The 121896-nt window shown below is 49.5% G+C and overlaps 4 protein-coding genes across 4 annotated transcripts in view; all 4 read right to left on the reverse strand.

The window, feature by feature from the left end:
* The window catches only part of MPO (myeloperoxidase), a 10000-nt gene extending 6733 nt beyond the window's left edge, over positions 1-3267 (reverse strand). The window contains exons 1-7 of the mRNA XM_081110228.1: positions 3174-3267; positions 2925-3018; positions 2455-2630; positions 2121-2244; positions 1896-2025; positions 1612-1818; positions 515-833 (exon numbers count right to left, since the gene is read on the reverse strand). Of these exons, the coding sequence (XP_080966354.1) occupies positions 515-833; positions 1612-1818; positions 1896-2025; positions 2121-2244; positions 2455-2630; positions 2925-3018; positions 3174-3249 (1126 nt within the window). The 5' untranslated portion in view covers positions 3250-3267. The remainder of the gene's footprint in view (positions 1-514; positions 834-1611; positions 1819-1895; positions 2026-2120; positions 2245-2454; positions 2631-2924; positions 3019-3173) is intronic.
* Positions 3268-10302: 7035 nt separating this feature from the next.
* On the reverse strand, positions 10303-35472 carry TSPOAP1 (TSPO associated protein 1). The gene is made up of 31 exons (XM_081109246.1): positions 35057-35472; positions 34182-34289; positions 33785-33913; positions 33028-33207; positions 32311-32496; positions 31007-31084; positions 30837-30920; positions 30493-30582; positions 30184-30306; positions 29830-29934; positions 28439-28489; positions 28021-28041; positions 26784-26988; positions 26024-26196; positions 24699-24814; positions 24255-24364; positions 22050-22880; positions 21732-21883; positions 21045-21419; positions 20723-20962; positions 20218-20400; positions 18747-19619; positions 18017-18116; positions 17764-17918; positions 16788-16956; positions 16123-16167; positions 15678-15710; positions 15391-15494; positions 15229-15300; positions 14963-15073; positions 10303-11514 (listed from the first exon to the last, which is right to left on the reverse strand). Exons 1-31 carry the CDS (start codon positions 35384-35386, stop codon positions 11335-11337), a joined length of 5712 nt encoding a protein of 1903 aa, XP_080965372.1. The 5' UTR covers positions 35387-35472; the 3' UTR covers positions 10303-11334.
* Positions 35473-53280: 17808 nt separating this feature from the next.
* SUPT4H1 (SPT4 homolog, DSIF elongation factor subunit) lies at positions 53281-58838 on the reverse strand. The gene is made up of 5 exons (XM_081110693.1): positions 58679-58838; positions 58065-58171; positions 54958-55013; positions 54326-54379; positions 53281-53676 (listed from the first exon to the last, which is right to left on the reverse strand). Exons 1-5 carry the CDS (start codon positions 58745-58747, stop codon positions 53609-53611), a joined length of 354 nt encoding a protein of 117 aa, XP_080966819.1. The 5' UTR covers positions 58748-58838; the 3' UTR covers positions 53281-53608.
* Positions 58839-60923: 2085 nt separating this feature from the next.
* Positions 60924-121508, reverse strand: RNF43 (ring finger protein 43). Its single transcript, XM_081110068.1, is given in 11 exon segments — positions 60924-62370; positions 64510-65859; positions 66708-66810; positions 67330-67491; positions 69483-69587; positions 70219-70350; positions 70460-70534; positions 71293-71365; positions 71367-71389; positions 77311-77433; positions 119634-121508. Coding segments are annotated over 11 exon segments (2442 nt in total). The 5' UTR covers positions 119886-121508; the 3' UTR covers positions 60924-62326.
* Between the last annotated feature and the right edge of the window lie 388 nt (positions 121509-121896).

A 121896-nucleotide genomic window follows, 5' to 3' on the forward strand; every position in this document is an offset into this window, starting at 1 on the left:
CTTTCTGAATGGATGGCCATGTTCTACAGCTGTGCTGCCCATGGGAGCCACTAGCCATGAGGCTGTGAAGCACGTGAAATGTGGCTAGTGCAGTGGAAAAACTGAATATTTACTATACATTAATATAAATTAACTTACATTTAAATGCAATTAGCCACATGTGGCTAGTGGCTACCTAACTGACCATGTGGTTCAAGAGGGTGAGGACCTCACATTGCTCTCTGTCCCTTAGTTCCCTGTCCCTGGGGACTCAACTGTGCTCTCTGCCAGAGTCCAGAGGGAAAGAGAGAGAGACAGAGAAGTGGATGGACAGAGGCTCCTCCGACCATCCCTGAATCTCCTTCTTAGGTCAGAGTTTTTGTTTTTTTTCCTTTCTGGCTCCATCAACTTGTCACCAAGGCAACTGGATTAATATCATGAAGTTGGTGAGGGTACAAGCTGCTTATAAATAGGCCCTCTGTGGCTCCGGCAGGGGGCACCCCTGTGCCATCCCAGGTCCCTGACCAGGTCTGACCTGCCAGGAAGCAGCGGATGCGCGCTGAGCGGTTGGTGAGGAGACAGGGGTCATCGTGCAGGTTGTCGAAGGGCAGCAGGGCCCGGCCGTTGTCTGTGAAGCGGTCATTGACCTTCATCAGCCCCAGCTGGTTCGTCGTGTTGCGAAGTCTCCTGGCCAACTCATCCTCGCTGCCGTACACCATGCTGGCGTCCAGGAAGGAGGTGAGGGCGTTGATCTGGTTGCGGATGGTGATGTTGTTGCTCGTGCAGGCAGGGCAGGAGCGGAAGAAGGGGATGCAGTCCCTTTGGTTCTTGATTCGAGGGTCATTGGGTGGGATCTATATGCACAGAGGGAGATCCAGCCAGTTTACCAAGGCTGGGGCCGTGGGCAGGAGTGGTGCTCCCCCTGTCCACCCTCCTGAAGGCCTTGATCCCACCTCAGAAGCAGCCTGCAGCCAAGGGCCAGAGGAGGACCCAAACAGGGTCCCTCAGGACTTCTGGCTTCCTCAGACTACAGGGGGCTTATCGAGGCCCACAAGGGATCGCTGTCTGAGGTTCCCCGTGCAGAGTGCCTCTGAGCTCCAGGGCTGATGACTAGAATGCTGGACTGGGAACGTGGGGCTCCTTGGAGGTGAACCCACCAGTCCTCCGACCTTCCCCCTTCACGTCCTATCTCTCAGTACTTCTCTGCTCTGGGTCTGCTCCTCCCTCCCGCTCCTCTTCTTTTCCCTTTCTGGTCTCTCTCCCTTCCCTGGTCTCTCTCCTCCCGGTCCCTTTCCTGCCTCTCAGGTTCTCCTTCCTTCTCTCCTACTCTCCCTACACAGACCAGCCTGGCCCCATACCCCAGGCTCTGTGTAACGTGGCAGCGGCTGCAGGAAGATGCCCCTTTGTGGGGAGGAAAGAGGACTGAGCATCGGGAACCCTGCACAGAGGTTTGAAGGGACCATGGGGGCGGGGGGCGGGGGGCGGTGGGGGGACGGGGGGGGCGTCGAGAAGGGAGGGGTGGGGCCTGCCTTACTAGGGAGCTAGGGAAGGAAACCTGAGCACAGAGGGAGGTGGCCACTTCTAGGAATGAAGTCTATTTCCCGCACCCGGCAGGCGGGAAGAAGGGAGCACCTTGAGCGGAAAGCAGGGTGGCTGCTGCACGCAGCTGATCTCGCAGTTGAGGCCACTGACGAAGGCGACCCGCGCGGCCGGCTCAGGGGTGAAGTCGAGGTCGTGATCAATCAGCTGGCCCCACTGCATGAACAGGAGCGAACGATCTTGGTCCGGGGTCAGCTGCTCCGTGGGGAAGCGCACGATGGCGTTGGAGACGGCGCGAGCCTGCGGGACACGGACGTCAGGGGCTGCCCCAGGGCCGCCTGGGCCCGGCCGCGCCCTCCCTGCCGGCCAGTGCTCACCAGGGGCACCCGGGAGCCGCCGCGCTTGACCCCGGGCGTCCAGCCGAAGGGCAGCGAGACGCCGTCCTCGTACTCCGCCGGCAGCCAGCGCGCAAAGGCGCGGTTGGAGGCGCCCAGCGTGGGGCGGCGCCTGCAGGGCGGGGACAGGGCGCGGACGCTAGGTGGCGCTGGGCGGGCCGGGGGCCGACGCTGCCCAGAACCGCCTCGCGGGTCCACCAGGCACACCTGTTGTTGCACTGGCCCGTGATGGTGCGGTACTTGTCCCCATCGGGGCACCTCACCCCCACGTCCTGGTAGGCGCAGCCGCTGGACTTGGACAGCAGATTCAGCTGGGCGGGCGTCAGCACGTCTGCGGGCAGGGGAACCAGGGGTGTGGGAGCGGAGCCCCTCACTTCCTACCCTAAGCTCAGAAGCCTTGGTTGGGGGAGAGGGGCAGTCTTAAGACATGGAGGGGAGACTCGATATCCCTGAGAGGAGTTGGGGGGATCTCTGGGAGGTGGTAGAGTCGCTTGGAGGGGTCACTAGTGGAGCAGCGGTTGGGGTGTCGGGACAACAGTACCAGTGACATTGAAGGGCCTTGACCACAAGGGCCGCAGCTTCCCCTCCAGCAGGCTGAGGGCCACGTGCAGATAGTCAGCAGCCCTCACAGCTGTCCTGGTGGCCGCCACGGGCTGCTTGAAGTAGGACAGGAGTTCCATGGGGCTGGCCAAACCACTGCGAAGCCGCTGCTTGATGCTGCTTGGAGAAGGAGGCGTTAGGGCCAGAGAAAGTGGGCGGAGACACTCAGCAGAGCCGCAGCCCGGCAGATGGACACACAGGACAGTGTGACAGACCCGGACAGGAAGGTTTCCCTTAATAAACAGGGTGTGGACCTGGGGGTCCAGGCAGAGGCAAGGCCATGGGAGGGGTGGCTTCGAAGATGTTCTCCCACTCCAGGACTGACAGAGGGCCCACCCCACCTCCCGTGCCTGCGGCTTTTCCGAAAGGCCTGGCAGCCTTGCCCAGGGCTGGGCAGTGCCCAGCACCCACCTTTCCCGTCGCTCCTTGTAGGCCTTGTCCACTAGCCGCTTCGCCTCCTCCATGCAGGTCACAACCACGGAGGTCTCCACCTCCCCCAGGACAGCTGCCCAGGAGAGGGGTTGCAAGGTCAGGAATGGGCCCAAAGCACCCCCCTTCCCGTGAGACCCCAGAGCCAGCGTGGCCTTCACTGGAGAAGAAATCCCTGGAACTCAGACCCACCCCCAGCACCCCACCTTTCCCTTCCTTCTGAACTGTTACCTGGAGCAGCACCCTCAGAGGGCCCGGACAGGACCAGAATGGCCAGGAGCCCCGCGAGGGCGAAGAGCAGCTTCATCTCTACAACAAGACCCCAAGCCCAGTAAGTGTCCAAAGCTCACGGTGCATTTGGGAGAAGAGAGCCCCACCATCCCGCTCCTCCCAGCCCCTCACTTGCACCTTCATACCCCAGTCCCACCTCCATAGGCCCTGCCTATAGTCAGAGAGCTCAGGCCTCCTTGAGGGAGGGGTGCACAGTGCCCCCTCTTTGCTAGCTTCAGTCACTCAACCCCCCAGGACCTGACTTCTGAAGTTACCTAGCATTGGCAGCACCTCTCAGCTGGATCTAGGCTTTTATGTCCTCCAAGCTAGGGGAGGGTTGGGGCAGGCGAGGCCCGCCCCTAGAGCCTGAACTCTCTCTCCTCCCCCAGTGGGAAGAGGCCCCTGATATGGGAGAGAAGGGCAGGAAAGGGGGGTCCAGAACTGTCCCCTTGTCTAGGCACAAGGAGGTACAGATAACTAACTCCCCTCCCCAATTTCTGATTAAGCCTAGTCTCCAGGGTTCCTTTGAAAAGGACAAAAGTCAGGAACCAACAGCCTAAACAATGATGGGAACTAGAGAGACACCAGAGGAGGAGCAAAGGTAAAGGGGAGACCTGGAGTGATGATAATCCCATCAGCCTCAGGGTACTGTCCCCACCCCCAACTGTAACCTGGCCCCTGAGGCCAACCCTGGTGGGCAGCCGCAAATTCCTGGAAAAGGCTAAAGGGACAGGAAATCTGGCTGAGACCGTTGGGTTTCACAGGAAAGAGGACCCCGGGGGCTACGGGCTCAGGACCAAGGTAACTTCCTCTATCTCTCTCTTCCTCCCCTTTCTTCTTGGCTTTTGGTAGGGGGCTGCCTCCAACACCCCCACCATCTGCTCCCAGATATCAGGAACCAGGTTGTGGTTAGTGGTCAGTTGGGTGATGCAGCCCAAGGCCTCTCTGAGACAAGACGAATGCAGTTAGGAGGACTGGGGTTAAACTTTGGGCTTGTGCTGAAACAGAAGAGGGGGAAGTGTCTCCCCTGAAGAAGGCTGGCCAAGGGGCCACCGTTCTCAGGCAGGAAAGTGCCCTGTGACTAGTGACTGCGTTTGTCCACCTTCCTGGGACCCCATCAGCCTGGGCACATGCCAACCGTGGCTCTCATGTCCTGTTTGGTCGAGCCACACCCACTCCAGCCACCTGCCGCCCTCACTCTTGTCTTCTATGCCGGACCACATCTTCTTGGTCAAGGAATAAGGGACAACAACGCACCCAGAGCACCTTTCCAGAGATCCTGAAACTCACCGGGAAACGGAGCCCAGGGGCCCATGAGAGAGAAGTCATTGTCCCAGGCTTGCTTTGCTAGGTGTGAACTTGGACAAGCAACTCTTTTTTTTTTTTTAATTTTATTGTTGAAAGTACTGCATATGTCCCCCTTTTCCCCCCATTGATCCCTTCTAGCCCACTGGACAAGCAACTCTTTGTGAATCAGGCTCTACAGTTTTATAGACTTTTGAAAATACTTTTTTAATCCTATAAGAGATACATTTCCATTCACAAAAAATTATAGAACACAAGCACAAAGTTTAAAAAAATCAAAATTACTTATAATCAAGTGAGAGCGTGCGTATCTTTTTTCTTTCCAGGTTTGTTATTGTTTTTTACATAAATAAAAAGCAGGAGATTCATCATTCACTGATAACCTCATGTCATAATTTGGTATCCTATGTGTAGATATAATATGTATTTTAAGTAATGGTAAGAACAGACTTTGACGATTGCTTTATGAACCTACTTTCAGTATTTAACAATGTAGCCTGGACTTTCATGTTAACCAATACAGATTTACTCCATTTTTATGTCTGTATAATATTTTCGTATGAAATACGATGATTCATTCAGTAATCCTCTCTTGTTAGGGACTTGGGTTGTGTCCCATTTTCACTGTTATAAGCAGTACTAGGAGCAACATCCATGGAGTTAAACCTCTAGTCACATCTTCAATCACTTCCTTAGGCAAGAAGTTCTGGAAGTAAAATTGCTATAATATTTGGGTATCCACATTTTTAAGGATTTTTGCAAAAAAATTTGTCACATGGCCTCGTGAAGGTTGCACCTCACCCTCCCATTAGCATGGGAGCGCTCACGCCCAACACCCTCATCAATTCTGACAGTGTCCTTTTGCTCTTTCAAGGAAATTGTCAAGGCTCAAGAGGGAAGAGACATTTAATAAAAGCTCCTCTTGGCACAGATGAGAAAGATGGAGCCCAGTGAAAGAAATGACTGCCAGGGGCAGCACAGTGGCACCGTGCAGAATCATCTAGCCAGGTCTCTTGATGTCCACATCAGCACTCTTTGCCCAATGGCCTCTACACACTGTTTCTGACCTTTAGCTCGGGCATTTATTCAACAGGTAGTTACTGAGCCCTTGCACGTGCCAGGCAGGTACTGTGCTGGCCACTAGGCGTACCCCACTGAGCAAAGAGCAAGTCTTGTCCTGGAGGATTCACAGGGGGACGCAGGAAGGCACCCCAATGGCACCCCAAGAGCTGTGTGCAGGGTTCTTTAGGAGCATCGGGGAACAGTGCTTGGACCAACTGGGGGGACCTAGGAAAGCTTTCTCGAGGAGTTGGTGCTTGAGATTATCTTGAAGAATGTTTGAAAGTTGGCTAAGTGGACACAGGAAGAGCATTCTGACACAGCAAAGGACTGGACGCAGGTGGGCTCCATGCAGATCATTACACCATGAGACATGGGGGGGCGGGGGTGGTAGGATGAGGCAGAGGCCCAGGACCCAGCGCTCTCTGACCTACTGAGAAGTCCTGGTCCTGAGGACTCCAGGGAGCCATAAAGGCTATACGGTGCATGGGCAGTCTTATTTTAGAAACCTCACTTGGGCAGCAGAGCGGAGGGCGCACTGGGGTGGGGGTGGGGCAGGCCCAGAGGCCAAGAGCTGGGCAGGAGGCATCTTAGCGATTCATGGGCCTCAAAAGACCACCCCGTTTTCTCGTTTTCTCGGGAGGCAGTGAATGTTTGAAAAACGACAGCCTTTGCAAAGAATGATGCGAAAATCCCCTTCACTCTCTACCCACGTGGTGGTGGGAGAATTCTCAAGATGTATAAGCGGCCAAACCATCTGCCTTTGGCTCAGGGCCGGGGCCATGGGCCTGCTTTTGTGTGCAGAGGCTTGAGATGCTCTGTGACTTGACAATGTTTCCAATCAATGAATGGCCCAACCAGGATCACTGCATGGCAGCCCAGTGCACCCCTACAGATCCCTCATCTAGGACCTCCTTGTCGCCCTGGTGAACTTGAGGTTCTAAGGGCTTCCCAACATGCAGAGTAACCCGAAGGAGAATACATTGCCCCAGGAGCTATTCCAAACAAGCCTTGTCCCATAAGTTCTCCCCCCCGCCCCCCCCCCGCCCCCCCCCCGCCCCCTGCCCCACACCAACTCCCCATCCTGGGGGTGGCCTCTGGAGGGCACTGCGGGGACCTTGCCTCTCAAGCCTATAGTCCTTTGAGGATGGCCCCTGACCCACCCCTAAGGTGAAGTCCAACTGCCTGTGGGATAACGGGCCTTCTCTGCTACTGTTTGCAAAACAGTTTGTTCTTTCTTAATGCTGTTTGGGGAACGATTCAGTTGGGATTACAGCCAGATTTCCTGTGCGAGTGTGTGGTTGGAGAGCAGGAGGCTATGGAAGCTGGGGAGGGGCGGAGGGTAATGACATCAATTGCACCCAGCCCAAAGACCTTGTTTCCTCTCTCTTTAAAACTTTAAAAATTAATTTCGAATTATACAGGTCATCCTTGGAGCTACTTTGAGTAAAATTAAAATATAACAAGTCAGGTTAAAGCTCTCTTTAGACCAGGGTATTGCACCATCCCCAATTCCAGTCCCCTTCCTCTACTCCTGAGACATACACACTGGTCATTTTTGTATTTGTCCTTCCAAACCTTTTACTTTACATTCGTTTCTATGTGTAGATCTGTGGGAAATATTCCTCTGCCTTTATTTTTCCATAAATGCTATCACATTATATACACTCTTGGGCAATGTGTTTCTCTCACTCAACAATACACCTTGACAGCAATCTCACTTTTTAACTGCTGTGTAGTATACTTTAACAGAATTATACCTCCATTATGCCAGCATTCCTCCATTAATGGAAATTTTCATTTTTCCATTTTTCTTTTCAGTAACAAAAACAATGAAATAAAGGCCTCTTTGTACACACACTCAAGTGTTCTCCAGGATGAAGATTGAGAAGTGGGCCACAGATTTTGTGCATTTTAAAATTTTAATAGCTAGATGTTGCCAAACTGTCCTCCAAACTTTGTAAAATTCTCCTGGGCAAAGATTGGAATCACATTATTAGATCAATGTTTATTTCTTTGATGAATAGTGAGACTGAGCACCTTTTTATTGATATTACCTCTTCTGCAAATTTCCTGTATTTGGCTTTATCTATTTTCCTATTGGATTGTCACTTTTTATTGATTTGTAAAAGATATTATATGTTCTGGATAAACACTAATCTGTCAGCTATGTGTGTTACTAATGTTTGTTTTTCCAGCCTGTCACTTTTCATTTCTGTTTGGTTTTTTTTTTATAGGGTTTTAATTTTGATGTGGTCAAATTTTACCCATCTTTTCCTTTATGGATTTTTTCCCCCAAACTTGGTTAAGAGGATCTCCCTTTCTACAAGATCATAAACATATTTTCTGATATATTCTTAGTACTATGATTTTTCACATAGAGATTGCTAAACCATCTGGAATTTTTGTATATGCACAATGTAAGGTAGGGAGCTACTTTCAATATTTTCCAAATAAATAACCAATTGGCCCAATGCCTTTCATTGAATAATCTATCATTTCTCCACTGAATTGAGATACGTTTTTTATCCCACCATAAATGTATATTTTATTCTACCAATCTACAAGTCTATTTATCCATTCCCATGTTAATACTTCATTGTTGCAACTACCCTAACTTCCTCATATGCTTTGATTTCTGGTAAGATAAATTCTCCTTTTTCAAAAGAATCTTCAACATTCTAACACATGTAGTCCGTCTCATGAATTTTTGAATGTCTAATTCCATGAAAACTCCTATTGAGATTTTTATTGATATTGTATTCAATTTATACATAAACTTGGTGACATTGACATCTTGATGATATTAAGTTTTCCCATCCATGTACATTCATTCACCCAACATATATTTACTGAGCACCCATGTGCTGCACTGTTTGGAGTCCTGGGGATATAGCAATCAACAAATTATTTGCTCTTGTAGAGTTTACTTTTTTGAGTAATGCATTGAGTCTACATTCTTGAGTGTATAATTTTATTTAAGTCTACTTTTATATTCTTTATTGAAATGTTATTGTTTCACCTTCTTGTTAGGTCTGTTCCTAAATATTTTTGAAAAATGTATATAAATTTGACCTTTAAATTTCTCCACAGAACTTGTAAACTCTGTATTTTTTCCCATAAAAGCATCCAAGGTAACTATTTTAAAGATAAAAAACTTAGTATGCTGCTTTTCCTTTTCTTTTGGAGGTAGATTCCCAAATATGAAAAGCACTGGGCATTTTACACCCACCATTCCGGAAAGGTTTCATTCTCTATTTAATAAAACAAATAAAAAATTTTCAAAGAGTAAATATTCAAGCTTTTGTTAGTTTTAAATACTGCTTCAAAAATTTGTTTAGGGAAGTATTATAAAGACAAGTTAAATTACATGATTACACAAATGTTTGATAGTTATTCTGTTAACTCCCTTTATACTTGTGTTTATTGGTGGGGGGTAGAGGGATAAACTTTCATGAGACAAAATTCTACAAAAAAAACCCAACAATACACACACACAGCACTAAACTCAAGGAAAAATAATTCAAGATTCAGATTAGTTAAAATTCAAAGAGACTGATAAAGCTAATGCCAGTCAGCAGGTGAAAAAATAAGTGCAGCAATTGCCCCCATGCCACGGGATGGCAATTTGGCAATGCTAGTCAAAGTCCAAAACGTATATTGGCTCTGACTCAGCAGTATTAAATCCAGGAAGGAACGTATCCTTCAGAGGCAGGCTTAGGAAAGCATAAAGACATCTGCACCAGGGTGCTCACTTCAGCCTCATTTCCAACTACCGAAAGACGAGAACCAAGCCAAAGAGCCCTCACAAAAATGTGCCACATCCACATGATGGGCTTTTGTTGTTGTTGTTTGGCTTTTTGCTGCCTTTAAAACTGATGAGGGAGGTCAATATGTAACAATACAGAAAGATATCTCCCCCAACAAATCTACTTAAAAATAATATAAAAATAGCCCTGACCGGTTTGGCTTAGTGGATAGAGCGTCAGCCTGCGGACTCAAGGGTCCCAGGTTCGATTCCGGTCAAGGGCATGTACCTTGGCTGCGGGCACGTCCCCAGTAGGGGGCGTGCAGGAGGCAGCTGACCGATGTTTCTAACTCTCTATCCCTCCCCCTTCCTCTCTGTAAAAAATCAATTAAAAAAATAATATAAAAATAAAGGCAGACATTCTCACTTTTGCCTCAAGGCCCCAGGGGAGAAGGAGAATGCAAAGCAGTCACACATGGAACCCCCGGCTGTCGTAGCCCTGGGGTGTCTTCTGCTCTGGGCCACCTCTAGGCCGGGAGCAGCGTGCAGGACTCCCCCACAGGCAGCCTGCTTGGAGGGTTCTGAGCAGGAGCTCCCATCTGTTTGTCTTTTCTGGAATCCTGCCGTTTCTAGTCTTGCTATGCATGGTGAGTGTTTGCTTCTTTGGTTAGTTTTTCTTGCATCTTTTGTTTCCCTGAGTTTGGTACAGGGGACTCAAGATTGCAGAATGCGCCTTCTCTCCGTGCTCCCTTCGTCCCCTTCTCTTTTTCCCTCCAGGGCCCTGCCCCAACTCTAACACCTGGCCCTGCAACCAGGGACTCAGGAAGCTGACAAATTTTCTTCTCCAGACAAGAAACTCAACAGCTGCTTGCTGTTCATTCATTTTGCCCCAGGCACCCTGGGATGTAACGTCTAGGTTCTCAAGTCCAGCATGACGCGCCCCCTGAGGAGTCCTTCGTCCGAGGTAGAATCCAGCATGGGTTTTGTGAAAATAGACTTTATTATAATAAAATGTCTTTTTAAACAAATACCCCCACCACTCCTCACCCCTGGAGACCAAGGTGGGGGTGGGGTTCAGTCAAACTCTCCCACCACAGCGAAGGAAACATGCAGACACTCACCCCGAAGGCGAAGGCGGTGGGATGGATGGGGAGGGGAGGGTGGAGAGCCCCGCCCCGCCCCGCTCTGAACTGGGAATGTATGAAAATAGCTGCATAAATCTGTCCTTCCCCCGCCCGCGCTCCGGCAGGGGCCAGAGGAAAACGAAGCAAAAGAGAAATTCAATCTGATGAGCAAAATAAGGCAAACCCAAACCCTGCTTTCTGCCTCTGGCCCCCTGGGTCTCTGGGGTTGGGGGCACACAGGGGCCAGAGGCCGGGCTGCAGGGAGGGGTGGAGCACTCTGGGGGTTAGGCCCGCTTTGGCATGGCCTTTCTCCTTCCCGGGCCTGTGCAATGAATGCGAGATGGAGGAAGCTAGACTGAGGCACTGAGTATGTACATATATACACGGCCTGTGGGGAGGGGCTCGGGACAATCCAGTGCAAACTTCCCTTCAGGGGAGGGAAGACATGATCAGGAGAGCCAGTGCCATCCAAGGGAACAGGCCCCTTTCTCCCCCAGGGCCCCCTGTCCTAGGAGGGGGAAGGCCAGAGAAGGGACTAGCATCCCGTGGTGAGAAACTAGGCAGAGGTGGGTGTACTAAGAGCCAAGAGTCCCGGGTCCAGTCCTGGCTCTGTGACCATGGTGAGTTCCTTCCTCTCTGGGCCTGTTTCCCCTCCTATAAGAGGAAGGTGCCCATTCAGAGGATTCATCCTCAAGGACTCATTTAGCTCTGACCTTCCCCAGTCTCTGATTCCATTCCAATTGCCACAGTGTTAATTCAGAAGAATAGAAGCCCAGGGCCTTCCTCCCACCCCACCCCCAGGACAGGAACGGGGGGGGGGGGGGGGGGGATGGGGAGGGGAAGGCGCCTCCGGGGACCACTTCCTTCTGCAGGATGCGCCAGAGCATCACGCCTTCTTCCCAGAGCCCAGTTTCTTGAGGAGCTGCTTCCCCTTGGAGAAGAGGTCCCGCACCTTCTCGCTTGTGCCCTGTGGCGCCCCCAGTTCAATCCTGGGAAGGCTGCCAGGGCCAGGGGCACAGGGCCCACCTGGAGGCCCCGGGGGCACTTGTGTTGAGCCAGCCCAGTCCTGGAATGTGAGAGAAAAGGGACAAGGTCAGGGCCCAACTCCCTGCCCTAATTTGACTCCTTTACCCTACAGCTTCAGGTGCCCAGAACTCCATGTTGCAGAGGCATGGTCAAGAGCTAGAGCCCACCTGGCCGGTGCGCTCAGTCGTTAGAGCATCGGCCCGTGCACTGGAGGGTTGCGGGTTCGATTCCCAGGAAAGGTCACGTACCTGGGTTGTAGGTTCGACCCCGGCCCCAATGGGGGGCACTTGTGGGAGGCAACCAATCTATGTGTCTCTCTCACATCAATGTTTTTTTCTCTCTCTCTCCCCTCTCCTCCCTCCCTTTCACTCTCTAAAACAAACAACAAACACAGAGCCCTGCCACCCTGCCTGTCCCACACACAGAGCACAGCGGTGAGTGAGCACAGTGATGCTACGGGAGCAATGAGCCAGGAGTCTGAAGGGACAGAGGCAAAGGCAGTTCTGCTCCTGTTCACCTGCGCCCTGGGCAAGCCCCTCCCTTTCTCTGGGTCTCTCTATGGGGTGCTGAGCTGACAGAACTCAAGAGTCCTTGGACCTGACCCTCAGGAGGAGTTTCCCAATGTCCCCCTTGTCATCCCCTCGCAAGGAAGGGAGAGCAAGGACCAGGACCACTAGAGGCAGCTGTCCCCTCCAGGGGGCAAAGGGGCATGCCCTCCAGCCCAGCAGATGTGCTCCCCCAGGGCCTTCGTGGAGGGGAGCCAGTGCCACTCCATGGGGAGGAGATCGGAACTCTTCCTTGAATGGCCCTGAGAGAGCAGCTGGGAGCCTGAAACCAGAGATATTCGGGCGTCGCTCAGCCCCCAGCACAAAGGAGGCTGCCCTGGCCCCTCCTTTAGCATCTCTCCCTTGCTGAGCCTCCTCGCTCTGCGGTCGGCAAACCGCGGCTCGCGAGCCACGTGCGGCTCTTTGGCCCCTTGAGTGTGGCTCTTCCTAAGCCTTAGGAGTACCCTAATTAAGTTAATAACAATGCACCTACTTATATAGTTTAAGTTTAAACAATTTAGCTCTCAAATGAAATTTCAGTCGTTGTCCTGGTGATACTTGGCTCTGTTGACTAATGAGCTTGCCGACCACTGAGCTAGACGAGTCTCAACTGGGCTGACTGGGCACTTCAAGTCTCTGCCACGTGTCTGTTCCATGCCAGTAGCTGCCTCAGGAATGTCCTCATGGAGATGACAGAAACACAAGAAAGAGCAAGGCCTCTCGAGTTGTAGACTTAGAAGCACCATACTTGCACTTCTGCTTCATTCTATTACCCAAAGCCAGGCACATGGTCAAGTCCAGAGACAGAGGCAGAGGACACTTCGAAGTTAAATGCCCAAGGGGGTGGATGCAGAGCGGGTAAAAGATCGTTCAACCCATCAGCAAGACCTATCAATTCCACCTTAGAAATACTGTCCACACCTGCCCAATACTCCTTCTATCTTATAGCTCCCACCACTTCAGTTCACCATGATCTCTCTTACCTATCACCACCTGACTGCTCTGTCCAAACCTTTCTTGTCCATTTCTTCTCAGACCATTCTCAATGCAGCAACGAGAATAAACTTAAAAAGAAAACCTGCTCTGACCACTCATTTAATTAAGTCTGCCAAGTGGTTTCCTATTGTTCTCAGGATAAAGGTGAAAATCCTGACTAAGGCCTGAATTGTTTTCAATTTTCAATTGAGGGGTTCTTTTAAAGCAAATAGGTGAACCTGGTGAAAGGGAGAAAGGGAGTGAAGAGGGAGTGTGGGAAAGAGAGGCCTTGTAATGACTTCCATGTGAGGACAGCCTGGGACCCCTTTCTCCAACCTCATCTCCTTCCAGACTTTCTTTCACTTTATGGTTGGAACACATCATAATTCTCCAAGTTGTACACTATTTCAAGCCTCTGGGGTCTTACTTGGACTGCTCTGTGTCCAAGTGGAGTTCTTTATCCCTCCTTTTGGTACGGATTCCAAACCCTCTGCCTTTCTCCTTTCCTTCTTCTAGGGAAAAAGAAGAGAGGAGAGGAGCGCAGATTGGTTTGGCTGAGTGGATAGAGCGTTGGCCTGCGGATTGAAGGGCCTGAGGTTCAATTCCAGTCAAGGAAGAGAGAGAAAGAGAGAGAGAGAGAGACAGAGAGAGACAGAGAGAGACAGAGAGAGACAGAGACAGGCTGAGGGGGAGGAGAGGCCGAGGTGATGTAGCAGGGCCTGCCCACAAAGAGGTCTGCTAGCACCTAGAGGTTACAGCATCTACTGCCAACCAGTCAGGGCTGATGGCTGGCCAGGAGGGAATGGTTGCTGGGGAAATAGAGGGGGGTCTCTAAGTGCCCCCCCAGAAGAGGGGTGTGGTTCATCTATGGACTCCACTGTTTAAGCCCCCACCCTTTTGTATTCCCCTCAGCAGTGGAAATTGAGAGTTGGAAGTAAGATCATGCATCTGATCCCCTAACGGGTCATGACGACGAGGATAAGGGTGGGAGACTATTATTACTGGTGGCTTTATAGTGTCATCCTTCTGTCACCAATAATAATCATAATATTATAATACCATTGCATATAGTATCATAATACACCGATGAGTCATAATGTGGACGTCATGTAATATTCTATAAGCCGTATGTTATAGAATATCTGAGGAGTCCGCCGATATGGGACATCATATACTAAGATGACGTGTTTCTATGACAGCTGGCACTGGCCAAAGGCAAGGGGAGGGAATGAGCCTATGACCTCCTAGCAAGATCTCCCTCTCCTATTCCCTGGAGGAAAGTGGAAAAGCCAGGTCAGCTCGGGCATGCGAGACAAAGGAGTGCTGTCTGGTTATGGTGATGAGTGGGGGTCACACGGACACAGGGGCCAGCCCCCCACTTACATGTCGCTTTCTCTACATATATCTATCTCCATCTAGCACTGGACTCTTCTCTTCCTCGTTCTCTGAAGAACAGGGAGCAAAGAGAGGAGATGGGTTACAGACAGACCCACGGGTTCGCTCAGTCACCAGGTCGCCAGGTCACAGGGGCCGGCCCTGCTTTGCACTGCCTCTGACCGCCTGGGGTTTCCTGGGCCTCCTTACCCTCTCCCTGCCCTGTGAGGCTGGAGCTTAACTGTACTCCGCCCACCCCAGGAAGAGGCACGCTCTAAGCGTGGGAACCCAGGAAGCTGCCCGGCTGGGCAACTGGCTTTGAACGGCTCTGGGGAGACAGGGAGACCCAGCAGGTAGGAGATTCCTGGAACCAGGCTAGAGGTATGGAGGCACAGGGGTTCTTTTCCACAGGGCCCCTCACCTGCGTCAGCCCTGGGTGTGGGCAGCTGGGCTGGGGATCACCCCTCTGCTGAAGGGGCTCCTCTGGCAGAACTCAGCAGCTCCAGCCTGGGCACAGTGCTCATTGGTCGTCACCCTCTGCACCCCTCCCTCCACACTGCCCTGGCCCCACCCCCACACCAGGTCCTCACTGACCTGACTCTCGGCTGGGGGTGTCCCAGGCTCCCTGTGGGAGCTGCCCGCCTCAGGCCCAGGGCCCTCCAAGAAATTGGACGGAACCAGGCCCCTCTGTCCATTTAGTTCCCCCTGGGGAGGAGATACTGGTGAGATTGAGATTAGGAAACAGGCCTCAGCTCCACCCCCTTGACCCGGAAGCCGCCTGAACAGCCTGGGGTCCACATCTCTGTCATGGGAGGTGGCTTGTCCATTCCCCCAGGCATCCCTCTCCCCAGTGCTCTCACATAGTAGAAGCCATCATCGTCCATGCCCCCGAACACAGTAATGATGTCCCCTGCTCGGAAGGGCAGCTCTGCCTGTGGAGAGACCCAGAGACAGGGGTCAGGCCCAGGGAGGCCCTGCCACCCGCCACCCACGTTGGCTGGCCTCTATCTGAGGGTCCTCACCTCCACGTCCATGTTGGGGGAGCTCTCCCGAGGGTTGTAGTCAAACGCAGCCACCATGGAGCGGGGGGCTCTCAGGCTGGCAGAGGAGACCAGCTGGGGGGGGCCTGCCAGGGGAGAGGAGAAGACTCGGGACTCTCTCTAGACTCCCCACCCCACCCCCTCTGCACTGGAGGTCTGCTGACCCCCTCTGCACCAACTCCCCCCCTCACTGTAGCCTCTGAGCCCAGACCAGAGGGACCGCCCGCCCCAGCCCTTTCCCCGTCGCCCCTACGCAGGCTGGCCCTCACCTGCACCGTGCTGCGCAGCACCTTCTGACTCAGCTGCAGAGAGAACGTGTGTGTGAGCCCCGCCCCGCACATCCCTGCTCATCCCAAGCAGGGGATGGGGCAGGGCGGGCGGGATGCTCAGCCTCACCGCAGGGATGCGGGAGAAGGATGCTCAGAGAGCACATGAGCCCAGCCCTTTGGTGTGGGGCATGAGCTAAGGCCCAGGAAGGGTGAGTGATTTCCTCCAGGTTGCACAGAGTTTACAGTCAGAGGCTTGTTGGGACAGAGGGCCCGGCAAGCCACTCCGGTCCCCTTTAGAATGAAGTAACCTCCTCGAGAAGGGTGGATGGTGTGAAGGTCTGCCCTGATTCCCTTTACCTCCTCAAAACCCCACATGTGTGTCCCCAGAGAGCCAAGCAGGGACCCCCATCCCCACGGGCACCAAAGGAGAGGGGATCTCACCCACCTTTCTTGGAGCGGCGGGGCTTGGGGGGTGGCCCAGTTGTTCGGGCTGTGGAGGACAGATAGAGATCCAGGAAGGCAAGTGAATGTAAGAGAGAAACTGAGGCAGGGGATAGGACAGTGATTCTGGAGTCTCCTCTTGGGGCCACACCAGGGTCCCTGTGCACACGTCTCTAAAGAGCATTCCTGCCCTAGCTGGCTTCGTGGATAGAGCGTCAGCCTGTGGACTGAAGAGTCCCAGGTTCGATTCCAGTCCAGAGCACATGCCCGGGTTGCGGGCTTGATCCCCAGTGGGAGGCATGCAGGAGGCAGCCGATCAATGATTCTCTCCCATCATTGATGTTTCTATCTCTCTTTCCCCTCTGAAACCAATAAAAAAAAAATGTTTTTCTAAAAAAGAGCATTCCTCTCCCATCCCTAACCTCCAGGATCCAAAATACAAAGCCCATCCCCTCTGCAGCAGACCCTGCTCCATGTGGCAGCTCCCTGCTGTGGCCACACTGGCCTCCGTCTGTGAGGCCCCCGTGGCTGTGCGAGACTCTTGGAAAATGAGGCTGCCCACCTCTCCAGACACACAAATGCTCCATACTCCAGACATACAAAGCTTGGGGGGCGGGGGGATTGGAACTGGGGTGGGGGCCTTGGCTGAGGCACAGCGGCAGGTCATACCTGAGCCCTCAACAAGACCATGCGGGGACAAATAACCCTGCTGAAACAGCTGCTGTCTCCCTGCAGGAGTGTCCACAGCCACCTCAGCCACCATGTTGCAGGGGATGTAGCCCATCCGGCCTCCACCTTCGCCCCGGTAGAAGCCATCAGCATCCTTGTCCCCAAACACCTGGAGGCAAAGACCAGCTGTTTCAGGAGGCCAGTTGAGCTTGCTCCCTGTGCCCAAGGCCCCAGCCCCACAGCGCTACACTTGGAATTGCAGAACGCTCTGCCTTTTGTGGCTGTGGAACACGAAATAGGGGGAAAGGGCCAAGAATCAGGATCAGAGAGATGAAAGAAAAGAGCCTTTTCTGTATTATCGTCACCCACTACCTGCACGTCCATTCATTCCCCTGGCCCTACCTCAAACTAGATCTCCGCAACCTCAGAGCAAGAGCAAAAGCCTTCAATAAATACTTGGAAGCACAATAAAAGTTGTGATGCTGCCCAGCTGATGTGGCTCAGTGGTGGAGCGCCAACCTATGAACCAGGAGGTCACGGTTCAATTCTCAGTCAGGGCACAGGCCCGGGTTTCGGGCTCTATCCCCAGTGTGGGGGGCATGGGGGTGCAGGAGGCAACCGACCAATGATTCTCATCATTAACATTTCTATCTCTCATCTCCCTTCCTCTCTGAAATCAATATATATGTTGTGATGTTAACAGCAGTAGTTATATCGGGCTATGTGCCAGGCAGTTTAAGTACTCTATGTGAATTGAATCATTTAAACCTCAAAGAGCCCTGTGAGGTAGACAGTAACATTATCCCCATTTTACCAATGAGGAAACAGGCCCAGAAGAGTTCATCTATTCAAGGTCACACAGCCAGAAGTGACAACCCCATTGCACGTGGCTCTAAAAGCTGTGTGCTGGCCCATGCATGGGTTCTATCTCCACACAGGAGAGGAGGGAGGAGGGAGGACCCAGACAGTGAGTCACCTTCAGGATCTGGCCTTCCCGGAAGGGGAGCTCCTCTTCCCCAGCATCGGGGTTGGGTGACATTGACACAGGGTCGTAGTCAAACAGAGCCACAAAGACCCTGACAGGTAGGTCCTGGTGAGCCAGCACTTCTTCTAGGCGGCTCCTCGGAGGGGCTGTGGCAATTTGGGGAGAGAGAGCAATGATAATGAGCTCTAGCCAAGAGGCTAGGAAAGGCCCCCTCCACCCAGCCCCGCCCCCATCAGGTGCTCACCCAGCTCAGTGGCGTCTGGCCTGGGGGCTCGGGTCCCTCTCCGAAGGGGGCCCCTCTGCCCAGACCTGTCCTGCCCTCTGGGCTCTCCAATCTCCGTTGCCTGCAAAGAGGGGGCAACAGAGGGCAGAAATGTCACACCATCCCTCTGGCGGGCACCTCAACAGGGGCAGGACCCCGCACGTGCTCCCCAGCTCTGCCCCGTCAGCAAAAGCAGCACAGCAGAGCAGGGACACAACATTCTTCTCCTGCAGTCTCGGTCCAACCTCACTGGAGACTTCAGACACCCCCATGGGGGAGGAAGGGCCGGTGGAGAGCCCCAGCTCCAGCCACCCCGGTAGCTGTGTGCAGTGGAGGGGACTAAGGTGAGAGCTCAGAGTTGACCCAGGAGAAATTGAGAGGAGGGCCTCTCCTCATCGTCAGGGTGGGTGACGCTGGACATCACAGTCAGTGTCCTAAGGGGAGGAAAGGGCCACCCCGCCCAAAGGCCGGGGGCCGGGGGCCGGCAATTGGTGACTAAATAACAACAGAATGTGGTGCCTCCCAGTTCCGATCAGCAGAAGCAGCAAAGCAGTGGAATGCGGGTGGGAAGACAGATGAGGGAGCCCAGAGGCCCAGCCCCACCTCTGCTGATGAAGGCGGCAGCGTGGAATGGGAGTGGCTGGTGGGCAGCAAGCAGAGCCGCCGGGCGGCAGCAGGCAGGGGGCTGCCGGGGTGGGGAGTGGGCACGGACCCGGGAGGCTGGCTCCTTGGCTCTGCCAGTCGCACTGCAACCTCTCCGCTCTGGCTCCCCTCTCTCCCAGGCCGGGAGGCGTGGGTAGGGGCCGGGGCCTGAATTGGCCTTCCGAGCTCCCCTGGACCTTCCTATGGGCGCTGTGCCCCAGGCCTCCCCGTCTCTGAGGTGGCAGGAGCTGGTGGTGATGCTGACACCGCCGCCGCCTGCCTCCTGCTCATCCTCAGAATCGTATTCGATGCTGATTTCCAAGCACTTGGGGGAGAGGCAGCTGGTCAGGATAGATTCTGGCGTCCGGCCATGAGGGTACCTCTGGGAAGGGGCTGGCCGCCCTCTCCCACCAGCCTCTGGTCCACCCCTGGTGCCCTCGCCCACAGGTGGGCCACCCCTCTCCCGTGTGGGGCCGGGTCGTCCAGCAGCCTGGGTCCCGCCGTTGCTGAGAAGGCGGCTGCAGTGTTCGCGGGGATCTGGGGACCGCTTGCGGTTTGGGGGCTTCTCGGTCGAGCCACTTCCTCTCCCCCAGCTGCTTCCACCAACTAGCCCTGCCATGTCCTCCAGGTGCTCCCCGGCACTGCAGGGCTCAGGAGACAAGGGGCATGGTCCAGGTCTTTGAGGACGACTGCTGTCACTGCCCAGCTCCAGCAATGCAGGCTCCCGTGGGCTGCGGTCCTGGGAAGAAGAGCCTGCCCCAGGCTGCTGCTGCTGCTCCTCCTCCTCCTCCTCCTCCTCCTCCTCCTCCTCCTCCTCCGGGATGCTAAAAAGCTTCTTGCTGCAGAACTGCTGGAGGGGCAGCTCCAGGATCTGCTCCAAGATCTCCTCGTCACTGTCAGTCTCAGAGAAGGGCTCAGGCTGGGGCTGGGGCTGGGGCTGGGGCTGGGGGTTGGGGAGGGTGAAATGGGGGAGGAGGGCAGCAGGGAAGAGAGGTCCATGGGAAAAAAGAAAGAGCTGTGACCTTTGCCCTCAGATGAGAGCAGGGGTTACAGGTAACCTCAAGGCCTCCCTTAGCTTCCTCCAAGAGGAAGGACCAGAGGAGGGGAGGGGGGTGGCCCAAAGTCACATGGTGTGTCCAGACAGAGCCAGAGACAGAATGAGGGAACACACCCAGGATATGGCTGCCCAGATGCTCAGGGCCCTGAGTGACAGGAGCAGGCCGTGCCTGTAATAGCAGAGAGGACTCCCTACTCCTTCCCCAGTAGCTCCCAACACAGGGATCTCAGATGGCCAGGGAGCTGCATCTGGTGGGCTGAAGCCAGAGAAGGTGCCACAAAGAGCTCCTCATCCTCCCCTTTCTTCCCAGGAGGGCAGAGGTCAATCCTGAGCCACTTCCTGTCTGGGGCTCAGGACAGGGCCCAGGCCACACACCTAGAATGTTGCTGGCACTCACTGGTGGCTGGAGCAGCTGCTGACACATGGGGTAGAGACCCCTGGAACCCCAGGTCTAGGGCCCATCAGCCCCTCCTCACCCCATTACCTTGGGCCCATTCTCCCTGACACTGATGCCAGCAGCCTGCTTCTGGAAAGAGCAAGCCCTGGAACCCAGCGCCTCTTCCTCCTCTTCTTCCTCCTCCTCTTGGATGTCTGACAGATCTGAGTTTCGGCCATGGTCCCCAAGGGAGTTCACCAGACGCACCCCGAGCTCTGCCATGTCCTCCTTCTGCAAGAGGTGAGACAAAGGAGGTGGGGGGGGGGGCAGAGAAGGACTCGGGGTGGGGCACCCTGGCAGGGTCAGCCCCAGCCAGAATGAAGCCAGAATGAAAGGAACCCCTTGGCAGAGGGAGAGGGTCGTGTCCCAAATGGGGGTACACACAGCGAGGGGGTGGAGGAGAAATCTGGGAAGATACAATGGCAAAGAAATAGACAGGTACACAGCACAGACCAGAGCACAGAACCAGCAGAGGGGGCCAAGCTTTGGCTGACAGGAGGCAAGGAACAGGCCCGATTCTTTGAGGTGGCACAGTATGTCCCTAACCCCGTACCTCAGCCCTGGGCCTCAGCCCAGCCCCCGTGTCTCCTCCAAGGCTGGCCTCAGCACAGGGCACCTTCGGGGCCGGTGCCCCCTCCGTGGAGCAGGGTGCCAGGCAGGCCTCTCCCGCGGTCCCCTCAGCCTCGTCCTGGGCCAGTGAGGACGCTGCAGGGCCGGGAGCTCCCTCCCCCACGGCTGGCTCTCTGGCCCTCCTGTCATCTGAGGTGCCCAGCACAGCTGCCCCGGCCTCCTCCTGGAATGGAGGCACTGAGGAAGAGCCCAAGCCCCGGCCCCTCTCCCAGCCTCCACCTGCGCCCCCCTGCCCAGTAGGGTACCTGGGAGCAAGGTGCTGTGGGCTCCTCTTGGGATCCTCTTGTCTCTCTGGGAGGGCTTGCTGCAGGAACTCCATGGGGCTCTCTAGTTCCATGGGGCTCGGGGCATCGGAGGGGAGAGCTGGGGTCTCCGGGAGCTGGAGAGGCTGGAGCAAGGGGCGGCCTGGCCTCTGAGCCTGGCAGTGGTGAGGGGCAGGAGACCCTGGCCGGCAGGCAGGCCGCAGCCAGGGCCGGGCCCACGGGAGCTGGGAGGGAGTCGGCCGACTCGCCGTGGGGCGACATGGTGCGCACGGCCACCTCACTGCACACCTGCAGCAGCTGCAGCTGGGACAACTCCACCAGCACGCTGCCCGCTGTGGGCGAGGCCACCTCCATGATCTGCAGGGTGGAGGGAGCACAGGATGGGAAAGGGAAGCTGGGATGACCCAGTGTGAGGACACAACGACCGCAGTGGCTCGCACTGGCCAGGCGCCGTGCTGAGCCCTTGCCCTGCCTGTCTCATTTGATCCGCCTGCCACAGGGCTTCAGTGCTAGGACGGTGTTTTGAATCCCAGTTACCGAAGCCCATGCTCTTAACTAATCTGCTACCTAGCGCCCAAATGCCAGGGGCTGGGCATCGCTGTGCCAGGCTGGGGAGACTAGGCTCAGAGCATGGCAAGGGTACAGATGGACAGAGTCGCCAGACCGTACCTTCTGCCCATCGGCATAAATGGCATAGCCTGTGACGCGGACGCCATTGGAGGTCCCAGCAGCATCTATGGTTACGGGGAGCCAGCTGATGATCAAGATTCCAGGAGAGGGCCCCGGCTCAATCTGCACATCCAGGGGGGCATCGGGTGGGCCTGGGGGGAAGGGACACAGACCCAGTAATGCAGGACACTCACCCCTGAAGATACCGCCCACTTTGCCACTTCCCTGGAAATGCTAATAACAGCAGTCTCTCCTTCCTCTACCCCCCAGGGCCTGGCCTGCTGGGTGTTACAGACATCAATGCCCAAGCCTGCAGACCTGCTGGGAGTGTCGTGAACTGCAGGGTGGCAGTCCGCTGCTCCGGCCTCTCCCAGCCTGGTTCCCAGGATCCGCCAGGTAGGAGCTGAGCCTCCACGCGGGCCTGATAGAGTGTGCCAGGCCGCAGGTTGCAGAAGGTGGCCCAGTAGGTGCTGGGGCGGGCAGGGGGGCATTCTTCCCCGTTGAGGTAGATGGCATGAGCCAAGTTGCTATTGCCGGGCACCCAGGTGATCTCAGCAGAAGTGGCTGTCAGTCGATGGACGCGTAGCTGGGTAGGTACCACCCCGGCCCCGGCACCCATGGCCAAGCAACAGCGCAGAGGGTCAGAGCTGCCCCGGCTGGTCAGGGCCTGCACAGAAACATGGAGCGGCCCGGCCCGCAGGTCCAGGTTTTCAAGCACAGCCTTGGGGGGCGCCCCAGGTCCCAGGGCCTGACGCAGCTCCCCATTCACGCAGATCTGGTAGCCACGCAGCTCCACTCGCTCAGGAGGCGGCTCCCAGGCCAGCACCACGCTGTGGGCCAGCTGCTTGAGGACGGCCAGATGGCGGGGGTAAGGCACAGCATGGGGCTCGCCCAGGCCTTCGGGTGAGGGGCTCAGACTGAGCTCATCCCCTGCAGTCTCCTCCTCTGACCTGGGCTGGCTGCGTCCCCCGACACTCTGGCCCCCGCTACTGCTGCCGCCTCCACCACCGCTCAGGAAACTAAGTTCAGGGCCTGAACTGTGGGACAAATCGGCCAGCTCCGAAGCGAGGGAGGTCAGGAGGTCGTCGTCGGACACGCGCTCTACAAAATTGGAAGGAACCAGGCCCCTTCGGCCATCCATGAGCTCTCCTGGCGACGGGAGGGCAGGGAAGGGAAAGGCAGAGAGGAGGTAGGGAAAAACCAGTCCAATGAGTGCATTTTAGCAATGGCCAGTGGGTGATCTTAGCATCTGATTCAAATCAAGGTTTGCCTGTCAGTACTTTTAAAAGACAAGAGCAGTCAAGACCTAGATTAGGGAGTTACTGTTCGTTTTCGTAAGTGTGATCACAGTATTGCGGCTATACGGCACAGGGCTCCTTATTTGTAATGTGCGCGTGAATCACCTGGAGGTTTGTTGAAATGCAGATTCTAATTCTGTTAGGTCTGGGTGAAGCTGAGATGGTGCGTTTCTATCTAGTCCGGAGGTGACACTGATGCTACAAGGATGTAGGCGGATGTCCGTGCTCTGAGGAGGTGCGTGCTGAAGTATGTTCCGGATGGGATTAGAAGCAGGCCTGGGGCCGGGAGCATGACTGGCGATCAGTCTAGACCAGGGGTGGGCAAACTTTTTGACTCAAGGGCCACAATGGGTTCTTAAACTGGACCGGAGGGCCAGACCAAAGCATGGATGGAGTGTTTGTGTGAACTAATATAAATTCAAAGTAAACATCATTACATAAAAGGGTACGGTCTTTTTTTTCAATAGTTTTATTCATTTCAAACGGGCCAGATCCGGCCCGCGGGCTGTAGTTTGCCCACGGCTGGTCTAGGCAGCCACCAAAGGTCAGTTCTGTCACCTGTGCCAGCTCCCCTGAACACTTGACCACCAAGTATTGTAACATGTGCTGTTGTTTATTTGAGGGACGTCAAGGAAGGAAGAAATTGGGCACACAGCATGTCATGTCAAGCTAATCTGAGAGAAGGAGAAATCCCCAGGCCCTGTTCCCCAGTCTCAGTAATGGGACATCTGCCTCAGTTGCCTGGTCTGCCCCCTGGAGAACTGCTCTGAAGCCCACCCCCCTGCCTGGGCCCTGACACCTGCTAACTACCTGCTAACACCCTTTCCTGGGCTCTGGACCCTGATTCCTCCTCCCTACACCCAGCTGAGTCCAGCATCAGATCTGTGCTGCCTGTCTGACCTCGATGTCACTGGTGTTGAACACTGCCATGCGCTGTCTGCCAGCACAAAAGTGAATTCAGTCAAAATCCCGTGTCACTGTCTGTCATCTGCACTGTGTGAGGCCTTGTCCTGGCCTGCAGTCACACCAGCTGCCCCCTTTCCCAATACCCTTCCTTCCCCTTTCCCCACAGGCTGCCAGGTCTCTGCTGCCTTGTAGGTGAGTCTGAAAAGTGACGGTGGGCCGAACCGAGCATGCTGGGGAGAGGGTACGGATGGGTGGAGGTCTTTGGGAAGAAGAGCTTAAAAGCAGAGGAATGGACAGAAGGACCCCACCACCTTCCTACCTTCAAAAAAGCCATCCTCATCCATGTTGCCATAGATGTAGATATACTCGCCAGCAGTAAGCGGAAGTTCTGCCTCTGGATTCTCATTGGGGCCCTCGAAGGGGTTGTAGCTGTTGGAAGAGGCACGGAGGAGGAAGAGGAGGAGGAGGAGGAGGAGGAGGAGGAGGAGGAGGAGGAGGAGGAGGAGGACTGTGACCTACATCCTACCTCCATGTCTCATTTCCTCTCCCCACTGCCCCAGGCCCTTATGGAGACTTGGTTGTCCACCTTTAGCCAAAGAGATTGCTCACTGCACCCACCTTGGCCCAACTAGGTTAAGAGCACATGTTCAACTGGGATCCCTGTACCGACCCCATCTTCCCCAGATGCCTCTGTCTTCTCCAGGCCCCTTCCTCCCACCCACCCCACATGCTGGGGGCATAGGGAGCAGGGTGAGAGGCCCACCTATAGCGTGCTAGGAAGACCTGGATCCTGGCTCCTCCCCGGCTGCCCTCTGGCGCTGCTGGGAGCAGGGAGACGGTGTCTGCCTCCAGCTCCTCCACCTCACTAGCTGTGTCCACCTGGGGGGAAACAGAAAGGGCCAGTCCTCGCCATGACCCAGGGCCAATGGCCAAGCAAGCAGGTTTCCAGGCTGAGCCAGAGGAGGACCTCTGAGAAGGGAAAAGGAGTACAAGGCCCATAGCAATGAGCCCCGCTGTTTTCTAAATCCACTCCTGAGCCAGCAGATCCTAGCAAAGCCCAGCTGCTGCAGAGAGAGGGAGTGGGGACGACCTGGGTCCCTCCTGGAGCCCTGACTTCTACTGCACCAGCCCAGGAAACGACCACCTTCCCCATCGGAGAGGGGGCCGGCCACACTGGCATGGGTGGGTGTCCAATGGCAGTTGTCTCCTTAAGGTAAAAACACAGCAAAGCACTCGAACTCTGAACAGGTGAAGGCAAGGAGGCAGAAGGACAAAGAAGTCCCTTTGTCCCTGTGTGAGAAGTGCACTGAGCACCGGGCATCCAAATCCAGCACCACCACTCTGTCCCACAAGGGGGCAGTAGAGGGCCGGGGCTGGGTTCTACCACTTCCCACAACCTGGGGCAGCAGGGCGGCTCCAGCCCGCCCCTCCACTTTCTGGAGTTTGGGAGGTAGGAGGTGATTGGAAGAGTTGGGAGTGATGCCCAAGAGCTCGGTGATAATAATACTGTAGCTGACACATTGAAGTATTTAGTGTGTGCTCTGCACTGAGGGAGGCACTCTCCTTATATATTTTTTTTTTTTCATTTAATCCTCACAACAAACTTACAAGGCAGGTTTTATTAGCTCCAAAATCCAAACAAGGAAACCAAATCCCAGAAAGGGTCTTGCTAAGACAACTGGGATCGGAATCGCGGAACCTGTGATCTTTCTCACACGCCCATCTCTTCTGCTGCAGCCACTCTCGTGAGCAGTCTCATTATGTGGATCCTGGCGCCAGGGTACCTCCCTCCAGCCAACCCAGGACTTCTCTAGGGCTTCCCTGAGCCCCAGAGGGGTGGGGCTGGGTGGCTCAAGGTAGGGCCTTCAGGGTGGCCCTGGAGACCAAGATGGCTCCTCCTTGAGTTCCCTGCGGACCAGGAGGAATCTACGGGCCCTTCTCTCCCAGGGCCTGGCTCCACTTCCCAACGTGGAACCCCCCATAGGCCAGAGGTCACCCAACTCCTGGGGAACCCACAGAGGTCAGGGCCACCTCCCCTCCCACTTTGCCGAAGCAGAGCCAGAACCCAGGCCCCTCCCCAGCACTGACCTCAGGCGTAGGGCATGACTTTGGGCTGTTGTGGATGGACTCAGAGTGAGAGGAGTTGGAGAGAGACTCTGCCTTCTTGGCTGTCCTTCGAGGGACCCCGGGAAGGGGGGCAGGGGCAGGCTCAGAAGACTTTGGGGTGCAGCGTCCTGGGGAGCCCGGCGGGAGGTCAGAATCTAAAGAAAAGATGGCACATGGGTGGGTGTGGGGTCTGTGGCCTGAAGAGGGACCAGGGACCAAAGTCCAGCTGCTTGGATCATGGGGGTCAGGCCCGCCATAGCTGGGTTTCCTTACAAGAAGGGAAATATTTGGGAAAACTTACTGAGTAGAGGTAGAGGAACTTTACATATATTATTTCACATGATCCTCAGAGCAGCTTGATGAGGTGCACCGAGTTCTTCCTTTATTATAACTTAGGAAACCAGGGGCCCAGTGGTTTAGCAGCAAGCTCAAAATTACATAGACTATTGAGTGAACAGAGTTGGGACCCTCAGGTCTGACACCCAACTCCTTACAAGCCCACACTGCCTGCCATCGAGTTCTAGAGCCCAACTCCCGACCACGAACAGAGGTCTTATTGGAGGGAAGGAGCAGTGGCCTGAGACACCTGGGCCCGACTCGGGGACAGCCACTCCAGATCTGGCTCTAACTTGCTGTGTGACTTCGGGTGAATTGCTAGCCTTCTCTGACCCTGAACTTTCTGCTCTATTCAAATCCCCAAGCCTGGGGATTCCAGGCTCATGGCACTGGGAGTCTACCTTACCTTTGGGGCCGGATCCCCGGCAGGGCTGGGGGTTGGAGCAGCAGCAGGGGGGTGGTGGGCGATCCCCAAGGGTACTGCAGCCCAAGGCTGAGGTGAGCAGATCCAAGGGGCCAGGGTGCAGGCGGAAGGCCTGGAGTTCCTGTGCCAAGAGGCTGAAGCGTTCTGTTTGGCTGCGGCACTGCTCCTCGAGCTCTCGAACCCGGACCTGAGCCAAGACCCACCATGAGCCACCAGGCCCAGCAAAGCTGCCCAGTCCCAACCTGTGCCATCTCCACATAGCCGCACACAGGCTTCAGACCACATCGCCCAGCCCCTAGGCCTGGGTACCAATCCTGGGCCTGGCTGCCCCATTGCCCTTAGTAGTGTCTAAGCCAGCCGTGGGCAAACTACGGCCCACGGGCCGGATTCGGTCCGTTTGAAATGAATAAGACTATTGAAATAAAAGACTGTACCCTTTTATGTAATGATGTTTACTTTGAATTTATATTAGTTCACACAAACACTCCATCCATGCTTTTGTTCGGGCCCTCCGGTCCAGCTTAAGAACCCACTGTGGCCCTCAAGTCAAAAAGTTTGCCCACCCCTGGTCTAAGCTAAGGGTAAAGTGCTGGAGCTGTGGGGCATCACATGACTCTCCTCCAGAGAAGAGCTGGGCCAGCTTCACACTCAGCACACCCTCTCGCCCCAGGCAGTGGCACTTCCTGCTTCTGGCTGCTTTCTAGGCCAAAAGGAATGGCTCCCATCCCATCACTACCACCAATATCAGCTCAGGAGTTTTCTTGGCTCCGCTGCTTGTCACCCTCCCACAGTCAGTGACCCAAATCCCTGCCTTCAGAGAGGTCCCTAGAGAGACCACACACGGGAGCTAGGGACATCTTGTGACAAGAACGAGCCAATTCTCAAGACCTCTTTGTCAGGTATTCTGCGAGTCACAACCTAAGGGGCCCTCCCCTGGCCAATGTCAAGAGGACCATGGGTTAGGCTGATGATGACTTTGCTCATGGGCTCAGTGGCTGGGCTTTAGAGGAGGGAAGGCCCCATGTCTGCCAGGTGTAGTAGCAGGTCTGGGACAAGGAGATGGCCCACATGTCCTGTAGGAACCCCAGCCCATCTACAGACTCTCAGGTCTGCTCCGGTCACTCTTTGCTCTGTTGGACATGAGAGTTGGGACCACTTGGGCCTGAGGGAGGAGATGCAGTTCAGTGGGCCAGGGAGGTGGGAGACTGGGAGGCTGTACCTGCATGGAATCCAGGGTAGACTGTGGCAGGAAAGAAAACACAGAGGAGAGATTAGATCCTGAGACGGTGTGTCATCACCCAGAGAGGGAGAGGGAGAGACAGGGGCCCAAGTGGACACCCTCTGGCCAGCTCCCTGGACTGACTGAGCAGTTCCTAAATTGAAGGCTATTTCAAGGTGAAGGCATCCTCTGGGAGGGGGGTGGGGGGGCGGGGTAATGAGACTCCTGCCACCAAACCCTGCCTGGCTGTGCCCTAGCCTGAGAAACAGGCCAATGGTGGAGGGGATTCTCCAGGCACTAGAGTACTTAAGGGCCCTTCCTGCAACCCCACACCCCACACAGTCCACTCCAGCTCTCTCTGAACTTCCCCTGCCTCCCCCCAAGCTGGTGTTGCTAGTGGCCACCTCCAGGGACTTACCTCCAGCAGCTGCACGGCCCCTTCATGTTCCCTCTTAGCTTCTGCCTGGGCCTACAGGTGGGAGGAGGCAAAATACTGGAGGGGAAGGACAAGGAATGGGGGTGGGATAGAGGGAGATGGAAGGGAGGGTAGCGAGGGCAGATGGAGGGCAGAAAAAAGGGGAAGGAGAGGGAGAGGCAGAAGGAAGAGGGGCTGAGGGTTCCTCCCTTCCAGACTCCTACCCCTGAGCCATACCTTAGGCCAGAAGGCAATCGGGTCAAGGAGAGGTGGGCCTGATGCTGTCTCTCTCTTTCCGGGGAATCCACCCTCCAGTTTCCCTCCTATCTCTCTGGGAGCTCCTTCTCAGTCTCTTTCTCCTGGTCCCCTTTTGAATGTTGGGGTGCTACTGAGCCCACTTTATACTCTTTACTCTCTCCCAGATGACTAAACACACTGATGACCCCAAAACTACCTTCAAGATCAATTTCCCCATGACTCCAAACTCATTGATCCATCTGTCTATGAGCATCTCCACTTGAATGTTTAACACACAACCCAAACGGCCAAGACAGAACTCGGAACTTAGGACTCCCTGCCTCTCAGGTCCTGGGGAGTGAAAGCCCCACCCTTTCCAGGGTTTACTCAGCAAATGGGTAACGGAGTGGGTATTGTCATTGTACGACTGGAATCCATGGAGTCTTGTCGATTCTATCTCAAAATACACTTCAAATGCATCCACTTGTTTCCACCTTCACTGCCTATTCCCTAGTCTAGATGGCGACCACCTCCCACCTGGACCCCTGCAACAGCCCCAACACCTGATGGCCCCGCTCCATGCCCACTCCCCCAGCCCATCTTCCACGGCACTGCCAATGTCACCTTCTAAAATGATGAAGTCAGATCATGCTGCTCCCTATTGGGGACCTTTCAATAGCTTCTAACCACTCCGAGAGCAAAATATCCAAACTCCTTCAACAGCCTTGAATGCTCAAGGTGATCTGGCTCCTGCCTGCCCCTGCTGTTCTGTCCCTCCAACTACGTTCCAGCCACTCTGGTCTGGATCCCAACCTCTTTCCCACAACAGGGCATTGGCACTTCTGGTCCCCAACCTGGAGTGCTTTTCAGCTGGCTCCTTCGTGACCTGGAGGTATTAAAACCTCCCCTGCTGACCTAAAGTGGTCCCTCAGTCACTCGGTCAGGTATCCTATCCACCTCCCCCACTGGGATCATCTCAATCACAGATCAGCTTATTTGCTGATTGGTCAGGGACATGGTCTTTGCCCACTGTCCCCCAGCACCTGGCACATAGTGGGTGCTCACTAAATGCTTGTTGGGTGAGTGGATGACTAGGCTGAGGTCCAGCAGCCTCCCACTCTTCCAGCACTCCTGCCCCCTCGACACCCTGTCCCCACCTGCTGCAGCCTCCGGACCTCCTCCTGCTTCTCCTGGAGGCTGAGCTGAGCCTGCTCATGCTCCACCTCCAGCTGCTGCCGCCGCTGGGCCACCTCCCGCATGTGCTGGAATACAAGACCCTGTGTCAAGGCCAGAAACCCACCACCATTTCTGTAAAGATCTAAGATGAGGGGGGCTCAGATTAGATGTGTTCCAGACAGCCTCTAAGGCTACAAAAGGAAAGGGGCTCGCAGCTCCAAGACTGGGCCTGAGACCCCAGTGCCCCACAAAGGGCGTATTCTACTGTCCCACTGTTCTCTCTGTGCCAGGTACCAATACTCTCCCCTCCTCCTCCGCCAACACAGCCCTCTCACCTTCAGCACCTGCTCCAGGCTCTCCAGCTTGCTCTGCAGGCCCTGGCTCTTGCGAAGGGCCAAGTCCCTCTCCTGTGTCACCCCCAGGAGCTGGTCCCTCAGCTCTGCATTCTCCCACTCCACCTGGAGAGGGGGGAGTGGCAGGGAGCTGGGTGTGTGTGTGAGCCTTGTCCCACCAGCTCCTTCACTGGGCAGAACAGTACCCTTCCTACTCCAGCCCCGTTCAAGGTGTGGAGGAGACAGCCCCTTGCCAGGGACCAGGGCCCTCACAGGATCCCAAGCCACACAGCACCTGTGTGGAGTGGCTACCTGGTCCTTCTCCGTGGCTCTCCCACTGAGCCGGGAGTTCTCATCCACGAGGCGGGCATTCTCATTCTGGGCTTCTTTCAGCTGCAATTCCTGAGAGACCAGAGGAGCTCTGGGGAGGGAGCCTGGCACCCACATTCCTCCCCTCTCCACACAGAGGACCATGCCCTCCCAGTCTGGCCTTCCTCCCCCACCTGGAGCCTGCATCAGCCAGGAAAGGAGCCCTGGCAGCACAGGGAAAGTGTGCTCCTCGGGGCAAGAAGGATAAAAGCGGAGCGGAGAGGGAGCCGCCACCTGGCTGGCCTGGGGGACGGGGAGCTGGCCTCTGGGAGGCCCTCCAAGCTCACCAGCTCCTCACATCGCCTCTGCTTTTTTCGGGCTTCCAGCTCCAGGCTCTGGCATTTCTTCCGCTTCTTGCTAAGCTCTGACTCCTGAGGGGCCAGAACCGAGGGCTCCTCATGTGGGAAGGCAGAGCTGCCCACAACAGGCCTCCTCCAGCCCTTGCCCTGGGACTTACCAGCTGCTGCACCCTCTGCTGTTTCTCTGGCTCCCCTAGGACCACGGGTGGGGTTTCCACATCCTCCTGGGGAGTAGCCTGGAAATGCCCAGGGGCACGGGACTGGCACCTGAGAACAGGGCCCCAAGGCAGCCTGCTCCCAGCCCAGCCTGTCCGTGGGAGGTTCCCACCTCACCTCACAGTCAGCCAAGAGATCCCTGTGCAGGAAGGGGGGGGGGGCGGGGGGGTGCTCTCTCCCCACCCACCCCATCATCTCCACCTGATGTGGAACTGCAGGGGCTGCACCTCCGCCTTCTCCAGACATTGTGCTTCCAGATCCTGAGGCCCATGTGTGCCCTGGGAGATGGGTCCCTTATCCAGGCCAAAGCTTTCCCTTTTTAGCTCCTTCCAGCAGCAGCCCTGCTCTGCACTCAATAACTGCCCTGGTGTCCTTCCATGACTGGCAGAGAACTAGGCGGCCACCTGGGTCCCCGGGGATGTGGTGTTCCCAGAGCTAGGGGTTCTGGACAATCCAAATCTCAGCAATGCAAAACCTGGCCAGGCCCTCCTAAGGCTTCCCCCCAAGCCCACCCTGTGGCACCCCCCATTTATCTGTGCAAACTCCAGAGAAGGACAGGTCTTGATGGATGCCTCTCCCTCCCTGCGCCAGGCAGAGGGGCCAAATCTAGCAAGAAGCGCCCCACACCCCGAGGCTTGGGTCGCTATGGAGTCGCTTCTCCCACCCCTCTTCCCAGAAGGAGGTGGACCTAAGGGCTACCCAAGGAGAGAGGATGGAGAGGAGCCAGACTTCCAAGTTCTGGGGGCCCCGGGGTGGGGTCTCTAGCCGTCGCAACAGGGGCTAAGCCCCGCGCCCAGTGAGGGGCGCCCATACCTGGAGCCGGGGCGGACGCTGCCCCGAGTAACGGGGGCGGGCCTGGCGGACCAGGCGGGCGCTGAAGGGGGCGTCCCCGCGCAGCAGCGGCGGCGGGAGGCGGCGCGCAGACTCAGCCCCGGGCGGCTGCCAGGGCAACCAGGGATTTGCGGCCAGGCCGTACCACTGGCGGCGCGGCGGGGGCGGCGGCGCGGCGGGGCGGGGCGCCGGCCTGCGGAGGGCGGACCACGAACTCCCGGGGGTGGGCACAGGTACGAGTGCTGGGAGGCTGGACCGGGACCCTACCGCTGGGTGTCGGGAAGGGTCCCCCAGCCCTTGCGGTGCGCACGCCACCACCGGATCCTCGGGGCTCTGCTCTGAGCGCGTTTTAGGAGGAGATCCCGGGCCCCCCCACCCTCCATCTACACACACCTGCCCGGGTGCCGGCGCTCACCTCTCCCGGGGCCCTGGGGGTGGGCGCTCCTGCTTTGACCCGGACAGTGGGGCGCGGCGGCCGGAGCGGCGGGGACGGCTCCTGCTGGTTGCGCAGGGCGATCTGCCTCTGCAGCCGCAGCACCTCCCGCTGGGACTCGCGAAGCAGTCGGTCGAAGTCCCTCAAGTGGAGCCACTGGGGGCCCTCCTGGGTTGGGGCACAGGGAGGGGAGTCTGGCCTAAACCCCTGCCCACCTCCTCCCCCAACTTGTCCCCTGGCTAGAGGGGCTCTGATGCGCGGGAACGTGCACATCCTCCCATGCATACTAGTACATGCCTTGGTCATAGGGGCGTGCGAATAGCATTTGCTAGCCCGCGTGCATACAGTGACTCATTTACTGGGCACTCGCCGTGTGCCTGGCACTGTGCTAAATGCCTTGTGAACATCACTTGACGCAAGTGTTAGACATGTGTGGATTCATACAGCCAAACCCACTGGCACACAGCCTGAAGCCTGGAGCACAGAAACACCCAGGTCTGGGACTCATGGCTCCGCCCCCCTCAGTTCAGGCTTCTCCCCCTCCCACCTGGGCCGTTGCCAGGGGAACCTACTCCCCAGCAGCCTCCACCTTCCCGCTTCATTTGCATCTCATTAACATCTCGGTCCACCTCCCAACAAGCCAGGCAGGTGGCTCTGGGTAGGCCTGAGCTGGATGGGGTGACCAGGGCCTCCTCGCACCTTGCCCGCCAGGGTGAGCCTGGCCTGCAGCTCCCTGCACTCCCGCTGCAAAGCAGCAATCTGCTTGTCCTTGGCCAGCAGGGCGCTGGCTGTCTCACTGAGGTCCCGGGTTCGCTGGCGGGCCAGGGCCTTTCGGCACAGCTCCAAACTGGGCCCTGGACGGGGCACAGGGGCACTCACCTGGCCAGAGGAGGGGTAAGGCCAATGGTCATCTCAGGGCTGGGGCACTTCTCCCACTTCTCAAAGGAGGGGTTAGGTTGAAAACCTACAAGTGTGGCCTCTTGCTTTTACCCTGTGTCTGGGGCGTCAGGGGACCCACAGCCTCATTTGACCCCCGCAATCCTCAAGCAGGACTGACAGAGTTAACCTCACATCCTAGTTTCAGCTCAAAGGATGCTGCTAATTTAGGGCTGCCACCGTGATGGGTCTTCATCCCTGCCCCCACAGGCTCTGCACCCAGAGATGAGCTCAGCAGGAGACTGTAGCCAGCACCAGCACGTGGTAATCCAGAATCCTGCTCCCTGCCTGCTCAGGAACTCCCCACCCAGCCCTTCCCTCCCTCCTGTAGCTCCAGAAAGCCTCAGCCCCCTAGCCTGGCCAGCATTTGCCCTTCCTACACTTTGGCCCCCTGAGTTCCTGCTTTCCTGGGTGTTAAGAGTCCACGACTCCTAAACCCCACCCCTCAGGCCCAGCCCTGACTTCCCTCTTCCCTGGTCACACAGCCTTCATCTTGCAGCCTCCGGCCTCCCATCCTCACCACCTTCAGGTTAGTCTCCTGCAGCTTCCGGGCCCTCTCCTCCAGGCGCTTGGCAATGACCGCCAGCTCGGCGTTCTTTCGCTTCAGCCTCCGCACCTTCTCCTCCGTCTCTGGAAAGCTGCTCCTCCTCTGACAAGGGGTCAGCCAGGATAAGGCATGTGGGAAGCACCCCGCTGACCCAATCCTGACTGCCCGGGCCTTGGGCTAGAGCCCTGGGCTCGCAGTGGAGTCCTCAGCAACTCTAGATAAGGGCTCACCCTCTCTGGGTCAGGGCTCATGTCACCTCCATGTGGCCCCCACTGTGGGAGGTATATATGGGGTGAGGAGGACACTGAGGCAGAGGGGCAGAGTGTCTGAGTCTGCCTCCCCCCAGCTCCAGCCAGGACCCAGGACTCACCAGCCTCTGGTTTTCCTCCTTGAGGATGGCACAGTGCTGCCGCAGCTCCCCCAGGGCCCTCAGCAGCTCCAGGCTGGGCCTGTCCCCGAAGCCCATGCTCAGCTTGCCCTGGCACGGGAAAGGCAGGGCACAGGGCCTCAGGAACCCACCCGACCTAGTCAGCGAGCGCTCTCCCACCATGGCCCCCGGAGACACGCAGACAAGAAGGCTCTCCCCACATCCCAGGCTTTCAGAGTCGGCTCAGGAGGTCCAGGAGAAAGGGCTATCTAGTCCTCCCTGCCCGCACGGGCACCCCCGATCCTGGGACCCTCTCTGGTAGTCCCCAATTCTTCCCATCCCTGCTCACCTCCTCCTGGGAAATGCCAGCCCAAGTTCCCATGCCCACCCCTCCAGGCTCCATGGTCCCTGGGTCCCTTCCCCCAAAGTCCACTCCCTCCATCTCACACCCACCCCAAACCTTGTCCTCCCTGGCTCAGCTCAACACTGAGCCCCCTCCCCTAAATCTGCTTTCTCTGCACTCTGATTCCATCATATAGCTCCAGGTACCCCAGTAACCTCCAGCCCCCAAGAACAGAGACTCAGGGAGGAGGAGACACAGACAGACAGACAGACTGTCGGAGAGAGAGTAACAGAGAGAGGGGGGGTAGGGCACGGCCAAATGTAGACAGATAGACAGAGAATCAGAAGGACAGACAGATGGCAAGAAATGGAGCCACTAAGATTCCTGTCCAAAGAAGGGAGGACAGATAGTCACAGAATTGGAAACCACAGATGGAGACAGACCAGGAGAGGAGAGGTGGGCAGCGGGGTTGCATATCATGCCCATGAGGAGAGGCCCCCCACCTCTCAGACCAAGCCCTCCACCGCTCCCTTACCTCATGGAAAGCCTCCACCTCCTCGTCCTCCAGCCGTGGGCAGCTGGGTCCGGAGCTCGCTGCTTGCTGCCCCAAGCTGGGCAGCCCGGTTTCTGTTCCTTCAGGGTCAATGTCCCCCACGGGCCCAGGGCTCCAGGCTCCCTTGGGCTCAGAGCTCTCCAAAGGCCTCAGTTCTCCAACCTGCAGAGCTGCCGGAGTATCGACAGTGCTTGGGGCTGCACTTCCAGGTTCGCCCTCCTGTCCTGGAATCCAGCTCTGCCAGGCAGGCTGTGCCCATGGCTCCATAGCTCTGGGGTCCCCCAGCCGTAGGAGGGGTGTCAGTTGCTCCATGGTACTGCCAAGGGGCCCCAGGACTCGGGCTGGGGGACATCACCCAGCCAAGTGGAAGGGCTGGCAAGGGTCATGCCAGACCAAACCCTTTCCTCTCTGAGCAATTGGCTTTACCGGGGCTCCATCCGAGGTTGGCCGAGTTCTTCCTCACCCACAAAGGAGGCTGCGGGAGGCGGGATGGCCAGAGCTAGAGCGGGGGTATGTGAGCTATGTCTGTTTGTGGCTGTGTATGTGCCAGGGTGTCCCCGTGAGGGCTGGGAGGGTGTGCAGAAGCCGCCGACAGCAGAGCCTGGGTGTGCGTGCCTCCAGGTCTGTCTGTTCAGGTCAGCGCTGCCTTGTGTGCGCGTTTGGAGGGTGGTATCCCCACTTGTGTGTGGTGGAGGGTAGCGGCTCTGTGTGTCACTGTCTGCGCCTGTTTCGGAGTTACCAGCTGTTTCTGTGTGTGTGTGGGTGTCTGTATTGCAGCGCTGTGGCAGTATGTGATGCTGTCACTGCTGGTATCCGAGCCTCTCAGTGTTGTGCAGCTGTGTGCATCGGTGTCCGTCAGCGTCTGTGAGTCTGGCCATCCATCACGACCCCTCAGCCGGCTTAGGGTCCGCAGGCTGCTGGGGGTGATCCCCAAAGGTCCGTTGTGGTCCTTTATCTCCCGCTCCTCTCTCCGCGGTTGCTTGCTAGCTGGATAGCGTGCTGGGCAGCCCGGCTGATCCTAAGGAGGCCTGGGTCGGTGGGCTGCTCGCCTCATAGTCTCTATCCCTGCTGGCCTCAGCTCTGGGGACTGCAGGGGGTCCCCTACAGCCCCGACCCCCGAGATGATGGGCGCGGAGAAGGCTGAGCCTTAGAATCTAGGGGGTGAGCAGGGAAGAGCCAGCCGTCCCCTCCCCTCCCCCTCCCCTCCCGCCCACCAATAGGAAGTCGGCTGCCGGTTTCCATGGTGATGGCGCTGGACTGGTGGACTGGACCGGCAGATAGGGTCGGGACAGAGGGAAGAGCAGGTTCCTCACGGGATCCCAGCATAATGCCCCCCACATGTGACCTCCCACACACCCCCATACCTCCCGGGGTACACAGGCAAGGGGGCTGCAGCGGGTCCTCCCCACATCGGCCCCAGCCCAAGACGACAGAGACAGACAGGAGGTGGTATGACGGATAGACAGAGCTCTAGCCACGAAGAAGGGCAGGAATAGAAAAAAAATGGGATTTGAGATGAAACAAAGAGAAACAGAAATTAAGAGAATGAAAACAGGAAGATAGAAGCAAAGAGACAGAGACAGAAATAGGCTGAGAGAATTGCTTCAGCTTCCTCCTTGACAGGGAGTATTTTGGGGGCGAGTCGGCCATCTCCGGCCAGTAGAGGCCACATGGTCTCTCTCTCGGGCTGCTATGCTCCGCACTGTCAGGAAGTCCGTCTTCTGCCTAGCCGTAGGCCTTTTTGCGATGGGAAAAGGGCTTTTCTGGACAAGGACATGGGAACTCCCCCACTTACAAGTCGTCCAGTACACGGGGGCAGGAGCCTAGATGAAGTCCTCAGAGACAAAGGTGCTGGGAGAGGCCTCCGGGAGGCTGCCCCGGCCCCTCTGAACCTGGGACTCAGTCCATCTGCGCACAAGCCAGCCTCAGCCAAGGTCGGGGGCCCTCCTGTGGCACCCTGGGGAACAGCGGCAGCCGTACTGAGCCCCTACCATGAGCTCCAGCCCAGCTCGAGCTGCTGGAGCTGTGGGTGGGGTGAATGGGGAGGGGGCACCATCCTCACTTTCCTACAGCAGTGGGCAGATCAGAGTGTGCACCACTACCTGATGTGTGTTGCTGTTGTGTATGTCAGTATAAATGCATATCGTTATGTGCATACAGATGTATAGTAGGCATATATAGAATAGACATGTACTTATCTCTGTATATGTGTGGGGCCATGGTATTATTTCATATATGCACGCACATATGTATTATGCATGTGATATTCTGTGTCTATAGGTCTCATTGGATATGCATGTTTCTGTGTATGCCATTGCATATGTCTACTTGCCACAGTGCCTGTATTTTTATGTGCATGTAAGGCTATGATTGTGTGTATGTATAAATTATAACACTTGCCCTAGCCGGTTCGGCTTAGTGGATAGAACGTCGGCCTGCAGACTGAAGGGTCCCGGGTTCAATTCCGGTCAAGGACACATGCCCAGGTTATAGGCTGGATCCCCAGTAGGGGGCATGCAGGAGGCAGCCAATCAATGATTCTCTCTCATTATTGATGTTTCTATTTCTCTCTCCCTCTCCCTTCCTCTCTGAAAGTAATAAAATATATTTTAAAAATTATAACACATATGCCATATATGTATATGAATGGCATTATATGGCACTACACAATACATGACACATTCTCATGTAGTCAGTATGGGTAATGACATGGTTTTATTTATGTCTATATATCACCATGTATTTATTGTATATTTATCATCATGTATGAATGTGTCACTCTATGTGTGTGTGTTTGGAATCAATGTGTTTATTATGTGAATGTCACTATGTATGTATTTGTATGCTCTTCTGCTGGTGACACACGTTTATATCATTGTATGTGTGTTCACTATTGAATATGTATGTGTTCTGAGTGTGTATATCCCTGTGTCATTCTGTGACCTGCCAGCCATGTCACATGTATATGTCCTTGTACACATGTGTCGATAGCATGTGTATGGGGCCCCTGTGTATAAATGCACATGCACGCTGAGGTGTGTGCTTTGTATATTAGTATCTGATGCTTTGTTTGTGTACGAGCCAGTGTGTTTGTGCCCAATTCTTATACTACCCAGGAACCCTAGGCCTTCTTAGCTTAGAACTGGAGGTAAGCAGCCTTCAGTTTGGGGGTCTGGAGGGCAGGGCACTGCCAGAGCTAGGGTAAAAGTTGGGAAGGCCCCTCATAATCCTGCCCCTCCATGTCATGTTCCCTTTACTGGGTTTGCCGGGAGGTCTCACTCCAGGCCCATCCTCCCTCTGCCAGCTGCGGCCTGGCAGGCCCTGAGCCCTCTTCTGGTCTCACAAGCAGGCCAAACCCATTTCTCCCAGCCCCTCTGTGTGCCCACCCCTCCATGTGCCCGCTAAGCCCATTCGCCCACCCCCTCCCACCCAATCCCCGGCAACAAAGTCTCAGACCAAAGAGAAGCAGAGTCCATTGTTTATTAGTTTGGGGTCCCAGACACCACCCCACATTCCCCTCCATCTACCCTCCTTTCCCGCCTTTTCTTCGTCCCGGTGTCTGTCCAGGCGGCTGGGCCCCCACTCGGAGCCTCTCCGCAGCTGCATCAGGTGCCGATGCCCAGCCCTCCCAGCCCTCGGGCAGCAGAGGCGCTGATGTGGCATTTCCCCGGTTGGCCATACCGGGAGGACAGCGCCATGGGGGCGGTGGAGGCCTTTCCGGGTTCTGGGCAGGGCGGGGAGGGTGCCGGAGGGGCTCACCTGGCACGCGTGGTCCCGAGCCTGGGGGAAGCCGGCGGCGGCGGCGGCGGCGTGGTCTCCGAAGCCCACAGTACACTCATCCATAAAGTAGGAAACACTACACCCTCCAGTGCTGTTAGTAGTGCTTTCTACTTTATGGGTGACTGCACTGTCTGTCTGTCCGTCTGTCGGTCTCTTCAGGCCGCCCGCTTCTCCTCCTGACTCCTGTTTCAAGAGCCCCCGACCCTCCCCAACCCTCCCAGGGGCTTCCTAAGACCCCAGCACCTAGCCCCATGGCCCCCAGAGGGCCCGCCCTGGGCTGTGGGCGGTGACTCAGCATGGCGCCAGACCTTGCCTCCTCCCTCCCTCCCCCCACTTCCTCTTTGCTTCCCTCTTCCCTTCCCCCTGGGGCTCCACCCCATCCCCCCACTTTCAGGGCCACTCAGGTAGAGACCACCACTACTCATCAGGTCTCACCCCAGTCCCCAATTCTGACCCCCTGAGTGACCCCTGCCAGACACACTACCCACCCTCCAGAGTCCAACCGAGGCAGCCACAGCCTCCTGCCCTCAAGGCCTCAGTCTCCAGCCTCCTTCCCCTAAGGCCTTGGCTCCCAGCCTCCTCACCAGCCCCAGGCCCTGAGCCCTTCCCTGCTGGGTGGCTCCCCAGGCAGGAGCCCAAGGCTATCGTAACAGAGCTGGTGGCCATGTTGGGTGGAGGGAGATGCTTAGGGCCCCTCACTGACATCAAGTCCCACTTTTCAGCCTCTACCCACCCTCTGCCCACCCTCTGCCCACCTTCTGCCATCCCCACCCTCGTCTCTGGCTCTTGGCTCTTGAAGCCTTGAGCCAGCTTTCTTCATCTGGGGACCAGGGGCCATTTTCTCTTCCTTGTCCAGAGGGAAGTCAAGGCCCACAACTTTAAGAAGCTGTCCCACCACGAAGGCGGTGGACCTGAGGGTTATCGTACCGCTTTGCCTAACGCTTTGCTGGTGAGCTTTGCAGGCACCCAAGCCCCGGAAGCCCCTCCCGAAACCATCTCCGCCCAGGGCTGCAGCCCAAGCCCCTCATCGCCCCTTGAGGCCCAGAGTCGATGAGTCCCCGTTGGGGCTGAGGTGAAGGGTCAGACCCCTACCTGATGTTGCAGGGCTGAGGGGAGCAAGCCCTGTGCTCCAGGCTCCCAAGTGGGGTTCCCTTCAGGGCGGGCAGGGCTTATAACCCCGAGGCCACGTGGGCCAGATCTCAGGGCGCCCAACGGTCTTGGAGCCCGCCCCCACACGGCCTCAGAGATTAGCGTGCCCCTCCCCTCCCTGGGGAGGACAGACTGACAGGAAACAGAGACAAGGCTGGGTACTGGCAGGAGGGGGGCTGAAGAGACCATCTCACACACCCTGGGCAGGTGGCTTCCGGGACCCCAGGCCTACCCATCCCCCATGGCGCCAGCCCCAGGGGTTTGTTCAAGAGTCTGGGACTGACTCAGGGCACTGGGGCTCCTGTCAGGGCAAACTCTGAATTCTGAATTCCAGCGTAAGAAAAGGACTTTTTTCATGACCCCAGCCCAGAACACTCCCTGCCCTTCGGGACAGCAGTGGCATTCAGATGAAGCTGTGGCTCCTCTCCAGGTGCTACCCAGAGGCCACGGAGGAGCAGGTGCATGAAGGGGGCCTGGGCCAGCACATCACGATGCCATCCACATAATCAGGTGACCTTAGCGCCCCACAAAGCCACCCCTCCCCAGCCCCAGCCTGCAGGAGGTAAGACCTGCACCCTCAATACATATGGGGGTCACACTTGGGTCAGGCGGATCTGTTGGCCCGAGACTGGGTGCTCATGCTTCCCTCAGGGCCTGCAGGGATAGGAGGGCAGGGCAGAGCAGTGGTGAGAACAGGGTCTCAGGCAGGGCATGGGTGCCACTGGGCTTAGAGTGGAGGGAAAAGGCTCCGAAGGGAGGTTCTCGCAGCCACCGGATGTGGGCAGGGGCCCGCCCACCTGCACGCCACCCCCGCTTTCCCCATGGGGAAGGCAGGAAGCTGCCCATCCCAGGGTCCCTAGCTGGGGGAGGGGAGCAGGGTGTGGGTATGGGTGGGGAAGAGGCCTGGGGGGGGTGGGTCTAGGCTACACATATTCTCCAAGCCTCTCAGTGGGCTTGACTCTGGAATATAGAGGAATAGATGGGGGGGGGGGGGGTCGGGGGGGGGGGACGGGATGCACTGTAGAATCACCCAGATTCTTTCCCAGAAGGCCATGACCTTCTTCTCTGGGTCCCCCATTCAGAGTCAGGCCCACACACACTTGAGGGAACTCTCAGATTCAAGGCCCAGAAGAGGGTTGGCACATGCTGGGGCAGCAGGCAGGGAGATTGCCTCGGATCCTTTCCTTCAGGAAGGCTACCCTCAACCGGAAAATTGTTAACCATCCCAGGTGCCTACATGGGACAGAGAAAGGGGGACCAGGGTCTGAAGAGACGGTGGTGAGGAGGGCGGGCTGGCCAGAAATGGGACAGTGCTCCTTTAACAACCCACCACGGCTCCAGACCCGGGGTGGAGGGGAAGTGGCTGCCCCAGGCGATAAGAGGATAAGAATATCAAAGTTGTGCAGTAACCTGGGTTCCTAGACCCCCACCCTTCAGGGCCCCTCCTCCTAGAGTATCTTGCCCCCCACCCTCTGCCGACAGTGCCTCCATGGCTATCACCTCAGCAAAGGAGAGTCGCAGGCTGGGAGCCAGGGGCCTGGCTCTAGGGCCAGCTCTGCCATAGACCCCTCAGCGTGTGACCTGCGGCAAGTCAGACCTGAGGTTCCTTCTGAGGGACACACTGTTCCCTCAAGAGTCTCCATCCCAAACCCTCTCCTGTCCTGGGCAGGGTAGGGGTGTTCCTGATGCCTGCTGTCCGGTGACAACAGAGCCTGCTTTCCCTTTGTGTGTCCTCAATGCCCAAAGCCAAAAAACACCATCGATTTTTAAAATGTATTTACTTAATTTCTTGAAGTGAGAGAATGAGTCCCAGCCTCTCCACTCACAGAGCTTCTGGGAACAAGAAGTTACTGGAGGGGCTGGGACTGAGGTTGAAAGGGGATGGAGCTGAGGGGGCACTCAGGGTCCCTGTTCCCTGGAATTCTCCCCACGACCAGTGATGAATCCCAGCTCTTCTGGGCCTCAAACCAGGAGAAACGGGACGGGACCAGAGACAAATCAAGGAGGAGGAAGGGCATAGTCTGAGATAAGGACACAGAGACAGTAAGAACCATCCGATGGTTGCTTTGCTAGTAAGCCCTGGCAGGAGCACTCGACTGAAAGCCCTGCTCCAGGCTGGCACGATCCATAGGTGTGGTCTGTGTGACCGACTGACGGGAAGACCAGCGGGTACACACACACACACACACACACACACACACACACGGCCCAAAAACTCCAGAAGATTCACAGTCTCCTTTACAGAGAGGCCGAGTAGGCCCGGAGCCACACAGACGCCTGTGGGTGGCACCCAGCTCAGGTCTGTAGACACACCTTGCAGAAGGCCTGCTGCACACCTGCCTGGGCACACCTGCCTGCTCCCAGAAACACCCAGGAAGGCTCAGTGGGGATCTGAGGCCTGAAGGCTTAGGGATGGCTTCAGGACACAGGCACTGTCTGGAGAGCGGTGTGACTCCCACTCCCGCCTCAGCCGCCTGTTGGCTGAGTTCCCCAGGATGAGAGAAACTAAAACCCTTGAGGATGGCCAGTGGCTGAGGGAGGAGGTAGTTGAGAGGGATGCCTCCCTGGAAGAGAGTTCAAGTTGACTTTTCAAACGCCACCCCTTGGCGGTAGGATTGGGCTCAGCCAGGGACTCTCTGGGCAGCCTTAGCTCACTTGGAATCTGCTAGACAATGTCCTCCATGGTCTGGTCCACTTCTGACATCCTAAGTCCGGGAATCAGACTCATGCTCAGAGGAAGCAAAAGGGGAGGGGAGATTTGGGACCAAGATAAGAAGGAGTGGGGGTGGGGCAGTGACATCAGAAACAAACCGGGAACAGTCCTTCACCAGATGACAGGGCTGAGTTGACTGGAGTCTGGGCTTGGGCTCACAATTCCTCACTCCCACCCCAACCCGCTGACCTAGGAGACAGCCATCTTTGTGTGCCAAGCTGAGGTTATGAGCAGGTAAAGGTGAGCCTGAGGAGAAAAGGACAGTCTTCAGGGACTCCCAGTCTGGTAGGCAAGACACAGACATACATGCAGGGTATGGGAGTCTTGGGTGTTGGTTTGAATGAGCAGTTGTATCTAAAGCAGGCACGAGCTTCTGGTCCGATGGGGACACTTGGCTTCTACTTGAGCAAGCGCTGAATCTGACAGTGAAGTAGAACACGAATGTACACCTCCACACGTACCCACATCCTACAAAATTAGAGCAACAGGTGCAAGTTAGTCCTGGGTGGTGTTGAAGGTCCTGTGGGACTGGACTGATGGATGCTGCAGTGGCAACCTCAGACTCACAGAGGGCCCATCAGTAAAGGCTTCCTAGAGAAAGTGAGAATGGACAGGGGAGGTTTTGGACAGGAGAGGCGTTAGGATAGAAGCTGACTGGGCGAGGAGGAAGAACATGGAGAAAATAGTCATTTGAAGGCCTAGCACCTTCACGGGAGAGCAGGCCCCGTGGGAGCAATGACAGGGCATTGTCTGCAGAGAAGAAAGCCAGGCCTTCCCTCCAGCTGCATGGCCCTGGGCGCTCACTCAGCAGCAGGCAGAGATGGCAGCCCAGATAACCTGCCTGGAGAGGAGACAACAAGAGAGAAGCCACAGGACCTAACCACTCACAAACAGGAAGTCAGAAGGCAGCACAGGCCCGCCCTCAGGGGAGCTAGGCTCAGGGACAGGCCTGGCCACAAAGGAGGGAAACTGAGCCCCTAGCATTGCAAAATGAGGGCGGAAGACAATTGGAGTCAACAGTCCCAAATGTTGGGACCTTTGATCACTTTCCCTGAAGGGGCCACAAAGGGAAGCAGGTGCCAAGAGAGGGACGTGCCTCAAGAGCCTAAGCACCGCCCCCCATCCTCCCCCCCCCGCCCCCCCCCCGTGTTCCCTGCAAGAGGTCGTCTCAGCACCTAAGACTCATGAGTCCTCTGACTTATCTCAGAGACTTGGGAAGCAGCAGGAAGGCTGAGAGGCCCCCAGCAAGGAGGGTGGGAACACTCTCCCCTCTGCACTGCCTGCCCAGATGTCCTCCAGTTTAACCTCATGCTCCCCTGGCAGCTGCAGTGCCTCCCGGGGGCGGGGGCGGGGGCGGGGGCGGGGGCGGGTGGGGGGCAGCACAGCTCTGGGACGGGCTTCTGGCTCAGCTCTCTGGATCACAGTATCCAAGACTTTTTAAACAGCAGGGTCCGCGTCAGGAAACTGAGCTGCAAGCCCAGAGAGAGGTCACAAAGCAAGTTAGGGCCAAGTTCAAGGTTTTGTCCACAGCATCGGGGAGGAGGCAGGACAGGCTGGGTAGGAGGAAAGGGGGTGTGGGAGAAGTCCACCCTGACCACTGCTGTGGGAGTGGCCATGAAAAGAGAAGCATCCTCTACTGGAAACTCCCAGGGACGCCAGCAGGGAAATGAGAGAGAGCTCCCTCCTGGCTCCCTCCACACACACAGGTGCCTGGGCTGACTTGTAGAGCTGCACCTGCTTCTGTTTTAACGGCTCTGAATAAAGTGTGTGTGTGTGTGTGTGTGTGTGTGTGTGTGTGTGTGTGTGTGTCTAGAAACCAGCAGGAGCTGGGCAGTAAGGTCTTTCATCAGCTGAACCCCCTGCCCCCAATATCAGGATCACCAAGCAGAGGGCAAAACCAGGGGGCAGGAGATTAGGGGTCCAGTCCCCACCCTGTGACTATTTACAGTAACTTTGGGCCAGTCACCCAATCTGCCCCCGAAATCCCAGGCTTTCTGTCTTCATCTACAAAATTGAGGAGGAGGTTGACCAAGGGCCTGTTTATATAGGAAGTCCCCAAGAGCAAGTGGGCCCAGGGACCTCAGAGGAGGAAGCAGCAAGGCCTGTGTTCCAAGACCTGCCCAGCCACTGGCAGGCCATGGATTTCCCCAGCTGGCGGGAGGGCAGATCTCCCTTCGCTCTGAGAAGGCAGGTGACTGGGAAAGGGTCTGGAGGAAAACCCTTCCCTCATGGTGGCTGGGAATGAGGGGCGTAGGACGGGTGGACTCCTCTGTCTGTCATCCTTCCTGCCAGCACCCTGTCCCCTCAGGCCAGATCCCAGGGATAGATGGAGAAGCAGAAGGTGACGGAGAAAAGAACAGAGACTGTGAGGACTGCCCCTGGACAACTCTGCATTGCTTCTTCCTTCTCTTCCAGGCCCACACGCTGAGCTGGGTGTGGGGGAGGCAGCAGCGGAGGCAAAGCACATTCACCTGAATCTCATTTGATCATCATGCTGACCTAGTGATGTAAACGGTGGTATCCCCATCTCAGAATGAGGAACCAGCACTAAGTTCCACCTTCCTGAAAATCGGCCCACAGTCACAGAGTTTCTGTCCCCCTAAGGGACTCAATTCAAAGTGCCCTGGAAAGGACCAGGCCCGGGGTCCTCGGAGGGGATACTCTGCAGACAGTGGCCATGCAGCCTGCGTCTGCTCACAGACCAGGTGAAGAAGGGAGATGGAAAAAGCAGTGGTTGGAACTCAGGGCAGCCTTCCCTGCCCCCAGGCTTGTGGGTGGGGGAGGAGAGGGGTCTAAATGGGTAACCTAGTGGTCTGCACAATCTGTCCCACAGAGAACGGCCACCCCAGCCGCTGCCCTCTGAGCCTTAAGCAGTCAGATGGGGGAGGGCTGGCCATGAAGGCTGGATCCCCAGCAGCCCCAGCAGCCCCAGCAGCAGCAGCAGCAGCTCACAGCACTAGAGCCGTTAAAAAGTGACTCAACCAGAAAGTGCGTTTGAAGCGACACCCGCCAGGGCCCCAGAGCCAAACCTCAAAAAGACGAAGTGAGAAAGACAAGCCTGCGGGGGCTGGGCTGGGGGTGGAGGCCTGGCTGGGAGCCGCCTGGCCAAATAAGGGCAAATGCTCCCAGGCCGGCCAATGGGGCTCAGGCTGCCATGTCATGGGGCTGTGGCTGGAAGGGGGAGGGAGGAAGGAGGTGAGAGAACTAGGACATAATGGGGGCCGGAGCTGGGGGCAGGAGGCCCAGGCCCCCCAGGGAGGGTCCCAGGGTGAACGAGCAGAGGGAGGTATTGTGACCCTCAGCCCCCAAAGACCTTGGTGCTGAGGTTGATAGCCCTGTACCCCACTTGCAGGCTGGGGCTCAAGGGGACAAAAGGAAGACAAGGACCCCTACCCCTGCCCCAGTTAAGGGCCCTTGATCCCCAGGTGCCATGGCAGGAGGGAAGCCGTAATGACGGCTGGGTTGAAACACCACTGTAGCCTTGCCTGCCCACTGGCGTTGGGCGTGTGATGTAACTGAAACTCAGTTTTCTCATCTGTGAAAGGGGAATAGTGCCTCGAGAATGGTACTGAGTATCAAGTGCAATGATGGAGGTGGCCAGTTTGAACCAGAAAAGGCCACACTGATATAATAGATTATTATTGTAGACACTCTGCCGAAACCAGTTTGGCTCAGTGGATAGAGCATCGGCCTGCGGACTGAAAGGTCCCAGGTTCGATTCCGGTCAGGGGCATGTACCTGGGTTGCGCACATCCCCAGTGGGGGGTGTGCAGGAGGCAGCTGATCGATGTTTCTCTCTCATCGATGTTTCTATCTCTCTCTCTCTCTCTCTCTCTCTCTCTCTCTCTCTCTCCCCCTTTCTCTCTGTAAGAAATCAATAAAATATATTTAAAAAATTAAAAAAAAAAAAAACAGAAAAAAAACTCTGGCCCCAGGGCTGCTTCTCACACAGATTCTTGCTTCCCGGTTGCTGTGTAAGATCCCTTTGCAAGGACGCCATGTGGTTCTCAATTCTGGCCTCTGGCGTCTGCAATGGGGAGGCTGTGGAGGCCAGAGTGGTCCTTCCAATCTAAGCTCAGCCCCACCTGCCACAGAAGCAAACTAGACTTGCTCTTCCCAGGCTCATCCACCGGGGCCAAACCCTGGCCACCTAAACTTCCATCTCCTCTTCCCACTCGGCTCCACTGAGCTCCAGACCCCACCCCCCTCCCCTGCTCCCCTGGGGTGCAGGACTGAGGAAGTGAGTCTACTCAGCTGCCCAGAGAAAGTGCCAGTGCCACAGGTGCCTGCACAGGGTGGGGGCAGCTGCTGGGGTCTCCCCGAGCCTGTGTTCACTCCCTTGCCTCAGGCCTCCCCTGGGATCACAGCCCGGGAGGAAGGCTGGGCAATGGCTGCCACCCTCTTCCTCCCGGTGGAGTTCTGCTCTCTCCCAAGCGTGGATTTGCATTTCCCCCTCTGCCCTGCCTACTCAAGCCCCCAGGGAGCAGGTGACAGTTAAACCCCCTCTTCTGGCTAGTGGCCTCAGAGCACTCATTTCCTTCCAGGTATTTTCCGGGATGCGGGTCAGCATTGAAAGGGTGGCAGTTGCTGGGTTTGGGGAGGAAGGAATGAGGAGTGCATTTTGGAGAGAAGCTGGGGTCCCCCCCACCCTGGTGACTGAAGCTGTTCTTTTCCTTCCCCCCAGTTCTCTTTGTAGCAGAGAGCTCAGCTCAGGGGAAGGAGGGTGCAGGGGCAGGAAGCAGCACATATGAGTTCTTGAAATGGGCCTGCTAGTTCCCTGACTTCTTTCAGCCCCAGGCCTCCCTGTGCTTTGGGATGGACACCCCCTTGCCCCCCCTCTTCCCCCAAAAAAGCTTGGGATTAAAACTCTTCGTCCATGACCCCATAATGCCTGTCCTCCACTCTAGGGGAGCATTGAGCATAGGAGTCAAAGGTCTAGAGGGGAGGTGTTTTCTATCATATTTCTCAGAGGATCTGGCACCTTGGTGGCAGCAGCATGGGGCAGACCTTTCTCTGCACTCAGTTCCTGCCTCCTGGGATCTTAACAAAGAGAAACCCCAGCATCTGCAGGTGAAAGACGCTGAGGCAGGCAGAGTAGGACAGACAAAGCAGCATGACCCCCTCTGGAGGTCAGGCTGACCACTGTCTCTGGACGCAGTCTTCTCACCCATGAAGTGCAGGCCTGGCCTACGTCACGGCTCTCCCAGGCCTCACCTGCTCTGTGTGATCTGCCTTCACTTTTCTGCAGCCCCAACACTCTGGACCTCACCCTCAGTGGCGCAGGCCTCTGAGCCGAAGGCCCAGGCAGGCAGCCGTGTGCTTTCTTCTTCGGTGGAAGCCTCACAGGCTCTCCCTACGGCAATGTTGACCAAGCGTGGCTGTCTGTGCTTTTAGGTCAGAGGAGACTGGAAGGGGGTCAGCCACACATGAGCGGCAAAAGTGACAGCGGACACGCTGACATGAATCCAAGAGGTAGAAAACAGTCAGTCCCAGAACCATTTCACCACATGATACGAAAATGGAGGTTTGTAACATCGACTTTGAGCCAAGTAGAGGTTAAATCACACCCAGAGAACCTCATATCCAAACAGCAAGGAAGTATATATATTTTTTAAAAAACACGAAGTCATAAAAAATGAGAGAATAAAAAGAGATTTTTTAAAAAGCCTTGCACTTGAAGGAAATGTTTCAGTTTTGCTGTTTATGTATGATCGGTGTATTGGGACATCTCTTGACCAATGATGCCAGAGAGATGACAGTCTGGCCACACTGACCTAGAACTTACCGAGAGGTGGACAATTTGGGATCCTGACAGTCTCCTAGATACAGTTAATCATCTGCAGCTCTCAAATTGCTTTTACCTAAATGAACATATTTGATCCTCACAGCTATCCTAAGACAGGCATGGCCATCTGCATCCTTAAGGGAACTTTTAAGGTACAAGGTACAAACAGAAAAGTTTGTACAACACAAATCATGCGTGTATAACTCAATACATTTTCAGAAAGTGAACCAACCTGTGTAACCAGCATCCAGATCAGGAAAGACACCATAGCCAGCACCTTAGGAGCCTCATGCCATTTTCCACCCGCACCTTTCACAGGGAACCGCTATCCTGTTCCCCAACACTAGACTTTTTTCAACTGCATTGTATCGAGAGGAAACTTTGGTTTGAAGAAGTAAAGTGACTTAGAAAAGTCAGGGCCGGTGGGTGGTGAAGGCAACAGGGCTGGGAGGCAGGGACAATGCCCCTCATTGGATACGTGTATTTTCATCACAGGAGTCTCACTGTTCTGGTGGAGCATGAAGGTGCCATCACTGGGCTGGAGATGGAGGGAAGTGGCAAGTAGACGAGAGCAGGAGAGGTTAGAGCAGTGATGGCGAACCTATGACACGCGTGTCAACTCATTTTTTTGGTTGATTTTTCTTTGTTAAATGGCATTTAAATATATAAAATATCAAAAATATGTCTTCTTTGTTTTACTATGGCTGCAAATATCAAAAAATTTCTATATGTGGCACGGCACCAGAGTTAAGTTAGGGTTTTTCAAAATGCTGACACGCCAAGCTCAAAAGGTTCGCCATCACTGGGTTAGAGGGTATGGGGTGCAGATCAGTAGATACCTAGGGGCTACTGGAGTGGAAAGCATGACTCGGCCAGGAGGGAATTGAGGGACTGACCAGTGTCCCAATACTCAACACAAGTTTCCCAACACTCAAAATCCTAAGGTTTCCCTTCTTGGGCCATTTCCCCACACTGCCTCCCTATCTTTGGCTAATTTTAGACTTGGGGATGTGAGATGTAGGTGTTGGGCATAGGGTGGTTGGGGTGCTTAACGTGCAGGGACATGTAACTTTCACTCAACAAGCTAATGCCTCCCGCTGGTTCTGTGGAATGCTCATGAAGGGAGCAATCTGCTGCATTTAGGGATAACTATGTTGGAAATAGCAGCCCCAAACTGGGTGTGGGCAATGTCCTTTTTGAGCTAAGGCTCTCGTACTTGATCATAATGAAGTCACTTTAACTCTTTGAGCCTCAGTCTCTTCATCACTACACAGGGTGTTAACTATGAAACACGGGTTTTGTGAGGATCAAATAAGATAATGGACATAAAAGCCCTTTTGTCAACTGTAAAATGTTATTTAAATGAAAGGCTTCCCGGATACTGAACCTGAACCAGACTCCCAGACAAAGCAAGATGTTGTTAGTCTGTTCTTAAACATTACCTGTCTCTTTTCTACAGCTCAGGTGTCAGGAGGGGACTTGAGGATTAAATAGCAGATTATAGTCAGGCTGGGAGTTGGAAGGTAGTGGCCATGCCCAGGGCAGTGAGGCCTCAGTTCCCAACCCTGAAGAGCCCAGTGAGGTTAGGCCTTTGTCAGCCCATCCCCTTTCCTCTTGGGAAAACTGCTCCCCTCCAAGACCAGAATGTTTCCACCCTTGTTCTATCAGCTACCCATCCCTGCCTTGGACTGGAGGCTGCATTCAGCAATGCACGGCCCCCTAACCCCTGTTTCTGGGACACCCTGACCCCACAGCCTGTGGTGGGTGGAGAGTGGAGAATGAGGAATGTGCGGGCAAGGGGAAGGCAGCCTGGTCGCTACTCGGTTCATCTGCCTGGTTTGAGTCTGTTCTTGTTAAATTAGGGCGGAGTGTAGCCTTTCTGAGAGGTCAAACTAGAGTGAGAGACCAAAGCCCTGGGCAGACGTGGGACCCCAACTGTCAGAGTGAAGTGGAAACTCTGACAGGCACAGTGAGCAGGGCTTGTAGAATGTACCCGAAACCTCTTCCGCACAGCGCTGCTCTCTCCCAGGGAGCCTTGAAGAACCAACAGTCCGTTTCAGCTTCTTTGGGCTCCCAGCAAGGCATGCAACTCCAGAACCTTATGACCTATTTGGGCTGCTGAGTGGCACCACCAGCAGGTTCAAGCACCAGAGAGAGCGCGAGAGCAGATTGAGAAGCAGCTCCCAGGCAGAGCCCGCATGGCACAGAGTCTGTGAAATCCGGTCACTGCAACTGGCCACCCCTCCCCCACAACCACCAGCACTTGTGTCTTTCGCTTCCTGCGAGGCTGACAGTTAAGGCCCAGCGCTGTGTGGGGCCGAGGCAGCCCGAGTGTGGTTATTTGTGTGCAGCTCCTCTTGCCTCCCCTCCCCACAACTGTTTCCATTCTCACCCAGCAGCCACGTCCGGGTCAGACACGCAGGACGGCAATCGGGGATTTCCAAGGGACTTTTCGAGAAAGCCAGTGAAAGTTGGGTGTTGGCTGCGCGGCCTAGGTACTCTTGCTGAAACCCGCTTCTCTCCTCTGGGGCGTAAGCTCTAGGCTGATGGGGCTGCTTCCCCCAGCTTTCACATTGATAGGACAACAGAAACCACCACTCCCGGAGCTCTTTTAATTTGCTGGGCTTGGGAAAATCCTTGAAAAATTCAGTTGGAATTAGGGTTTACAGACCATTCCCTCAGAATTTGAAGGCATCAGAGAAAATGATTCTGCTTTGAGGACCTGTGAGGGGTGAGATGAGCAGCTGGGCCAATTCCAGCTTCCTTTCCATGGGCCGATGAGGACAAGGAAAGGGGGGTGTGGAGTGGGGGTCCCTTGAGTCAGCAGCTCTCCCTCCTTCCCACACTCTAGGCCGCAGGTTACTAAGACACCGACTCACTAGCAACACCAGGTGGCTAAGAGACACAAAGCCCGATGCAGGCACCTCTGCTAGTGAGTCAGAGCGCACCCTGCAGTGGTGGTTCTGGGCATTTCCCTTATTTTTTTAAAAAAAATATATTTTTATTGATTCAGAGAGGAAGGCGGAGAGAGGCAGAGAAACATCAATGATGAGAGAGAATCATTGATTGGCTGCCTCCTGCATGCCTCCCACTGAGGATCAAGCCAGCAACCCAGGCATGTGCCCTTGACCAGAATCGAACCTGGGACCCTTCAGTCCATAGGCCGACACTCTATCCACTGGGCAAAACCAGCCAGGGCTCCCCCACTATTTTGACTGAATACACATTTTGTTTATTAAAGAATGGCTAATAAAAGGAGAGCCAATTAATATTCTATATAATAAAAGGCTAATATGCAAATACTTGTAGACCGAATGGCAGAACAATCGAAAACCGGTTGCTATGACGTACGCTGACCACCAGGAGACGCGCGTGGAACATGGTGGGTGTCAGGGGCAGGCGGCAGAGTGTGGAACACGCTGGTGTCGGCCACAGCGGGATGGTAGAGGTGAGCCAGACCAAGGCGGGGCACTGGTTGTTGTCATCGAGGCGAGCCTCTGATGGTTACTGAAAATTCTTTGCTCCTGCATGCCACGTTCCCACCTGGCCCTCATACCCGCTGCCAGTGACGGCCCTGCTCACGGCCCCGCTAGGACCCACTGCTGGCACCGGCCCCAATTGCTCTGCACCTTCAGCAGGTGCGAGGCCAGCACCTTCAACGCGTGGGAGCGGCGGTGGCGGTGGAAGCGGGGCTGCTGGCAGACAGGGGACCGAGGGCCACAACAGGAGGGGCCGGACAGAGGTGCAGAGGATGGGCTGAGACCCATCCCTGTGGCCCTGCAGCCTTGCGGCCCACAGTTCCTTTCAAGGTGCACAAATTCGTGCACTGGGCCCCTAGTAACTTTTATAAAACAAGTTGTATAATTTCCACATTGCTTCATTTTTATCATCACAACAATCCTGAGGTAAATTGTCAGAGGAATCATTCTCATTTACAGATGGAGAACATGGAATCTAGGGAAATCAAAATGGGGACACTAACAGGATGTTTTGTGGAAATTTAAGAAATTCAGGATTTATGGTAAGTCTAATCCCAAAACAAGTAACTCATTGATAACATGGCATCATTTAGGACCCCCTTCTAGGCCAGAGGAGAAAGGGAGCAGCCCCCTTCCTATGGAGGCACAAACTGCCAGGCCAGACCCAGCAGCCACCTGGGGGTCTCCGTTAGGGGAATGTGGTAGAATGTGGGTAACTGGGGGCAGAGGTCATGGGTGCCAATGGCTGACTTAAGGTATAGGAAGAGCAGCAAAAAGAAAACAGACAAGGTAGGAAAGATAGAAAGTATTAAACATGGTCAAGTGGTAAAGAATACCAACTCTCAAGATTTCTTTAAGGGACATCTGCTGTGCTAGGTCTAGGGCAGGGGTGGGCAAACTTTTTGACTCGAGGGCTACAATGGGTTCTTAAACTGGACCGGAGGGCCGGAACAAAAGCATGGATGGAGTGTTTGTGTGAACTAACATAAATTCAAAGTAAAGATCATTACATAAAAGGGTATGGTCTTTTTTTTTTTAGTTTTATTCATTTCAAACGGGCCGGATCCGACCCGCGGGCCGTAGTTTGCCCACGGCTGGTCTAGGGGCAGGTGGCAACCCCCAGACAACAGGCCTACCAGGATGATGGGGTTGTCTAGATTCCAAACAGTGGACCTTCCAATGAAACCCAAGGAAGCACACTACAAGGCTGCAACCCTGGAGGCTCAGACAGAAGGGGCCTCGTTGCTCTGGGAAGTGAGTTCTTACTGCGTCCAGCTAAGAAGGAGGCAAGACACATCTATCATGGGCTATGGGTTCACGTTTATTGGCATTTGATACAGAGTCCTGACCGTGGGCAAGGAGGCAGCCAGAGGTGTGGGTAGGAAAAAAACATCCTACTCCACATTCAATTCACTCTATTAATTCATCAACCCACACCACTCCTACCCCAACTAGAGTCCAAAGAAGATAAAATGGCCCAGGAACATGCTGTGCTGCTTTCTCATCAGTCTGTTGAGCCTCAGAATTGGAGAGTGAGGAGTATTTGAAGCTCTGTCCATTTAGTTTCACAACAATAAATAAGCAGAGGCAGGAGGCGGTGGCAAAGACACTGGCAGCCATTCATCTTGCTAGGTCTTTATAGCTGTGTCTCTGGATTTGTAGGCCACTCCTCGACTTTTCAGCTCCCTCACGATTCCTGTGATAGAAAAAGAAAATGGTACTGTGAGTAAAGAAGATAGGAAAGGTCCTTCAGCTACCACTTTGGGGGCAGGGAGGAATCCCTAGACTGCTCATTGAAAGTCCTTGGCTTGTTACCACTGAAGATCCAGGCAAGTGTGTGGTAATGACTTGGTGAGAATGAGAAGAAAAAGAAACACACTGTAGGTGTCAAAAGCAAGGATTCTGGAGTCAGAATGCCTGGGTGAAAACTCTGGCCAAGTTATTTAATCAGTTGACTACCATGCATCCAAAATGAAAACCATCCCACATGCCACAATATTTTGAATTTAATTTTAAAAAATCAATTTGCAATGAATATTATAAAAATCAATATGTTACTCACAATTCGGTTGTTCTTGAGTATTTTCAGCTAAAAATTCTCATGAAAAATGATTTTAAAGTTGGCCAGGCTGCCACTTAGGGAAAACATTTTATTTTATAGATGCGCGTGGCGTGTGGGGAAGGGCTGCCGCTTGCGTCTACAGACGCTCATGGCGTACAACGGGTTAACTTCTCTGTGCCTGGATTCCCTCAGAGTTATGAGGACTGGAGATAAGTCACATAAAGAACTTCCACAGAGCTTGGTGCAGTAAATAAACATTGGCTTATATTATGATGATTATTACCTTGGGGCAGGCGACCAGTGACTGACACTGCATACACACCAGGCTTAAAGTTACCTGAAAGAGAAGAAAAGAGGCTGCAGTGATAGTGAGTTAAGATTAAAGACCAAATAGAGGCTTAAGCTAAAAATAAAAATAATGCTACAACTCTGAGAAAAGCAATCACTTCTTCTGGCTATAAATATTAAATGACAGGCCCTGGCAGGTGCTCAATGGTTAGAGCATTGGCTCACACACTGGAGGGTAATGAGTTACATTCCTGGTGAAGGCACATGCGGGAGGCAACCAACCAAAGTTCATTCCTTCCTTCCTTCTTTCCTTTTCTTTCCCCTTCCTTCCCCTCTTCTTTCTTCCTTCCTTTCTTTCACTCTCTCCCTCCCTCTCCCTGCCTTCCTCCTCTTCCTTCCATTCTCTCTAAAATCAATGGAAAAAACAGTCTCTGGTGAGTATTAATAACAAACAAAATATTAAATGACAGGACACAGGATACGTTCCTTGTCTGTCCTACAACCCGGTCTTTCTCACTCTTGAGGCCACTTACCCACTAATTTAAGACCAGCCCCTGCGCCGCCCCCCAACAGACCAAGAGGCAGCAACAACACTAGTTCAGGATAAGGACAAAGGGAGATACTTACTGACTCGCTGCCACTTGGAGACCCAGCTGTCCTCTGGACTCATCATTGCAATGATTCTAGGAAGAGAAAAGAAAGTCAGCCAGAGCCTCACCTACTGAAGAGAAAGACGGGAGGAACTTGCCCCCTTTACTCTGTTCCCAGCCAGCACAACAGTTCAAGGAGAGGAAGCCCAGAACCCAGGATTGATTGAAACTTTGATTAGGTTGCTTAGTAAGTTTTGGTTTGGTGCCATGGCTTAGCAAAAGTGACTCCATTTTGGCCTGTTGGTTATTTTATTTATTTAAAATGTTTTTATTGATTTCAGAGAGAGGAAGGGAAAGACAGAAACATCAATGATGAGAATCTTTGATCAGCTGCCTCCTGCAAGCCCCCTACTGGGAGATCAAGCCCACATCCCAGGCATGTGCCCTGACCAAGAATGGAACCGTGACCTCCTGGTTCATAGGTTGAAACGCAAGCACTGAACCCCACCAGCCAGGCAGTTTATTTCTTTAATTTTATTTTTTAATATGTTTTTATTGATTTCGGAGAGGGAGAGGGAGAGAGAGAGATAGAAACATTAATGAGAATCATTGATCTGCTGCCTCCTGCACTCCCCCTCCTGGGGATCGAGCCCACAACCCAGGCATGTGCCCTGACCAGGATTTTAACCCTGACCTCCTAGTTCATAGGTTGATGCTCAATCACTGAGGCTTGCCAGCGGGTTATTTTTTTAAAGCAGAGCTAAGAAATTAATGAAGAAACTACCTTAAAAGGAATAAAAAAGGAATGAAGTTGGTCCACCTTGAAGGAACTTTAGCAAGTACAGTGGAAGCTCATTTCTTAAACTTAATTCGTTCCAGAAGGGTGTTCGAGAAGCAATTTGTTCGAAAACTGAATCATTTTTTCCCCATTAGAAATAATGTAAATTTGAAGCCTCGTTCCTTGAACATCTCCCATCTCAAACAGTTTGGTTCTCAACCAAATTGTTCACAGATAAAAGCTCTCAGTTGTTGACCAAAACTTCAGTTTTTACCTGACAACCCTCTCATGCTGATACCTCAGGACAAAATGTGTCTCAAAGGCTACAAGCAAAGGAGAGAATGCTTTTGTTACTCGTGAAATTGGGGATTAGCACAATTTTAAAACATAAAGAGGCCATCAAGAGTGCTAATATTGTTAAGGGTGTGAAAGTGCTCACAAAACAGCAATCACAGGCAATTGAATAGGTAGAAAAACTGTTGTTGATTGGATAAAAAAAAAAAAGCAATTAGCATGGATTAACTCAATTTACATTATTTCTAAAGGGAAAAAATGATTCCGTTTTTAAACAAATTGCTTTTCAAACAGCCCTCTGAAATGAATTAAGTTCCAGAAATGAGGTTCCACTGTAAACCTTTCCAGACCCCAAATGATTCTGTTTCAACCATTCTCATACAGTTCATGTCTAATGTATTGTTTAATTTATAAATAAACACTTATTTTCTTAAATTTATAGAACCACCCCCAACTAGCCTTAAAGGAATTTTCCATATATCACTGCCTCCGAAATGCTATCATTGGAGAACTGTTTTTCCTTCATCCAATCAACAAGTTTTTCTATTCAATTGCCTGTGATTGCTGTTGTGTGAACTTTCACACCCAGTTTGTGTGTAAACCCTTAATTGGCCTAAGGCAGAGGTTCTCAACCTGTGGGTTGAGACCCTGTTGGGGGTCAAACAACCCTTTCACAGGGGTCGCCTAAGGCCATTGGAAAACACATATATAATTACATATTGTTTTTGTGATTAATCACTATGCTTTAAATATGTTCAATTTGTAACAATGAAATTAGGGGTCACCACAACATGAGGAACTGTATTAAAGGGTTGTGGCATTAGGAAGAACCACCACTGGCCTACGGGCAAAAGAAACCATCGTACCTTCCTTTTTTTTTTTTTTTAATATATTTTTTAATTGATTTTTTACAGAGAGGAAGGGAGAGGGATAGAGAGAAACATCAACGAAAGAGAAACATCGATTCAGCTGCCTCTTGCACACCTCCTACTGGGGATGTGCCTGAAACCAAGGTACATGCCCTTGACTGGAATCGAACCTGGGACCCTTTAGTCCACAGGCTGATGCTCTATCCACTGAGCCAAACCAGTTAGGGCACCATAGTACCTTGTTAAACCCCAAAGAATACTGCCCTCTGGCTCCTACCTTGGGGAAGGAAAATTGAGACCTGGCCACTTAGGTTTATCTCATTTCCTGTTCTGCCCACTGGACAATTTTGACAAGAAAAACTTATATTTAAAAGTATCAGCTTTGGGGAAATATTTTACCATCACTGTACCTTCCCTCCTCTTCATTTCCAAAAAGGATCTTCATGCATTCAACAAACATTTATTAAGCATCCATAATCTTCCAGGACCAAGTCCTGGTGTACAAGATAAACACAATCCCTACACTACCATCAATGAGCTCACAGTCTAATGGAGAAATGGCCAGTGAAAATATAATGGAAGTTGCACAAGTTACTTTAAATTTTCTAGTAGCCATGCTTAAAACAGAAAAGACAAAACGGTAAAACTAATTCCAATAATATATTTCAATTAACCCAATATATTCAAAGTATTATCACTTTGGCATTTAATTAATATAAAAAATAAGATATTTTACATTATCTTTCCTTGTACTAAATCTTTGAAATCAGTGTATATTTTACACTTAAAGCATATCTCAATTTGCACTAGCCATATTTCATGTGCTCAAAGCCACACACGGCTAGTGGCTACTGTACTGGACAGTGTGTCTCAAATAACTTTGATATGAATCAGAATTATATCAAAAGTCTGCCCCAGCCCTGGCGGGGTGGCTAGGTTAGAGCATCCTCCCGAACCAAAAGGTTTTGGGTTCAACTCCTGGTCAAGGCACACACCTAGATTGCAGGTTCGATCCCCCGTTGGGCGCATAAAGGAGGCAACTGTTCAATGTTTCTCTCTCTCCCTTCCCCTCTCTAAAAATATCAATAAAAAACATATCCTCCAGTGAGGATTAAAAAAAAAAAAAAGGTCTGCCCCACATTCACTTGGTAGTGTGGTGCAGGGGTAATGTAGAAGTGAATGAAGAAATCTAAAGGGACTTACCCATCAAAGGAAGAGCTGGTGCAGTCATATACCATCTCTCGGTTACCCTTCATCTGAAGGTATGCATCACAATTGTCACAACCATCATACTCAAACTGGTCTATAGTCTATGAGGGGAGAATTTTAAGAAGATAAGTGTGAACAAGACCAAAAGAAAAAGCAGCTTTCTCCACACTTTACCTGGTCAAGTATAAGACCCGCCTACACTGGCTGTCTCATCAGGTCCCCCACTCATCACTCCCACAGTCCCTAGATTCCATCCTCACATTCCTTCTGCCCTTGCTCCCAACCGTGCTTTTCTATTCCTTTCCCTCGTCTCCTCAAGATCAGGCGCCCTCTCCAGCTACTCCCTCTGCTACTGATCCCACTTCTGTCTGACTCCCAGTGTCATTCGGACCCCACAGAAGTTCACTGAAGGTCTGTTAAGGGTCAGGCCTGCGCTAAGAGTTGAGGATTCAAAGGCAGGTAAGACCGCCCGTGCCTGCCTACGGCTGCAAGATCTCTTCCTCCCGATGTATAAACAATGGCCTCCAGCTGCTTCCCACACCCCGTTTCACCCTCTTTCCCCCTCAGCTTGGTCCCCACTCACCAAACCACCAGGGCCCGACACATACCTTGACCAGCGAACACAACAAACAAGCCCGCAGATGCCGCAGGTCCTTGGGCACCGTCTCCAGAGCCATCCTATCGACAGGAGCAGAACAGCGAAATTCTGCCACAGAAGCCTCCCCGCCGAATATAAACAGTGAATTACCCAGAATGCCTAGCACTTCCGGTTTCTCAGACGTCCGCTTCCGGTGTAGGAGGTCGCAGGCCCCGCCTCTACCCCCGCCGTAGGAAATGGTTTCTCCCGCCTGGAGGCGGGGCCGGCCGGGAGTCACCTGGGCCGGCGCGCGCCCCCGCCACCTGGGCGGGCACGAGGGCGAGGCGGGGCGGCCGTTGGACCTGTGGGCGGGGCCTGTGGGCGGGGCGGGGCCTGGGGGGAGGGCGGCGCCGCTCGCGCCTGCGCGGGAACGCGCCGCAGCGCGGGCCGTTTGATCTCGGCGTTGGCACCAGGCCGCGCGCCAGGTCTTGGAGGAGGATCCGGGGTGATAGTCGGTTTTCTTTTTTGTCCTCCCGTTTTTTAAAAGCGCAGGGCCAGAGTCCACGGCCTCCCTCTCGACGATCTCTGCAGAGAACTAAACGAAATCCAGGGACGGCCTCTCCCTCCTGTCGGCGAGCACCGTCGCTGTCCATCGCCGTCCACAGGAATGCTGGCCTGCGAGCGGCCGGCTGGGCGGAACACTCGCCTCTTTATTTTCTGAAACTTTGCGTTCGTCTCCTCGCTCCAGCTGATAATTTATGCTTTATGTAGCTTTTAGCATGTAGACAGTTCTTTTACTTCAGAACATCTGTACGAAATTAGTGGCCTTTAATTATTATTGTTCTTATTTTCATTTTACCCTGGAGGAAGCTAAATGCCTTGCTCTGTCTGTGGTTCAAGATTGGGCACCAGGCGGCCACCACCCCTACCAAGCCTTTCCCGGAGAAGCAGGGGGGATCGGATGTGCGTGTGCAGGCGGAGAGCCCTGTGGACTTCATGCCGACATGGCACCACGTAGTCCGTCTGCAGGCAGAGCAGTCATTGGTGTTTATCTGATTGGAGCTTGGGGTACAGATAGTTTCAGGCCCTGCTGTTCTGTCCGCCCAACCAGGCCTCCTAATGGAAACAGCTTCAAGGCAGGCCTGCTTGTGGGGTCCCAGGCTGTGTGCAGGTGGGGGTCCCAGGCTGTGTGCTCGTGGGGTTCCAGGCTGTGTGCAGGTGGGGTCCCAGGCTGTGTGCTTGTGGGGTCCCAGGCTGTGTGCAGGTGGGGGTCCCAGGCTGTGTGCTTGTGGGGGTCCCAGGCTATGTGCTGGTGGGGTCTCAGGCTGTGTGCAGGTGGGGGTCCCAGGCTGTGTGCTGGTGGGGTCTCAGGCTGTGTGCGGGTGGGGGTCCCAGGCTGTGTGCTGGTGGGGTCTCAGGCTGTGTGCGGGTGGGGGTCCCAGGCTGTGTGCGGGTAGGGGTTCCAGGCTGTGTGCTCGTAGGGGTTCCAGGGTGTGTGCAGTGGGGGTCCCAGGCTGTGTGCTCGTAGGGGTCCCAGGGTGTGTGCTCGTGGGGGTCCCAGGCTGTGTGCTTGTGGGGTCCCAGGCTGTGTGCAGGTGGGGGTCCCAGGCTGTGTGCTTGTGGGGTCCCAGGCTGTGTGCAGGTGGGGGTCCCAGGCTGTGTGCAGGTGGGGGTCCCAGGCTGTGTGCAGTGGGGGTCCCAGGCTGTGTGCAGGTGGGGGTCCCAGGCTGTGTGCTTGTGGGGTCCCAGGCTGTGTGCAGGTGGGGGTCCCAGGCTGTGTGCTTGTGGGGGTCCCAGGCTGTGTGCAGTGGGCGTCCCAGGCTGTATGCAGCTGGGCTCCGGGTCCGGTTAGCATGTCCTCGATCACTGGTTATTTCCCACTTTGGAACATGCGTTCCCTCTGTTATCTCAGGGGAGCTCTGCAACAACTGTGAGTGGGCCCATTTTATGGGTGGAAAAGTGAGGCACAGAGGATTAGCCCAAGGTCACAAAGAAAGTGGCTGATGAGTCATAAATTGTGTGAAGCAAATAGCACCCCAATAATACAGACTGAACCACCGTGAGAATCCAGTCATCCTTTCTCCTTCTCTGATCTCACTGAACCGAGCGTTTAGGGGCTTATAGCCCAGTTCTCGTTGCCAGGCCCCCCATTCCACCCTGTCTTTCATGCATCAGAGCCTCGCCTCTGAAATTACAATTTATTTCTGTCGATGTGGAAGACATGGGTGTTACCCTGGGTGACAGTCATAACAGGACAAAAACCAGGAGACCAGACTGCATTTATGGATAAATATATTAGCAAATAAATACATTTCTCAACATAGTGCCTGATTCAAGCGTCTTTCTGTCTGGTTCAGATATAAATAACCATGTGGGTGCCTCGGTACCAGTCCCCACTGACTCTGCGGGAAGAACATTCCCAGGGGGGGTCCTGTGCCCGCTATGCTCCCACATTCACATTCCAAATGGGATCACGCCTGAGGGGCCAGCAATGGTCAGGCTGCCCTGGGGTGAATGTCACCCCAAGGAGGCCCCTCAGCCCTTGCCCAATCAGTACCAGCTACTCAGACCAGACTTCCTGCTCCAAATCTACTCTCGCACTCACACCTCCTGTGTGTCCCTGGCCTGTATGGCTTATACTGGGAAGTGAGCCTCTGGGAACATCTAAACCCAAGGGTCCCACTCAGATGGCCCTCTGTTCTCCCCTGTTCCCTATCCCTACTCGGAGAGAAGACTCTCAGACAAGAATTCCTAGTCCTTGTTCAGCTGTCTTTCTGCCTTTTCTACGTTTATTCCATCTTCTCTCTATGCAGTCCAACAGAAACCCTCTTCTTTCCGCCCACTTTGGGACTTTGACGTGGGAGATCTCCAAGGACGTTATTCCCTCCACTACCCCCAGCCCCAGCTCCTGGAGAAATTGGGGCTGCTGGAGTGACAAGGAAGCTTGAAGGTCAGAAGCTCCACCTCAGGGAGAGAACCCCATACTCTGGCTTCCCAGAGCCTCCCCTCTGACTTAATATCGTGTATCTGAAAATTAAGGACAAGAAGGGAAAAACATATTCCCTCATGTACTGGGGCGGGTCCTGCAGGGTCCTCCCTCCCTGCCCTGCTTTTAGTGTTCAGAGGTCACCACAGCTCGTGATCCTTTTGCAAAGAAGGAAAATGGTAAGAGCCAGGGTTGGTGCTGATGCAGCAGCCTTGCCAAGGGGGAGCCAAACTGGTGTGCAGGACTCACCCCGGAAAAGAGGCGGGGAGGGGTCATGAAATCGGCTGGACACACTGGCTGGTATGAACATGAGGTTTGGGATGAGGGAGACCTGCTGGGGCTGGGGGAAGGAGCAGCACCTTTATAACACCTATCTACCCATACCTAGCTTCCTGCTCTCAAAACACAGCCTTCCGGGAAACCAGCCCACACAGGCAGCAGCTGGTTCCCTGCCGGACCCAGGCGTGCTGCACCGCACCTGTGTGCTGCAGACAAGCTCTGGAGCTGGGAGCAGGAAACAAGACCTCCTGCCACCCTCCATCACCGCTCCTCTTCCAGCGGTTCCAGAAAGGACGGCGAGAAGAGGGGTGTTTTCTGAGATCCTTTCTTCTCTCGGGAGCAGGCGTCTGTGCCGGGTAGGCCCTGAGTCATCCAGAGCACACTCTTGGTTGGAGGTAATTACCCCTGAACATCTCACACGGCCTGTTCACACAGCTCCTCAAGCTCCTCCTCCGAGCCTGCATTTAGAGAGAGGGGAGGAAAGAGGTCACCGGGGGTCACACAGCCCCTTGCTTATACCACCTGCAGGAGAGTACGGCTGGGAGGCAACCACAGAGAGGGAGGAGTACAGTGTGTCCAGAAGGGATGATTGGATTGAAAGCTGAGAGGGGCCCCAGTGGGGATCCAGGGTGGAGAAAAACAAATCTAGAGAAAGAGAAACACATATAGCAACCAGTGTGTTACCAATACCTACTCTTCATTCATTCTCCCTATAAATATTTATTAAGCACTCGTGAATCTGGCCTGCCAACATGTGCCATATTGAAGACCAAAATGAGTAAGTATGAACCTGGCAACCCTGTAGGAGAGAAGGCTTGTGTGCAAATGGGAATAATGCCAGTGGGACAGGACTGGGGTCTTAGAGATGAATGGAGTAAGGCGAGAGGTCATGTCCCAGGGGAGTAATGAGCTGGTCCTTTAGGAATAGGTAAGAATTGGAATTATGGGAATAGGAAGGCAGCAGAATATTCTGGGCTGCAAAATCCGCAACATGTGTCAAACCAGTTTGGCTAAAGCATGGAGCAGGGGAAGGGAAAGGGAAGAGTGGAAAATAAGGTTGGGCAGGAAGAGGGAGGCTAGATGGTGCTAGAGCTTTGAAGGCCAAACCAGGTTGGATTTTTCTTTACTGTGGACAAAACAGGACATTTGAGGATTTCTGGATGGCTGATTGGAGGAAGATGGCCCTGGAAGCAGTACACTTAAAAGAGTAAATGAGCTTGGCGTGTGTGGTTTAGTGGTTGAGCGTCAACCCATGAACTTGGAGGTCAGGGTTCGATTCCTGGTCAGGGCACATGCCCAGGTTGTGGGCTCGATCTCCAGTAGGGGGAGTGCAGGAGGCAGCCGATCAATGATTATCTCTCATCATTGATGTTTCTACCCCTCTCCCTTCCTCTCTCTGGAGGGGGGAAAAAAAGAGTAAATGGTTTACACTTCTCCCCAACCAGAGGGTAAATAGCTTAAATCACCCTGCTCAGGAAGACAGATAGCAGAAATCTAATTAGTGCCATTTGCCAACCACACCAAAGGACAGATGAGATTAAGAGAATAAATCTCATTTTGGTACATCAGCATAAAGCTGATGATTATCCTATTGAAATCCTCCCCCAAGTCCTCCCCTAAACGCCCAGTCTTAAACCCCTCAAACAAAGGTCCCAGCAAGCACTCTCCTTCCCAGGAGCACCCCCTTACCTTTCCCCTCCAGCTCCTTCTTCCCCCACAGGCATGCTTCTCCTAAACTCTAAGGGACCCCATGAGGCTTGCAACCAGGAGAGCAATGGGCAGTGGCAGTTCCTCCCAGGCAAACCCCTTGAACCTGTTCCCAAGGCTCCCTTTTCTCTGACTTCTTAGTGAGCCAAAGCAGCCCAGCCTAGGCTCATTTCCTTTGTTTCACTGTCCCCAGCTTTAATAAACAGCCTCTAAAATTCACCTGGATTCCTGTTGTGAAATTTTTCTGCAGGAAGTCAAGTACTACCAGACTTGACCATACAGTACCACCAGCCCTAGGCAGACCCTCTCAGGGACAGGTCCCCTTTCTGGTAACACCCCTGCCTGGTCCATAATTTTGTTCCTCAAAATATGTCCAGGAACCGTGTCTCCCTCCTGAGGGGGTCAACTTCAGTCCAGAACAGAATTCTCACCTGGATCTGAGGTGGAAATCTGACCCTGTCTACTTGACCCTGCTCTAGCCAGAACCCAGGAACCCAAGGCCACTCCCTCCTCCCTGGAGGGCCTGGACCCATCCACACTGAGCCACACTTCCTGACCCCTGGCTCCATTCACAACTCAGGAGTCCCGAGTCCTAGCTCAGACCTTTCCAGATGCCAAGGTCTTCCACCCCAGGTGTTTTCTAACATCTAGGCCACACTAAGACTTCCCCTGAGACCTCCCTATGATCTGTAGCCAAGGAATGACACCTGGCAGAGCCAGAGCGCTCTAGCCAGCATCCTAGGCAATGGCAGTAGTTCAGTATTTTGACTGTCACACCTGTTGTACACTTCTCAGCTCCCATCAACCCCTTGTCATTGGATTTCATTTGTTCTGCAATATACAGCTCTCATCTCCTCTCCCCACCACACCCGCTTCCCCTGAAAACTCACCAGGCTGGGCTGGCAGCACCTGGCAGTGTGGGTAAGGGCACGGCCTGCCCTCTGGGGTGCCAGAACTCCATCTGGAAGGCCCTTCCCCAGGTGGGTGTGGTCCCAGGGGCTGGCGTGGAGTCAGACACAACCACACTGGCTGTGAACTTGGGTAACAGGCACCTGGGGTTTCTGGTAGCATCCTCCTTTCTAGGCCCGGAGGTCCGAAGATCAGTGGGTGGGCCTCTGGGGACCAAGGGTATGCCAGGCTGGGGTCATAATGGGCGGAAATCTGGCAAGTTAGGTGAGGAGTCAAGTCCTGGGGCCGAGAGGCTGGGGTAGGTTCTGAGGGACCCCCCCGCCGTTTCCTCTGTGGGTGTCGGACAGGGAAGCCAGATTTCTGCAAGTGGAAGAGACTGCTGGGACTGGGACTGGGGCTGGAAGCATCATTTAGGTCTGGGGCTGGCTCTGTGAGGGCCCCGGGCTGTTGTGGGAGCTGCCAGGTAGGGGCTGCTGCGTTGGATCTGGCAGCTTGCTGATCAGGAGAGGACGGCTCTGGCTGGGGCAGTGTCCGAGGAACAGCAGGCCGGGACTGGGGGACCCCAGTTTCAGCACCAGGCTTCCTGCCGTGCCACTGGAAGCGCTTTTTGTAGTGGTGGTGCCGATGGCGATGATAGTGGACATGGCTGGAAACCTGGGCTTCCCCTCTGGGCACCACCGAGTCCAAAGAACGGGGTCGCGAGGTCACACTGGGCTGCGTCTCCTCCCCCTGGGGCTCCCCTTCAGGGCTGCAGTAGACCAAGGGGTCAAAGTCACTGCTGAGAGAGCTGCGGAAGGTAGAACTGCTGCCATGGATGCCTTGCAGGCTGATGTCTGTGCAGTTGACCATTGAGTCACTTGAAGAGCCATGACAGGGCCCCGAACTGGAGTCACTGGCTGGCCCATCTGCCAGGTAGCCGCTGCGTTCTGTGCAGTAGCTTTCTGCAGACCCACTGCTGTCATGAGGCCTGGCCCGGCGTGGAGGTGCTGGGCAAGCGGCAGTGTGCTGTGCAGTGCACTGCAGGCGGCTCAGACCCCAGCTCTGCGCAAAGGGGTGCTGGGCCACTGTCCGATGCTGCTGCTCACCTGGAGCCAGGGGATGTGGAGCTCTGGGGAGGCGGTGGTGCCGGGGGCCCACGCCTGGCTCCTGGGCGGGTTGGAAGGGACTAGGTCGTGTGGGCCGAGCCGCTGCCGTCCGGGAAGGGCCCAGCAGGTAGGAAGCTGGGAGGTGGTAGTGGGCATGACCAGGATGCTGACGAATAAGGTGGAGTCTCCGGCCTGGTTCCTGGTAAGACCGAGAGGGTGCCAGGGACTGGGAAAATGAATCTCCCCCTGGAAGAAAGAAGCAAGAGCACAGGTGTTTGCACAGACCTATGAGGGTGCATTCAGAAAGGTGTGGCTGTAGCATACCTCTCTGAGCCTGCACAGCCTTAGAGCCCAGTCAGAATCTGGGCGACCGGGGATGTTCCTAACCTGTATGTGCCCTGGGATGCCCTCGCTCCCTCCAGTCAGGTTGTCCCCTGGGGTTTCCACTCCACATGGCAACCCCTGCTCCCCTCAGTCATGGGGGCTCCCTCGCTGTAAGCACACACTGCACCTCTGGGTGGATTCAAAAAAGGCTTTCTTTGCCTCAAGATACTTCATTTCCATCTCTTAGGAAATTGCCATAATATCCTGGTTTTGATAGCATAGGATTGTTTATTGCCAGAAAGTTGAAATAAATATACAAGTTCAGATTTAGACTCAACAAAGCTGTCATAAAAATACAAATAATTTTTAGAATAATAAAGATGTCTGCCCTGTGAAGGGCCCTCCCCCTCAGACAAGGCACTTCCGAGCAGTGCGCAGCTTAGAGAACTGTTGAGGTAGTGCTGCTTCCTCCCAGCTTCAAGGCAAACCCTTCCCCACAGGGAAACCAGGTTCTAGATCAGGGATGGGGAACGTCCAGTCCATGGGCCATATGAGGCCCCAAAATCATTTGGTTTGGCCCTGCCAAGGCATTAGGGGTGAGTTAATGAAATGTTTGACCCAAATAGCAGACTAATTTTAAGTTGATAATTTTGTATGGCCTGTGAATGATGTTATAAATACCCACATGGCCCTTGGCAGAAACAAGGTTCCCCACCCCTGCTCTAGACCCATCTGCCTGTACATAGGGCAGACCTTGGTCCGCCTCCTACCTACGATGTTGAACATGCAGAGGGGACAAGTCCGATGCTGATAGAGCCAGGGGTCCACACAGGCACGGTGGAATTCGTGGAGGCAGGTAATGACTCGTAGCTCCTGGAGAGAACAAGGGGCCAAACCAAAGTTATCTGTAGCTACAGGAGTGGCCAGGAACCAGAACATCCCCCTAACTTCCTCTGGCCTCTCCTTTTGGTATCACCTACTTGCAAAAGACCTCCTAGTGGAATAAGAAAGGTATGGGCTTTGGTATAAAGTAGACCTGGATTTTGCCACTTAGCTACATGACCTTGGGCAAGTTTCTTGACAGTTTTCTGCTGTGCAGAAAGGATAAAAAACTAATCTACCCTCACCCCTCATGGTCATGAGACTAAAAGGAGATAATGCATCTTAAGCACCCACTGCAGGGCCTGGCACATGGTACACACTCAACAAACAATAGTTCTCTTTCCTGGAAAACCAGGAAAATAACCAAACCTCAGGGATGTCTCTACCTCTGCACCTTGAAGGCTACAAAGGACACAGATGCAGCCAGAGCACCCACACCAGCCTCCTCCCCCAAGCTCTAGTCTCCCTCCCCAGCCTGGTCACAGAGGTGAGCCATGGTCTCTGCCTTACCTGGCCCTCAGAGAACTCCTCCAGGCAGATGGCACACACAGGGGCTGAGCTGCAGCTGCTCTCTGAGTCTGGCCACTCAGCCCGGGCCCTCCTACAGCTGGCCTGGTACCTCCTGGTGGCCAGCTGGCTGATGGCCCAGGCTGTTCGCTGCTGAAGGGAATCCTGGGAAAAAGGGTAGGGCTCAGAATGGGTAAGGAATCCTTTTCCCTCACCCCTGGGCCCTAGCTTGTACTCAATTCCTGGTCATTCTGATAGATCATGTGGTCAATTGGCTACCTTTGAAAGTCTGTCCCTTTGAGTTCATATATGGCTCTGCCAAGCAGGCCAAGCCCTCCCACCCCACTCCCCCACTCATCAAGCTTCCCTTCCCTTGATGACCTGATGGAGAGAGTTTTTACCCAACTGCCTGCTTAACATCTCAACTTGGATATCCAACTGGCACCTCAAACTTGGTCCAGCTTCTTCCTCAAACACCCCAATGTGCCACAAACTGAATTCCCTAATCCCAATTACCCCCCTCCCCCCAACCACATACCTGCCCTCCCCCAGTCTTCCCCATCTCAGTCAATGGCAATTCCATTCTTTGAATTGCTCAGGCCAAAAATCTTGGTGCCATTCTTGACTCCTCTCTCTCACACTCCATGATCACCCCACTAGTAAACCTGTAGCTCTACCTTCAGAGCATTTAACTAACTGTCACCTCTTTCCCTGCTACCTCCCTAACCCAAGCTACCATGACCGTCACCTGGATTCCTGTAAGAGCCTCTTAGCAGGTTTCTCTGTTTCCAGTCCTGCCTCCCTGTAATCTAGTCTCCTCAAAGCGGCAAGAGGGATCATATTAAAACTCAAGTCAGATCTTGGCATTCCTTCTGTTAGAAACCCTTCAATGGCTCTCATTTCACCCAGCGTGAAAACAAAATCCTGACAATGGCCTACACAGCCCAATGCAGCGGGGCCCTCATGACTCCGTCCTCGCCTCCTGCTCAGTCCTCTCACTCTCTCCCTTCCAATCACAGGGCCTTCTCACCGCTCCTCAGACATCCCACAGGCTTCCGCCTCAAGGCCTTGACTGACTGCTTTCTTCAATCAATCACTCTGTCCCCAGCTACCTGCACAGGTAACCTCCTCCCCCATTTAGGGTCTTTACTGTAATGGCATCTTCTCAATGAGGCTTCCTGGCCTTACTTTTTAAAAAAAAAAAAAAAAAAAAATTTTTCCTAGCAAAGCATCTTTCTGCCGAAACTGGTTTGGCTCAGTGGATAGAGCATCAGCCTGCGGACTGAAAGGTCCCAGGTTCGATTCCAGTCAAGGGCATGTACCTGGGTTGCGGGCACATCCCTAGTAGGAGGTGTGCAGGAGGCAGCTGATCGATGTTTCTCTCTCATCGATGTTTCTAACTCTCTATCCCTCTCCCTTCCTCTCTGTAAAAAATCAATAAAATATATTTTTTAAAAAAAGCATCTTTCTTTCTTTATTTATTTTTTAATTATTTTATATATTTTTATTGATTTCAGAGAGGAAGGGAGAGGGAGAGAGAGATAGAAATATCAATGATGAGAGAGAATCATTGATCAGCTGCCTCCTCCATTCCCCCTCCTGGGGATTGAGCCCGGAAACCCAGGCATGTGCCTTTGACAGGAATTGAACCTGGGATCCTTCAGTCCACAGGGATGATGCTCTATCCACTGAGCCAAACTGGCTAGGACCCTAGCCTTACTTTTTAACTCTGTCCCCTTTGCCTTACCTCTCCTCCTTTCTATTTTATTTTTTTCCCTAGCACATATGACCATCTAAAATACTACTAGTATATATTTTACTTATTTCTTTTTTTTCATTGTCTATCTTGTCCCACTAGAATGAAAGCTCCTGAGGGAAGGGATCTGTTGTCTTTTTTGTTCCCTGTGCTACCCCCAGTCCCTGGAACAGTGCCTGGCACATATGAGGTGGCTCAGTGTATTCATCAAATGAATGAACAAATGAGCAAACCTATGGAGCAAGGCTGCTGGAACTCACCAAAGTTAAATGCCAGTATATTCAGATGTAAACTATTTCATGAGCATAAAGGCAACTTCTTTCCTCACTTTGTTTCCTCCTCCTCACCCTCCCACACACATGCACATGCCCACCTCCACCAGGAAGCCCACCCTGCTCACCGGCCTGCTGTGGCGTGGGCGGCACCGGATACGGAGCACCGAAGCCAGGATGACCACAAAGATGGTGCCCACCACCGTCAGGAGGATCCACACATCATAATCTGGCTGGCGGAGCAAACAGAGAGGGAAAGGGTCATGTTCTGGAAGGAGCTGGGTCAACCTGGCAGGAACATGGGAGCCCGGGTGACATAAAGATTGCGAAAGGTCCCCTTGAGTCTTCTAGCAGAGGGGGCGGGGTGGGAAGAACCTGCAGGTGGGGTTAGGTGGTTCCTCCCTGCCCGCAGGCACTTACTTGCAGGAGAAGGTCCTCCAGGTGTCAGCTGTGAGAGGCACTATCTGAAGACCCGCGTGCTTGGGGAAAGGGGGAAAGGGACCCCTCTGAGAGGCGGGAGCTACCTAGTGAGCCGCTGGGTGAGGGTCCTAGCCAGCAGAGAAACACCAGCCAGGGTTCAGGGGGCCCAGGGGTCAAGGTTCCCTTCTGGCTCTGCTACTCTGCGCCACGAAACCGCAGAGCTGAAACAACGTTACAACTCAGCTGGGCCGACTGGCTCCTTCTGCAGATGAGGCCCAGAGAGGAAGAGAAAGCGCCCGGAGACACACAGCCGGGGGATGAAACTGGACTCGGGGGTTTCCAAAGTCTCGCCAGGAGTCTGAGGGCTTCGGTGGGAGACGCCAGGAGACAAAGTGAGGGTAAGAGCAGGTGCTGGCGCAGGGTCTGGGGACCAGCAGTGCTTACCCAGGTCGGGGGCTCCTTCAGCTCAATCCTCACATGGGCCTTGCGGTTCTTGTACACAAACTCCATCAGCTTCTCGGCATCCTCACCCCAGATCAACACCACTGGCCAAGTCAGCCCCAGCGGCTGCTGCAGCTGCAGAAGGAAAGGCCCACGGGGCTGCTGTGTCCTGACTTCTCCGCCCCCTGTCACTTCATCTTCCTCTGGCCAGCACCACCTCCCACACCCCACTGTCCCTGGGTACCTGCTCCGCAGCAGCTCGGTCCTCGGTGATGTCAAAGAGGACGGCGCTGGCTCCTCGCTCACCCGCCATTCGGGCCTGCAGAGGCACACAGCAGAGGGCCAGCTGGGTCAGAACAGGACGCAGCCCATCCACACCCACTGTACCTCCTCACACCCCTTCCCAGGGCCCTGTACACGCCGCACCCCTGCACGCTCACATGTAAGGGGTCAGTGGAACTGGGGTTTTCTACCCTACTCTGAGTTCACCCAGGTCCTACTGCCTTCCAGGACAATATTCAGGCCTTCCTTTCCTAATGGGACAAACCCTTAACAAGGGTTTAGTAGGGGTCAGGCGGTGAAAAGGCTCTGAGGCTAGGGCCAAATAAGGCAGCCCCTGTCCTCAGGGTTCCACCAGTCTGCCTTCACTAAAAGAGTGCGAGCAGAGAGTAGGGAATGGCCAGCAGCCTAGAGCCTGAGGATGACCAGTCCCCAGTACAGAGGGAGTGGGAAGAGCAGAGAGGTGGGCAGCTGCTCCAGAATAGAGTCCAGCCCTGCCTGACAAGAGGAGTCTGCCGGGGATCCCCCAGTGCAGGCAAAGATCTAAGAGCCTGGGACACTGCTCCTCCCCGAGGTCTCCGTGCAGAGCCCCAGGCTCAGCCCGCCTCATGGGCTCTCTCCCTGCCACCTCTAGTTTGCCTGCTCTTTCTCTGACTCCAGTTCAAGGACTTGATGGAGTCCAGTGCTTTATCCTTTCATCCCCTCCCTGAGAGGTGGCACTAGAGACTCCGGTAGGGAGGGACCTGAGAGGCCGTTCCCACAGGACACAGCCATACACATGTGCACAGGCATGCTCGCCAAGGCTCCAGGAGCAAGCTTGGGGAAGCGGAACCTAGCCAACCAGGCGGGGCAGAGAGCAGAGCCAGAAAGAACAAAAAGCAGGGATCTTGGGGCTCTGGGTGTGGGGTAAGAGAAGGGCGATAAGAGCTAAGGGTGGGGTGGAGGCACAGGGCAAAGGACCGACAAACAGACACTGTTACTGGCCTTAGTGTCAGGTCTCCCTGCCCTGCACAGCCACCTCCAGACTCCCTCCCTTTTAAGGCCGGGCCTTCATGCTCCTGGGGGCCTGCTGAGTCTTGGGGGCCCTCCTGCAGGTACTGAAGGAGTTAATCCTCCTGCAAGCAGTGGTGGCAGGAAGAGGAGCCAGTGCTGGGGCTTACTCACACTCTCGGAGCTTTGATCTCTGCTTCCCTTCCCGCAGACAGCCTGTTGGGGCAGGTCTCCTGCCAGGCAGGCCCGGAGCGGCCACTCTCCTGCTCCCTGCACCCTGCTCCCTGCTCCCCAGGTGGCAGCAAGGCCAGGGGCCTCTCAGAACAGGCAGCCCGCAGGCAGGGGAGCCGAGCCGGGAGACACCAAGTGGGGCCCTGTTTTGGTCAGGAGGGTAACTTTCCTCTTCTCTCTTCTCGCAGGGAAGCTGGGCTGGGCCCTCTACCAGCACCCAGGCCCAGCCCAGGCCCAAGCTGCCAGGCTAATTGACTGGAAATTCACGAGACTCCGGAATGGAGTTACTAATGACGTTGAGAGGTCACAGCCTCCTACCCACTTCCGACCAGAAAGTCCACCCCACCTAGGCAACCCCAGGTAATTTTCAGAGCCCTCCAAGCCAGGGTGTGGGAGCAGCCACAGGGGAAAAGGAGAGGGACTCCTACAGCTAATCTCAGAATCCAGGGCTTGGCCAAGGGGCGGGGAGGTCACCCCAAGTCTTCACAGAACTGAGAGTCCCGGATCCTCCATGCTGCCAGGGCCTCAAGTTTCTTACTCCCAGAATGAGACCCTGGACCAGCCCTGCCTGGAAAAGCACGAGGGAAGGGCACAGACTCCTTTCTCTGGAGATTTTACTTCCCCACCCCTCTCTCTTTGAAGGATTGGGGTAGAAACAGTGGAAAGTAATTACCCTGCCGTTCAAACACCCCAGCCCATTACAGCCCATAATTACAAAGTTGTAAAAATGATCAAAGAGAGAAAGTTGGCCAAGAGGAGAAACAAAAAGGACTTTCAGGCAGTGGGTGCCTGTGTCTAGAGTTCCAGGAATCAAAAAGTAAGCTGGCGGACCTCTTTCTGCCCATGTTCCTTCCCGTCAGTGGGAGGGAGGGAGAAGAAGCACTTCTTCGGGAACTATAATCTGAAGGCAGAGAGGAATGGGAGACTGGGCTTTAGAAAGACAACCCAGAGACGTTTGGGAGCTGCCAAGAGTCAGCCAGCCCCCCAGAGGGAGCAAGCAAGGCTGCCCACAGCCTCCATCAATGGGAGTCAATACAGCCCAGGGCTTCTACACTACCCTCTGCACTTCTCTGGGCCTTTGATCTTCCTCTCCAGACACAGTGACAGTCTCAGTACATCTTCTCCTCATCAGAGACTGACTGAGCACCTACTGTGCGCAGGGCATCAAGCCAGGGAAGGGTAGGCCTCGAGACCAACTCATAATCTAGTTGTTGGTACAGGGCATATACATAAAATTATAATGCTAAAAACAAAGAAAAAACGTTATAATACTGATGACCACATTTTTTTCTCGTTTTTGTCTTGTTTTGTTTTATATGTGTGTGTTTTTTTAAATTGATTTCAGAGAGAGGAAGGGAGAGGGAGAGAAAGATAGAAACTTCAATGATGAGAATCATTGATCGACTGCCTCCTGCATGCCCCCTATTGGGGATTGAGCCTGCATGTGCCCTGACTGAGAATCAAACTGTGATCTCCTGGTTCAAGGTCAACACTCAACCACTGAACCACACAGGCCGGGTGATAACCACATTCTTGAGCACAAATGAATAAAATAGATCAGTAGTTTCCAAACTTTTTTTTCACTACAGAGAGCCCTTCTCTCCACTACCCCCCTCCCCCCCCCCCGCCACACACACACACACACACACACGCACACACACACATGCACGCACACACAATCTGACACAATCTTCAATACATGAAACAGATAAAAGTGAGCTGAAGTTGAGGGTAGGAGTAAGAAGGGCCCTTGGTTTCCTCAATCCACAAGGCGCCTCCATGAAACCTGGTGTGGAAAGAATGGCCAGAGACCCTGGCAATGTGCCAGGAGTGAGAGATTTCTGTTCCTAGTGGGCTAGCTGGGCTGGGCCTGTCGGCAAAGATACAGTAGAAGGAAGAGGGGGGATTCATCTGGGCTTGAAAGCAAGGGGAGGAGGAAGTAGACGGGATATGGCCCACTCTACCCAGACTGCTTAGGTCTGAGTCCTGAATTTGCTACTAATTATTAGCTGTGACGCTTTAGGCAAATCACTTAACTGTTCTGTGCCTCAGTTTTCCTGTCTGTAAGCTGGGCGTAATCACAGGACCTACTTCGCAGGGTTGTTCTAAGGACTATATAACTTAATCCACGTGAAGCCTTATAATAGTGCCTGGCACTATACATTCCTTAATTATTGGTTATTATTACATCTGCTGTTACGATGTGCTTTGTGTCCATGATTTCATTTACTCCTCACAACAACTCTGTAAGATGGTCATCGGCCCCTCTTTTTTAAAAAAATATATTTTATTGATTCTTTTACAGAGAGGAAGGGATAGGGATAGAGAGTTAGAAACATCGATGAGAGAGAAGCATCAATCAGCTGCCTCCTGCACACCCCCTACTGGGGATGTGCCCGCAACCCAGGTACATGCCCTTGACCGGAATCGAACCTGGGACCCTTTAGTCCCCAGGCCGACGCTCTATCCAGTGAGCCAAACCGGCTAGGGCTCGGCCCCTCTTTTGAGTGGAGGAAACCCAGGACTTCAGCCTGGTGAGTGCCCGGTTACCAGATAGTGGTCTCTGTAGTAAGGGAGGCAGGGTTTGTGCCCATCTGCGTGCCCTCAGAGCCAGCTCCTTCCACCAGGCAAAAGGCCACTGCTCCAGTCCAGGCAGGAGGTGACAAAGGCCTGGGTAATCACGAGAATGGCTGTGGAGTTGTTAATAAAGATACAGCAAGCAGTCTGGGTGACTGGATAGGGGGAGAGGGAGTGGTGGTGACAAGAATGGACGAGTCCAGAAGAATTATGATGAGGGTTTCAGAGATCAAGAGATAGTAGTGAAAGAAAAAACCCACCTCGTCACTATGAAAGCATGGAATGACGACAATAGTGATGCTGCAATCGTTTATTGCATGATTACTACGTGCTTAGTGTAAGGCTAAAAGCTTCCATCTGGACCATAACTACCTTCTGACGTAAGTCCCATCATTATTTCTCTTTTACAGATGAGGAAACAGAGGTTCTGAGAGGTGAGTGAGCTAAAACGTCCAGGTAATACTGAGGGACAGCGAAGACACCAGGCTTCAGGCCCAGGGCTGCCTGGTTCGAGAGCCTCAGCTGCCAGTGGTGATGGAACCACTGACACTAACCAATATGTCAGAGCAAAGTGATTGAGGTCAGTGGTTTCCAAACTTTCCTTACCAACGACCCACCCTTTACCTATGCAACTCTCGAGCTATTTATATATATATATAAATATATAATTAGCTGCACCTGTATATCTATCACATTTTCCTATGAGATAACTTGTATGAACACACTGAGCTGTTAGAATTCCAACCAAAAGCAAAAATGGAATATTTTAGTTAAGCCGATGGGACTCTAAAATATTGGAAGGAGCTCAAAGACCCACATTATTACCTTCACAGACCTCCTTTGGGCCAGAGGATCCCAGGTAGGAGCTACTCAGTCAGGTCAAAGGTTGAGACCTGAGAGAAGCCTTGTCCCTGACCAGTGGGGCAGCCTGGGGCTAGAACAGTGCCTACGAGGTTCCCACCCAGTAATGGGGAGCTGCCAGGTGAGAAGCCAAGGGAGAGTGCAGTGGGGGCAGGAGGTGGAGAAAGCGTGGACAGGGGGCTGAGAAAGATGAGGTCACAGGAGAGTGGCCAAGGTGCTTCTTCTAAATCCCTAGATTTGTGTTTGTTTGTTTTAGCTCAAGCACCATTTGTTGCCTAACATACACTATTTTCATCCTCACAATAATCACTGGGGTGGGAAATAAAAGCCCCATTTTATGGTGGTGGAAACAAAGGCCCAGCAAGGTCCAGTAGCTCCAGTAGCTACTGACCACGTGTTCCCTGCCTCCCGGGGTCTGTGCACAGGCCTCATTTCTGCTACAGGAGTGTGCGGAAAGGAAGCCACCGAGTGGACACGCCCTGACAGGGTGCCAAGTATTCGCAGGCATGTGAACTCACACACTGCTCTGGGGGAACAGCCCAGCGTCTCTGAGCCCTCCTTCCCCTCTCTTACTCCCCCTCCCCCCGCCTCTACACACACACACACACACACACACACACACACACACAATCTCCATTCACATTATCACTACCTAACACCAAGCATCTTGTCTACCAAATGAATAAATGGACATCTGCCCATAAAGCAAGGGCAATGAAATGGCCCGAAGCAGGGCAGCTTCAGCCTCACACAGTCCTGCTGCCTAAGGACCCTCACAGCCGAGCAGAGCACCACTCTCTCCAGCTCCTTCAGGTGTTCCTGTTCACCTCCCCAGGAGCCCCCTCCGCATGCGCATAGCCAGGCTGGGAGACATCCTCACCTACCTGTGGGCACCACATTTAGAACCCTGCCCCCATCCCTGCCCCCGGGGGATCACATAAGAACCCAGATCCCCAGCTGTTTCCTTGAGACGTGTGGTTTAGGGAACAGCCCTCAAGGAGGATCAGAAAATCCTCTGGGGACCTGGGCCTGGGCACAGGACCTCAACCCCCAAGTCCACATGACTGTGCCGCACAATCTAACCACACTCTGGCTTATGTCCCCATGAGAATCTTTTCACGTGTGTTCGGTTTTCCCAGCCAGAATGGGAGGCAACAGAGCGGAGAGAGTAAAAGCCCATGTTTGAGACCTGGACAGGGCTCAGTTCACATCTCAGCTCCACCCTTCCCAGCTGTGTCATCCTGGCAAGTTACTTAAACCTTCTGATCCTCACTCGCCTTATATGCCAACTACGGATAATAATGTCTAGCTTTCCTGATTGTTGTGAAAAGTAAATGAGACCATATATATAAGAATCAGTCCCACGTCCCGCCTGGCACATGGTAAGCACACAGAAAACAGTAACGAATGTTAAAGCGGGGGTCACGGATGCAAACATTTCCAGGGCCTGCTCCCCACCGGGGAGCACGCAACCAGACAGCCCACGTCTGGAAAGGCTGCAGCTGCTGCCAGCTGTAGCCAGCGGTGCCCATGGAATTGTGAGGCCACCAGTTTGCAATCTGGGAGGAAGAGCAGGAACTCTCTGAAGGTGGGGCAACGGCTTCTGTTCCTGCTGTTCGTTTGCGGTGCTAGGCAAACAGCTCCAACGGACAGAAAAGCCCTCCAACCCCGTTTGCTCTGATGGCAGAGGAGGCGGCTCAGGAACTTCCAGGTGATGGGGGAGGAGATGGGGTAGAGCACATGCCCTAGGTGATAGTGAAAGGTTCTGCTGGTATGGCCTTAGCCTGGCAGCTCAGTTAGTTAGAGCATTGTCCTGATACACCAAGGTTGCAAGTTCGGTGCCCGGTTAGGGCATGTACAAGAATCAACCAATGAGTGCATAAATAAAGTGGAATAACAAATTATTCCTCTGTCTCTCTCTCTCTCTCAAAAATCCATTGAAGTAAATGAAATTAAAAAAAAAATTTTAAGGTTCCGCTCATAGGTGGGTAGTGGGAAAGGACAGAGGCCTGAGTCCCCCCCCTCAGACCTGGCTGAGGGAAACCTGCCTGGGCTGGGCACACAGCACACTTAGGAGACAAGGGGCCGGGCACAGGGGCCTCACAGCCCGGAGCTGGGTGACGTTCAGAGTGTACGTGGGGTCCTGTGTGAATCTACCTTGCTGGCCAGTGACAGGCAGGGGCGGGGGGCCCGTTGGGGACTCTCCAGCTTGACGATGCTGATGAATCCAGGCTCCAGATTGTCATCATCACTGGCGTTGCACAGGTACAGGGGGTGGGACTGCAGAGAGAGAGGAGAGGAGAGGTTAGGGAGGCTCTAGGGAAGAGGAGGAAGCTGGGAGAGCCAAGCACTTCTCCATGGTTCCAGACAGGTAGCAGGCAGGGCCTTGTGCTAGGAGAGAGGGAGCATTCTCATTAGATTGCCTCATAGTAAGCTAATAAGTGTCCATTGCCATTGCCAGGGCCAAGCACATGGAGATGGGGGCTAGGAGTGGGCAGCGTCCAAAAGGGGGACCTAACTGAAGAGCCCGCTGCAAAGCAGCGCAAACAACCCTCAAGCCCTGGTTTTCCAAACAGGTCAGGGGCAAAGGGCTCTTTCCCCAGCCCTGCCTCTCCCACCTCCTAATTCCTCTACCTGCCCAAGCACCAGACTAAGCCATATCAGTGCTTGCAGATCTTGCCTTCCCTCCTTGCCCCTGCCCAGGACAGTGCTGGGTTTTGCTGGTGTCTTCTGCCCCCTTGCGATGCCCCCCCGCAGCTGTTGCCTCATAAAGTCCCATCTCTCCTGGGCTTGGGTCTTCTCACTCAGTGCTGCCTTGCTCTCCTCAGTATCCCCCTTTGCCCCTGCCTGTGACCATCTGAGATTAAGCAGGGTGCTGACAGGGAGAAGAGACTATTTGGGGGTGTGGCTTGGCTAAGAGTTAACCCTTGAACAGCACAATTCTTAGGGGCTCATCCTGTCCTCCAGGAAAGATGCAGTGGGATGGAGCCAGCTCAGCCATCGGCTCTGAAGGCTCTGAGATCCAGTCCAAGACCTGAGCCTCCAGCCCTGCTGGTGCTGAGCAATGAGCAAGGGGGAAGTGGGCCCAAAGGTGATAACAGAGACCAAAGGATCCCCTCGTCACAGGGGATCATTCAAAGTGATTCAAATACCCATTTGAATATAATTTTCCCAGAGTGCTGTGAGAACAAAGTATGATTTATCTGGCCCTGGACCATCCTATGGACCAGGGGTTCCCTCATGGTGGAAACCCAATGTGTCCTGGCAAGAAAGGGAATTTCCTACCAGGGAGCTGCCCTCTCTTCCCTCTCTGCTGCTGTCGAAAGGACTTCCAGAAAGAACCATCAGAGGAACCAGGGAACTTTGAATTTATGAAGATGACAATGTCAAATGATGGATTTAAAAGCACACACACAAAATAAAATAAAAGCACAGTCATTGGTGTGTGTGTGTGTGTGTGTGTGTGTGTGTGTGTGTGTGTGTTTTTTAATCCTGACCCAAGGACATTTTTCCATTGATTTTCAGAGAGAGTGAAAAGAGGGAAAAACAGACAGAAATATCGATGTGAGAGAAACAAATCGATTGGTTGCCTCCTGCACGGGCCAGGGAAGAGCCTGCAATGAGGTACACAGGCCAATGCTCTATCCACTGAGCCAAACCTGCTAGGGCAGCACAGTCATTTTTTGAAAGCACTCTGAGGCTGTGCCACCTCAGTCCCTGGAACATGGTAGGCTCTCAATCACTAGGCCCTACCTTGCTTTGAACTGTATGCTTGTGAATGAAAATCTTTGGGCAGGGGATGCTGAGATTGGAGGGAGTTCCACTCATGCTCCTAGAACTTAAGGGCTAGTGGTAGTCTAGTGATCATGGTTTGTATGGGGGAAAAGCTTATACACCCCTCACTGCCAGAAAAAGGCCGGGGCACAGGCTGGGTGCTCTCACCTCAGTGAAGCTGCAGCCCCTGTCTCAACAAGCTCCATTGGTCTGTCTGTCTGCCCACCTGCCCAACCATGTAGCACTCATTTCTTCATTCTACCAACAAGAGTCCCCTGGTGCCAGGCACTGTACAGAACATTGAGGAGTCGAGGATGAATCAGACAGGCCCTTGCCTTAGAGAAGCTCCAATGACTAGTGTACAAACATACTGTGTTGTGATGTTATAAACGCAGGTGCATGCGGCGGCCTGAGGAAAGGCATAAGGCCGGGTGGGGTGGGGGTGGGGAGGACTAACGATCCCATGCAGGAGGGCAAGGACACTTCGGTGCTTCCTGGGGACTGAACAGCTATGTGTTTGCAGGGGAGAGTGCCTCCCTGGCAGAGGAAGCAGCCTGTGCCGAGGCGTGGAGGCACAGTCACAGGGCTGAAAGGGACTGTGGGAAGTAGGTCTAGTGCGAAAGAGAAAGCAAGAGATTGGGTTGAAAAGGTCAGCAAGAGCCAGACCACAGAATTGCATTTGAGAAGGATCTTCCTAGTGACAGTCTGGTGTGGTGAGTTAAAAGTCAACTGCTCGAACAGAACAGATATGAGACCTTCCTTCAGGAACAAGTTGCAGCCACAAACGTCTGCTGCTTGGCTTGACCCATTCCCTCCTCCCCAACCCCATCATGCTACCCATGGTCCAGCTTTCTTGAGATAACACCAAGACAACTCTCACTGACCAGAGGGTCAATTGGGGGAGGGGAGAAAGTCACTTTGGAGAAAAGCAGTTTAGAGAAGGATTTGCAAATATTTAACCACCTCTCTGCCCCCACCCCACGCCTCCATAGTGATACAATGAAGGATGCCTCTGAGGAGATGGAGGGGAAAAACTTGGTGTCAGAGTCACCAGGCTGCCCCAGTCTTGAACGACTAGGGAAGAAGGAAGGGGAGAAAATGAACCATTAGTCAATGCCTCTGGCGCGCCAGGGCCTTTAGATGTGATCTCACTATGAGGTAGGTATGATGATCCCCATTTAAAGAGGAAGAAGCTTGAGGCTCGAAGTTAAGATCAGAACCCAGCTCTGTCTGACTCCATCCTCTGGAGTCACGTAACTCCAAATGAACCACATAGTCAACCCTCCACTGTTGATGATGATGTGGATGAGAGTTTACATTTATTGAATGGGCACAGTGAGCCATTGATTGTTTTGAGCACTTTTGTGCATTAACTCTTTTCATCCTCATAGCCCTATGAGGCAGAAACTATTATTGTCTCCATTTTAAGGATGAGGAAACAAAGGCAGTAAGAGGTTAAGTAACATGCCTAGGAGTATGCAGCTAAGATCAGAAGAAATGAAAAGAAGTGTAGTATCAGATAGGTTAAAAAAACGAACAAGCACAATTGAGAACAATTTCCATTGGATTTTGACAACATGATACCTTCCCTCAACTCATGACCAAGAAATTTCACTTTTCTAATTCCACGTTCCTAAAGCATCAGGGCCCAAACATGAGTCCCTAATATATTAGTGGTGTCTTCCAGGATTCTGTCCTAGATCCTCCTCTCTTTTCACTCTCCGTGGTGTCTCTGGGTTACCCAGACAATCCTGTGGCCATGTGGTAGTTTTCCACATAGAGGCTGTTAATTACAGATGTGCAGCCCAGACTTCTCTTGAGTTCTAGACTCATATGCCCGATAGGCAGAGCCTAGACGTTTCTGCCCGCAGAAGCCTCAATGTCACATGTTCAAAACGGAACTAATCATTTTGTCGCTCAAAACTCCTCTAGTGGCCGGAACCGGTTTGGCTCAGTGGATAGAGCGTCGGCCTGCGGACTGAAGTGTCCCGGGTTCGATTCCGGTCGGGGGCATGTGCCTGGGTTGCGGGCACATCCCCAGTGGGAGATGTGCAGGAGGCGGCTGATCGATGTTTCTCTCTCATCGATGATTCTGACTCTCTATCTCTCTCCCTTCCTCTCTGTAAAAAATCAATAAAATATATATTTTTTTAAAAAACACAAAAAAACAAAAACAAAAACAAAAAAAACAAAAACTCCTCTAGTGCTCTCTGTTTTAGGGATTGGAATGACTATCTTCAGATGTTGTCCCCCTGCCTCCTCTCCTTTTCAGCCCCTACCCCCACCACCAATGCGCAATAACCAAAAAATTCTAGCAGTTCTGTCTCCTCGATATTTCTCTTTCCCCGATTCTCACTATGGTTACCCTAACACAGGTCACCATCACTGCTCTTCCAACTCACTGAAATAATCTTTTAACTGGGGTCGCCTCACCCCACTCAGCTCTCTGTACTGAAGCCAAAGTGGTCAAAAATGCTAACTTGAGCATGTCACTCTTCCACTATTAGCTCTTAAAAGGCTCCTTACAGCTCTTGGAATAAAGTCGGTGCTTTTAAACATAGCTTAAAAGGCTCTGTCTGCTCCGGGCACGGGCGTGGCCCTTCATGGCCTGCCTGGAGGCTTACCGTCCCTTCCCACACCTCCTTCCTCCCTTGCAGCCCATGCTCCAGAAATAACTGTTTCATGGCCCCACATTTGGCATTTGTTGCTCTGTCAGGAGAGGTTAGAGGCCTCTCCTCTGGGTCGCCTCAGCACCCTGTATTTCCCAATCATAGACTTACCCCATGGTATTTCAGTTGTCTGCTATGTCCCTCTCTCGCCCAGGCTGTGACTGATCTTCACCGCCCGTTCGGTACCTGCTACCTGGTTTCTTCTATTAAATATTAAAGGTCTACACCCAGATTAGTGATTGCTAACTTTAAAAACAACACAATGCACACCAAGATCCTGATCATGGTGGCTCTGGAAGAGGAACCAGACAAGAGATGGTGAAAAGAGGCTCCGGTGTTTTGCGGTGAATCCTTCAATCATAGGATAATATATTAAGATACTGAGTTTTATGTTTTTGCTGTTGTGGAAGAATAAAAAAGAATGAGAACTATTTACACTCACTCTGTGTCTTTTTCCTCTTCCCATTCTAAGAAGACAGCCTCACCTTTTATTTGCCTGCCTCAGGCACATTTGCCTTAAGCAAATGTTGCTAAAGACCTATCTTCCTGGCTTTCCCAAAAGACTGACCTCATTGAGGAAACATGAGGATCCTGAAGGCAGAAAGCAGTGGGGGTGGCGAGGGGGCAAAGGGTTACAGCCCCTGGAATCTGAAGGGTGGGGGGGTCCTGAGGAAGAGCGCAAAGTTGTGGGAATCTGTAGCCTGTGCCCCAAAAGGGGTAGACCTTGGGAGGCTGGACCCTGGAGAGATAAAGATGGGCTTATGTGCAATTCAAGAGAATACTTGTGCTTGAGCATGGACATATATCAGAGAGGTCCCTCAGATATTTCGGTTTGGGCTACTCTATGTGGGAAAGCACTCACAGAAACAAAAATCTCCACCCACCTAGTGGAACAGGGCCTTGAGGTCAGGTTTAATTTGATAAAAAGAAAATACCGTATCTTGTATAGTCATAATTGTGGCAAGAAAACCGCACTCACTACACTTCTGTATGGTTTGACTCTTTTACAATGGGAGTTTTTCAAGCTGTTTCAGGTTAAAGACACACACACAAAGTCAGGCAACCAGGATGCTGTCCATGCCTAGCAAGGCTAAGGCATGTTAGTCTTCGGGGGCGGGGGGGGGCGGGGGGGGGCGGTGGTTTAACACAGAGGCTGCCTCTGCCCTCTCCTCCCAGGAGGTTTCAGCGGGGAAGAGAGCTCCCAGGGAGAAAACAGGTCCACATGCACCTGCTTCCTCTCCTAATCATGAAGATGCACACGATTTCCACCCTGGGCCACCTACCGCTTTCTGGCTCCAGGAGAAACGGGCTGGCCGGATTCAGGGAGGGTGGGGCTGGGGAGGCTCCCGGGAATTTCAGGAACTTCGTGGACTTAAGGATTCCTTATCTTTGTCTGTGTCTTCCTGAAAGCACAGGAGGTGTAAAGCCCTGTCCCAGAGGCTGCCACGAGGGGCAAACTAAGACGACTTGCTCTCAGGGTGCAGGCCCCTCTGGCTGAGAACTCAGCTTTGCACACAAGTTTTGTACACTTTTGTAAAGACGTGCGTTCTCTCCTTCAGTGGCGTGTGATGTGTTTCATATTCTTGAGTCTGTTCTCTGTGTCTCTGTCTTCCTCCTTAAACTTACTTGTTCCGATTTTCCACCCTTCCTCCAAAACAGACCTGAGGTGTAACATTCTGACTCCATCATTTACCTGTGTGACCTTGGGCAGGATACTTAGCCTTTCTGGGCCTCCTATTCCTCACTTCAGAATGAGGTACAAAATGCCTCCTGATTTTCACGAGGACCAGAGATACTGGATATAAATGTCAGGCACAGAGCGCGACACAACCAGCGCTCACTGACTGGTGGTGTTTTTATTATCGCATTTGCAATGATAACATCCCTCCTGACTCCTGGAAGGGACAAAGCTCTCTCTGACTGCTCCTCCCTTGGCAATCTCAACAGTGCCTCTGAATGCCAGCTTTCCACGTTCCGCGAGGCGCAGCCAGGGACAGCTCATTGTCCACGGTCACTTCCCTCCTGCACTCGGCCCTCCAAACCCACTGAACAAGCTCTTCCAGTTCCCAGCCCGCCCCCTTCCCATGAAGGCGGCCATGTGATCTCATTACCTCCTCACAAAGGGCATTCCAGGGCTCAACTGAGCCCCGAACTTAATGCTGGGCTTACTTTATCCTTGGCATCTCCTCCTCCTTCTTGGGGAGGTGGGGGTGGGGTGGGGGGTGGGGAGGGAGTGCTTTTGCAAGCAATTCTTTACTGTCTCCTGTTTCCCAGCCACCCTCCTCCCCCCACCTCTGCTGTAATAGTCTCTTACTTCTCTGATTCCACATACAGACCTTCACCCAGGCCTTGGACAGGTAACTTTACTGCCTGCTGCAATTTTGCCTTTGTAATCAGGAACGTTGGCCAGGCATCAAAGGCACCCTTCTCCCCATTTCCTCTTTTTCGATTTTATAATCATCCTCTCCTGTGCAGCCTCCATTACCTGAACTTAGAACTACCTAACTTTTATCTCAGGCAGCAGGACTCACCAGCAGTATAAAGTCAAGCTCCTGTGGAGAGGGGGTTGGGAGAAACCAGATTGGCCTGCAGTTGCTGCTTCCGGCTCCCAGCACCGGAACAGCCTCTGAGGCCCAGTTTGGTCACCTGGCCTTTATTTAAAGAGGTCGGTATTAATCTACAGGTTAATCCTACTGGTGATTGCTCAGGCTTGGATTTGGAAACCTCTAGGCCTCATTTCCATCCTCACCTTAGCCTGTGGCTACGTCTTTGGGATTGCTGAGTTCCCTGATGAATTAAGTCAGGAGGCTAGGGAATTGTCAAGAGGATTTTCCTGTTGTCTATTTTGCTAAAAATTTTTATACAAGGAAAATGTAGTCCTGTTTAATGGTGTGATTTTTTTAAGATAGGAAAGAAAATAATGTTGGTGGGATGAGAGAAGCATAACCGCGGGCTACCTGATGGGAAGGGGCTAACAGGTACAGGATAGATGGCAGAGGCCTCCAGTATTTCTTACTTGATCCAGAAAACCTTCCTGGAGGGGACTGAGGCTGGTGAGCAAGAGGGCTGTCAAGAGAACTGGAACGTGCCACTGTCTAGTGGGGAACAGGGTGACAAAATCTGAGAGGGCAGCCCTAACTGGTTTGGCTCAGTGGATAGAGTGTCGGCCTGTGGACTGAAGGGCCCCAGGTTCGATTCTGGTCAAAGGCATGTACCTTGGTTGCGGGCACATCCCCAGTAGGGGTGTGCAGGAGGCAGCTGATTGATGTTTCTCTCTCATCGATGTTTCTAACTCTCTATCCCTCTCCCTCTCTCTGTAAAAAATCAATAAAATATATTTTAAAAAAAAAATCTGAGAGGGAAAACCGAGCTCATCGAAGGTCCAGTCTGGGGCTTTGCATATTGTAGGCCCTTATAAACAATACTCAGTTTAAATCCAGTTGCCATGCAGTTTATAAAAGAGATATGAATTGCTAAGAGCTGAGCCTGGTTCACACCTGTACGGGATGTTCAAAGCTTGCTTTTTAAAGATGAGGGATATGAGACACATTACCAACTGCCCACGGTTACACAATTAGATCAAGGGGGTTGAGGTTTCCTGAACTCAATCCCAGTGCCCCGTCTACTCCACATGCCCCCCCTCCCCTCCAAGGTATGCATGCTGGGAAGTATTTTGTGTGGGACAACAAACATTAGCCCAGTATTCTAATGCATAAATCAAAGGCCTCAGGACCTCCATTTCTAGAATTTTCAAACACGAATAGTTCTTAGCAATAAGACAGGAGCAAGGTCTGTCTGCTCCTTTTCCCTCTGGGCCTAGGCTCTTTCTGCCCAGCAACCTCAGCTTCCTTCCTCTCCCCTAGGGCTTATCTCATGTCTTCTAGCCACAACAAAGGCAGCCAGACCCAGACACTGCTCAGAAATGCCTTCCCAGTGAATAGTCTCTGTTTGTTTAGGATGAGAAAGGTGTGCCCTGAAATTAGAGGTCACAGAAGCTTAGACCCAAATAATGGTCGTTCAGTCAGACTACAACTTCCCTTACTGAATCACCCCATACTGAAGACTTCATTCTTCCACTTAAAAATTCACTTATCCTTGTCTCAGACTGCGCCCAAGCTCCATGATGTCAACTGGGCCTCTTTACCTTCCGGTAGCCCCCATGGTAGGGTTTTCCTACCCTACACTCCGCTTGACGTCTTTGTGTTGTTACAGGGTCATAAGCAGAGTTATAAGCAGGAAAAAGAATGGGAGGAGAAAGAAATTAGTTGCTTTTGAAATAAATTGTATCAGAGAAGAGAGCTTACTTGGCAGTAACCAGACAGAGAGAAAGAAGGAGAAAAATCTCAACCAGCCAAGAGGTAGAGCTTTTGTCCATTCCATTCCATATAGAAATGACCTGACCTCTAGTTAAAGGGGCACCAGGAAGCTATTCATGAAGTTAGGAGCAAAGGAGAGAGAGCCCATCAAGTATCATTTCAGTTGAGTTGGTGCTCTTTGGAAGGAATGCTATGAACTAGGGTAGCAAAGTTCTGAAGCACATGAAGGTCAAGGCCTTAGAAAACACGCCAATCTTGTAGTTTGAACTCCCTCCACCAGGTGAGGAGCTCAGGGCTCCAACCACCAAGAGTCCTCTGAGGAGGCCCTGAAAGGTCATCTGAGTTCTGCCACTCAGAGACCACCACCCATGGAGATCTTGCCACCTTACTGATCTTCATCCTATAGACTCTATAGTATAGAGAGCCCCACTTGAGGGACCTTATTTAGCTGCCCGGTTCAAAGTGGTCCTCTGCAGAAAGGCTGAGGTCTTGATGCAGGTGATAGTACTGCTAGGGGTAACACCTACTCCTTACACTTGCAGGATAAGGTCTAAGAAGGCTTTTACCAGGGAGCTTCCGAAGCATGGCCACAATGAGGAAGGTAACTGGACTCTCACATTAGCCCGATGTGCTGTTTGCAAACAGCCATTTCACAGGGTGCTTTCTGATGCTACTATTCTTGTTCCAGCCAAACTCATGCAAGAGATGACAAAAATTAGAAACGTGATGGAAGCAGTAGTGTTTGTTTTTAAGTTATGATTTAGGTTATGATGTTAATGCTGAAAAAGCCAAAGACGAAACCCAGACAATCCTTGGGGGGTGGGGGGGTGGGGGGAGGACCAAAGAAATGAAACTGGAGGAGATGAGATTATTTCTTTAAATAGATCAGAGGCACAGCAGAGCTACTCAGTGTTGCTAAGTGTGGTGATTTCAATGCAAGGGTGTGAAATGGCTAAACTCATCTGGTTATTTCACACACATTCCACGTCTTTCGGGCCTAGTCTCCTGCTCAGAGCTTGCAGGGATTTCCAGTTGCCCTGCAAACTCTGCTCCATACTGACTGCTGTCTTCCATGCCTGGCTTCTAAGCCCTTTGAGGACAGATAGTGCATCCAATATCTGTCATGTTATGTGTGGAGATGGGGTGGGGTGAAACCATGGAGTTTGCTGGGCCGATCCCCAACTCCTGGGAAGTAACACACAATATTGCATTGACATTGCAAAATGGAAAAACTATGGAACATGGGCCTGAGCTTCAATAAAGAAACAATAGAAGGGATGGAGGGGGTAGTACACTTAGAATTACAGCAGGAGGAGGAGGACAAAATTATTCAAGTCACCAGCCAACTCAGATGCCCAGAGTCTCTCCTCAGAAGCCATCAGGGGTTGAGATCAGGCCAAGGAGGCTTCTGTTCAGACCAGGCAACAGTCAGGAGAGGCTTGTGTTGGAGAAAGCCCAAGGGCTCCAGCCGGACCGCTGACAGCCCTTTGACCACAGCTCTGAACCCCTGTCCATGGGGTGGCCCTGGGGAAGAGGCCTGCTTTGGGGGGACTGTTTAATGATTTGCCAGCAAAGAACAAGGCAAACAGACTTCTGGCAGCTGCCTGGATGCAACAGGAGAGTAGATTTTTATTCCCACCCACGGCGCAGCCTCCAGGCAAAGGATAAAAGAAAAAGTGAGGGTGATGCTGTGAGAGCTGGGGAGGGATTGCCATTTGGACTCAGCATTTCCCTGCGTCTCTGTGGATGGTGCCTGGATATCTTGGCATTGGTGCCACTTGGTATTTCCATCCGCTGAATATTTTAGTCATTCCTAATAGCAGCATCTCTCGAGCTCCTAGAAACTAAAGAGTAAGATCTGTGTACGTGGCCTCTTAGGACAGAGGTCTGGGCATCACAGAGAATGAAACAACAGAAGAAAAAAACCCCACTGTCTTTGCTCTTAAATCTTTTACAGAAAATGAATGAAATGGGAAAGCAGCTGGTTCTCTGCTGAATTCCTTTTACTTTCTCTCCCCGTGAGCCTTCCCTATCTCCTTGGCTCTAGAGAGGAAAAAAGCATGGCACCTCTCTGTCCCCTGTGAGCCTAAGCCTCCCCGCTCTAAATCCTGCAGCTCCCCACTTATTTTTGCCCTCAACCTCCAAGCCCAGCCCAAACTAGGTCCTTCTCTAATCCTCTGACCAGCTGTCAGCCCCCAGAACTGAACACTTTCTCCCATACAGTCCCCTAAAGTGATATATTCAAAATTATTAACTGACACTTTTACAGTTAGTTACGTCAGTCAGGGTTCCACTGGGACCCACTGGCTTACCCATTCCCACCAGCAGAATGCCTGGTGCTGAGATGTTTAACAAAATATACGATTCCTTTCCTCCTCCCTGTAAAGCAGACCCAGAGCCCTTTCGCATCAGGGCCTGGGTCTTATTTATCCCTCGGCAGAATGCCAGGCGCAGAGTCGGTGTGGGGAGGGGGAAAAACATGCTCAATTATCTGTTTCAATAAACAAATGTGAGATCAAATAAATAATGTGGTGGCTGCATTGTCATTTGACCAGGATATGATTATTTTCAGATTTCTGCTTTCTCTTCAGAAATCTTCTGTATAGTTGCTATAAGTTTCTGACCTCTAGGGAAGACAGAGTCCTCCTCCTCCCTTTTTACATCATGCCTAAATCTCCCCTAGAACCCTGAACAAAACTCGCTTCTTTCCGGAAACCCTCCTGCTTAATAATCTATCCCTAGTTACTCTTTTGTCCTCCCTCGTATCAATGTGCTGAGCAGAGCATAATCCTTAATGGGGGAGAAAGCATCTCTCCACCAACAAATGGGAAGGGCTCCTGCTCTCAAGAGACTTGAACTGTACTGTAGGTCTATAGCGATGCATTCACATGCTCATGCACAGGGTCTTATGGCCATTTGTCAAATGACACAGAGAATACAAACGCGCAGAGCACCGCATTCACATGGTGGGAGAATGTGGAATGAATGGCCAACTTACTTACACTTGCTATACTGCTTTGGATGTATTCTTCAGTCATTTGGGGCCTTTTAGTCTATCTCGCAGATCTGATGGGAAGCTCCTCCAGGCCAGGAGCCATTTAGAAATTATTAAAAACAATTTTAATTATTTTTTTATCCCATAGAATTGACTCAACCTCTTGCCCGCCACTGGCTCTATGCCATAGTGTTGGCTGAATTTCCTAGGTGAATGAACTTCAGTTCCTACTAGGATTTTATGAGGATTTGACCAGTGATCTGCATGGAAAAGTCTAGAAAAACTCAGACTTGATTTACTCCCAATAGTATTTCATTTTTCTTCTGAGTGGGTTTTTTTCTTACTTTTAGTGGAATAAGAGATTAATTCTCTTTTTTCTCCATCCATTATACCCTGAAAAACTGATGTACCTGAAGTCCAAATTTTAAAGAGTTCAGTTGAGATCTTCACCTCTCCTTTGTTTTGGCCTCCCAGCAGCGTGACCACCTGTCCAGCCTACTCTGGCTCTGAGAGTGGACGTAGGCCATATGCTCAATTATTCCAAATACCCCTGGACTTGCTCTTTGTGAACTGTGAGTTCCCTGTTACTTCCTAATTGCTCAAACCTCTTTATTTTTCTTGTTAAGTGCAGACTGTAAGAGATACAAAAAGATAATCAAAGTGCTGATAAATGGAAGAGGAATCTTCTCAGTTATCAAGTTGGCTCTGCGGAATAGCAGTTCCTGTTTGCATTTGTCAGGAGATTCAGAAGGTGCCATCACCGGACTCAGTGGGTAAGGGAAGTACTTAGAGAGCTAGGGAAGGGAGCCAGATCCCTGGGCTGAGAGTTCACAGGGCAGCGAGGATCAATAGCAGCACTTCTGATTTGCACACTGTTACCAAGGTACAGAGCGACACTACCCTTTGTCCTTTTTATTTTTACGCTGCTAATGGAACCCTTTACCCCAAATTAAGACTATTACTCAGCTCTGATGTTGTATTTTATATTAACAAAGTGCTTTATAATCCTTCATTAGCTATTTTATCCTCCCTTTATTAGTGCCACCCATTTCAGAAATTAGGTGGAAGAGACAACACAATGCATATTGGGCTTGCAGCCAGGAATCATGAATTCTGGACATGGATTTCATGTACTAAATACAATGAAAGGAGACTTGATGGACCACAGAAAGAGTCACAGAGCAAATGAACAGAAGCACCAAAATTTTAAGAGCCTCTTGGGAACTAAACCTCCAATGATTTAGAGCAAGACTTGAACATTTTCTTTATTTTGCTAGCAGGAAAACTAAAAGCCGTTACTAGCTTAAATTTAAAATGTGACCACCAAACATATCTTTAACAGGAAAACAGTTCCTTGATTGCCTGATTTCCTCCATCACAGAGAAGAGCATACAGAAAAAAGGACATACCTGCACCTAATGTGCAGGCTGTTTCCTAAGGGACTGATGCTAAATCAAGATAAATATTCCTAAGTTACTTTGACCTGTTGAATACCCCTTCTTGACACTCTTCTCTCTTTATCTTTGTCACAAATGCTATTTTAATTCTTTTTTAAAAATATATTTTATTGATATCTTACAGAGAGGAAGGGAGAGGGATAGAGAGTTAGAAATATCGATGAGAGAGAAACATCAATCAGCTGCCTCCTGCACACCCCCCACTGGGCATGTGCCCGCAACCAAGGTGCATGCCCTTGACTGGAATCGAACCTGAGACCCTTCAGTCCACAGGCCAACGCTCTATCCACTGAGCCAAACAGGTCAGGGCCTATTCTAATTCTTCCACTTCTCTGACTGCCCCTCTTTCTCTTCTGCTTTCTTCCTCTCATTTAAATATAAGGATATAGTCTCTGATTTTTATTATCTCTCTCTGAGGCTCTAAGTCATTCCAATCTTCCATGAGAATTCTCAACTTTGTCCAAAGCCAAGTTCTCCTGCACTTCAAAGGCCTGCAGACATTATTTCTTTGTATTCTTACTCAGATATACCAAACCTACCTATCTTCTGCTTGCATACCACCATAAACCCATAACCCCTCTTGACCTGTTTTTGTTCATGGCGCCATCATTTTCCAAGAGACCCAGGCTGAGCACCTCAGGGTCATTATGATTCCTTAAACTTGCCTTTAGAAATATACCTTTTCTATATCTCTGGAGTCTGAATCATTACAGTAGACTTGTAACTATTCTCCAGTCTCTCACCACTCTAAGGCTCTTTATATGTCTCTGCAAGAACAATCTTCCTGCCCTGACCACTTTGGCTCAGTGGATAGAGCGTCGGCCTGCGGACTGAAGGGTCCAGGGTTCAATTCCAGTCAAGGGCATGTTCCTTGGTTGCGGGCACATCCCCAGTAGGGAGTGTGCAGGAGACAGCTGATCGATGTTTCTCTCTCATCGATGTTTCTAACTCTCTATCTCTCTCCTTTCCTCTCTGTAAAAAATCAATAAAATATATATTAAAAAAAAGAACAATCTTCCTAAATATAGCACTGATCATATCACTGTCCTACTTAAGTACCATCAAAAGCTCTCCACAGCCATCTGAATTAAATTCGGCATCCTCAGCCTATCAAATCAAGGCTCTGCACTGGTGTGGAATTAGACAACTTGGTTTCACATTTCAACTCTTCCACTTACAAGTGTGATTTTGAGTGGGTGGTCTAACCTCTTGGGTCTTGGTTTCCTTATTGGTAAAAAAAAAAAAACAATACAATACAATACAATACAATAAAATAAAATTTAAAATGCAGATACTACCACTGACCCAAGAAGATCATTATAGAGATGAAGTGAAGTAACATACTTAGAGTACCCATAGTTCCTGCACATAGTAGGCACTCAAAAAGAATTAATTCCTTCCTCTTCCTCTCTACCTTTTCAGCTTTCTCCCCCTTCCTTCCTACTGGTACTGTACTACTTGTCCAAACCAAAGTATGTTGCTCAGTATTCTCTCACTTCTCTTGGAATGTCTATTACTTGTATGCTGCCACTTTTTAAAATCCTACTTATTCTTCAAAAGCAAGTTTATATGCTGCCTCTTGCATGAAGAACTCTTCTTCATTTGCAATGTCCCAATCAACTTGTTTGTATGTATCGTATGGCACTTTTCACCTTCTGCCTCATAGTCTTATCTACTAAACTGAGGGCAGGGATTTCTTTACATCCCACATGGCACAATGCCCTAAAATAAGGCAATCAATAAATATGTGTTGAATTAATATTGAAAGCTTGAGCTTTTGGTCTCCCCAGAGTCCATTCATTTGTGATTCATACTTCACACTGAGAACTTTTTAGAAACAATCTCTGGCGGGATATCAGAATTTCAAACAACTTTAACAGAGAAGCTGAGTCAGTCTAGGATTAAGTTCAGTCCTAGGGCAGCCAACAGGAATTGTCTGGACCCTGTTCCTGTTTGAGATATCATAATTTGGCAACTTGTATGAGCCATGGGAGCTCATCAAAATACATTTAGATGAGAACATATTTGTCTTTGGAATAGGCCAACAAAAATGCATGATACCTATAAAAATCAACCACTGTTAGGCTGACAATGACAATGGCTTCACTGGTATAAAAAGGAGTCCCAAAAAGCCATTTGATTCTATAGGTTCGGAATGAGGTTCAGCTAAGAGGTTTAACTATAACCTTACTTTGGCTTTCATCCAATGTATTTCCTTTTGGCCCAGTTAGCAAGTGGGTAATTATATGACATCAGCCACCATGGGGTGACTGGAACACGAGGTGGTTTCATGGTGCCATATAATGTGGCACCAAGTTTCTGAATCACCAACTACAGGTGCATCAACTCTTCCCCTCACCACTACCCCCTCTCCATAAAGTCCACCTTATCTAACATTGCTGTTGACACAGTGACTATGCTTAGGTCCTGGGCACTTTCCTTTGCCTTGTCTTAGTGTTTGTTCGGGTGGGTACTTCTGTGCGGGGATGCCTACAGTGCGTACTTACGGAGCAGGAGTAATCACCCAGTCATCAGGTCATGCTTTTGCCTTAGGTAGGCTCACCTCAGAATGTAACAGCGTATCTACTTGCTACTCCCACACCTACCTGAAATGCTTCAGAGGCTGAACTCCCTTCTTAGCCAAACACCTAACCAGTGGAGTTGCTGTCAATCACTGAGTTTCTTAGCCTGGACATTATCAGGCCTGTTTCTGGAGCCATCTTTCTCCCTAAAACAGCAGCTACTGCATTTCCCCCCCCAAATCCTTTGTAACAGAGAAAATCAATAGCTCCCAAATGTTCCTTGTCAAGATGTAGTCACTTGAGCCTTGGCCGGTATGGCTTAGTTGGTTGAGCATCATCCCAGATACCAAAAGGTCTCCCGTTCAATTCCTGGTCAGGGCACATGCCCCAGTTGTGGGTTTGGTCCCAATCAAGGTATGTATGGGAGGCAGTTGATTGATGTTTCTCTCTCTCTCTCTCTCTCATCAATGAATATATATATATATATATATATATATATATATATATATATGCTGATGGGTACCCATGGAGATTTCCCCATGGCACATCAGAATGGGCCTAAAATCTGACCACTTAGTTGGCCTACTGTTTGATGAAAAACCTACCTTCTTCCCAAAATTATGTTAGGTCCTTCCCAGGAGTTACAGTCTTACTGGGAGATAACATCTACATATTCACAAACAAAATGGTGGTACAAATGACTATTATCAAGTGTCACATTGTGTGATACACTCAATAGATCCTGTGGGCTTTGTGGGAGAGATGGATCTTGAGCTAGACCTTAAGGAAGAAAGAACGCAAATAGGAGAAAAATAACTACATAAGTAAAACAAGCAGGATCTGGCCCATAGGCACCTGTCAAATGGATTTTGGGAAATTCCCAGCTACAGACTTTGGGGAAAAAAACAAGGGGCCAAGTGAGAGAAAAAGTAGGGTTCTTGACCAGTTTCTCCCAAGTTTTCAAGGTATATGAAGACTTGTATGACTGAAAAATAGATCAGCAGAGACAGTCTGGATAATTGAGGCAGGTCAAATTCTGAAGGCCACTGAATGCCAAGATAAAAGTTAGGCCCTCAGAGCAATTTAGTACCAGAGTAGAAACTACAGAGGAATGAAAAGAAAGCTGGTGGTAGGAAAACCAGTTTGAAAGCTATTCCAGTGATCTAGTACTGGCATGATGAGAGCTTGAACTCTGGTGGTAACAGTTAAAAGGCAAAGAGATGAATTGAAGAAATTATGAAGAAAGCGTTGAAAGCACATGTGGACAGATTGAACTGTAGGCATGAATGAATTAAAGGTTCTAAATCTGAACAATTGGAGGGCGGGCGGGGGGTGCATCAACCAAAAAAAAAAAAAGGAATATTGGGGGAAAAAGCTAATTTTGAGCAAGCAAACTTTAATTGTCTTGGGAATACTGAATTAGAGATGAACATTTAAATCCTACCGGCAATTTGAAATAAGAATTGGAGTTGAGCAAAAAGACAGGGCTGCGAATACAATTTTGCTGAACACTGTTTACATCTTCAGATATAGTATTATTGATGTAACATTTTAAATGTTAAGTTTAATGCATGAAAACACTTAGAAAACATTAGAATGGCTGCATAAGTGAATCTGATTAAAACTATACTTTGTGGTTATTGCTTCACTTGAGCTGGTCCCACTATAATAAATCCAGAGGGATGGATGCTGTATAGCCTGCTACGCTAGAGTGAAACTCAAATCACTTGGCTTCTTAAATAAGCTAATGTACAAGGTAAAAGGTTCCATAGCTCAGGAAAGTGGAAAAAAAGAAAAATGAGAATTTCTAAAGGCAAGGAAATCTTAAAATCTTTTTTGAGGATGACATAAAAACCAATCAAAAGCATTGGTTTTATTCTCTTTATGTCATATCATTTGTTCTGTAGCCCAGCTAATAGTTGCTTTTGTGTGTTTTTTCCCCCTAAAGCAAGTTCCCACCTGCTAGCTGCTGCTTGAAAAAGTCAGTAAACCATTTGCCAGGTGCCTGTAGGTAAATTACCTACCCTTCAGGTCACTTAATCTTTGCAAGTAGGACAAATCTCTCATAATTAAGTGTTCCATTTCAGACATTAAAGCCACAGTCCCTGTGACACAAGTTGGATGCTCTGGCCATGTGAAGGCAGTCAATCTGTTAAAGTCATCGTGGTGGTAAAGTAGGCAGTACCCTTGAAGAGTGGATCTCAAAATGTGGTCCCCTGGACCTAACAACAGCAGCTTCACCTGGGAATTTGTTAGAAATGCAAATTTTCAGGCCTCACCTCTGACTTACTAAATCAGAAATTCTGAGGGTAGGGCCCACCAAACTGTGTTTTAACAAGCCTTCTAAAACTGATTCTGACACATGAAAATGTGTGAACCATTGATCTAGAGCAGTGGTTCTCAACCTTCCTAATGCCGCGACCCTTTAATATATTTCCTCATATTGTGGTGACCCTCAATCATAAAATTATTTTCGTTGCTACTTCATAACTGTAATTTTGCTACTGTTATGAATCATAATGTAAATATCTGATATGCAGGATGTATTTTCATTGTTACAAATTGAACATAATTAAAGCATAGTGATTAATCACAAAAATAATATGTAATTATATATGTGTTTTCTAATGGTCTTAGGCGACCCCTATGAAAGGGTCGTTGTTCAACCCCCAAAGGAGTCGCGACCCTCAGGTTGAGAACCGCTGATCTAGAGGGACTTAAATCATTCTAGGTAGCTTCCTTACTGCACGTACAAAGAAAGCAATGAGAGTGGGGAGCTAAAATTCAAGACTGATCGTTTCCCAAAAGAAAAACTATATATGCAGGTAGAAGAGCAGGGGCTTCCTCCATTATTTCCCAGTCATACTGAACCTGTAAGTGACCTTAGAATGAACCAGGGCATTGAAATGGGTGGATCAGATAGCATACCTCAGAGCTTCCCTGTCAAAGTACCTTCTAAATTTTGCATTTCTATAATTCTACTGTACAAATGAGATTCAACACATCCTTTCAAATAACCACCCTTCGGTTTACCACGAACAAATAATGATGCTGAGCAAATGGTAAAGGAACTTGATGTAGTTTGCTCTAGTGCCTGTTTTCTTCCATAGAGTTTAATTTCTGCTCTAAAGATTGAGCTGCTTTTTTTCCTGTGAAGTAGGGAAAGGTACCAGTCATCCTAGGCAAGAGAAAGGCTATGCTGGAGGGCTCACCCTTGGCCAATAAGTAAATCAGAAGCAGAGCTCGTGATGGAGCCCAAGGGTGCAAATCCTCATGCCACACCTTCTCTTCTCTTTGAACCCTGCTCCTCCAGAGCTACGTTCAGAATCGGCAAAGAAAACTTGGGTTGTAAGACAGAGACCAACCCCAAACCAAGACATGTAAAGGGAATGGAAAGGCGACCCAGAAAGCTGAGCAAAATAGAAAACGAAACAAAGAAAACAAGCGGCATGAGATCAGAGCTTTCTAACTACTAAGTTACGAGGACTCCAATCAAGCTAATTACACAGCAGGTCCTCAAATAGCATCATTTTGTTCAACGCTGTTTCCTTATAACGTTGAAGAGAGAAAAACATCTGATTCCCAGCCAGGGCCACTGTGCGGAGTTTGCATGTTCCCCTGTGTCTGTGTAGACAGGTGTTCTTGCTTCCTCCCACATCCCAAAGATGTGCACGTGAGGATCGTTGTTGTGCCTCAATTGATCCAGTCTCAGTGTGTGTGTGTGTGTTCCCTGTGATGGAAGGGTGTCCTATCCCACCTTGCACCCTGAACTGCTGGGATAGGCTATGGCCACCTGCAACTAGAATAAGCAGCTTGGGAAAGAATGACCTTATTTGCTTTTATTCATCTTTCTTAAATGTATGGATGGCTCACATTTATTACCTGCTTAATTTAAAAGTGTCTTGGGTCTTTATTTAGAAGTTTGGTGATATTTTTGTAACCGGAAATATGCCATAGAAACTTAATTCTTGTTTATATCAATTAGCCTATGGTAGCATTGGTTTCGTTATAAGTTGTCTCACTTAAAGTCGCAGTTCCCAAGAACCCATCAATGACATTAAGTGAGGACTCAATGTATAAGGCAGTGTACAATACTTCCAAACTTTTTTTGGAGGAAGAGTGTCTTATGATTCTATCATTTCCTTCAGTTAAAGTAAGTGGGGTAAGTGTTAAGCTACTGTTCGTAGGGAAAAAGAGTCTAGAAGCTTTACACTTAGGATTCTGGTGTAAGGAACAAAACCTGGGTCTTCGATGCTAACCTTGAATATAGTGAGTATAGGATTTTATTCCCTTGCTTATTTAAAACTTATGGCCTAGCCCTGACTGGTTTTGCTCAATGGCTAGAGCACTGGCCTGCGGACTGAAGGGTCCCAGGTTCGACTCTGGTCAAGGGAATGTACCTTGGTTGCAGGCACATCCCCAGTAGGGGGTGTGCAGGAGGCAGCTGATCGGTGTTTCTCTCTCATCGATGATTCCACCTGTCTATCCCTCTCCCTTCTTCTCTGTAAAAAAATCAATAAAATATATTTAAAAAGATAAATGATAACTGCAACTTTAATTAGAGCTAAAAGAGAAAAAGCAACTGTTAAAATAAATAAATAAATACAAATAAAACCTATGGCCTAAACTAAATTTCGCTCCTGTGCAATGTGAACAAGTGGCTTCAGCAACAGTCGCCTTCAAAGCAATCTGAACATCATTGAAAATATTCATCAACATCTGCAATTAAGATGTTTAGAATCTGTTGTGCTTGGTTTTCCTGCACCATCTTTTGGAACCAGAATACTCAGTGGGGAGGCAGGTCTCATAACTCCACCTCAGCAAAATTCTACTCGAAATGCTTCCATTTTCTAAGTGCCTAGAACACTCCACATGTGCCTAGCAAAATTAGCAATTTAATGAAAAAGGCAAAATAAAAGGAGTGTGAAACATGAAGGAAAAGCAGCTAATTTTTTCAGCCATTCCCCAAACCCCCTCCCATCCGGCAACCGTCAAAATGTTCTCTGTATCTATGAGTCTGTTTCTGCTGTGCTTATTCATTTATTTTGTTTTTTAGATTCAATTATTGATAGCTATGTATTTATTGCCATTTGATTGTTCCTTTTTCTTTTTCTTTTTTGCTTACAGCGTCAACCAGGTACAGAACGAAGGAAATGAATGATTTAGGCGAGGTCCAAAGCTGAAAGTCTGGAATCAGTCATTCGGAGCAGGTTCCATTGTATGTCCCTGCAGGTCTTGGACCTCGCCGGCTGTGCAGAGAGTACCATGGCTTCCATGGCCACAGTGGGGGCCAATGCTGGACGCCTGGCTTCTAAGCAAGAGAGATGAAAGGCCTCTAATGTAATAACTGACGGCCTCTCAGTGCCGTTTGAACTGTTTACAGACTGAGTTAACGATTACAGGCAATGTGTATCTTGGCCAGGTGCCCACATTTCTTACCCACCCGCCAGATATTATCAAAGAGCCCTTCCATGCCTGGCTGGAGTCCTTCCAAAGCACCTCACAGAGATGCCGACACAAAAGAAGTGTTCAGAATGTGCTCGCTCTCTCCTGAGGCCAGAGCAAGGAAGTCAGAGTATCAGGCATGAATTAGGTGCCAGGGGCTCAGTTTCCAGGGCTGCTCAGGACTGGGGAAGGGGTCAAGGTCAGCACTGGGGCCAGGAGGGCCAGATTCTTTTCTAAGCTGTTTGGGAGGTGTAGGTAAGAGTCTTCACAGCTGGCAGCTAGAGGGCCAGGGGGGAAGGAAACAAGACCCTTGAGATGAAGCAGGATTCTGCACTACCCATGACACAGAGGCCCTACCACAGCAGATCTGTAAGGCCGGGTGGATTATTTGGCGGCAGCAGACAGAGGAGGGAGGAAAGTATATTGTTTTTCCGAGCAGTGCACAAGCTGAAAGAGAACATCATCTCAAGACTAAGATAGAATAAATGACTTCAAAAATGATAGTAAATGAAGTTGGGGGAGTTAAGAGGATCCCTCTTTATTGGGGTGAGTCCCAAGAGACTGAATAATATTGGTTACAGCATTATCAAAATGTTTTTCACAGAAATACACAAGTATTAATCACGAGATTTAATGGGAAACTGGCTAGCTTACGACAGAAAAACAGACACCACCAATAATGTCAGTAAAGCTTTCTTTAAAGCAAATATTTAAAGAGCACTTCACCAGGGAGAACTGAGTCCAGTTATTATTTAATTCTGTGTTAACTTATGGACAACAAAAGGAGATAGAAATGTCTACCATTTCTTTATTAGGTACTTATTGGCCTCTGGGTACATTTGAAAGTGGAATAAAAGGCAGCTCCTAAAACTAAGTCATTATATAAGATGGTTGCATATTCACCCCAAAATTATCATTACTACAACTCTCTTGAAGGGAAACACCTGTCTTCAAAATCTAAGCAGGGGTTATATGACTTTTTTATTTCCATACATGGCTTGATGTTGAGGGAACAAATATAACTTATTACAAAAGGCTCTCATAAGAAAATTTGAAGACAGTGGCTGTAATTCATCTTCTTTTATCCATATATGAATATAGTCATCATCGTTACATTGTTTCCTTGAATTTCCTTTGCAGCATCAATTGGATATGGTTATTTTATTCTCCTGTCCTAACTTGCTGGGTAATGTTGCTATTATGGAGCAGCTGGTGACCCACCCTGTGTAGTGGGGGATAGGCCTTCATGTTCAAAGACTATTCTTCATACTATCCACCGTGAGGTGGAGATGAACATGACATCACTCTTTTAATGACAGGGTAGGTCAGGAAACTGATCAATTAGATTTTTGAGATTTATTGTAATGTTTTATATTTTCTACAACAGACCACAACCCATGTGCACTTACTTGCACTATGCTTTGAATAGAAACACAATTGGATATTGTTAAGTTGCTTCATAGAAGCACTTCTAACATTTTCTAGGCTCCCATCTACCGGGGATACTCTTTTCTCCTGGAAAAAGATTAGCATTCTGTTTGATTCTTAGAAATCAAAATCTTGCTTGCACTTAAGTTGTAGAAAGGATATGAGTCAGCGATAAGCTCGAAACTACAAAAGTAAATCCTATCAGTTGATAGTGAATTTTATGAAGAAGTTCCAGATAATCCCTTAGAATATGGTCCCACACTCTTCTAGAAATAGCCTCAAAGAGGGAAGAGAATATTTCTCCAGCTTCTCTCTATAGGTGGTTATCAATGACTTGATATCAGATAGAATGAAGAAAAATAATGCATTAGATATTGTACAAATGGAGAGAGCCAGGGCGGTGTGGCTTAGTGGTTGAGCATCAACCTATGAACCAGGAGGTGATGGTTCAATTCCTGGTCAGGGCACATGCCCAGGTTGTAGGCTCGATCCCCAGTGTAGGGCTTGCAGGAGGCAGCTGATCAATGATTCTCAATCATCACTGATGTTTCTATCTCTCTCCCTCTCCCTTCCTCTCTGAAATCAATAAAAATATTTTTAAAAATGGAGAGAAATAATTTAGAAAGCTACTAAGGAAACAGAAAAAAATCAAGTGAGCAAGAACTTAGAGGGTGATGTTATTGCAGAAACACAACATTCAACAATCCAATGCACATAGCGTGGGTGAGAGAGCACACCTGGAGTACTTACTATCCAAAGTTAGAGCCCTTACTTTGTACAAGAGATTAATACACAAGAAGTTCAAAGCAGGCCGACAAAAGGATAGGTGGACTTGAGATGATTCACTGGGAAGGGCAAGGGCCACCTAGACGGAACACTTTGAGGACAACAACCGGAAGGCTAGAGTGCAATAGCTACCTCCGCCGTGACTGGGCTAGTCCAGATGCACTGGCTCCACTGGAGCAGCAGCTGTGTCTTTGAACTTTAGGACTCTTGGGGGCGGAGAGAATGGCCCTCTTTCATCCTCCCAACTACTCTCACCTTCAGGTTGTGAAAATCTATGGACACACAATGGTTTAGCTATTTTCCAGATATTCCACCTTATCTAGGGAGCCAAAACCCTACCGCAGCATTCTCCAAAGTGGGGCATGGTGCTGCGCAGGCAAGTCTATCAAGAGGAAAACAAAGTTCCTTATCAGTTTTCCACATAATCAGTTTGCTTGCACAGATTGACAGTATATGGAAAATAGATAAGAAACCCTGATTTCCTTCTTCAGGTGATTACTACTACAACCTCTCTGTCTTCAGTACCTAACAGAACTAGCAAATATTAAACAGGATCTGGAATTCCTTTGGGGAAAAATATAAGGTGATGGCTTTGAGGCAGCCAAATGGTCTGTCAGAGAATGACCTTATCTAAAGATTATGGCAAAGGTATTGCCGATATGAGGCAGCATAATGTGACGGAAAATTCCCTAGCTGTGAACATACACGATTCAATTATTTCAGAGGTCCGAATCCATGGTAAGATCCAAACCTACTATCACAGCAGTAGCCGTGAAGTTAGTCCTTCGTTAGGGCGCTACTTCATTATTATACCTACTTGAAATTGTCACAGTTCCCTGATAAGTAAATCTATCATGGCAATGAAATCAGAAAGCCATCAAGCACAAAAATCTGAAAAACATTCTTTCGCAAGGGAGATCATATAACTTAGTCCCTCATCATAAAGATCAAGTGTTAAACAAACAAAAAAGATCGGACTGGTTCTGCAGCTTAAGAAAGAAAGGAAATGTGGTTTCTCTAGCTAAAAATTTTCTAGATGATCCAAGAACAGCTGCTTAGAAACTACTTTCTAAACAAATGGCCAAGGGATGAGTCTAAACATTTCATCAACATATTACAATGAAGTCCTCTAGGAAGCTGCCTTACCATTAAGGACAGAGAAAACCACAGATGCTGTGATTTCAGTTCTTCTCTTTCATTTTCTGTATTTTGTCATTTTCTTTAAAAATCTAAGCTTTCATTTGCTAGGGAGGTAAAAGGGATCTTTTTCCCATGGGAAGACACAGCTGTCAGCATGTAACCTGGCATGCACTTGCCTGTTAATTCAGCCTGTAGAAAACTGTCTCCAGATGAACAATAGCAGCAACACACCCACTGACTCAACAGAATAATGGTTATTTTATGACATTTACCGAACACATGCAGTGAACACATGTACTAGTGCAGTACATGGTATAGGAGGAAACAGGCCCAACCTAAGTAAGACCAACAGAATACGGAAGATACAAAAGTGATAACTTGCCATAGTGAGAAGAGACAGTTAATTTGACAGTGGGCACAGATTTTTTTAATGACCCCAAAATGAAAATGAGAGAAAGAAACAGAAATTCTTAAGGAGAAAAATAGCAAACTAAACTAAAGAGAGATAAATGAGCAGAGCTAAAAGGAAAGAAAAGAAACTGAGCTCCAAAATGCTGAATTTGAGACAAGGCTGAAACAGAGAGCAGGTCATTGTTTGTGAGATTAGACATGATTGTTTCCTACTAGGTGAAATTCACTAAAATTACAAATACAGAGAAGGGAGCTGTCCTAAGGTTATCCATTCTGCATGTGACCATTTTCTCAATAGGTGAAATTTCAAAGGCCACATATCAATTTGGCTTCAGAGTCTCCAAAGCCAGCCATTTTCAGAGGCTGGTCCAAGGTTTGCTGAAAGGAAGTAGCTTCCCCTAAAGGTTTGAAAATAAGCATTTAGAATATATACAGTCCTAGCCAGTTTGGTTCAGTGGATACAGCGCCGGCCTTCAGACTGAAGGGTCCCAAAGTTCAATTCCAGTCCAGGGCACATGCCCAGGTTGCAGGCTCGATCCCCAGTAGGGGGCGTTCAGGAGGCAGCCAATCTATGATTCTCTCTCATCATTGATGTTTCTATCTCTCTCTCCCTCTCCCTTCCTCTCTGAAATCAATAAAATATATATATATTTTAAAAAGAGAATATATACATATATACTACATTCCATATTTATGGTCTACATAGAATATGAATACCATATCCTATATAATAAAAGGCTAATATACAAATCAACCCAAAGGCGGAACGACCGGTCACTATGACATGCACTGACCACCAGGGGGAAGACGCTCAATGCAGGAGCTGCCCCCTGGTGGTCAGTGTGCTCCCACAGGGGGAGCCAGGCTCAAGACTGGAGAGTGCAGCAGTGGTGGTGGGAGCCTCTCCTGCCTCCGCGCAATGCTAAGGATGTCCAACTGACGGCTTAGGCCCACTACCCTTGGGGAACAGAGCAGGCCTAAGCCATCAGTCATATATCCCCTGAGGGCTCCTGGACTGCGAGAGGGTGCAGGCTGGGCTGAAGAATCTCCCCCCAACCTGAAAGCACAAATTTCATGCACCGTGCCTCTAGTATTATATATAAGTATATATATTATTTATAAGTACATATAGAATACTAGTGGCCCAGTGCATGAATTTGTGCACATTGAAAGGAAATTAATTAAAAGAAATATTTTAATATTGCTATTCGCCCTTTCTCTATAATAGGAGTGTCAGAGATGAAAGAAAATTAGTAAAATGTATATGAAAATAATATATAAATTGATTAATAAATAAACAATAACATGATATAACAACAAAGACATAATATAAAAACAACCAAATTCATGATAAACAATGACAGGTTGAAACACACGTGTGCTATTGGCACCAGCGAGAGCTTTGTATGTATTGTGCATGCACGAGTAAACATTTATTTTTAAATTGCCAGTGCGTGTCATATGGTATGTACCAGCTGGTAGGTTGGTCGGATAGTCAGATAGGCAGACAGTCGATCACTTAGCCTTATATATATATATATATATATATATATTTTGTTGTTGTTGTTGTTGTTGTTTGTTTGTTTGTTTGTTTATCTACACAGAAACACATATGTTACCATACGTAGTCTCATGGTGGTTGCTTTTGCATGATGTTAATTTTAAATAATTTTGTATTAGTAGTTGGCATCCTTATCTTCAATTTCCTAGAGCAGGGGTCCTCAAACTCTTTAAACAGGGGGCCAGTTCACTGTCCCTCAGACCGTTGGAGGGCTGGACTATAGTTTAAAAAAAAACTATGAACAAATTCCTATGCACAATGCACATATCTTATTTTGAAGTAAAAAAACAAAATGGGAACAAATACAATATTTGTATTTGCATGTGCCCCGCGGGCCGTAGTTTGAGGACCCCTGTCCTAGAGTATCTGTTGAGTTCCTTTGGTTTTGATGAAAACTTTCAATTTTTTTTTCCTACTTTACATTTATGTGGGGAAAGCTAGATTTAGAAATTTAAAAATCTGTATGTAGAGATACATAAATTAGGAATTTAAGAAGATACACGCAACTGAAAAACTAGAGGGGAAAATATACATGTGTATAAGCAAGTTTTATTGTAGGAAAACCATTTAAAGTCTAAAGCAAATAATTCACCAACTAGGGTTGTGAAAAATATGCCCTTTTTTACATAACAACATAGCAACCGCACAGAAGCATTTTCAAATACAGCTGCCAATCAGGGAATTGGATAGTCTGATTATCAAAAGTCCTTGAATATAGAAGTCACAAAATAAAAGTTTGTGATTTATTTAGCTTTCCAAGGATAAGCAGGAACTCCTTTTAAAATTTTAATCTATACTACTGAAACCCTTTCTAAAATGTATTGGTGTACTTTCTTGACTAAATACATTATACTGAAGAGAATTAACCTTTATTTGGTATCTTTGGTCTCTTATAACACTACAAGAATATCATTATGGTCATCTTTAGTATGAAATAGTTTACATTCTGAAGAATAGGAGATAGGGCTGAACTTATGGTATCCCTAGAAAGTCCTTAGAAAGCTCTTGTGTTATTTGTTTTTTAGATCCTTTATATCTGCTTCTTCTTTAAAATTTAGCTTTGATTCATAAGCATAGCACAGAAAAAAAAATCCCGGTTAACTTGGTATTTATTCTACTTGATAAAAATTTCTTTTAAAACTCTGGTTCTAGCCCTAACCAGTTTGGCTCAGTGGATAGAGCGTCGGCCTGTGGACCGAAGGGTTCTGGGTTCGATTCCAGTCAAGGGCACCATACCTTGGTTGCAGGCTCCTTCCTGGCCCACGTCCTGATCAGGGGGCATGCAGGAGGCAGCCAATCGATGTGTTTCTTTCACATCAATATTTCTCTGCCTTTCCCTCTCTCTTCCACTTTCTCTAAAAATCAATGGAAAAATATTCTCGGGTGAGGATTTTAAAATTTTTAATAAATAAAACTCTGGTTCTAAGGTAAAGAATAGAATTGGAAATAAAAATTCAAATGACCAGCTATGAAATTAACTTTGCCACCAAAGTTGCCAAATTTGAACAAGGTATCCAAAGACTGAACTATTTACCTTAAACACATTTTCAGACATTCCAACCATAAAAATGGAGGCTGGCAGTCATTCATTTTTAACACCCACTGCTTAGGATCTCAAGACTTTGTCCAACAGCCTCAATAAATGTATAAAGATATCAAGAGGTAAAGGTCAAAAAAGGAACCATGAACATGAAACTAGGCCGCTGGAAGTGACCCAAAACATCACATGCTGGGTTTTCCTTTTTAATGATAATAACAGTGATACTGAGTGTTTATCCATGCCTTCCCTTCAAGTGCTTTGCAGACTTTCTTTCACTCATTTTTATTAGGTCTTGGGAAGAAAACAGTTTTCCCCAAGAAGTACCATCAGGCAGGGAGGATGCTTCCCAAAACCAATAGAAGGGAAAGATTTGCCTCTCTCCATCTTCCCCCATACCTACTTGTCTTCTGCCTCCCACTATGCTATCACACTCTGATTGAAATGGATTATAATACCATGCAAGTGTTGAAAAGATAATAATGGTAACTGAGTTGGTTTCTAAAAAAGCTATAAGCTCCGTGTGTTTAATCATAACAGGGAAGAGGTGAGTAGATGAGAAAACCCATAATTACCTTTATCCCATTATTTACCTATTTGGAGGGGGGGGGGGGCTTCAAATTGGTAAAGTTACAGTATGAAAAACAGATTTTCCATATTGCAGAACATTATTAGTCTCTGAAATGACTCGAGGGATGATCTTTACCTCAAAATGATTTCTGGGCCACAAATATTTGGTAGGTGTTATGACTGAAACTGCTTAGTCTCATCTTGATCTACTACTTCTCAGATGGGGAACTGGAAGTCTCAGGGACTTGTGGGATAATTTCCAGGTAGGTTATAGAATCTTATTGGCCGAGCTTCAAAGAACTACATGTTGGGGCCAGCATAGCACGAGTATAATGAACTGGGTAAATTAGTTCCCTTCACAATCCTAACTCCCTTCCTTTGAGCTCTTAGAAAACGGCTGCAAAGGTGGACAGAAAGCTGAAACTTCAGCAATCTGAGCAATTCTTTCAGGGTCGCAGCAATGAAAAGACGACTCCAAAATTTCAAACTGAAAAATGTAGTATGGTTCTAGGATCCCTCTGACTCTGAGAAGTAAAACCTTAGAAAATAGCTGCTTTGTGTTGTGTCAGTGATCATGGAAGGACGAGAATGGGCTTACCATTGTAGAACAACCACTTGTACAAAGATCTAGGGAGGGCAAGTGATTCACCCTGGCACAAGCAAGGCGGTAACAGAAATTAAGTCCCACCCTAGAACCTATACACTATTAGTCATTCTCTAAGACACTAAGGCTACTTGTTACCACATTATGGTAACATTTAATCAGTCCTTTGGCCCACAAAATTTGTCTTTTTAGCTACATAAAAAATACAAGTAGTCTTGCCTCATTATTTTAAGATAATGCCAAATTGAATTCAAATAGTTTAACTGGGCCCAAATCAATAACCTCTAAACTTAGTATTTCTTACAGTAATTAGGTGGATAAGAAAGAATTTGAGTCTAATTATAATTGATAACAATAAAACCTGACCTGTGCAATTTTCAAAGACACTTCTCATACGTTATTTCATTTCACGTAGGCAGACTATTTATTATTATTATCCCCATTTTATTCATGAGGACACAGGCTCAAAGAGGTTAAGCAATTTTCCTTAAGGTCATAAAGCTAAGAAGGATCAGAGCTGACATTAAAACATGACTACTGAGAGCTCTTTTCACCGTAGGATGTTGCAACTCACTTTAGAATGCCCTTTATGCCTTATTATCATATTATATCATTATATGTGGATACTGTGCAAAGAGCACTATTTGATGGGCACATTATCTTCAATTATCTGATTGGTGATAGAAATTACGTTCTTAGGCCAGAAGGCCTCGAGTTATACATAAAGTTAGAAGATAATGAAGTAACTCTATCCTCAGGGAACCCAAGAAAAACTCTGATAATTCAAAAGGAAAAACGGCCTCATTCAGGAAGTTAGATTGCTTCTGAAACAAGTGCCCAATCAGAGAACATTCAACTGGTGGCCAATAAGGGTAACTTACATTCCTGAGAAAAGCAAAAAAGCAGCAGGGACAACGGTAGGCTCTCACTTCCAGAAATGCTGCTTGGTGTTCTAACTCTGGAGATACGTCTACGGTCTCTTCTGGATAGATCATACTCTCCTCCATGTTTACTAGATATGTAAATGCACTAGGCAATTTCCAAATACTAAATTGCCAAATGAGTCATTTCCATTAATATATCTGCACACAAAAAACCTTGAAACCCGAGTGAACCAGAAATTTACATCCTCTCCATTTGATTAAACAGTAAATAATCACTGAATGCAATGCAAACACTACCTTACAAGTCAATGGAAGAGCTAGTACTAGTCATTCTGCAATGGGGATATCCAAGTTTTGGAGTATATGTACCCACTGCTTAGGTGCCAAATACTAGATAGTTTCTGGGTCGAGTTTGGCTACAGGAGACAATCAGGTCTCCTGGCAGCACTCACAAGGCAGGTGCAGTCATATAGAACTTGACTTTTGATTCTATTGTCTCTGTCAGGACAGGTGGTTTGGCAGAAGTATGGAATCCTGCCAGACAGGCTCCAGCTCAAACTTCTCTTTAGAAACAAAACAATAAAAATGGAAACAAAATGCCAAATCCCGTCCCATACCTTGAAGACTGATATTGTTGAAACACCAGGGCATTTTATATAATAACACTAATTTGGTTCAAGCATACATCAACTCAGGAGAAATAAGATTACAAAAATGAAAGGTCAATTGCAGGTTGGGCTCTTCCCTTATAGTTCAATTCCCTCCCTAGCCCCCTATATAAGCTGAGGGGACACTTACATTTCAGTGAAATTTACACAGAAATTCTTAGTGTAAAAAAACTCCCCAAACTGTAATCTAAGGCCTACACAGACAAGTTAGCATTGCTGAGTGGGATAAAAACCTTTGGCAAATCCTGCCTACCCCACACATGCTCACTTACCTTCCTAGAACAAACTAGTGCATTGAAAATTTTGTGAGACTTGGTCAGTTGATGATTCCATCAAAGAGACAGACTTTCTCTAAAACAAAACTATAGCATGTTATTTCAGAACAGAGTAACACTATGAAGGATGGCTTCTGGTGGCAAAGATAGGCAACGGACATTTTTACCAGGTCTGAATCAGAGCGAGCCTTTGTGATTAAGGATGGGGGCTCCTACCCACCACAAGGACACCAGAGGCGGCTCTGAGGAAGAGTGCTCAAAGAATCTCTGTGGGGGCACTGTAGCTGCCACTCTTGGAAATTGTGAGCATTTTTGGTGTTCTTGGAATTCTTATTTCCAACCACTACTTTGTGGTTGCAATGAAGGGATAGGAAGAGATTGGACGTCTTTACTTTCTTCTGTTCATAATCACAGAGCCAAGATTAAAATAAGGAGAATGTACTTTGCCTGGGGCATAATTCTGCCTGCATCTGTCTTACCCATCACTTTATTTTTCCTAATTCTTGTTTTGGTTGTTGTTAATTTGCTCGAGGAAGGAAAGTTAGATCATCTATAAAGGGGTTCCAGAAAAGCTTGGAAAAATTCGTGGATTCGGAGGAGGATATTTAAGAAGGAGCCATAATCTCTGAGAACAACGCCCTATAAATGTCCCAAAGTGCAAGAACCAAAATATTAAATGAATCATTGTTCTTACCCAGAAAATAATTTCTTAAAGTTACAGTCTTAATTCTCTCTAAATGACAAATGGTCTATTCAGGCCCCAAAGATGAGGCTGTGAAGCCAGTACTTAACGTGGTTGTGCCTCTTTATGCCTGACTCAATCAAACAGTTTAAATCCAAAAGTAAGTTCCTCTTTCATTTACCTGCCAAGACCTGAGTTCAGGCCCTCGGGGTGCAGAGGTTTTCCTTTGTGGGTGAAAATTACATCATCAGAGACAGTAGGGTATGCAGGGAATGTGGCTCCCAACATTGTGATATCATCAACTGCCCTGGGAGCTGAAGTACTGAAGGTTAAAAAATGTGGTTTTGTTGTTGTTGTTTCAAGATTATTGTTAGAATCTAATGTTTCCCAATATTAGGTTTTAAAAGAGCAGGTAGAGGAAGGGTACTTCTTCCAGTAAGAACCTCAAGAACTGAACATACAGAAGTTAGGTCCAGATAGAGCTTAGGGGCAGATCTTAGGGGTGTATCCAACTGAGGAAGAGCAGAGACTTAGTTATATTAGGCTCCCTCCCAGCTCTAAGATGAGTGTATTCTTCGGGGGACTTGCTAATGTTGCAAGTTTGCATTCAAAATAAATTCTAGGCACTCACATAATCCCCCAGTCTCCTCTGAACTTTCTTTGATGCCCAACAACTAAGGACAAGAATCTTTGATTATAAAACAATTTCTCTGGCTGGAAGAAAATTCTTTGCAGGGCGTAAATAGCAAGAGAAAGAAAAGATTTTTCTGAAGTGCAAACTAGTTGGAAACCCCCTGGGGAAAGAATCTGATTCCCAGTCTTTGAGAGGACCGGGCCTGCCTGTACAAGCTGCCTCTGCGGCAGGCCTCTAAGAAGACGCTTTTGTGTCTACTGTATGGCCCTCAGCAACAGCAGCAGCCCTTCGAGCTTTTTTTTTCTTTCTTTCTTCCCGCCCCCGCCCCCCCAACAGAAGTTTTCCAATTCCGGGGACAAACAATGCAAAAAGTCACGCTTTAACAACAAGGCGTAGTTCCTAATCAGATGGCCCCCTTTCTACTCCTTCCAGACGCCTCCAGGTGCTTACACACTAGAGCTCTAAAGCCCCAGCCACCGCACATATCTACCAGCTGTTCTGAAATCTTAATTCTAATGTAATTATTCAACTTATCTCTAAAAATTCAACTTCATAAAGTATTTTGGAATCAGACGCATCCTTCTCCTTCTACTACATTCCAAAGATGCATATTCGCTTAGATGTAGGTTTGTGATGGAAGCGATTGAAGTCAGTGTGGTTTGGCCAGTGGGGCAGCCTTGATGAAGGATTCAGAATAGGGGTCCTCAATCCAGTACAGATATTTTAAAATAGAAAACTCCAGCGAAACACTCCCTTTTGAGTGTGTTAACTGAATGTAAAGACAGTATAGAACCAGAGGAATAGAAGTGCAGCTGAGTCTGATGCTTGGTTTTGCTTAGTTGTGTGACTTTAAGTAGTTTGGTCAGATTCTTTTGTATCAATTACCAAACAAACTTTATCTCAGGGAAAAGAAATAAGTAAGCAAGTTACATGTCCCTTTAGTATACTACTTCTAGAAAAGCATAAGCTCTAAATGTGTAGAGTTGTTGGGGTGGTGAACACAAGATACAATATACAGATGATATATTATAGAATTGTACACCTGAAACCTATCTAATTTTATTAACCAATGTCATCCCAATAAATGCAATAAAAAGTTTTTTTAAATTAAAATATTTAAATATATAAATGTTTAGAGCTGGAAAGGATCCTAAAGATAAGTTACTTCACCAACTGGACCCCAACAGATGAAAGGTTAAGTGACCTGCTTTTACTTTTTAATGGACAAAAATCACCTATGGACTATTCATATACCTAAAGGGGACAACTACATTCCATAATTTCATATAATCTCTAATGATAATATATATATAGTACACCATCCAGTTTACTAACTTTAGAGCAAGTAATAACCTAATGTCATAACAGATATGTACATTCTTCTTGAGTTGGTCTTTATATCCTTCATTTAATACTAAAACCAACAAATTTCGGAGAATGGGAATAACAGATATTAATGACTAAAGTCAATAATTTAAAAAAAAACACCTTGATATTAAAAACAGATTTTGCTGAATTGAGATGACATTCATATACTCTTCACATTCTACATAGTAATCCTAGTATTTATTTCTTCCTTATACAGTTTGTGAAGAATTAAAAGCGAGTCTGTGAGATTATCAGTTCAAACAGAACTCCCAATATGTTGAATTCTATTTACAGCTCAACTTTTTTTTTTTAATTTTACTATAATTTAGCAGGAACTTCTGGTACATTTTAGAAAGTCAGTTTGCAATTTGAAAAGAAAGCCATGATGTTTAGTTATTTCAACTTCTAAAGAAAATGCTACAGATGAGTATTATACATACAGGAATATTTATGCAGGCAATAGTATAACCTCTATGTAACTGGTAACAGAGAAAATTAGAAGGTCTGACTGTTTGGGTTTAGTTGACCTCTAGCTTTAAGTTGCCTGGGTTAAAAATTTATATTTTGGGTTTTTTTTTTCAGTCATTGGGGATACCTTGAGACAGAATTACCAAAGGCATTTGAATGATTCCTTAGAAAATGAAAATCAGCATTCTCATGTGTCTATGCCTGCACCCCTCATTTGGCAGTCATCACATACCACCTTCTGCTGTTTAAGCTGAATCTCCTCCATTGGGCTGGGCTAGGGGGTTGTTCTTTGTGTTCCGATAGGACCTGCCACAGCATGTGGTACAGAGTAAGAGACCCATGTTATAAGACATGGAGAGACTCCAGTGCAGTCCCCACAGTCAGTAAGATTCCCAGCCTACACTTCATAGACGCTATTGCTGTGCAGTGATTCTATGGCAGAATAAATCGCAGGTGTACCACAAAAAGTAACGCTTAAGTTGCAGAAGGTACTTTTTGTTCGCTTGTTTTAAAGTATACCTTCTAATTTGACTAGGGGTCAAAGAGGAAAGAGACCCTATGGCAGTCTATAATATCTTCTTAATGGAATGTTCAGGAGAGAAATATCTGCTGGCATCTGCTTTTTAATCTCCCTGCAATGACCCAAGACAATTTAAAATAAATAAATAAGGTTTACTGAAAATACTGGCCAGTAAGATATGGCAGTAGATTGGCAGTTCTTTGACCAGCAAACCACTAATATCTCTGAGTCTATGTCTTCCTCTGTACAATGAAATGATTGAATTAGGTGTTTCTTCTAGTTTGAAATTAGATGATTATATTTTACAAATGGAATAGCCCATCCCTCTACCCCTCAACTCCCTCCCTGCCAAAAACCTGTATTTGGCCCTTGGAATGGAAAACTGAATAGGACTTAATTCCAACATAAGGCCAATAAAGTCCTTCACAAAGTTTTAAGAAAAATACTTGACCACAAGAATTTTAACGTCTGATAACCAATATGATTCTAAGTAGAAGATATATAAATAAATAAAAACCATGAACCAAGAATCATGCAAAAAAAATTTTTTTTTGCAGTGGATAACACGTAAGACTGTAGAAATGGCTTAGGGGGGAAATAATGGGAATCTGTAATCATTATTTGGGAAATACCAAGATTAATAGGCATAAAATTTAAGGCTTTCAGTTTCATCCAAATTTTCACTTAATATTTGGAGAGCACATTTTTTTAAATACACATAAGTAGATCTTTGTCAGATACCAATGTTTACATCTAAGATGATCTTAGTTCAAGCTGGTCTTATAGTTCCATCATAATATTGTCTGTCTGACTTTAAATAATGTATACAAATACTTTTTAATTAACTAAACTGACAGTAAATTAGTTCTAAGAATTTGGTTTCATTTCTTGAAATAATTGGGATTATTCTAGGATAGCAGCTTTTATTCTGGTGCCCTCAAATCCCTACACCTGTTTCAGAGATTCTCAACTCACTGAGATTTTATGTACAATTGTATGTTAAGTACATATGGCCAATAACTTTCATCACATTCTCACAAATCTTTCATCACAAATCTTTCTTGGAAAATCAAAATTTCCTAAAAAGCAAGGGTTGAACTCTTAACCCAAATAAATGCTGTATAAAAATACTGTATAAAAGAGCACCTCAAACATATTGTTTACAATTTGGAAATAACAATCAGGGAGACACTGTTGGTAAGATAGAGGAGCAAATGAATAGAGCATGCTATATCAAACCCAAAGCACTCAAAATAATTTTCCTCATAGTCTACTTAAAATATGATGAGGTAAATACATCCGCTTCATCCTCAAGTTATCATCCCTCAACTATCAGTTAGCACCACCATAATGTTCCTTATTTTCATTTAATAAATATTTATTAAGTACCTACTATGTTTCAGGCACTAAGTATATATACTAAGGCACTAGTCCCAAGAATACAGCTCTGAACTAAAGAGACAAAAATCCTTGCTTCACAGAGCTCATAATCTATGAGGGAAGACTATAGAAGTAAAACATTACAGTATGTCACATGGCAATAAAGAAAAATAAAGCAGGGAAAAAGAATACGACTTAGGGGGTTGTAGGAATAGGATGGTCTAAACAAACCTCATTAAGAAGGTATATTTGACACTTGGGGGTGACATTGGAAAGACTAAGAAGAAAATAACTGGGTATGATTGGGACTAGCAGTAGAAAGGCCCTGAGGTGGAAGTATGCCAGGTTTAATTGAAGGACAACAAAGAGGTCAGAGTGGCTGGCATAGAGTGAAGGAGAGAGCAGGGGAAAGGTAGGGGTGCCAGGCCAGATCCTAAAGAGGCCTACAGCTCACTGTAAAGACTTTGGCTTTTACTCTAATTACAATTCTCAAAAGAACAATGAATGCAGGTCAGAGCATTAGCTCATAGGGTTTTTTGAGACATAAAGTTGGCAAACAGCTTCACCAATACTTTTTTGACTGAATTCACATTGAGCAACGTAGGTCCAAATAGAGGAGATCTTAGCCACTGACAATATTTTAGCTTTTTAGGGTTCTCACTCAGGAGAATTGATCCCTGAGCATTCCACATCCTCAGATACCTTATAGATTGGATTACTCATCTACTTCCCACAAAGCAGACTGGGTCCATCTCTGTGCAGCTTTGTTCTTGGATAATTTACTTGCTTTCTCTTCCCCATTATATTTTCCTTTCTGTAAACTGAAGTAAATACCACCTGTTCTTATCTGGCTTGCACATATTAGTGAATCATTTTAAGCTTCTTGGAAGAAAATATAAATTCAATGGAACACCATTATCACATTCTTCTCTAATAATACCCTGTTACTGAGTCTGGTTCTTGACAAGACATTTATAATAGTACATTGGTCATTGTAACATCTTTTTCCTCTACTGTACTTAGCAATTTGAAGGGAATAAGAGAGAAAAAAACAAAACAAAATAAAAGTTCCCAAAAAACACTTTCCAGTGAAAAAAATATAAAGACAAAACCTATTAAAAACAAACAAACCCAACCATATGCCCCAGGAATATCCTTAATACTGTATTATAAGAAAACTATGGCTAATTTTTATAAAGAAAAGGACAACATACACTTTACAAAAAAAAAAAAAAAGAGGCAATGCCTACCCCCAGAGTCAGCTGACTGAACATCAAATAGACCGAGAGGGACAATAACCAGGGACACAGCTCATTCATTACCCACAACTGACCACAGAAATTTACAAATTTGAACTCACAAAATCTTTGCGGCAATCGACATGAAGTCGAAGTGTGAAACTATTATCTATACAAATCTGTTTGATGGTTGCTTACAATGAGATATCTTCTCAACTTGAAAAATTCATTACAAATATCCTGCAGCTTCCTTCTCTCCTCTGGGTGCCAAGCCAAGAAGGCTCTGAGCTGGCACTGCAGAAGGCAAGTGCCTAAGATTGTTTGTGCATACAGAGGAATTACGTCTGTTGGTGTACTTCTGACTATGTTCCAAAGTCAATTATAAATTAAGTGGATTATCTGCACCTCAATTAACATAAATAACTGAGAGTTGACTATACCTTGAATATGAATACTTCTTTTAAAGGCTGGCCTCAAAGCAAAATCACAGAACCTTTGAGATCTCTGCTTCCAAGGAACTCTAACTTGAATAATGACAGTTAAATGCATGCTGTTTCAAAGTTTATATGTCAGGTTCCTATACTCTATACTTTACCATAGACTGTTATAAAATGAAGAGAAAGACAATGAAAGGTGTTAAATTAAAACAGAGATACTGAGTAAATAAACATTCTGCTTTACAAATACCTTTGCAAATGAAACACAAATGGGAGAATAGAAGAAATACAGAGGTTATTAGAAGTTAGCAGGATATTATGTTTTCTGGATCAATCTCAGAGAATAATGTTCATCATTTTCATTCCTTTCTATTGTAGAAAGGAATTAATCATTTATATAAAGCCTACCCTGGTGTTCTGTTCATCTATGGCATTCTTAGATGTATAGAGTTTTAGCGCTGGAAAAGTACCGGCTCTAGGGTTCAAGTTCCAACTATGCCACCTACTAACTATGGCCATGACCTTGGCAGATACTAACAGTTCGGGCCTCGGTTTCCTTATCTGTAAAATGTGAAAAATAAAGTACTGCATGAAGTTATTATGAAGAGTAAACAAGCTCATACTTGTAAAGTTCAAAGCACAAGTTGGTTACACACTGTTATACTGCAATCCCTCAATCTTACAGATACAGAACCTAAAGCCTGGAAAGGTGAAAATCATTTTGTCCCAAATCACCCAGCTACTCAGTGGCAGAGTCAGAACTGAAAGTCAGTCCCTTGAGTCACAGTTTAGTCACTTTATCAACTACAGTTTTTCCGTATAGCATTCTCTCCCTGGTTTTGTCCAGAACTTTATAATAATAAAGTTTTCTCTCCCTCCTCAAATAATTCATTTCAGGACCCAACTACAAATAAAGTAAAAAGTGCAAAGTTGGGATAAGTAGGTGCTGACTACTAGGTCAATTAAGGGGCAAGCGGAGACATCGTGCAAGGGGGAGTGTGTGCAGGAGGTGCTCACGGCTGCTGCCCAGATGCTAAACACCACAGCTCCATTGTAGTGCTGAAGCCTCAGGGCAGTACATTCTAATCTTGATCATCACTTGATCCTGAGTCTAAGAAAATCCAAGACAACCAGCTGAGCAGGAAGAGTGTGATAGCTGAACTGGTGACCTCTCTATGCTACACTAAGATCCTTTAGCACTTGCTTTTTTTTTTTTAATCGTGTTTTTATTTTCCAATTACAGTTAACATACATTATTGTATTAGTTTCAGGTGTACACCCTAGTGAAAGATTAATTTTGAGTTGTCCCTCTAATTAATAACATTTATGAATAAGGAACAAAAATTGAAAAAGAAGATAGGACGGTAATTGTTTTTACAAGTGGTAGCAACCATATTACTAGAAATAATACAAACAAGCCTTGAAAAGAGGTAAACAAACTAAAAAACTGGACAATTAGACAATGCATAAGCTCCAGCACATTTCCCATATACAGTGGTATAAACCAGGAGAAGAACATATTCAAATGAAAAATAAAAACTGTAAGAAGTAATAACCACTATTATTTAGTCTTCTTTATCAGTCACTGCCAAGTAATTAGGAAATCTGAAAAGTTTCCTTGAAATTGATTTTTTTTGGTCTCCCACTTTCTGTCTCTCTTTTTTAATTGAGATATAACTGACATATAACTTTATATTAGTTTTAGGTATACAACATGATTTGATATTGGTATATATTGTGAAATAATTCCCACAGTAAGTTTAGTTAACATCCATCACTACACAGAGTTACAAATATTTTTTGACATGGATTGGTGGTGGCTACTTAGAAAAATACTGATTAGAATAGCAGTGGAAGGTTATCCTAAATATAAATATAAAAATAAAGTGGAAATACAGACAGAAAAGTAGAAAGAAACTAGAAGAAAGGAAGAGACAATAATTGTGGCAAATGCAGGGCCAACAGAAAAAGCAGACACTAGAGACAATGGCAAACACGCACAGAGATGTGTAATGATATGGTAATGCAAAGAGGCAGCTCTTGGGCAACAAGAAAGAAAGAAAATTAATTTGGTCAGGGCTAAGACGAAGAGTTATGAAATAGAAGAAAATAGCAAAGGCAACATTTCCTTTTCTATTTTGACTTTCTTCTAGTACTCCAACAAGAATATTACAATTTAAAACTTTAAACATATCTTGGATATTACTGTTGGTAAAAAGAAACCCAAGCACAAAGGATCAGGACAAAAATTTACCAAGGCCTGGCCTTCAATGTCCTTGTACTAGTATATGCAGCCTCAGATGAAGTTGAGACAAGCAAAATTATTTCAGAGAAAATTCTATGGTTCAGCTACAATAATTCATTCATAGGTAGAAGGATACATAGAATTATCCCTTTGGATTTGTGACACCAGGGTACAGCTGTCCACCAAGAAAGCTAACGTGCAGCAAAGCACACCTCAAGGAGACACAAACGGAACTCCAGTTCAATGGAAGGCTTGGCTAACCACAGCTGAGTGATCCTGAGTTGCAGTGTAATCTGATAAGGAAGGAACGGCGTGGATTCTAGAGGTGTAAAACCATGTGTCCCCAATACACTGGAGTTCTCTGAAAGAATTCATCAAATACTGGATAAAGAACAACTGACGCTTACCATTCAAAAGGTTGTCTTTGTGTTTTCATAAGCGACTATTCAGAAAATTTAGTAAATAGTGTGGATTAAAAATTGATTAATAGACAACAAACCAGAAGCAATAGTGAAAGTCTCCAGAGATTAATACTAGGCGAGCTTACAAGTTTATTAATGACCTAGAAGAAGCTTACGTGGACAGAAAAGGTAAAGAAAGACCGAAAATTGCCAATGATGCAAACCATCTACCGTAAAGCCTGAAAGACCTTGCTAAATAACAGATACAATGAACTTCCCTCTTCACAAAATGAGGAACCAATACTGAAGAGTATACTAATAGGCCCAACATTAACAGTTGAAAAAATTAGCAAATTTCACCAGGGTTGAGAAAAAGAGAAGCTATAATAAATATTGACAAAATAATGAATGGCAAAGAGAATGCCAGCTAATACTTCTTATATACTTTTTCCTTTGTGAATACACAGAAACTTTATGTAGAGCTTTATGACAGAAGACAAAAAAGTTTAAAATAAAAAGGACACTATTTTATGCAGTATATAATTAACCTACTGAACATGCTGCTGCCACAGGGCATTAATAAGGCACAAACCTTCGTACGTCTCCCAAACACCTCAGAGATTAAAATATATGGTTCTACAATAAAAAAAGCTTAGGGTAAAAAATTAAAATGGAGTGCATACTTCATGATTCAGAGTATTAACTAGGCAAGTCAGAAAGGAAGTTTCCTTTCCAATTGTTCCAATTGTTGTATTCAAAATGATTTATGTTTCAACTTTAAAATGTGCCTAATTCCATCCTAGAGTTCAAATTAAATGATTATACTCTTATCCAAAAATTATTATGCCATTTTTCCAGATACATTCTCTTCCCCTGTTTATTTTTCTAAATAGCAGGGCCGTCCATTTCACCCAATTCTTCTTCCATTTCACTTATCCCAGCTACTAAATAGTTATTGCCTAACAGTCATGAAAAACCACTAAATCATATATGTAGAATTGCATGTTTGGAAAAGAGAGTTCTATAATTTGTTAAATTATCTCACCTTCTCTCTCAAAATAGACCAGAATTTAAATTCCTATAATACTTTGGTTCTGTTCATATCACAAAATAAAAATCTGAGCTTGGGTACTGAGATAAATCATATTTAACGACATTTTAACTTGTGTCCCAAGACCTACAGCAAGAGACAAATAAAATTTAACCAATAAACAACATCACTTTATGGAATTAGACACTGGACAGACACATTAAAAAGGTACAGCCCTCTGGGCTCTGTCTTCACATGGGGAATGAGCAATTCCCCTGTGAAATGCTATGGCCCCGGTCCGTTCATAAATTCAACACATAAAGAGTTATTTTGTCTATGAATGAGTTATAGGCAAAATTCACAGCCTGAAAGCCTGAGAAGCTGTGTCCAAAAAACGTTGTGGGTCAATAAAAAACATATTAAAATTTTAAATTTTGAAAATAATAAAACTATGTGGAGACAAGACCGAAGTGACCAGGAGGCAAGTTGGCCCCTTGTGTCCATTTTGTAATCTAGTCCTCTCCATTTTGGGCTTAGCAATAGGGTGCCACACGTGGTAGAAAGCCAGCCAGAGCATTCAAGCTTGACTGAATTTTAAAAGTGACACAGTGATCCAATATGCTCCAGAGTGCTGCTGGCCATTAAAAGCAACCTTCTGAGTGCTCACTTCAAATTCAAACATTGTTATAAAGTACCATCCTCAATTAAATACAAGCCCATTTATTTCATCTATCAAAAAATTGTGTCCAGAATGTAACACTTGCAAAGAAAGGTCTTACTGTGCATCTTAAAAGGCAATGTAATAGCAGCGCTAAAAAAGCAGGTGATCTTCTAAAATGTAGGATTTATATGTTTCTTCTTGAGTATAAAATAAGAATTTGCTTTAGAATGCCAATGAGGCAACATCACTGAAAGATGGAACAAATAAAAAAGTTAAGCAGTAGAAGCCCTTGAATAGTATTTGGTTTGGGAGACAAAAGAAGAAAGGCATATTCCAAACAGATGGAAAGTGAAATAGAAGAAAGGCATCCTTACCTGCATTAATTTTCCTTCTGCTGGAGTTATTTCAGCAACACCAGCAAACACACCTTCCAAGGTGAGATTCAGTTTTCCTGTGGGGTCCATTTTCAAGGGGATCACTCTGATAATAGCTTTCTGCTCTGCTGATCTTTCAGACTCCACCGCTGCTGCCAGTACCAGTCCTGTGCGTCCAAAGCCTGCCTGCAGGGTAGCCATCAGCAGCCAGGGCCAGAGGGCAGCCAGCTGTAGCTGGTGGCCACCACTCATGCTACCAGCTGCAGCAATGCACTTCGGCCATACATACTGCTTCCACTAGCTAATTCCAAACGCAGGTTCTCAGATCCAGACAATTGAAGGACGAGAGAATTTATGCTTTGGTTTCAGAAACCCAAGTCATAGTTTTGGCCCTTCCTTTTTCTAAAGTATATTCCCAAGAACAGGTGGCATTCCTGATCTGGCGAGAAGAGGGTGTTTTCAGCCCACTTCTGCTGCAGGTATGTCATTTTCTCCCATCTTCACTATTATTAGTGAGATATCACCACTTCTCTGTGGAATTTCCAACTTTGCTTGAGATTGAATGTCACATTCTGAATTTTTTTTTTTTAATGTCAGATCTCTTGCTGCTGGTCTTCCATATGCATCAAAGTTGTAGAGCCACTAAACCCAATGTTAATGAACAAAACAAGGCAAAGTAAACAACTAAGGCCATGCATTAAAGGTGAGAGTGAAAAACTCCAGCGTAAAAAATGAAGACATGGCCCTTTTTAAGCGACATAATTTGTCAGTGGTAAAAGGCTAAAGATCACAGAGAATTTTTATTTTAAACAGGGAAGGAGAGAGAAAATTTCAGGTCACACCTGGAGAAATATCCAAAGATGCTACAACATGTATTCATAAAAGTTTGTACACTGAACTGTATTTCGACGTGGCCAAAGTTCTAGGCCCGTTAAATTTAGAATATTTTTCATGAACTTAAAATATACTATAACTTTTAAATGTTCTACCAAATTTGCCTGTAAAATAGGTGGTAATTTGTATGTCTTCTCATATACAGGATAATCCTGAACTTCACAACCTTTTCCAACTTTCAAATGAGAAGACTATTTGAAAAGGTTAGCTTTCCAATTATTTTCCCCAGTTAAAAACTGTATTTCTATCTTCATTTTTCTTTCTCTCTGAGGGATTCCAGCTTGTATTCTCCTGCTTGAGAATGCCAAGCACTTTGATTTCCCATGAGATGCTTTTGGAAACTACTTTATTATCCCGATTTTATAATCTGTAATTTTCTAGGTTCATAAGTAAAACAAAGGACTATTCCTAACACGTTTTTAAATTCCTTGAGGGGGTGGGGTATAAAAGATAGGGGGAGTAAGGAGGTGATTAGTCTACAGGCTCTAAGTAGAATGCCCTGGAAAAGTAAAAAGCCAGAGCAGGGTAGATCTGTGCAATTTCTAAGCACACTTCAGAATCAGCGTCTTTGTACAAACAAAAATCTTATTCTAAGATTTTAAAATGTGCACCCTTAAGTAAATATAAATGCACTCCAACCACAAAGCCCACTGTGTTCAGAGGTCAAATTTTTAAAATCTTATACAGTCTTCAGAATAAGTGCTGAAGAGCCAAGCAATTGAACATGAACCTGTTATACAGATTCTTTTGCTGAGGCAGAGGGAGGAAAAAAGAATTTCAAAAGAAATCTGCAAACCTGTTGCGCTGTCGGGCCCACTGGAATCCACGGGGGTGAAACAAATTCAATTATGCTTTTATAGATCCTGCTCAAAAAAGAGTTCAACAGTTTAACCAAGTACAGCTCATTCTTCCACCTTCTTACTCGGCAACCAAACCAAGTGCCCCACACTGCAGGTAGGTGCTGAGAAATTCCACAGCCTGAAAAGATAATCCATGCAGGTCAAAGGCAGAAACTTACTCCAGGGTTAGAGCTACTGTCCCCAGGAATTCTAAAACACTTATAGAGGATCCAAAGTTATTTCTGAAATCTCCTTTCTAACAAAAGTTCTTTCTCTCCCCGAACAGCATATAAAATGATCAAATCTTGAAAGAGAAGAGAAGCAAAGCAACAATTCACTACCAGGAACACAGAAAATCCCAGAGGGAGAAGGCAATATCTCTGAATCATGGATGGACTTGGAAAGTTCAGAAGGATTCGAGTGCTTCTCTTCCAGAAAGACAATTCTGGATCAACTCCCTAGAGGAGGAAGCCTGTGGTTTGTAATTGGTGTTCTAGCTCGGCCTCCCTCCCCTGAGACTGCAATCACGC

The sequence above is a fragment of the Myotis nattereri genome, assembly GCF_964212035.1.
Source record: "Myotis nattereri genome assembly, chromosome: 16".
Classification (NCBI taxonomy): domain Eukaryota; kingdom Metazoa; phylum Chordata; class Mammalia; order Chiroptera; family Vespertilionidae; genus Myotis; species Myotis nattereri.

Excerpts from the sequence above, each read along its gene's own strand:
- SUPT4H1 (XM_081110693.1), bottom strand. The coding sequence starts at position 58,747 with ATGGCTCTGGAGACGGTGCCCAAGGACCTGCGGCATCTGCGGGCTTGT. Across the intron at positions 58,172-58,678 it reads TGTTGTGTTCGCTGGTCAAG|ACTATAGACCAGTTTGAGTA; the intron begins GTATGTGTCGGG and ends CTCCCCTCATAG. Across the intron at positions 55,014-58,064 it reads ACCAGCTCTTCCTTTGATGG|AATCATTGCAATGATGAGTC; the intron begins GTAAGTCCCTTT and ends TTCTCTTCCTAG.
- TSPOAP1 (XM_081109246.1), bottom strand. The coding sequence starts at position 35,386 with ATGGAGCAACTGACACCCCTCCTACGGCTGGGGGACCCCAGAGCTATG. Across the intron at positions 22,881-24,254 it reads TGAGGATGGCTTTTTTGAAG|GAGAGCTCATGGATGGCCGA; the intron begins GTAGGAAGGTGG and ends TCCCGTCGCCAG. Across the intron at positions 20,401-20,722 it reads GGCTGAGGCCCAGGGCTGAG|AAGGAGGACATGGCAGAGCT; the intron begins GTACGGGGTTAG and ends CACCTCTTGCAG.